At 42.6% G+C, this 119,391-nt stretch overlaps 1 protein-coding gene across 1 annotated transcript; it reads right to left on the bottom strand.

Annotated features, from left to right (window-relative positions):
• Positions 1–33,679: 33,679 nt before the first annotated feature.
• On the bottom strand, positions 33,680–107,798 carry PLCH1 (phospholipase C eta 1; the record flags this gene model as incomplete). Its single annotated transcript, XM_082487245.1, has 23 exons — positions 33,680–35,790; positions 38,843–39,203; positions 39,684–39,743; positions 41,730–41,809; positions 42,206–42,352; positions 43,540–43,624; positions 44,077–44,201; positions 45,199–45,306; positions 45,392–45,571; positions 47,370–47,467; positions 48,140–48,234; positions 51,057–51,128; positions 53,976–54,137; positions 56,407–56,514; positions 59,293–59,464; positions 61,041–61,161; positions 62,742–62,945; positions 65,173–65,266; positions 75,226–75,396; positions 78,140–78,269; positions 80,662–80,905; positions 81,979–82,125; positions 107,720–107,798. The coding sequence occupies 23 exons, from the start codon at positions 107,796–107,798 to the stop codon at positions 33,680–33,682; spliced, it is 5,154 nt and encodes a 1,717-aa protein (XP_082343371.1).
• Between the last annotated feature and the right edge of the window lie 11,593 nt (positions 107,799–119,391).

Genomic DNA, 119,391 nt, shown 5'->3' on the forward strand with positions numbered 1-119,391 from the left:
ACATTCCAGTCTTCACAATTTTGCCAGTACCTAGATAGCAAATATTAGAATGTCAAATTTATATTTTTGTTTGCCATACTTCTAAATTCTGTGAGTCTGCTTGCAGCATTCTGTACACTGGCAAAGAAATGCTTTCAGTTTTACAAATCCTATAGGATTCATATAAATAACTGTAGGCTACGCTGCTTTATATTAGATTAGAGGGACATATCAACTCGTCTTCACAAAAGGAATGCTCCAAGTAATTATAGTTTTGTAATATTGGTACTAATTCTTTTAAAATCATATTTCTTTCTTTCAATTGAGCTTTTTCCTTTAAAAAAACCCTGATTTACTAGCAAATCAAAAGCCACGTTTATATGCCTTGAATTGTTGTATTACTTTGCCATACTCTCTGGTGACCTGCAGACTAACCTGTGAGAAAGTATCAGATTACTGCACTCACAAAATAGATATATGTGGAAAATTTGTCTAATGAATGAGATGCATTTTATTAGTCACATCAATCTTAGCATTTGAAAGCTCCCTTAAAAATTGCTAGAGATTACTTCCACTCACATTTACATCATGAAAATAAGGACTGATTGTTGATTTATTTCATAACTATGCAACTGAAGACCTGAAAAATTCCATTTATTAAGCTACTAAATATTTAATTCCTAGGGCTCAGGGTATATACATCAGTTCTCTTGGCAGAGCACTTCAGCTGAATGCTGAGATATCTGATAAAAAAAGCTGTAAATATAATGGAGAAATGGCAGTTCAGTGTAGACATCTACATGTGCAATGTCATTTCTGGATTAGTTCCCCACTGGTGTCTAAAAATAATGTCAATAACAATGTGGGGTTTGTCTTTGTATAGTTTCATTTCAGTGGCTGCTGAGTGATTGGTAAATACCTTCCTAGCTGGCACAGCGATAATTGCTGGGAATAAATCTGCCTGACACATAATTTATGAGAAACTCTCCCAGCTGGATTTCTTAGTACTGAGCGTCAGACAACTGGAAGGCGAGCTGCACGACTAAACCACGGCGCGCGGGGCCATGCCAGATCTCAAAGCTGCCGCTTTAGTGGCTGAAGTCAGCGAGCACCGTAACCTGACCAGGGTTTGAAGCCTGTTCCGCACAGCCTGCCCAGGCCATGGACAACCACCCACCCCACAGGGATGGCAGCACGGGAACAAAGAGCCCACCATGCTTAACCGCAGATATTTGGAGAGAAAAAGCAGCACTGGAGCCCTCTCTGACCAGGCGCTGCGCACCTTCGTCAGCCGCTGAACTGAAGGGCACGCAGGACACTAAACACCTCCCAGGAATAGCTCAGCAACCAAAGCTGCCCAGCTCAGGGTCAGCAATAGGCCAAGTTTCATGTACTTCAATAAAAACTTCACTGAATTTCTTCCTCTCCAGTGATTATGATTCAAGAAGGAAACCCAACCCATCATACACCATAAATCACCATGGGATTTACGACTTGGGAAATGTCAGCTTTCTGGAGGATGCATTTTATGATTTATACATTAGTGTAACCTGTTTGTGTGGCTTTTACTGTGACAGCTGAAGAAAAATTGGCATTTCCTCATAATTTAAAGGCATTTAGTGTGTTGCTCAGACTTCCACCGAATGTTAACTTCTCAACCAAACTGCTAAGCCCAAGTTTAAATTCCAGCTTTATCACGTTACCTTTTCCATGTGATTTTTCTGCTACCACAAAACCATGAAGTTAATAATTACTCCATTCTATTTCTTTGGATAAGAAACCATAACCTGTAGTGCACCCCATATGCAGGAAAAAGTTTAAGGAAGAGGCCTCGGTGCCGGCGCGGGGAGCCGTGTTCGGCAGTGGCCAGGCACCAGAGGCATAACCTCTGCCACGGCTCCATTCTGCTGGCAAAAAGCTGAGGAGCCCCAGACCACCCCCAAAACAAGGGCAGAGCTGTAGTGGTTTGCAGCAGTTGTGGCCACGACCTGCCTGCAAGCAGCCAACTTTTGATGCTGTCCCTGCATGACATCCTCGTCTCTAAATTGGAGACACATGGATTTGATGGATGGACCACTCGGTGGATAAGGAATTCCCTGTATGGCCACAAGAGTTGTGGTCAACGGCTCGGTGTCCAAGTGGAGACCAGTGACGAGTGGTGTTCCTCAGGGGACAGTACTGGGACCAGTGCTGTTTAACATCTTTGTTGGTGACATGGACAGTGGGATTGAGCGCACCCTCAGCAAGTTGACTGATGACTCCAAGCTGTGTGGAGCAGTTGACATGCTGGAGGGAAGGGATGCCATCCAGAGGGACCTGGACAGGCTGCAGAGGTGAGCCCATGTGAACCTCATGAAGTTCAACAAAGCCAAGTGCAAGGTCCCACATGTGGGCCAGGGAAATCCCAAGCACAAATCCAGGCTGGGTGGGGAATGGCTGGAGAGCAGCCCTGAGGAGAAGGACTTGGGGGTGTTGGTGTATAAGAAGCTCACCATGACATGGCAATTTGCACTCACAGCCCAGAAAGCCAACTGCATCCTCGGCTGCATCAAAAGAAGTATGGCCAGCAGGGAGAGGGGGGAAATCTGCCCCTCTACTCTGCTGTCCTGAAACCCTACCTAGAGTACTGCCTCCAGCTCTTGGGACCCCAACAGCAGAAGGACATGGACCTATTGGAGTGGGGCCAGAGGAGGCCATGAAGATGCTGGGAGGGCTGGAGCCCCTCTGCTGGGAGGACAGGCTGGGAGAGGTGGGGGGGTCAGCCTGGAGAAGAGAAGGCTCCAGGGAGACCTTAGAGCCCCTTCCAGTGCCTAAAGGGGCTCCAGGAGAGCTGGGGAGGGACTCTGGATCAGGGAGGAGAGCCATGGGACAAGGGGGAATGATTTGACACTGAAAGAGGGGAGATTGAGATGAGATATCACAAAGAAATTTTTCCCTGTGGGGGCGGTGAGCCCCTGGCGCAGGTTGCCCCGAGAAGCTGTGGCTGCCCCACCCCTGGAGGTGTTCAAGGCCAGGTTGGACGGGGCTTGGAGCAACCTGGGCTGGGGGGAGGTGTCCCTGCCCAGGGCAGGGGGTGGCACTGGATGGGCTTTAAGGTCCCTTCCAACCCAAACCATTCTATGATTCTGTCTGTGTTAAAGACTCTACACCTTCCAGCCTTCCAGTGACACTGGCCTGAAAAGCTTCTTCTACCTCCAGATCTGCTGGACGTAGGGTACCAAGCAAAAAGAAAACAAGGCACGCAATGCCATTTGCACTATTTTTGGAAAATTCTTTGCAATTCTCATCCTAAGGGCTAGCAATTCATTGATGGTTGCAAGGACAGAGCAGAAATTAGGAACTCCATGTCTGACCTGCTTGGAGAAACCTGAACGCACAACGCTCTCGCTGCTCGGGCAGCGCAAGAGGGCACATGCCAGAGCTGCCCCCTTCCCCCAGCACTGCCTGTGGCACGAGGGCAGAGGTGGAGGAAAGTGAACAGGATGAACAACTGCCTGAGCTGCTTCCCAACTGATTTTTCTCCCTTTGCCCAGCTCCCCTCTTTCCTGGCTTGTAAAGGGACCGTTCTTGCAGGTGAAGTTTCAATTAGTGCTCAGGGTAATTTTTAACATTTCAGACTCAAACGTGCAGGAAGAGCATCCTTCAAAGGGTGGATGAGGTAGGGAGGCAGCAGCGCAGGAGGCCAGGAGCAAGGTGGGATGCTCCAACAAGGGGTACCTAAGGGGATCGCTATTCTCAAGCGCTTGGGTTTCACCGTGATGCCCTGGCCGTACCCAGACACAGAGATGGAAACAGCTGGATATTAAATTACACTTTTGGTTGTTCCCTTGTTCTAACTCCTGAAAAACAAATAACAGAACTGCTCAGCTGGGATGTGTGTTCCAGTTCTTGGTTCAGCCCTGAATTTCCTGGTTGAAAACAACTAGACTGAAGATACTGCATTCAAAAACAAACACTGGCTTGTATGATTTCAGCTCATGTGCTGAGCAAAGTCATACACAGGCTGAAAACATTTTTATTTGATTTTACTGTGTCCTCTGAAAGAACATTAGATCACGCCAGCAAGGAATACAATGGCAAAACACAAACTGGCTAAAGAAAAAAGGATATATTCATTAACATAAATTGTGAAAGACTTTCTAATATGCTTTGTTTATCTAAGATTTAAATAATTTATTTCTTGATCTGATCATTCCAGTTAACCATAAACACTGGATGAAGTGGAGCAAGATGATTTCAATTGTCCTCTTTAGAGCAAAATGAAGGATTTCTTCAGAATCTTTTCTTATACATTTCCCCATATATTAGAAAACTGCAACACACCTGAATATCAGCCAGCCCTGGAATTTGTGCCCTGAAGTCACCCATCCTAAACTGCACCTTCCCCCGCAGAAATACCCAGAGATATCTCACTCTTATCTGTACGTTTGAGGACTCCCTTTTCTCAAAAACTGGGGAAAGCAAGCCAGCGCAAGGTTGGCAGGCAGTGAAGGGGGGCAAAATTCAAGACCAGAAGAAAACAACTTCTGATAAAGCAAAACCAGACTAAGGTCGGCAGAGGTACACCAAACTGTACCAGCTGAGCCCCAGCTGTCAGGAAATGGCGTTTATATGAGCGGTAGAGAGCTCTGCAAACTTACAGCTTGGGAATATGAGCTGAATCCGCATGATCTCGATGCAAGATTTGGCACTGTCCTCCTGGAGGGACTGGTTCAGCGTTCCACTGCGCTTTGCAGGCAACCAGTCAAGTCATTTTCTCCCTCCTCTTCCAGGTGACTCTGGCGTAAGTTTGCCTGGACTCTCTACCTCTGTGGAGATGACCCCTCCTTTTGCAGTCCCTCTACTTGTGGGAGAACATGAGATGGATCTTTGTTTCTTTCCTTGTCTATAGCTTATATTTTCCTTTTTAAATGAATCTTCTGTGCTGAGGAAAATACACATATTAAAAATTACCAGACCAAATCACATACTTCAACAAAGCTTTGCAAGCCTTGAAAAGCCATTAAAATGTTACCAAGTTTTATCCAACCAGAAATAAAGTTCTCAAAAACATCCAAAAATTGGCACTTCCATGCAAAGATTTTTAAAAAGTATCTTATTTGTAAGAAGATAGCCAGCTTTACTAGCTAGATATGCACTGTGAACACCAGGTCCTCAAAGAAAAGGTAGCGTGAAGAAAAGCAGCTCGTACAGTTGTGCTGCAGTACCCTCTTGCGACAGACGGGGCAACTTCAGATTCAGAGGGACCCCAGAGGATGCTCCGCTGCATCAGTCAGCCGAGGCACTGGAGCTATATGCACAAAATGTGTGTCTTTTTTTTAAGAAACCAAACGTGCTGTACTTAAAACTTTTCTCAGGAAAGATATATTAGTGTTTGGGGGCTTTGAAAAGCTGAGTGTTCCCTCACTCTGGGGTGTCTTTGCCCCTGTTCAAATGAATCCTACTGCAGTTCCAGGAAACCAAGCAGGGCACCTGAACCTCACTGCCCGCATCCTGGCGTACCTGCGTGCACAAACCAAGGATGCTCAAAATGAGTGAGCGCTGGCATTTTGGCTACCGTTCAGATCACTTGAGTAACTAGGACTAAGACGTACAGGTAGAAACACAGATCTTGGTGTTTGCTTGACCCTTCTCATTTCTGTAGGTTCTCACTGAGAACATACTTTGCACCAGACTGAGCTCCCAGAATTTGCTGGGGTTTGCTTTCAGAATCCGGTTCTGTTATAGAGTCACAAAACCAGGGCTTAACACTGTCTGATTAGGCTCCTCTTTTCCACGACAGCCGCACATCTCACGTTCTAGTTAACTCTGGCCTCTGCAACAGGTTCAAGGCTGTTTCCTAAGCAGGTGCCACACACCCACCTATATCACCTCACTTTGTCCATGGTACACAAAATTCGTGATATTTGTTACTTCTCACGTTAGACTGAACTGTTGCGATCACAGTAAGTTATCCAACTTCTCCAGGACTTCAGGAGTCAGATTCCACTACCCAAAACCTTCTCTCCTGCCCGAGTCACCCCGGGGATGGCTGCATCAGCCTGTGCGCTCCCACTCGGGGCTGGGGTGGGTGGTTGCCAGCAGATGGCAATCCCTTCCTGCAGTCCCGCAGCCAGGCCAGCCGCATGTCTCAGCTGTACAGCGTCTGAAAAAAACAGATCGAATGATAAAAAAAATTAATACAAATTAAGTATTTCTAAAATGAATTATATTACATATTATTTACATAGGAGAAATATAATTTTGTCCCGGATTTTTGGACACAAAGCTCTCCTCTTAGGATACAGAGCCTACAGAAGGAAAATAAAGAGCTGGTTCTCCCTTCCTCTCTCACTGCCTGTACACACAGATATACACTCTTAGCAAGGTTTGATTTTTTAAACACTTGAGGAATGGTTCCTCTTCCATTCTCTCAATGATATATTGTTGTCACAGATATCAGAAAATTATTTAAAACAAGCACCACATGAATAAAAGCTCCCAATTTAATCAACATTTGGAAGACAGCTCTTTCTGCAACAGCCCTGGACAACGTTTCCATGATCTACGTTTCTGTTACACCAGTTCTCTAACCCCCTCCTCTGTTTTTACGGAGCAAAGAATAAATGGCAGAACTCACCTGCCTTTCCTCAAAGAATCAGCATGCTTTGTAACACACCCCAAATGACAAAGGATGTCACAAGTAAAATTTTGCCAAAATTGGTCTTATTTTTACTATATTTAATCCATTTACGTATGCTTTTCTACTAGCACGTTCAGAGTAAACGTTGCACATGGTTGTACATGCGGGATACACACGATAGCATTTTGCATGCTTTCATTGCAACACTAACCTCTTAACGATCAACTTAATAAAACTAAGTTATCTCTGTGTTAAGATAACCAATTAGTAGTTGCTTCAGCCAAGGGAGGCTTAAGTCACTCACTGCGCTGAGCGGGGACTGGACGCGTTCTGCTTTCCGAGCTCCAGCCCCGCCTGCAGCAGCCCGGGGTTCCTCTCCCGCAGCCTTGGCCCCAGCACCCTGCTCGCTGGGCCAGTTCTGCAGCGACGCCCGGGGCGGCAAGATCATGCACAGGACTACGCTTTGGTGAGGGAACTAGATTCAAACACGCTTCTCCTACCAAAAAAAAAAAAAAAATTACATTTTTTTAATAATTTTTTTAATAGGTTATTCTGCTTTGTTCTGTACATTTATATACAATCAACTACATATTCATGCTGCTGCTGAAAGGGGTAGCAGTGGCACAGACTAGGGAAGCAGAGTAATTTGGCTTTACCTTGCCAGTGAAGGCAGATTGCTTTATAAAATCATCACCCAAAATATAAAAGGCCAATAGTAATTTTTGCAAGGCCTTACTTGCACACAGAAACTCACCGCTTTAATTACTCTAGTTTAAGTCAATTGCTGTAAAATGGAGACATTCTTAATTCAGTAAAAGCCTTTTCTCAGATTCAGTTGATTCTCGTTTCATTTATCCTAAACTGAAATAAGCTATCTTTAACCCTCATAAAGAGCATGTTATGTTGTGTAATGGTTTAAGTCCTTTAAAATTATGCTGCAAGTAAAAGAGATAATTCCAAGGCTAGGACGGAAAGAAAAAAAGATACTTTTTAAAACGGGAATAATCTCTAAGAATAGGCTTTGAATAAGTTATCCTGAAGTTTAAATTTAAAGCAAAATCAATGGAGAGAGTGCATATGGGCTGTATTCAATGCGTGTAAGAAAACAACCCTTCTGGGGGTATAATGATCTCTGCTAGATTATATTATTGGCAGATACAAGAAGTTCATGTTTTGTGACTGTATTTTTATCTGAGCACCAGTGACTTCGCTCCTTCAGCAGATGCTCTGAACTAGCCATAAATTTTTCTAGGTTACAAAATCACCAAACATGTTGAAGTCAAAATATTTCATGTGTTACAAGAACAATCAGAAGCATCCCCAACTGCCAGCAATAGTTTACAACATACTAACCCCCCCACCCTCCCTGAAGCACAAATTCATTTACTTTTCCTCTCCAGAGAAACTGAGGCTGCTGATAACTGACTCAAGTATGTTCTGTGAATACCAATATTATCATTTATCCCGCAAATAAGTTATTCATGCAAAATGATAACTGTGAAGTCCCAATGCTTATTTTTATATGAGCATATGCATGGGAAGGAAATAGAGGAAATAGGAAATGTCTGAAAAATTCAAAAATTGTTTTGAAATTAAAATAAGTGGACTTGATTAATTTTTCCTGGTAGCTATTTCTAAACAAACAACTCCAAGTTTAAATGCTGTCAAGTGTCAAAGGAAGTTTTCTTCTAAATGAATGCTAATTAAATTAGTAGCATAGGTAATGACATTGACTTTAAATTCTGTACATATTATGAGAGATTCAAGCCGAGACGATTAATATTCAGTGTCATGTGTTATCCTTTTTCTTTCTGCATTGATGTATTCATTACCCTATATTTCTTAATTGTGTAAAGTCAAACACATTAAGGATCTCTAATGGACTGATCATTTCCTTGATCAATCTTCCTGCAGCTCCTTTGGCCCCGAGCTACTGACGGTGAACCTCGTGGCGCCAGGTCCTCCTGCGTCTAATGACGACCAGCGGCCGCGTCCCGTAACATTGCATTGTACGGCACTAAGGGGGGTAGGAAGAGTTTGCATGTCAGAGCAGGATTTGGTAATATGGCTCTGTATACTTTTAAAATAAGCTCAGGTGAATTAAATATGATCCCGGAGACTTCCCACTAAAGCAGTGTCCTTCACACGCAGCTTAAATTAATCTTTGGATGATCTCTGCTGCAACTCCTTCCAGGAGCGAAGAGCTGTCACAAACCGTGCCACCCTCCCGTCCTCGCTGACACAGCTCCGCAGCAGCAGCACCTGGGAAAGAACCGTTCTGGCCAAAAAGCCGTATGCTGCAGATGCAGTTGTCTCCCCGGGGAAAGGGCAAGGGCAGCATGAACCGTAACATTCAGATTTTAGCCAAATCGTGTCACAACCTCAAGTGTGGCAATACACACAGCAATGACAGCATAAAAGACCTACTTAAAATAAAGTAGTCTCAAACCCCATTCTTTGGCCTTTGTCCTGTGCCTGACAACTGCCTACATGCCAACTAGAGAGAGAGGGGGCTTTTGTGACACCAGCTCATCTCAAACTGGCCACGTGTTATCATGTGGAAACAATTTCCAGTCCCTGTTTGCCTGGACCGCATTTATGGCAGCGACAGGTGAGAAGCGCTATTCCTTTTATTCATTGTCAGGGCCGCTGTGGCACGAGGCCTCTTGACTGATTTTGGGGGCTAATGACTGACAATGTGTCGTGTTTCAGGCTCGTACACAAGACTTGGTGACGTGCAGTGTATTTTTAGTTGACCTATTTTCATTTAACTTCTATATTGCGCTTATTACTGCAAAATCCCTGAATTTCATTCCCCACTGCGGAACCGGCACCTTGCACCCCGGCCACTTCAGTGATACCACTCCAAAAGCGTGAAGCTGCGTCTATATCTAAGTCACTAAGATCAGAGTTTTGGTCATTTTATGGCATGCCACGGACTCTAAAATTGGAGTAATGACATATGAAAACCTTCACGACTGAGACACCTAAAAATATTATCCCAGAAAATGTCACGGTCGGCTGCACTGGCACCCCAGGCTCGGGAGCTGGAGCAGTTGCAGTGCGAGCTGACGGCACGGCACATCCGCGTTCCCGTCTGTCCCATGACGGCGCTGCATGACACCGCCACGTGCGAGCGGCTCCGCAGGGCTCCAGGAACGCCCAGTTCCTCTTCTCAAAGTGCTGTTGAAATGCCAATGCAAGATATGATTTATGTACCTATATGATTTATGTACCTGTACATTTGTAGGACAGCCCAGCCTCCTTCCATAGAGGGGGAAAAAATCCTCGGGAGGCAGCAACCGCGGGTTACATTGCACCGAGAGCATTGGAATAGTGTGAGATCACCTCCGAGCTGAACGGCAGCTCTCTGGAGTATACCCGAGAAACATGAGCCCTGGCACTGCACTGACAACCTACGTAGTTCATTTATTGACATTTTAAAGCATATCAACTGCTTTGGGGAGGCTAGAGGGAACTTTCTCTTGTTAAAATAGAAACGCTTGGACAATTGTCTCCAGGGTAGTAAATAATACTGATAGGCGGAGCTATTTTTGGAGTTCTTGACTAACTTTCATGAATAGTGAAGAAGAGCCTAGGCTTTAAACCACAACTATTTCTATTCAGTCTGGCAAATCATTCATTTGCTTCCTTTTCTGGCTGGGAGGAAAAGCCCTCCCCCTGTTCATCCGTGTATATCCACCGAGCTCATCACAGCAGCAGCTGACCACAGTAATATCCAACCACAGGATAACAGGCTATCGGCGTCCCTACCAATTACATCTCCCAGACACATGAAAGCAAATGATCCCATCAAATAAACAGCCTCATCTTTAACTACTGCACCTGGAAATGCATTTTAAAATTTAGCATGAGATCATATTAACAAATTCCCAGTATTGCACTTATCCCTTATTTAAAAGGCTTAAGATATTATATCCCCTTCTCCTTGTATAAACCAATTCAAGTTATATAATGTATGTGGATTTGCTTTGACCCAATTCCAGATGGCGATATATTATTAAGCCAAGGCTGTACAATTGCAATTTGGTGGAAAACAGGTCAGGATTTTATTACACGTCAAAACTCTCAAACTGTTCTGAATATTTCAAATTAAAAAGGCAAGTAGAAAATAACCCCTGGGTTGGAATGATCCTATTGCATTACCTTGCTCATGAATTTATATTGGGTGCATATTTTATCAGTTCTTTCGCTGTTTTTCAACATCCGTATGTGCAGTTTGTTATGACAAATGGTGGGACAAACCCGGGCTGGGATTGCACAGATACAAGAGGAGGGCACCAGCAGCCTGGCAGCTCCTGCTCTCACCAAGTGGAAGAGTTTCAGCTCAGATCTCACAATGTAAAGACAGTTTCGGGTGAAGGAGGAGCAGAAAGGCAAAGAAGGGACACAGAACAAGATCTCACACGCAACGGGCTTGAAGGTTTGCTGGTACCGACCTCGTCCCCTGGCAGGACATTGAAGTCTGACTGTCAGGCGGATGTACGGTTCTCAAAGCTCATTAAAAAAAAGAGGAGAGATCTCTGGAGCAAAACGGGCTTCCTTCCAGCAATCTGAGGAACATAGTTGCCTTTTCACTCTCTATCAACATCTCCTTTGAACCAAAAAGCATGCAGAGAGTCAGACTGCTAATTTCCCCTGCCAGCTCAGGGCCAGTCCTCAAGAAACCCATTAAATCCATTAATTTCCAGTCTCATCCTTCTCATAACGCATGATGCCAATGCTGCCTGTGAACTGTATTAGTGGGCTGCTTGTTTGGACAGATTTAGTTTGCCTGATGCTATTACACTGCTCAGCTACTTCCTGGCCTATATTAATCCTCTCTATATTATTTTTCCAGTTTAATTAGTGCTGTTAACTAATTTGTTGTTAACAGTTGTTTCCAAGTTCATTGAAGGAGAAACCAGAACTACAAAGAGTCTCTCTGACTCTCCACTGCCAATTTTAACATATACCAAAGAATGTGTAACAAGCCACGTTAGTCACTGAAATCAATCAGCATATCAGTGCTTCTTAATTTTTTCTCTTTTGGGAAAAATATCATCATAAGGACACAGATCTTAAACAGATCTTAAATGATGGGATGTTTCTCCAAACAATATATCCCCAAACTATATATGGTAGCTGACATTTATGTTCTCATATGCATATCCATTCGTTTCACTGCTTTAGGAGCCACTTAAAAACGATTAATGCTGTAAACAGCCAGATGTAGGATCAGTTCCCTGGGGTGGTTCTTCGTACTCCACTGCATTATGCTACGGGGCTTAACACGCTGGGCACAAGCCAACTTCCCCACGCCAGGCTCCGCAGACAACATACAGCGTCTCATTGCGCACAGATAAAAGCTGTAAGGTCATGTTTGAGGTCCCTCCCAACTCCAGCCATTCTGTGATTCTGTGTTCACTGATCAAACTGGAAAGGAAAGAGAAATGCAGCTGGACAACTTACAAAATGAAAGTCTCTTGTATGTCTGATTCATACTCCCTCACACAAAGAGTAACTTAAATACAAATAAGAGTATGTAACAGCATAAGGAGTTACACAGAATATAAGCAATGGCTGTTTCTGAACTAGCCCTTACTATACCATTTTATCTTTGTGTTGTGACATGCTGTTATGTGTATTGTTTTCATAAACAGTAACTGCTCCAGTGGAAAAAAACAAAAAACAAACCAAATCAAAACCAGATCATTTCCTTCCTTATTAACTATCTTTCCCAATTTGTCTTCTGAATTATCCTTAATAGCCTATTTTTGAGTGATCCCTCTACACAATTTGATACATCCTGCACCTGTGAATGCTCCCCCACAACATTTGTAGTATTGCTTTTTTAAGGAGAAAAACAGGACATTTTTTTCATCATGCTGCAAGGCTGATCATCTACTGTAAAAAAAAGTAATGAAGCATATAGGATCTGGAGCACTGTCATTCCTGGTTCCAGAAGGCAGTGGAAGTACCACATTATCTCATACCATCTAATGAGGTAAGAAGATGCGGAACACCACATACCCCGTTTTATGCAAGCTGACAGCATCACTGCAGTTAGTTTTTCTGACTTCTCTCAAAATCTCCAGCGGGCGAGCCCGGGGCTCTGTATCAGGGGCAGCAAAGGGCAGTTACTGCTGTGTCACGTTCTAGGGGAAGGCAGAGACTGAGCTGCTCTGCCACAGAAACCACCTGAAAGTACATTTCTGTCCAAAACAGAAGGAAAGACAAGGCTGTTCAGAATCAAAGGGGTTCTGGGTACATACTGGTTTGGGCTGGGTTCCATGGGAAGGAAGGAAGCCAAAGCTCGGCAGAGGACAAAGGCAGATGCGGAGACAAGAAGCAGCCGGAGGAGCGGCCGTGCTGGGCCCTGCGGAGAGGATCTGTAGGCGAAGGGCTGGATGAAAGAGAGATGAGTAAGAACCGTTTGCTACTTTGTGCATTCTGGTTAACAGAGGAATGGCATTGCACCACAGATGCATCAATATAACCCAATATCATCACTGATTTTTATTTTTTAGAGGAATAGCCTGCTAGACCTGCTTCCCCATTTTGGCTAGCCCCCCAGTGCAGACAGGAGATGTCACTGTCCCAGGCAGGAGTGAAACACCACCAGCTCACGCCTGGCCACTTCGCACGACAGGGAGAGAAGAGTTCTTCCACGCAGTTTGTGTCTTCTCAGCAATGATGGGATGCTCGACTCCCACACCGAGGTTGTGTCAGGCAGAAAAAAAGTACAAAATACCCCATGGTAGTAAAAGAAAGGTTTTAGTAGCTCTATCAACATTATCTTAAACAGCAGAGTTGACCTGGGACAAGACTGCTGAAGTGAAGCAGATCACTCCCTATGGAGAAGAGATGGGTGGCAGCGCCTCACACCTTTGTTCAGGTGTAAGGAACTATATTTGAAACCATAATCAGGCGACTTCCAGTGCAGTATCCTGCCTTATTTTCAAGTACTGCCAGTGGTTCCTTGGCTTTATAAAAAAAGCATTCATAAACCCTTCCCCTCTGCAATTAAAATGCTTGTAGAGTAACTGTGGCTCAAGTCTGTCTAAACAGTTGTCATCTATTAACTTATGTTTTATGGCGCTAGCACTACTGCTACAATGAATTAGTAATTTATTTATTCCTGACTTATCACACTCTCATAAAATGCAGTATTCTGTATAATACAGAGAAAAATAGAAGATTTCTCCCATAGCTACTAAAACTTGATACGTAACAATTTTCAGAACTAGATGACTATTGTGTAGGCTGAAATCTTACAGAACCGTAACACTGCAGCGGTACTGATGATCATTTCCAAAGAACTTTATAAATCCTATTCAAATTCATCCATATTCATCACATTCACTATTTGTGTCTCCTGATACGTGAAAACTCATTGCGTCACAACTTAATGGATTTTCATTGCCACAAAGGCATTTCCCCCGGTGCATGTCTGGAGCATCTTTGCATACATCGCTACAGCAAGGAATGGATCCCGCATCCCTCCCAGCTAGGTAAGGACGTTGCCACAAACAGGGCGTTGTAAACAATCTTCCTACTTGCAGGTCAGACTTGCTCATTCTCTGCTTTTATGCACCATCAAATCACCTTCTCAAGGAAAACTACATTTACTATATAAATTCAGTAAAACATGTTTTGCTACACGATCTCTCATTTCCTGGCTGGCACAGGGGAAAGCTGCTGCAGCATTTCCAATGAAGCACAGTCCAAGGAGTGAGCCAGTTGCTGGACAAATTAAGCTAAGGACTAGGAGCAGGAATCCTTCTATGGGCTCTCCTTATGGGGCAGATCCCACTGCTGTTTCACAAAGACTCTTTGCTCTGCATCCAGGAAACATTTTCTGTTCCTTCTGCTTTCCCACAGCCACCTCAGGAACCTGCCTGGCTCCTGCTGCAGCTTTCCTCCAGAGGGCCAAGCCCAGGGCTGCCGGAGGGGAGTGTTTCTCTGGTCAGAGCAGCTTCGATCCCTCAAGGATTTACCCTGGAGACTGAAGTTACTGACGGCACAGATGCCCAGCTCGTGAGAGGACTCATCAGCAACTGCCTTGCCTGTTTCACATGGACAGGATTGAAACTGAGCTTTTAGTTTGAATTAAAAAAAAAAAAACAAACCAGACACCAAATATTTTTCTCTGCTGCCATCTCTCAAGATTAAACACACTACAACCCCCTAAAGCAAATGCTGAGGAAGTAAATTATCCTCTCTGATTCAGTAATACTTGAATGTGTATGTAAGGAATCAAGGGCTGTAATGAAGTTGCTGATTATCTAGCAGAACTAAAGCGGGACCGTACATAGTATGTTTGGCAAAATTCTTAACTTGAGACGCATGAATCCTTAACAAAGTCAGGCTTCAACGCATTTATCCATCAAAGCTCTCGCCTTCAAACGGGGCTCAGCACACTGCAATCCCATCACAATAGCAGTATTTAATCATGGGAAGTTAGATGATACAGACTTTTCTATCCCTATCCAACAGTACATGGACTCAAATATATGTATGACAAAAGACATTTTCCACCATGTTTTCCCACCTCCTCAGTTACTGTCATTCCCAGGTACAGGTCCTCCTGTGTGTCTGTCTGACAAGAGCTGGCACACACCTTTCCTACCCAGAGCAGCGGCTGTGGGAGAGGGGCTTTTGAGAGTTAGTCTTTGTTTTCAAATGCAGATTCATTCATGTTTATTCCACTGAATTTTAATCTAAAGTGCAACATTCTGCATGTTCCATTCTGATTCTTTTTTCCAGTTTCTAGAAAGTGAAAAGATTTGACAAGGGGCTAAAAGAGACAGAAACGTCTGAGCTAGTTCCAACTGCACCTAGAGAGCTTCTGCTTTGCTTTATGAAGTTCCTGGTCTCCATAGTTACACAAAAGTTGAAAAATAATGATCAAGTGTTACCTTAAATGCTCCCATCCAGAATGAAAAAATAATATTGCTCAGAAGCTCCCAGTCTGACAGCCTGCTGGAGCGTGACTCCGCTGCTTTCCGCTCCTGTGGCTGAGTCCATCCCTCTCTGGATTAGGTGATGCTGGACACTCCCCACCTTGCTCCGGGCACAGCTAGGACTCCACACATCTCTGTTGTAGCCCAGGACACAGATCACACTCCCATGCGTGCACCGATCTTACTAGGATTTAATAGACATCGTTTGCTTCCTTTGGCTGCCTCAAACCACCCAGCCGGCAGCCTTGACTTCACACCTACCCTAACAGCTTTAGGCAGCGATAGGCACTGCTGCCAGCTCTGCACTCCCTGCCCTCCTTGCTCCAATCAACCTGGCAGCCATGTCCTCACTGCGGCCGCCACCAACACCCCGGACCCGGGACAGCCTGCACGCTCCTTCTGCGCTTGGGTGGCGTGAAAAGCCATACAGTTGACACCTCTCTGAGGGGCAAAAAGTGATGTAAGCTACAGGACCAGTTTCAAAGATCTAGTAAAGCCCTCTGTCAAAACCAGAGCTGGAGGCTGTGATCTGTTAATTAGGCTAATCAGGCTAATCAAACAGAAAGTAAAGTACATGCCATGGAAAGCTAAAGCCACCCTGCAGCCTGCTCCAAAACAGATGAAATTTTGTTTTCATTTATAAAAGGGAAAAGAACAAAGAATCATAGAATCGCTGAGGTTGGAAGGGACCTTTAAGATCATCAAGGCCAACCATTACCCTCCCCTGACAAAACCGCTTCTAAACCACGTCCCCAAGTACCACCTCTGCCCTTTTTTTAAACACCTCCAGGGAAGGCGAATCCACCCCCTCCCTGGGCAGCCTCTTCCAATGTTTGATAACCCTTTCTGTGAAAAAGCGTTCCCTAATATCCAGTCTAAACCTCCCCGACATAACTTGAACCCATTTCCTCTCCTCCTGTCACCTGTCACCACGGAGAAGAGGTCACCCCCACCTCTCTACCCCCTCCTTTCAGGTACTTGTAGGGGGTGATAAGGTCTCCCCTCAGCCCCCTCTCCTCCAGGCTAAACACCCCCAGGTACCTCAGTCGTTCCTCATAAGATTTGTCCTCCAGACCCCTCAGCAGCTTTGTAGCCCTTCTCTGGACACACTCCAACACCTCAATGTCCTTCTTGTCGTGAGGGGCCCAAAACTGAACACAGCACTCACAGTGGGGCCTCACCAGTGCCGAGTACAGGGGGATGGACACTGCCCCAGTCCTGCTGGCCACACTGTTCCTGATACGGGCTAGGATGCTGTTGGCCTTCTTGGCCACCTGGGCACGCTGCCGGCTCATGTTCAGCCGGCCGTCCACCAACACCCCCAGGGCCTTCTCTGCCGGGCAGCTTTCCAGCCCCTCCGCCCCAGGCCTGCAGCGCCCATGGGGTTGGTGTGACCCAAGGGCAGGACCCGGCACTTGGCCTTGTTGAACCTCACGCCATTGGCCTCAGCCCATTGGTCCAGCCTGTCCAGAGCCCTCTGCAGAGCCATCCTACCCTCAAGCAGATCAACACACCCACCTAGTTTAGTGTAATCTGTGAACTTACTGAGGGTGCATTCAATCCCCTCATCCAGATGATTGATAAAGATATTAAAGAGAACCAGCCCCAGCACCGAGCCCTGGGGGACACCACTTGTGACCGGACACCAACTGGATTTACTCTGACTCAGACTAAAAAAATAAAAACAACAAAACAACCAAAACAAAACACATGAAACAGACAAAAAAGCCCCAAATCCCAAAATGTTTCAGAGAGACACCAGTTGTGCCCCACAGCTGCTTGCTATCCCAGCTGGGCTGGAGCTGCGATGAAGCCCAGAGAGGAAGAGCCACCCACGGTGGGAAGGGCTGTCCACGCACACCCGCTGTGACACAAGGCTCATCCACACTACCGTGTGTTCAGCCCCTCTTTGGCTCTTTTTGTTTGCACCCCGGGTGTGAAGACGCACAAGAGAGACATGCTTCACCCAGGGTGGAGGGGGAATTGCCACCAGAAGTCTCCTGCCTAAAGCCAGTAGCTTCACACATACCACCAAGCAGAGTACATTTGGTCTCTGGCTCCTAAAACTGCTAGCTGAATGCTTTGGGAGATCGTTTTTGTTTTCCTGCTAGCACCACTAGTTTCTGATGAACAGGTATATTAAGTCTTGACAACATAATAAATTCAGCAGTGCAAAGTGACATACACCAGGGCTGCCACATGGAGAGGCCATATGGATAGGCCAGTGTCAAAAAAAAAAGTGTCCTCAGATGTGGTCTTTTCCAGCAGGATGGTTGCTGGCTGAATGGGAAATTTGACTGGAAAACAGCTTGCTGTATTATTTTTCTAAAATCAAATAGTTGTTCAGTAACTGTTGGTTTGGTTTTGGTTTTTTTCAGCTCAGTAGCCTGTTTCACAACAGAAGTATTACAAAACACTTTCTACAACTTCTCTGTAGTGTAGAACAGCAAAAAGCAGAAGAACCATGCACGACAGAGGAGAAACTCTGAACAAATTTTGACACCCAAGAATATGTGGCTTTGCTAAATCTTCCAAACCTGACACCTGTAAGTATCTCCAAATAGATCTATTGAATACAGTGAGGTTTGAAGCAGTCCCATGGAAATGAAAGGATCCAATTCAGTTCAGAATAGCTAAGAATATTAATCAGGCTTGCACTGACAGGCAAATAAAAATCCCAATCTGCAAAAGGCGCCAGAATGACAATACAGTCGCTGACAGATGTCTGTTCTGCAAATATGTGATAGTCCCTGCCAGAGTCTGCAGCAAAGACATTTGACAGTTGACATAACTGAAATTTGCTGTGCAAAAGTCCCAAAGCTGGATCTGGCCTTAATGTCTGAGCTAGCAAATTCTTACACTCTAATGAATGTATGTTTGGCAGCTATTTAGTTATTCTGCCCGGTTCCATAAAGGTGTTCGCGCTGCTCGGGGAGCCAGGGTAGAACCCCAAACTGTTTCTGTCAACGTCCTGCCACGCCTCTGCTCCCGCTTCATCCCATTCCACTGCCGGTCCCTTCCGCACGGGCTTTGAATACCTGTCAAGCTCGTTTGTACCCAAGCAGCCGGGTTTGACAGGGATGGGAGATGGCTTCACCACTACTGAAGAGAGCAGCAATGGGATTCATTTTTCACTGAGCTGGTTTTAGAATCAGTCAAACTATTATTTATTTATTGATGATGACTGAAATATCGAAACAACCAGTCTGGATTTCCAAATTATTTTTCCAGAGAAGGTCTCTCTTCCGCAGGAGGAACAGGAACACCACCTCTTCCCAGCTCTCAGTTTCCACACACCACAGCAGAATCCGATGGAGACCTTTTGGTTTGGTTGAAGAGACCATTCAATCAACTATTCTCTTGCCCAGCAACTTTTCTTCAGCCTCCATGATGGAGTAGGATAAGCAGTCATAGAATATTATTGAGATTATATATTTATCCCTTGAATTTTCTCTAGCATTTGTTAAGTTTTCCATAGTGGTGCTTCCAAGAAAGGTATTCCCACTACACCAGCAGTGATTTTTATGGCAAGCGCTCAGGTTAATTTGTCTATTTCTGAAAAAAAAGTTTAAATTGATACCCTCTTTCATGGCTTTTCCCAGCAGTGTTCTCTCTTCTGCCTCCTCTCCATATCATTTTGTGGTGAACCAAGCTGCAGATAACATTTGATCTATGCAGACCAAGACAAACCCTGTTTGTATTGGGCCAGATAGCCAGATTTTTCACCAGTACACACAACATAACAAAATCTGGCTGCTCTTGGCCAGACAGTCAATTATCTGAATTGAGTTCTAACAATTAATTAACAAATCTTCTATTCATCTTTAGTTCTCAGTTTTAGCTTTCTCCCCAGTCTTTCCCCATGTGTGAGACAAGGTGATTTGTATGCACAGGCTGTGCAATGGAACAGATGGATCTGACAGCAACGGCATATTCTTCCACAAAAATGACAGGATAATAAGTGGAGATCTTGTTAAATTTGGCTACCGTTAACATAACTGCTTGTTTACTAATATTTCACAGCAAGTCAGACTTACTGACAGCCCTTTACTTGCTAGTCGCTGAATTTATTGGCAGCTGCTTTTTCTTAGGCTTAAAGAAATAAAGAAGAAAAAAGAAACAATAAGACTTTCTAGAGGTAGTCTGGCTCCCCCCCCCCTCCCCCCCCCCTTTTTATTTTTGTTTCAACTGTCATTGATCAGTATTTAGAATCAAATATATATAGAGAAGCAATTCAGAGCAAAATCACAAGATCAAACAATCTCTTAGAAGAGAAAAACAGCTTAACTTCTTTTTCTTAGGTGTTTTAGTATGTGTTTGTTTTCAAGAGGAGACCCTATTTAAAAAAAAGAGTAACAATGCCAAGTCCAAAACTCGAGGGATTTAGAGGGCCAGGAATCTGATAACCACCACAGCTGAAAGTGTTCCTTCTGACTTGTGCTTTCTCTGTTTTTCAGAGGAATTGTGTTCAAGGTAGTCCAAAAGGAGTTTTAAAACAGTTTTGAATATTCTCCCCAGTTGTTTACTGGAATGGCATAAGTGAACACAAATCCTTCTGGATTCTTTAGTGGTTCTGGGTCTAGGCTGAACCTTGCAATCCTTTTTCTGTTATTACCCGTGTAAGAATATCCCCTTCCTCTGGACCCACCACTCACATGATGCAGGTGTGAGAACAGTCACTTATCTGAACGCAGTAGAGCTGTGGCTGCAAAACAGAGAATTTTCTTTGCAAATTAACGAGATATTGGAGTGTTAGAAGAATATTGAGACAATATATTGTCACAAAAGAATGAAGATGAGGACGTAACCTGTTCTTTGGCACTTCGCACACAAGTGCTGTGCAGCAGGTAACTCCTGCCCTTAGTTCCAATTCCAGCTTTAAAAGTTCAGTTCACATTCAGAGGAAGCCATAAAGGATTTAATGGACTTACACAGTGAGTAATCCTGCTTAGTTCAGTGTAATGTGATAAAAATATCAAGTGTGCTTTTGGTAAGGATTATTTTTTTTACGTCCAAGTACCAGTCTGTTGTACTCCTGTAATGATAAAAACCAGCTGCTCTAAACCAATGTGAATCTTAAGAAGTATAGGCAAGAGGCAGCTTTCCTTCTGTCAACATCCTTAGAGCACAGGAAGATACAGATGAGCTCCCCAAGCCTTTCCACACTGCTCCATCTCTGGAAATGATAAAATTCCAGAAGGCGGGGCCTGAGTTTCAGGGACCTCACAGTGAACGCGGGTGAGTCAGGGCAAAGCTGGCATTAGAGAGCAGACCTGGAAGGATCTGCCTCCCCCTTGCCAGGGTCCAGCTCCTGGAAAAAGACTTTCATGTCTTCTAATAATCTTGCTCTCCTTGCTTATCAGAAACAAGTCTTCTTCCCCCTTCAAATCCCTTCTTTCTTCTCCTTCATCCACAGAAGCTAACCTGGCTCTCTAGGACTTGTCTCGTTTCTACTTGACTAGTCTGACTGCATCCAGAGCATTTTGAGGCATGCACAGGGGAACGCATACCTTTTGAGAGTCTAGATCCAAGGTGGGTAGAGATTACCCAGCAAGCAGAGACTTTTCCAAAGATGCTGCTTAATTACAAGTCATTAGAGAGGTAATCAGTCTGTAGCATCTCAACAACAGTTTTCTTGCCACTGTCACATCCTTCTCCTTTACTATATAGGGATAATTACCTACAAACTTTCTTTTTGGAAATCCCTTATCGTCCAGCATAGCCTGCTTTGATAAGAACCAGCCCTAAACTCACTGGAGTTCAGCAGCAAGCACGCATCATCCTCCTGCTTCTCCTTTAACAATACCTGGAGCAGAAATTCATACCAGTGAGAATTATATGACGCTAGTTTGTATCACCAACATCCTGACCGTATATCACTGCAATTGCTTTGGTGCCTTGGCTCTGGAAAGCAAAAAGATAGGATTTGCCTGGTCTTATTCCTGCCGTGCAGGTGATCAGATGTATTCCTTTTACTAAATGAAAGGCTAGTCTCTTTTTATTCACCTGACAAGAACAAACACCTCCTGCTGCCCCCTTCTACCGTCATAAGGGAGGGAGAGATTGCTGGAGACCTGGCCAACAACCTACCCAGAATACCACGAGGAACCTTGGAGGCTGACGGAGCCTGGGGCTGCCACTCTGATATGAAACTGACCCCCTCGACAAAGGATTTTCCATACATGCAGCTCCTGAGCTACTGAACTACTCAGAATTAGACAGCAAAGTTTTATTTGGCAGAAACTATAAGTGTTTCCAGAATGTATATCCATTCAGCAACTGCAGTCTCTGGACTGTTGAGCCTGGCAAGGCTTTTATGGAGCAGAAATCCAGAATCGCCATGCTTACAGCACTGTTTTCTACAAGCCATACCAGTACTTTCCCCACAATTCTTCCACTTTAAAACAAATGAAAAATATATTTGATGTGTATGACCAACGACTAAGAATTTTGGTCTAATTTGTACTGTTACATAGCTCAACCAAAATACATAAAGTTATTCCTTGCTTAAAGCTTCACATTCAGAAGCAGAAGTCAGCCGACGCTTGTATTTATTCATCCTGCTAAGCATTTAGCATCTCTATTAAGTGCAACAGAAGGTGCTGCCAAAACCGTTGAAGAGATAGAAACCATTTCATTTGGCACTGGGCTGAATCCCTCGGCACGATTCCTAGCAAAGACCTACAGCGGAGAAGGGCTTGCATCCTACTGGCCTGATAATGTATGAACTTGAATTACTGGCAAAAGAAACACACACTTTCACATCTTCTGAGTAAAAAAGAAGTGCTTTTCAGCAAGGAAATAAAAGGGACAATTTACCGGACATGTGTGCATAAGGTCTTTTGCCTTCACTCCTGCTGTCAAGTCTAGCAGTATTGCTGCTGCAAAGCTGGCGCAGTACCGTGCTTGGCACGGAGAGCCTGAGCATGGAGACCAGAGGCAAAGGAGACTGCAGAGGATTTATCTTTCAAATTAAAAACCATATTAATGAGTAAATCTTGTTTTATCTCATGAAAGCGCATATTGGCTTCATGGAAATCCAGAAATATGAATTCCTCTGCAACCTTCTCTCACATTGTTATGGATGGGGAAGGATTCCACTTCAACAAAGGTCTCATGGCTCCCGTGTTCCCACAACTCGAACGTGGGGTAAAAACAAAGCAGCAGTTTTAACTCTCAATCACTCGGCTTTACTTCTGGGGCCCTGAGATAATTTTGTCTTTGTCCCCTTTAGCCCTTGAAGGATGCTGGGAGCCTTATCCCAAACTGCTCTAAGATTTGGGTTTTTATTCCATTAGCAGATTCAGATTCCCTGTGTTCACTTCAACCTTTCTAGTTGAGGACAAGATCTCTGGAGAAGAGCAGACACTTTCTGGTGGCATTACGTTTCTTCATCTAGTGAGATAACACGACAACAGGTTCTCTCTGCTTGTGCTTCATAAATACCCTCAAACACCATGCACTTTGTGTGTGCGTGTGTGTTGTGCAGGACAGAGAGCCAGCACTGCGACTACTGGCTCTGCACTCCACCTTTGGAAAGCTAATGAGTATCCAATTAAAAACAGTCACCTTATGCACCCTGCGCATACAGCCGGAGACTGAAGTCTCCTCCAGAGGTCAATACACATTCAAGTGGACTCAACCTTTGCCCACTGACTACACAGATCAAACCAGAAAATCCTAACGATTACCTTCCAGGATTATGAATGCAGCTGATTAATGTGAAAGCCTCATTTTATGCAAACGCTATGCATAACTAGGTTCTTACTCAAGCTATAGGAAAAAAAAAAGTGGGAGTGCAGGTCAAGATAGCTACTATTTATTTAGATGAATTCAAAACAGCACATGTGCCCTCACCCTTAGAAGGCTAGGTGTATATTTTAAATATTTAACATCCAAGTCCCATGACAAAATATATACAAGGGTAATTACCATCATCTCTACTCAGCATCACCTCAATTTGAAGATCAGATATGGAAAAACAAGAAACCTCAAACATGTTTTAAATCAAGCTTCCATCTCCAGTGTTAGCCTTTGGAACAGCTTTAAACGGACTGGCTCTGGGTAAGCAGTCAGGAAGCTGACTCCCATCCTATTACCCATCTGGGGAAACTCCATCAACTTCAGTAGTTACACCCCAGATCCGCGCTGACTTAAGAATCCCAATTTAGCACTAGATTGTATTCCCTTGTACTGCTGAACTCTGCCCTGAAAGAGGATCTACTTGGATGCAATTAAATTTTCATTTTACTGAAAAAATAAAAAGAAGTCAAATTAACATCAGTTGCAGACACTCTGCACCTCTCTCTATTCTCTTTTCTCAGCACTGTTTATTTTCAGCAGAACTGCTCCACTGAATTTAAGTGTCGCTTTAGACTAATACATCCTGAACTGAAATAAGATTTTGGCTATAAATGTTTAAGATGCGAAGCACTAAATTAAAAGAAAGAATCCACTTTTAAAAGCCTGTAAGTCAAATGAGTGCTTGAAAACTAAGCATGAATTAATCATCTGATTCAAGACATCTGTTTCCCTGAAAAATGTGCTTCCTTAAGACTATTATTCCTTAAAACGGGATCACATAAATACTGTCTGACTTTACCGACAAACTTAAGTCTATATCCAGATGTACTTAAATTAACCATCCAACTAATGCCATTGCAGAATGTCGCACGAATCGTGAACAACAGAGCTTCAGGGAAACGACTGTCACACGACTGCGATGGAGCAGATCTAATTCGGTGCTTTATCTCCAGCACTGATCGTGCAATGCTGCAGGAATGTTTTGTCCGAGTTGGGGGCACTTCCCCCCGAAACCACCTGCCCTCTTGTACCACCGCACAGTGCGAGTGGGAACCCGCGAGGTGCCCCCGACCATGCACGGCGCAGCCTCCAGGAAGCGCATCACCCCGCTCATGGAGCACAGAGATGCCCCGGAGCTCTGCATCACCCTAGGGTTGGGGCTGTCGGACACCAGAGCTCCCACTCACACTGTAATTTTGTACACAGCCATGTTCCCTGCATACCAGGATTAGATCTTACTGTTTTGAATATGAAGGAACTATTCCCATATCATTATGAAGTCTGAAAGGGAAGTTCATACTGCTTTTAAATGTGCCCACCAGGAAAAACAGGATTTATCTTTTTTTGCAAGTGCTCAGCAAAGTGACTTGTACAAACTTAGTCAATTCAGAACCTCAAATTCTCAGACCATTTTCACCATTCTTTACCCCTGTCTTTGCTGTACACGCACGTACACAAAGCAAAGCAGCCAGGGCAGGCATCCCACCGCTGTGGTCCACTGCAGGCGAGGCTGACCGTACTCCTCAGGCTGGATCTGGACCCCGGTAATACTGTCAGGGCTACAGCAGTGGTCAAATCAAGTCATACATAAAGACAAGTCTCTACTGCAAAGGGTTTTTATATTAAGAAACCAACTGTTCCTTAAGCAAAGGACTAATCAAGCCACAGCTACAGCTGCCCTCCCTCCCTCCCTCCCTCGACCCCTTCTTACACAGACCTGTACTTCTGACATGAATCTGCAGACAGCCAGCAAGAGAAGGCAAGGCAATTCAGCTGTGAGCTGTAACTGGACTGCAAATTCTCCCTTTTTACTACCTGGTGCGGCTGTGGACAAAGTCACATACTAAAGTACGCATTTCAACTCCCTTTTTCTTTACAATGAAAAAACCCAAACACAAGACCCCGTGCTCTACTAGGCCAATGCAGGCACTGCCCACTTTCATTTATTTCCGTCTCAATCAACACAGGAGTTTAAAAGATAATCTCTGATAGAAATTCAATTTATTTCTCCTTCTGCATGTCTGAGCAGATCTGTAATCAGTGTAATCACTTTGCCACACTGTCTCATACGTGTGGACTGAGGGTCTGTTTTCCCTGTTGCAAATAGGAACTGCGTCAAAATCTTATCAAACCAAATGCAAACGAGCATCGGTCCAAGAGTAAAACTGACCCAATATGCTTCTGGGGGAAATTCTGGCTGTTCTTTCTCATGCTTTCAGTTTTTTAAAATGAAATATTTTATTCTTTTACAACTTAATCTTATTTAAGGTGAGTTTGGGAACCTAATGAAAAAAGCTCTTTGACCAAAACATTTCAGTATACAAAATGTTTCTTACTAGGAGGATTTATCTGTAAGCAGTAACATTTGCATAGGTGCCTCTTCAGAGCGAGAGCAGAAAGAGAAACCCGAGGATGAAGTAGGTACCTCAGCCAAGGCACCTCACCTGCCATTTGAGCCCCTGGTGTCCCTCAAGCCGGGCTCTGGCACGCAGCAGAGCCTGGGACGTAAGATACCTCCTCCTTGTTGGTGTGCCCCCCACGTGCCCCGCTTTCCCCCCCACAGCCCACGCCGTGCCCCGGAGCCGTGGGCCCGCTCAAGGAAGCGGGTGCCCAGCAGTGCTGCAGCAAGCCCCAGCGCCCTGTGCCACCATCACGGTGACAGAGGAGCGCAGGAAGAGGCACCCTAAGGACCGGGCACCCTTCTGCAAGGGGAGGGCAACAAAACCACCCTTGGGCTCGTTAGCACCCACACAGCATCCACGCGCCGCCTCACACTGGCCCCTCGCAATAGGAAACTTTGCAGCAGCTGATACAAGAACTGCAGCGAGGAGAAACTGAGGGTTTGTCAGGTTATGATTTGTTTGCTTTGGGGTTGGGGTTTTTTTTTTTTTGAACTATCTTGGAAAAGCTGAGGCTTCTCTGGACAGCAGCAGCCCCACCTCGAGCACTGAGCACTGCCATCCTCTCAGAGCTGTACAGGCGGACTTGATGAAACATGGTCTTGAAAATAAAGAATTAAAATATTACTCCTAAACAACGAATGCGATTTATCACCTCATCTGATCAACCACATCACTCATGTCACCACCTCAGCACTGCTGAGATGCCAAAACAAAACAAATGCTTTCTAAATACTGTTCAACGTATTTCCTTCTGTTTCTCACATGTTCTAATGCCTAAAGTGAACGCCTTCCCCGTCCCACTGCCCACACAGAAATCACTCCTCTCCCTCTTGATGTGCCAGCAGTGAATGTGGCCGGGCAATAAACGCCGCCTCAGCCTGTTAGGACGAACAGGAAAAACAAAGTCTTCCTAGCGGAGCTTTTCACCTCTTTGCAGTGCATTTCTATCAGAGCACAGGCTCCTCTGCCAAGGCGAAGAATGTGTAACTGGATCCCTGACACGAGGAGTCTTTTGTACTGCTCTTAAAAGCAGGGGCAGTGGATATTCCGGTAAACAATCATACAAAGGCAACTAGAGATTCTTTTTGCTTCTGAATTAAAAAAAATGATTTCTTAAAAGTAATATTCCAGTCTTATTTTTGCTGCTATTAACTGTTCTCTACAGATTCTTGAACAGATTACTTTATGCATTCTTTCATAAACTAGAAAAGTCACTTAGGCCGCTAACCCAGGATGGGAACCACCGCCTTTACAAGGTGAAAATAATTGCTTATTCCCCTCCTCCGATTTTTCCTGCTAGGCAATAAACGTACATTACATGAGAAAGGGTAAAAACACCTTCACCTTCAGCGTTCATAACATTGTCTTGCTTTCAAAAATACGTGGCAAGACATACAAGAATAGTACAGAACCTTAGTGAAGAAAGCTAATTGTTTCTTCCAGCTGATTTATACCTACATGCAGTTAGGATGGAAGACAGCTTGAAAAGGAAGTTTTACAGGAAAATAATCCATTTTCAATTGCTTTTGAAGGTATAGGAAACAAAATACTACAGAAGTCGGAAATCTGTTTAAAAGTTGCTTTTGTTTTCATTCATGCGAAAGAATTTGAACTGAATAACAACTTTGCTTGGTTTTGTGTTCTGTTACTTCATGATTGAGCTTCTATAATAAGAATATGAAATAATGAAAATAGGTATCATTTGCATCATTCTCGGTGCACTGGCTTTTCATTTTCATAAAAGTCATTTACTCTTTTGCAAGAGAGACAAGTATCACCAGTACCAGCAAACGCATAATCCTGACGCAGTCAAAGTTTCCAACAGCACTGAGCCATTCACACCATTTATTTATAGACCCTTCCTTCCTTGTGCAAAAGAAATCTTGGCCCTGGGCATTTGATTGATTGTTTAAGAACAGATACACGCAAAACCCCCTTGTCATTACTTGCAAGAGTTCCCAGCAATCAATTATTCTGAATTAGGGAAAATGACCAAAAAAGGCAAACAAAAACTTATGCAAATTGACAGGCAGTTGCATCCAAGAGTTTAAAAATAACTGGCTGAGGGAGATGCCCTAATAGTTAGTTTTTGAATTTTCAACTGTTCACAAAGTTGCACGGGGCTGAAATAAAACTAATATGTACCAATATTTAAAAGAGTAAATGCAACACGAGAAATAAATCTTGCCTAGAAGATTGATATAAAAATTGGGCAAAGTAATGAAAGTAATTAAAAAAAATAAGGAAATATTTATTTAGAAAGAGTTAAAGGAGGATAACGTAATTAAAACCAAACAAAATGGGATTAAAGAAACTAGATTTACTGGACACCTTGTTTTTTATGATTATAACAGTTCAGTCCATACAGGTAAGAGTGATGATGATGCTATGTGGTTAGTCTTCCATAAAGCATTTAATCAGATGCTTCATGATATTTTCAAGACTTGAGTGACACCTGTCATTATGACACTTGCTAGAAGAGCAGGAAGCTGGTTAGCAGCCACACCTCCAAACAGAGCTACAGTCAATCAGTGGCAAGCAAAAGCATTTGTATTGGAGTGCTGCAAGACTAAGACATTGGCTCTGTGCTGTATAAATGACTTGAAAAAAAAAAGTGTTACATTGGTAATGATTAAGGTTTGCAGAGGACACGAAAATTTGAGAAATTAAAAAGAATTAAAAAAAAAAAATAGTTGGGAGACCTGATAGATACTCACTGAACAGATGCTTCAACTGCAATATTGCAGCCAAAAGGATTAAATGCCCTCACGTTATAAATATAAACACAATCTGGTACAAATCATGTTATCTCCATGCTTTCCACTAACATAGCTGCCCCTGACATCCTGCAACTGGTTCTGGTGCCTACAGTTCTTGAATGGTGCTGGAAATTTTATAGCCTTCACAGGAGACCTCCAGGAACAAATGAAATATTTTAGAGAGAAACTTCAAGGGTTTGGTCTATGTAGGATGTCAAACAGAAGGCTATGACTTCATGTTTACGAGAGAGAAACTTGTGTGGTAAGAGCCCGTTCAAGTGAGCAGTCAGATAAAACATAGTTTCATGCTGGGAAGCGAAGCATCAACCAGAAATTTGTTTTTAAGCACTGAGAGTAATCAGCATTGGAATAAGTTACAACATATTTTGCACCAGAAAAGCCTTCACTAGATGGATTTTCAAAAAGCTGCAGCTTTGTTCATGCACAGTTTAATTAGTTTGGGGGAAGGACTGAAAAACAAATTACCTTATTGATGTCTGAATTGCAGATTTATCCATATATCTAAAAATCCTAGCTGCATATAACACTTCCTGTAATCTATGTACCAGATGCTCACAGAGGTTTAAAGACTGAGATGAGTTCAGAAAGTGCTTAATTTCTTGATACAGTGTCCCTTCATTTTATTATCCAATACACGAGGCTACTGAAGCAAGCATTCTCAGTTTTCCAAAACTGTACCATTCCTACTGTTACTCAGCATCACGTTTCAGCATCGCTGTATAAAGCTCATTACCCCCCGGGTTAGATTTTCTCTGCAATCATTTCTGCAGCACAAATTCTCAATGAGACAAAGTTTTCTATAATTTTAAAAGTATCACCACATTAGACCACGACTACGTTACGTCACATCACACCAGCTCTGGGCTCGTATTGCCAATACCCACCAGTGAGACCACATCATCCTCCAGCCATGGGAGGACCGGCAGTTTTCAGATGTGCCAGGCCGTCTTCGTGATGGGAACATCACCATCGGAGCGGCCGGATTGGCAGTGTGCTTCCAGGCTCATAAAGGCATCCCAAAGAGGCTGCCGTTTCCTTCTGGAAATGGGCAGTTAGAGAATTAGCCTGACCCCCAGCCCGCCGTGCGGCAGTCGGCGAGCCCGGCCTCAGCGGCAGTTAGCCCCTACGCGCTCACACGGCTGCTTTCTGGTGCGCACACAGCAGCGGCAGCGATTCCCAGAGGCACGCACGGACTGAATATGCCGCATTTTCAAGTTTATGCCAAGGATCAGAATTTCACAGAAAAAGTGGGTGCTGTTCAACCAAAACAATATCAAAAAATTTATACCTAATAAAGCAGTCTGCCTCCCCTGATGAGAGCTTATAGTTATACCAGAGATGTGTTTGGCCCACTACTCAGAAATGAGACACTGCCTGCAACAGACTGGTATCGTACACTAATTACAGTTCTCATCACCATAGGAATGTACTTTGGTTTATATTCCTTCCATTCCATGAAAGAAAACGAAGCTCAGTTAAACCAAAAACTGAAGAAAGAATAGAAATCCTGAATAGATATAAAATCCATTGGAAGTGGGAATATAACCCGGTACAGAATGCAGTACATCTCCTTTAAAACAATGGGGTTACACCAAGTGACTTCACTGAAGCGTGATGTCCGCCCATCTCCATCTTAACCTCCCACTTGGCACACAAAAAAGTACTAGCTTATAGTTTAACAGATAAACGATGTCTTTAAATTTCTGTTCCATCTGTTGTCTTTGCCCTACATTACTATTTGTAAGTTCCAGATTCAGAAGCAATATGGATAGCTTTAAGCAAAGGACACGTTGTTGTTTACACACAATCTCATCTGGAAAAGAAACAGAAATTTAACTTGAGTTTTCAAGCATCTTTGACATCTGCGTACAGAACAGTTCCTAATTCTATGAAGACCTTAACCGGACACTTATCAGTAAGCCTAGGAATAGCCCCAGTGGCTTTGGGGATTAGACATACTTTCTGACCTGGTACACAAAGAGAAACAGGACTGCACGTGGACCGGGCCCTACGCCAGCTGGCAGGAAAACAGAAGGGAGGTCAGTCCTGGGGAGAATTCTTCACCTGCCTATTCTGCAAGGTTAGTACGGACACTGCTCCTCTGGATCTCAAATTCTTCCTTCCAGAATCTGAATGCTTTCCATTTCTAGTAAATTAAAGAGAGAGAGAGATGGTCAAATGGTTATCTCGTAGAGACACCTAGAGCACTTGCTTTAATATAAAACACTAAATTTAATTCAAACGTATTATGTGCACAAAATAATACCATTGACTTTTTAGTACTTTACCTTTACTACTAATCTTTTTTTCTTTTATAATTATGAACATAAAAGCAAGAGATAATGTCTCTGACTTTGGCTTAGACCTCTCTCCGATTCAAACATTTTATACAGAACGCTTGCTTCCAATATTCAAAAGAATCGCATCACAAAGCTTCTCTGTGCAGACGTAGCTGGTAACACAGGTATCTTCATGCTCCTACATTGACCATTTGTGATTTCATGCATTCTTCATGCACTGAAGAAATACATTCAGGGCCCAAATCCATTTCTGAATACAACCTATCGAAATTAAAGTTCTGCAGACTGACAACTTCTCTCTTATAATATCACCTTAGCAAAGAGACATGAAAATAGCCCTTCTTATCAGTTCCTCACGTCCAGGCCCACGAACTGCCCTACAGATTACTCAAGAACAGAAATTATTGGCAGTTGACACAAGTACTCTCTGCCTTCTCCCCTGAGCTAGACCACAACAAGACCTTTGAACACGTTGAATACTCCGACTCCAACTCTTCAAGGCTCAGGGTATTCCAACGCTGAGGAGACAGAAGGTTTTGGCACACCCCAGTGCTACACCACCAAGAAGAAATTTGCGCAAACAAAATATAATTTGAATCTCGGTGAGACAGAAAAAAACACCACTAAGCCCAGTGAGACAGGAAAAACTACTGAGCCAGATCTTCCTTTGGCTTGAGTCTACACTATAGAAATCCTGCCCTGTTTCACTATTCAAATGTCACTTTCACACAAAGAACTGTCCCCATCTGAATTAACTGCTAAAATTAATCTCGTATACTTTCCTCTTAAGTCATGAGAGACCACTGTAATAATCTACTCTGACCTCATGCACGCATCATACAACTTTTCTAAATTAATTCCAATTGAAGCTAGAAACAACCTTCAAGCAAAGAGTAGTTTTTTTGTCTCCTGCGACAGAGACAGTATCATTTGCTTAATTACAAAGCACTTGTAATGGCTGTTATTTCTAAAGAACATATAGGTTCTGCTAATACAAATACGTGTATCTGGACACAGTGTGCGAGCACCTGCGGCACGCAGCATTCAGCAGAGCTGATCACAGCCTGCACACATCTACTCTTCCACTCAGAAAGTGCCTCTAAACTACCATAGCAGACAAAGTACAGGCAAGGCGAAAGTCGAAACCATCTCTCTCTCAGGAAGTACTGGCCCAAGCTCCGACACTCCAAGGCACGGAGCTTCTGAACCTCCCTGAAGTCAGAGATGGCTCCAATTGCACCTTCCAAACTGTATCACAAGTATGGAGATAGAAATTCAGGTCCAAAGCCTAAGGGATTAATCCAGTATCTGGTTTTGTTCCTCTATGGAAAAATGCTTTTTACTTAGAAAATATGCTGTTCTCTCCCACATGATCGAAACAACAGACAGTTGTATCTGCTAGACCTTAATGGAACAAAATGGGAATATGCAGGCAGTTAGACATGCTCAATAACCATGGCTTCCTATCCAGAGAAAAGAAAGAGCTCAGCTGCAAATTTCTAGCTAAGAACCATCACCATCACGTGAAATGACAGATCTTTTTCCCTTTCTAATACCTTCTTGCAAGCCCGTGACAAGACAGCTGTCTGCAATCACTAACTACTGTTACTTTAAGCGTAATTGTATTTACTACAGTTTCAGTAAACATGTAACCAAGTGCTTAAAAATCTATTTTAATGATGTTTTCAAGAATAATAATACTCTGCATTACAAAAGAAAGAGGTAAAAGGTACGTCTTTTACATATAAGAAAAAACTTACAGCAAAGGCAAAGAATGTCTTAAATCCAAAATAAAGCTATGTTGTTCCCTACAGGGAAGTTTCAGGTGTTTGAGATTACTCACTCAATTCACTTTCAGCATTCATAGAAAAAGATGAAAGACAGTCAAAATAGTTACTCTACCATGTCAGCTTTAAATCATTCACTGACTGTCAACAATTTAGCAATAAAATTACAAATATACAGAAAACAGATCTGCTACTGTACTGAAGCTACACACACAACCAATAACAAAAATACATAACAAAATACGCAGAAATTGTTTTCCATTCATAAATGCAGAATTACTCCAACATTCCACTCTGACCTGAAGTGAGCTCTCCACACAATGACCAAAAAGGAAGACAACTGTTATCATACATCATAGAGTGAGCAGAAGACAAATCTACACATTACTCACAAATTTGGGCTAACCCTAATTCTACAAATTGTTTGCTGTAGAATTATAGTTAATACATGGAAACATGTAAAATTCATATTAACAATTAAGTACAAGTCAGAGCGAAAACAGTGATGGTAAGGAAGAGTGTCATTCTGAGACTGCTGCTTGTTGGGCAGAACGAGTCCCGCGTCCAGCACTCGAACCCCACGGACGTTACCAATAACGGAAAGCACTATGCTTAGCAGAATTTGCACAAAAGGCCAAAAGTGATCACTAAAAATGTTCTTCCAAACAGCAGGACAGGACATCAGGAAAACAGAATACTATGGTATTCATTGCAACGTTAGGCTTTTGAGCACAGATGTGCTCAACTTAAAAATGACATGCCTTACAAATACAAAATGCTACAAATGCTTACTGCATGCAGATAGTCCCCAGACGACTACACTTCATAATTCCTAAATCAAAGTAATACATTCATAAGGATGGAACATGGTTTCTATTTACATAAGCTTTGACAGGAAAGGGCACATTAAATCATGACTGAATCACTAGCATGAAATTACTTTTCTAAATAATTTAAACCCTCAAAACAGTATTTCTTGCTAAAAATCCTTCATTTCAATGAAATAGTTTGTAAACATTGAAGATGTACATTTATACAATCTACAGTCTCAGCAGGAAATAAATTTCAGGCCTATCATCACTACTGGCTTCCAGCGGCAGAACAGAATCACGCGTATACAACTGGTCGCTACAGGCGTAGTGCAGAGCAGCGCACGCACCCTCGGGTATTCCTCGGCCCTCCACGTCCTCCCCAGGGAAGCCATTCAGGTACCTGGCTATGTACGAGCCTGTTGAATGTCTGTTGATAACGTGAGGAGATGCCGAAGGCTTGTTCCGAAGGACAACCCCCGCTACGCTACTTGAGTTAGAAGATTTTTGCTTGCTGGCAGCCTCCTGCCTCTCCTTGGCACGGCTGGCGATATTCCGCACCCTGCTCTGGCTTCTGGACGAGAGTTTCCTGACCAGCGCCTTCGGGCAGTCTTCATCAATCTGCTTGGAGCACAGTGTTTGACGGCTCTCCTCCTGGTCCAGGGAAACCAGCTTCCTCAGCTGTTCCGTCAGAGCATCCGTAGAATGTGGTCTCATATTCTTCATAGCAGCGAGTTTCTTATCTCTCATGCCTGATGAGATAAAGCTCTTACTTATGTACTGATACTTACTTTCAAAATTGCAAGAAATATCCTCTGATGTCAAGTCTCCGAGACTCTTGGACTTGCAAGGGCTAGTCTGCTTGATGGCTGGATGAGGTGGGAAAGCCAAAGCATTTTTGAGGACCGGTGAGTCTATGTTGAGCTGGGATGTCTCAGAGGTACACATTACATTTTCCTGCTTATCTGAATGGTGATGACATAAAAAGCCAACATTTTCATACATTGGAAAAGGGAGCTGACTCCCTGCGGTCCTGAAGTTACCCGAGCAGTCCAAGGCAGAAGCACGGAGCTCAACAGTTGCGCTGCTCCCAGAGGTTCTCTCACCACCATGCCCCGTGTCCTGCTTTTGCCTCAGTTTCAAAGGGGAAGCCAACTGGCTCATGTCTTCCCTTCTGTACTCGCAGGCAGTTACCAAGAGATCTTGGCAATCCCCATCTACTTCTACAAGACTGCTGCTTTCCGAGTTTTCACCAGTGGGAGGGTCAACAAGCATCTCCTCAAGGATGAGGCTATTGGAAGCAAAAGAACTGGCAGACTCGGGGGCTTCCCAGCTTGGTCCACATTTTGGTCCACATTTCCTTTTGGGATTTCCATTTAGCAAAGAGAGAGGTGAAACACAAGGAGAGCTAGGCAAGTTGTTTTGTACACTATTTAATTTTTTCTTGCAAACTAATTCACTGTGGGTCTCACATTCAGAAGCTGGTGTAAGAGTTGCCTCATGGATAATTGTGTACACAGAATACTCTGCAGTCTCAGGGCTGGAGAACACAGTAGTATCTGGAGTTGAGAATAAAGGGGATTTGATGGATTTTGTGGTAGTAAAGTTGTGCTTACAGGGACTGTTAAGATCTGCAGTAAGCATGTGTGGGTGCGTAGCCGTCACACTGAAGGCCTGGCTGCTAGTGCCATGGAGGCTTGAGACTGCAGTAAGATTAGGTTGGTCATCGGTGACATCAAACTGTCTGATCAGAGCTGAGACAGCGCTATCCATCTCGCTCTCATTTGTTAAAGAAACTTCATCTATAAGGCGAGAAATGTCACTGTCTTGCATGGTTAAAGTGGAGTGCAAATCAGGAACGTCAGAGCAAATGGTAGAAGACCTATCTGCCAAAGAAAGAGGTGCGCCAGTGCTTTTCTCGATGATGTCACATTTGTGATTTTCCATCTCTACTTTCTGAGAAAGGGCAGAGCCCACAAGAGTTATTTTCTCCTCCTTAGACCCTTTTGTGTCATCTTCTTTTTTATCGTCTGCACAGTTTTTGCCATTTTTTTTTTCTGTGGAAATTTCAAAATCGGAGTTCTGCATTAGAGGGACAGTTTCAGCAGGAAGATTATTTTGCGGATAGCCTATGAGGTGATTTGCTTCAGCTATACCACTTGCAAAAACTAAATTTTCAGGTTGCTCCTGTAGAAGTGGTACTAAAGAGTCAACTGTAGTCTCCTGGTCATTCTTCTTAAATTGAGATGCCAAATTTGAAGTATTTGCTGCTTTCTCAGAACATGTGAAAACAGATTCTTTCAAGTTTGTTTCCTCCTCATTTGTGTTGTCATCACTGTTGGCTAAATTAAATAAGAAACATATTAGTTGCATACAATATTGTGTTCTGTTTATTAACAACTATTTTGTCCTTAGACAAGACAAATGGAGAATGCAAAATTAGGTACAGTTGTGACAGAACTTAATTATGGGGTTGTGCAGGTTTAGTACAAACTATCTGTGTGATATGAATAAATGGAAAAATACAACTGCAGGCACTTCATTGAAACTTCCTTTGAATGTCTATTACATCAAGCACGTGATGTAATATTTGTTGCAAATAATGTTAATGAGGTACCATATTGTAGCTTGCACATAGTATTACCTTCGGCTGTGTTCCTATTCAGATTTGTACTATAAAGAAGCATGGCAATAAAGACAGAACAAAACAGCTCTGTTAAAAAAACATAATATTTTGAAACAAGATGCATGCTGAAAAGAGCTGAGTAAAAAGCATCAAGTAGATGGACTCCAGACTGTATTTCACATCTAGTTATGGTAAAACGTTACAATTTAAGGATTTAATTTTTGATCTTCTACAAGCATTCATGAGAGCAAGAGTTTGAATTCCATGAAAAATATGCATTGGGTATTTCCTCTACCAAATCCTACTTGTCTTTATATGCCAAATCTGAGCTCCATGACTCACTCTTTTGGAGCTTTTAATTAAGCAGGGACTACAGAAGTAAGCCTGGCATGATATACACTGTTTCTAACATTCACTAGAAATCAGGTACCCTAGGAAAAAATAAGAGAAGCCCTGATCATTCCGTGACAGTGCCTGAACCCTCCCCTCCCCCAGTACAGTAAGAGCTATTTTAAACAAACATGACATTAAAGGCTGATCTCCAAAATCTGAATAGTTCCCCAAGCTTTCCAGTGCTCCCACATAAGGATGGAAGAGATGCACATTTCTTTGATGTCTAGATTTTTTTTTCTATAAAGAACAGGGGAGGAAATGCACAGCACACTGTCTACTGGGCATAATTCCAGTGGAGACAGTAGAGATGTGTTCAGCCATAGTATTTTAGCAAGAAAGATCTCTGCTGGACAGCCAGCCTTTTCCATTCTTCACAGCATCCTGCAGTAATGAACGCTTCACCTGACTAGTATGTCCCTGAGGGTGAAGCCACCTCCTAGTCTGAAACATCTGGGCTGAACTTACTTTCTGAGAATACCCAAGCCTATGCCTGTACGTGCACGAAGCGGTGTTGTACCTTTTCTTACCATGATTCAAGGTAAGCGCTTCCACAGAAAACGAGTTGCTTTTCTCTCTGTCCACCCCTAAGCCATGGATGGCCCTGCAGCATAGAAAGGAGAAGGTCCCTTGGGGACAGAAGAGGACTCCATCTGGAGTTTCATCTTGTTTGTGTCTCATTTCTTTGTGTCTAAGGTGGCCAGTCCTCCTCCATAGGGGTTACGGAGCAAGGCCTACAGAAACTCCAACGGACAGGATCTACTCCTCTCAGAGTTAGAAGGGGCAGCATTCATTCCCTCTGACAGCTTTTTAAGTCATCTCACCAGGACTTGTGTTTTCTGGAAAGGTTATTTTGCTACCTGTGACCTCCAAAAAGTGTGGCAGGTTCTTCTAAAATAATTTTTTGTCTCTGTCTGTAGCATCCTTAGGAAGAAATATGTAAGAAATAATTCCATCTGCTGCGAAGAATGACTGAACTGTATCATCTCACAGACTTATGTAGAGGATCTTTCAATTTAAAATACAGCATTTCAGAGTTCACTTCCTTCACTAGGAATATCCTTTTTCCTGTCTACGGTTTCTTCTCAGGGTGGTAGAAAAAGAATAGGTTTGATTTTGCTTGCTGTTTCTCCTAAGTAACTTCTTCTACAAGATGATGTCCAGATTATCTGTTCCTTCAAAGCCTCTAATATGGACAAGTAGAACAAAGGTGGTTTAATAACACATTCTCATCTGTGCCTGGTGGTTCTCCTATTTTAGGGTGGCTCCTGTAGTTGGTGGAAGCTGCTGCTCCGGAGCTGAGAATATCCAGAGCAGAGCACCACTTCTGTCATGCCCCTGGCCAAGAGAGGTTCTCTGTGTGCTCGCTGCATCTTACCAAAGACGACAGACGGTGCTTCCGGCTGTCCTGCGCCAGCTGAGGAAGAGCCCTCTGGGACCAATTGCAGCAACGCTGTGCTGTCAGAACTCACCAGAAGCTGAGGACGTGGCTAGCCCTGCAGCCTCACGGGGACAGCCTGTGTGAGTGCACGTGCTCTTCCCAAACAAAAACAGACCAGCCCCAAACAGCAGTATAGAGGCCCTAGACTAGGGATAAGCTCAGGGTGGGGACGGCAGGTCTAATGAAGTAGAACCAGCCATTGTATTCAAGGCTTCCCAGACTTATTTAACTATTTCAGTAAATCAAATATTAGGCAGGTCAAACGCACTAACTTTGCTGTAGTCATGGGAATAACTGGCTGAAGACACTTAGAAAAAAGCTATTTTAAGAATTAAATTGTATTGTGTATCAATAATATAAGACCAAGATTTTATCCTAACACATGCTTTCAATGTAATCTAGGTTACTTAATTTGATTAATTTAGGAGGAGAATATCAAGATTGATGGATACAAAGTCTGACCTACTTTTATCCCTTTTACATCTATTTGAAAGTCTCTATTAGTCTTTACACACGCTATTTTCAAAAACACATGCTGGATACTGTTCTTCCTCCTTGAAAGCAGGGAGAGAAAACCCACCATGCCAGCAGCTCTGGTTCCATAAGAAAGGGACAGGAGCAAACCAGAAACTGGTGAAGCACAACTGAAAGTTGGTTCTTAAATTATGAAAAGAAATTTGGCAAGTGTCCTTTTAAGAGCACGTCCAGGAGTCATTGTAATTCAGTTGCCTAGTTTGCAGAGTCAACAGCTTTCCAGGGTGTCACTTATCAAAGATTTAAGGAGCTGTTAAAATACTACAATCTTAAGCATATGTAATTTTGCCCAGTAACTCTCATTAGAGTTGAAGAAAACTAGTTGCATAGGGAATGAAGAAATAAGCCTTTTAATAGATTATTTAAACTTAGTACATTAAAAGTAATTATGGAAGCATCTTACCGGATGCATTTTCTTTTCCTTTGGCATCTTGGGTAGTTTCATCTTCTGGACATGGCAGTCCTACAAGAAGATATTTGTCCACAGGCATAGAAGCAGGACGTGCTTGCAGACTCCGGCTTGTACGCGTTACAACTCCTTCTTTGTCTTTCAAGTCTATTGGTTCAGATGCACTGTCTTTAATTTCAGTAGCTTCCAGAAAACCCATCTTGCTTTTCTTTCTACCTTTTGCTGGTGCACTGGCTGTGCGCCGGAGAATTCGATCACCAATAGATCGTTTCCGTACATAGTGCCCGCTGGTCTCAGCAGAACTGTGCTTAGGGTTCTTGTTAAACAACCCTCTGAGTCCTATCAGCTGCTTATTCTGAAAGGACAAGAATAACCACAGTTTCGAGTGAGTTCATAATGTTATATAATACGTACAATGAGAAGGGCTGCTTTCAGAGTATTTATGAATGATGAAGACAAAGTTAAAAATGCAGCAAAGCAAAAATTCACACCAAGCAATTCACATCTACTCTGACCAAGGAACTATCAGCATAGGTCTCCATGAATTCATGCATGTCTGTATTTCTCCTCATTAGGATGGCAGCCCGCCACAATTACAAGAGAGGTTTGCTCAAAGTCTCCTAATCAGAGATGACAAGACTGTAAGAAGTGTACTGCAGTGACAGGCTACACATTAACTTGGAGTTTTATGCATGGGCTTCATCAAAGCGATATTCAAATGTTTCAGAGCCTGAATGAAGAATGATGTAAGTTTGGTATTTGCAGATCATGCGATTAGGAACCATTCGAAAAGTCTGTGCCCAGCAAGTGCAAAGTGCATGCTAATGAAGTCTACCTTTGTGGCTCCTAGAAAGTGCAATATTGTGTAACTGGGATTGAGGATTAAAGGGCTCCACTGAAAGGCAAAAAAATGCAAATACATTTGGCTAATGTTTTCAAGACCGTGATACAAGCAAATAAAGGAATAGTACAGCAGCTATAAATATAACCTCTCTACAGCAAATAATTTAAAACTGTTTATTAGTCTAATGTCAGTCTCAGAAACTTGGCCAGATATCCTCACTTACAAGGATGCAAGTGTGCATTCAGCCTTTGTTTCTATGTTAGAAACAATAATACAGCCCATCGTTAAGGCAAGCATTAGAAGAATAGACTAAGTGATAGAGATCAAATCTCAATGGATCTTTCCGCACCTCTTCATTTGTCTTCCCTATGAAGCTATTCTTTACTATTTTTCTTGAGCACATTTCTTTGAAGAGCACATGAGCCAAGAGCAATAGCCACACAGGCTCCCCGTCACCAAAACTGTATGTGATTTCACACATGTACCCAGATGCGTGCAAATCTAGGTGTGCTGCTCAGACGCATTCCAAGCTGTGTACTACTGCTTTTCTTTTTACTTAGTCTACCTTGAATACTAAAAGCTTCTCTTTGTGCACAGAACACACATGGGTCTGGCACGGTCCGTGCCGTTCCCTCCAGCACCTCGTTCCCTCCAGCACCTCGCTGCTGTCCTCCCTGGCAGGGGAAACACTTGTGGAGGCAAGAGCAGACAAGACCATTGAAACACCGGTCCCAGGGCTGAGACAAGGATGCCAAGAGTGAGACAGACATCTGAGTGGTTCACAGAGCCATCATTAGATCATTTGGTGATCTAAAGGGATCAGGGAGGATAAAGGTAGCGGAGTTAAGTGAGGATCTGGACTAGAGCAACTCGCAGCCACTAGGCGGTCTATGTTATTTTCTCTCTCTGTTCCACTGAGCTTTCCTTGGGTACTTGCAGAACTGCTGGTTAACATATTTGACATAACATTCTCTGCAGCCACTCGCAGAAAGGAGGAAGACTGAGGGCTAACTGTTCTTTTCAACCTATACCCTTCATAAAAGTGGGGAGTTATTTGTGGGTTTTGTGTCTTTTTTTTTTTTTTTTTTTTTTAAAATCACTAAAAGAGCTATTTTATTTTAGCATCCTGTTGAATAATGCCTTAATTTCTTTGTGCTAGCTACAGTGACCTCTTGTAACCTGCTCGTGAAGGCAGCTGAAGCAGAAACACAGGGAAAAAGCACTGTGCTTTTACTTTCATTTAAAAAATGTTTTAAAATTAGTAATCTTGCAGAAAAGCAAAATGTATGCACTAAAATCTAAAAGCTGCTAAAAATAGCTTGGCAAATGCCATGTTCTGGTGCAGTTAGTTTTCAACATTTATTTCTAAAATAAAATTAAACACACTGAAGAAATGTACTCACCATATCTAGACGTGATAATTACTAGGTGCAAACAGTAAGGACGCTCAAAAAAACATGCACGCTAAGACTAGGGTTAACAGTACGTTGAGCTTTCCTTGCTGATCACCCACAAGGAACCCCCCACACCATGAGCTACACCCTTCTGCCTCCTGAGCGCTCCGGCAGAAGCGGGTCTGGGCGGTTACTGGGGTATCTCGGGTGGAGAGAGCCAAGCGTTTTATTGGACGCGGGCGTGCTGCGAACGGGTGCTCTGGCTCAGTGCTCCTCAGAGAAAACACTCTGAATAAGGAATTGCAGTTTGCTTCCTTGAACATGCTGATGCTTAGCTGTGTGTGTAGCTACCTATACAGATACGAGTATAAACGAAGACATCAAGTTGAGGGCAATAAAGAATCAGACATTGTGCTTTTTCATTGCTGTACAATCTGAATAATTTGTTTAAGCTTTATTACTGATTAGTGCCAGAGAGGACTAGGTACTGCTAATCCAGTGTACAAAGTGCCATGAACATAAGCTGTAAGAATCATTTAGAAACCACACAAATCCTGTGAGGTTCTGGGGTATATTTAAATCCATTTTCTATCGGAATAAAAACAAACAAGTCATGAAAGATGAAACTTCCAGATATACCTACCTTTCCATAGATCTCATTAATGGTTATATGAACAAATATGGATGCTTCTGTCAGCCCTTCTAAATACACGTGACGATAACCTAGTAAAACAAAAACATTGCACCACAAATAATCAACAGGTTGCATTTTACACACAACTGGCAATGACTGCCTATAGAAGTGAAATACATACAGTAAGCCACCTTATGTCTTCAGTAAAACTTATGTTCTCACAGGTTTTCCAAGCCCCCAGTACAAATTGCCTCCAAGTTACAAATAGGACACCAGTAGTAATTTCCAAAAGCACAGACACCGAAACTCCTTCAAATAATGGTGAATATACAACCCTAAAGTACCAGGAGAATTGTCCAAGCTCATACATGAAGTCTCGGAGATATAAGCGTATATCTTACGCTGATAACCTCATCTTAAACTTTAAGTTCAAAGGTGTTTGTTCTTCAGCTTAGATTTCTAAGTCAAGGACAAGTGGGACTAACCAGGCACGAGACTGCTAAAGGCCAGAGTTCTTTGTCCAACAAAGTCTCTCCCAATAGGGTCATGGTCCCAAACAAGAAATCGCACCAAAGCTATTTCAGGCATGTGGATGGTAAAAGTGAGTGTTTCCTCCCAAACAGGATTAAACCCTGTAAAACAAACAGAACACAAATTTTGGGAAACAAGTCCATAGCAAGCGCTAGCCTCAATTTTCATGATGCAAGAGGCATAAGAAACATGCAGACCAAATACACAAATGAACCCTCATTACTTATTGCTCATCTAGATCTAGGTGTTCTCAACCTCCATTATGTAAGCAATTAAAAGTGAGAGATCTGTCTCTTGGACTGCTTTTCACAGTATCACAGTATGCTAGGGATTGGAAGGGACCTCAAAGATCATCTAGTCCAATCCCCCTGTCGGAGCAGGAACACCTAGATGAGGTTGCACAGGAAGGCGTCCAGGCGAGTTTTGAATGTCTCCAGAGAAGGAGACTCCACAACCTCCCTGGGCAGCCTGTTCCACTGCTCTGTCACCCTCACTGAGAAGAAGTTTCTTCTCAAATTTAAGTGGAACCTCTTGTGTTCCAGCTTGAATCCATTACCCCTTGTCCTATCATTGGTTGCTACTGAGAAGAGCCTGGCTCCATCCTCATGACATTCCCCTTTTATATATTTATAAACGCTAATAAGATCACCCCTCAGTCTCCTCTTCTCCAAACTAAAGAGACCCAGCTCCCTCAGTCTTTCCTCATAAGGGAGATGCTCCACTCCCTTAATCATCTTAGTTGCCCTTAGTTGCCCTTAGTTTGTTTTACAAACAAAATGGTTCTGGTTGGGTAGCTGCCAGGGATACCAAGGCAAGTTGGTGTTTTGCAGAACTATGGCAGGCTAAAGATAGACCAAAACCAACAGGAACTACCTTTTTCTCCTGTGGTTTTGCAACTGCCTGTGAGAACTGACGGGCACCCCTCCTGCTGCTATCCCACTCTGTTACTCCTCTCCTTCCCACAAAGGACATGATTTGTTTTAGTTGCACTTGAAGTTATACATGTATTTTACATACATTAAAAAATATATATATTTTGAATTTCTGCATAAAGGAGATTTAAGAACAACCCAGGAGAAAGATATTGTGCTGAACAGTTCTTGTCCTTCACCTCTAGCTTGTCTGTCCCCCCACACCAGAAATTCTGCCTAGGAAGCAGAATTAATTTGTTAAAATACAATCATTTGCTTTCATCAGGTAAGAAGCTTGGCAATTTAGAAAGTAATAACAGATACCGAATCACTCCTAATTTTACTCTAAGAAGAAGAAATCAGCTAGATTGTCTTACCATTGTCGTCAACCACTCTGGTCTGATCTTTACAGCAGTCAACAGGTAACCCAATAATTTCCACCTCAACAAAGGGATCTATTATCTATTTTTTAAAAACAAAGTATTTTAAAAGCAAGCAAATGATACAAATGAAGGTCAATATTTAGAAAGAAAAAAATCATGCAGAGAGTTAATTTAAATTCATATAAGAATTGAAAAACCTTTGATTCACATGAATTTTCAAGCAGCACAATCATGGGAAATTGCTTCATTAAGTAAAAGTTGGTGTATGGTTTGTAGTGTCAAGAGCTATGGCCAGCTATGACTAAGTTTCAAAAAAGTGAAGTCACCCTCAAAATACAAAACAAATCAGTTCTTAAACATCATGTGTAGAACACAGACTCTGTAGGAAAATGTAGTACTTAGTGACCAGAAGCTTCAGACAACATCTGAAATTTATCGGTGTATTTAAAGAAGGAGGAGGTTTGAGTCTCATGGTGCCATGTCACTCCAGGACCTCTCAGGGAAGCATTTGTCAGTATCAGAGTATCTTACCTCTCCTCTGTCTCCTAACATTGAGTCAGGGGGCTTAGGCAGCTGCTGTCCACTGATGATTTTCAGAATAAGCTGCTTTTTAGGACTGGCGGGGAGTGGATCAGCAGAGTAGGGGTTGAATGTGCCTAAAAGATGGCAAGGAATATGAAGTGTAAGGAAAAAGATACACATAAATATCGCCCCCCCAAGATGCACATATATAGCCAAAATTCATTCACAAGCAATTAACTTAGAGAGTATGGAGCAGCTGTTAATGAATTTTAAAATTTCTTTTTCTTACAACCTTTACTGAGCTGAGCAGCCCTTGTTCACAAGGAGAGAGAAAGGACCCCTCTAACAGTAGGGTTTTGCAAGATTAAGACTACCTTGAAAAAAAAAACCAAAACAAAACACTTTCTTCTGTAAAGTAGTAGCTTCAAAAAAAACCCCTATAGGTACAACCCAGATCAGCACTCTGTTCATGTTTCTTGCACAGCTGCCCAGATGTTAACGAGAAGCAGCAACTAGTAAGCGGCTTCCTGCAGCAGAAGCAGAGGAAGTACCCAAACTCCCTCTTCAGTACCTTTCAATCAACACCGCTGAAAATAAGAAAATAACTTAGAGATACAGGGGTACAATCAGATCCCAAGTCCTCAAAATACAGAAGGATTGTCATTGCATAACACTGAAAACCACTGGCTTCTGTTCTAACAGCGTTTTGAGGACTGAACCAATTCCTTTTAAAGAGAACAAAATTCCACTGACTTGTTTGAGAGCTGGACCAAGCCCTGCATACTTGGGCCTGGGCCACTGCATTCCTTGTTCTTCTTGCTTGCAGTTGGCTAGCCCAGGGCAACTGTTTCTTTTTTTAAAACGTGTATTAAGATGGAGCCCTCAAAATATATCTATAATAACAGCAAGAGATTGTATGCTGGTAGTTACACAGTCTGAGAATTAGACACCATTTTTTGAGGATAAAAAAATATATGAATTCTGAAGTAAAATAAGCTCATGAATTTATGGAAATACGAAAGATTCTACATATGTTCTTATTTTTCTTTCTTGTGTCTTGGCAACTTCACCATGAAGACATTTTCTGAACAGCTTGATGTTTACAGTAATAAATGTATAGTAGGACATTACCTTTGCACATCTGCTGAGGTTTGAGGACATAACCACAGTTGCCATTTACCCTAAATTTTGCATCATTTAGTTGCATCACACGTCCCTCAGATTGGTAGTTTAGTGCCACTGTTGAGAGAGAAGACTCAGGTGTAAGATATTCACTTAGCACATATACAAGAAACGGGAAGCGAGTTATTCATGCAACACCTACCTAACTGACAACCAACATTCCAGTAAGGTAAAGGATTGAAATTGCTGGAGTCAATCCGATAGGCGGATGGATAGACTCTTGTCAGCTGTTTCTGGTTGTAAAGCATAAACTGTTCGGCCTTCTGCTGCACTGCTTGGTGGGCTCTGGTTTCACTGAAGGACAGCACGTTCCCTGTTGATCCTGTGTGCATTTTTAAATCAACAAACAAGTTACAAAGCAATCCCAGGAGACGGGGGCCTCAACTCAGACTTCAGTTGCACTTGTACTGATCAAAGGGAACATTGGATTTAGTCCAAAGCTACACCGACAGGTTGTCTTGTCACATGCAAATCATGTACATTGCCTAACTGAAGGGCACCAGTTTCCCCTTCTAGGGCAGGGTCTTTTGTTCCACCCTCAAGTTTCCAGACTTACAAGGAAAGCCAAGCACGAGCTTATGCTAATGGCTAGGGCCTTTTCTCCTGCAGAACCCCAGACAAGATTGCTATGAAGAATCTACAGAGAAATCTACTAATGGCAGCATGATCAAGACTTCCTTACTGAAGAGCTTACAGCCAGGGGAAGGACGGGCCCAGCAGGGCTCCCATTTTGCTATTCTCCTTGTAAGACATTAATAGCTGCACTCAACCCACTTCTCTCTCACAGAGGTTTCTGTAAACTCATCCTTTCCCTAAATAATCCAAGCTATCTTTTCCAATTCATAAGTCTTCCCCCCGAGCATTTTATCCCCTTAGGCAGACCCACTTTGATCATCTTATGATATGCTTACAAGTATCTAAAGGGTGGGTTGAAGGAGGATGGAGCCAGGCTCTTGTCAATGGTTCCCAGTGACAGGACGAGGGGCAATGGGCACAAGTTAGAACACAGGAAGTTCCGTTCAAATACACGGAAAAACTTCTTTACGGTTCGGGTGACAGAGCACTGGCACAGGCTGCCCAGGGAGGTGGTGGAGTCCCCTTCTCTGGAGGTTTTCAAGGCCCGCCTGGATGCAGTCCTGAGTGATGTGCTCTGGGCAATCCTGCTTTGGCAGGGGAGTGGGGCTGGGTGATCTCTAGAGGTCCCTTCCAACTCTGAAACTCTGTGATTCCGTGATCTCTGCCCTCTGGGAAAAAGACTGACCAGAAGAGCTCCCTAGGCGAGAGTGCCCAACTCCAAGGGAGCAGTGAGGCCAACTCAACTGTACCATCTCTCCATGCCCATCTCTTCAGCTAAGGCCAGGAAAGCACAAGATCTAGATGGAAGGCAGCTGCAGTAATGTGCTCCAATGAGCAGGCCCTCCTTTCCAAGGGGCCGGGAGCTACCCGATGGGTTCAGCGGTACCACCTCACTGCACCTGGACCTGAGGAAAAAGCTGAGCTGTCTCAACTCAGAACAACCAGACTGAAACTCTACAAAACTATGTCCTTCTAGGATTTCTTGGACTCTGTTTCTCCACAGTGCTTTCACCTTCCTTAATTTCTCCCATTAAATTAGGAATTATTTTTATAGTAATTACAGAATTCCATACACAGTTTCTTCATGTACGTTTGGTGACCTTTCCCACAAATTCCTCTGCAACTTTCTTGATTTCCATTTTGCCTCTGACATGTTTACTGAAACTGCACACTTTCTGAACAGGGATCACTTCTATTTATCACAATTCAAATCTGTTATGTTACTAAACGCTACTTAAAATTGGTAACGTTAAAAGATGATGACAAGTTCCATAAAACTCTGAAATCAGGAAAGTGTTCTTCTGAAAAAGCCTCATCTTTAAAATTGCTACTAAAATGTGAATGTTGTAAGAAACCAAGGGAAAGGATATTTCCTAGGGAAGAAAAGGGTGGTGCTTTGCTCTTTCTCCATATTTAAATAAACAGGACAGGTAACTAACTACTCTGCTTCTAAAAACAAGGGAAACCTTGAAAACACAGACATGTTTCCTATGCAAACAGAAAAGTGAAAAAGGCACGCGTAAGTCTTGTGCCAGCAGCCTTACCATCATCTACTATATCCTGGGCTGCCACAGAGTTTGTGTACACCACAAGGTCAGACAGAGCTCGGCACAGCTTCACCGTTTTTCTTCGACGAGCCAGTCTGCTGAGTTATATTTAACATAGAAAACAAAACGGGATTTTTTCAATATTTAAAGCCTATTTCAATCCCCCTTTCTGTTCTTTTCACCAATAAGGAAATAAACAACTGTGAACAGGGAACCGTGTGTGGCAAACCTCCTTAGAGAGGGCTCTGAGACGACTGCTCCCCTTGTACCTCTACAGTTACACCACCCAAACAAAATTTTTCATTTAACACATAATGAAATAGCTGCACCATGGCTCTTCTCAACAAAAACAAGGCAGACAGGTTTGAGCTGTCTGAAAACAGAGCGTTTCAGTGACGACAAATGCATTCTCAATGGCACTTTTCTGATTGCTTTTTCTTTACGTTCTCAGATGTAATAAAGTTGGCTGGGCTGTGATGTCCCCTTATTTAGCCTAAACAGTTTTCTTTGAGCACTATTTACAGCATGCAAAATGTAGATTGGCATTTTTCCATTAGAAGAGTATTACTATTACATTTCTTTTCAGTTTAAGGGTAATTGCTATTTGCAACCTATGAAAACCTATACAATCAAAATATCGGGCTACAGCAGTCACAACAGAATATACCCCACCAGCCTTCCCTGAGGCAGTGACATGTACACAGTGATAGTAGTAACGTGCCTCTGGCTTTAACCGAGCTGTAAAACTATGGTGATTCATAGCTCACCTGTGGAGCTGTCCTGTTTCCTTTCCAGAAGAGTTTTGCTGGCATTCTTCATCATCTGATGCACTATGGTATTTGGATGCTGCCTTCACAGCTTTCTGTTGCGAAAGGATCAAGCAGAGCTGTGTCAGTTTATGGGGTGGTGCTATAAATCCACATTACTCTAATGAACATCAAGGGGGTGGGTGAGCTGCAGCAGGTTTACAGCACAGGACCAGTGTCCTACAAGGACACAGAATGACCCTTGGGGGTTTGAGAGCAGAAAATCCTGGACGGTACCTCAAGTGTTTCCATACATGGAGAGAAGGAAAGCCAAGACAAAGCATCTGTGCCCTGATCTCACTCCATCTGACTGCAAGGATCCAAGCCTGCAGCCATGGAGCAGGTTTATCTGCTGGCTTGGAGACAAATCCAAGCCTGAAGAAAATTATTTCTGCAAACTGGCCAGTCCGTCACAGACCACTGCATATTTTGCAGCTTCCCTTCCCTACTCCCTCCTGACCTGGAAGACAACACTGCTCCACTGTCTCCAGTACACTGGCACTGGTCCTGCTGAAATTCTAATGGATCATATCATATTTAACAAACAGTAACACACTGTAGGATGTAAGCGTACAGTGCATTGCTTACACCTACCTATGCTTTTCCCTCAGATTAGAAAATTTAACAAATTCATTTGTGAAGTTGAGAACAGAGTCTGGGCAAAATTTTAAAACATCATCTTTCTGCTGCCTTTTGAGCTACACATACAGGCATTCGAGTTATTCTAAAGTATTACAGTATACAGTAAAGAAAATAGCTATGATAAAAAGGATTAAAATCTCAAAAGCACCTTTTTTTTCTTAAGCACCTATTATTTAATACAGTTTCCAATTGCAATATTACGCCTTTTGTAACGCTAACTACAGCTTCAAGTGAGTTTCTTTAATTCCCTTCTCATTGAGAGGTAATTAACAATATAACTGAGAGCTCCTTATCCTTTTGCTCATAGGGCTAATTGAGTAGATTTCTTCTCTGTTGCTGTGCACCAATAATGCACGTAATTTAATTTGCTGTGTCTAGAGCTGAAACAAAGTTGACTATATTGGAAATCATTTACGTGGTTCAGTTTTGGAATCCGAAGGTCTGGACTGTGGATGTTTATTGCAGTCACCTTGCAGGAATTGCCAGCCTTACTGTCTTTGTCCCTCCATGGGCAGTTTTTAAAGAGTTTCTACATGGATACATTTGGCACACGAGCTGGCAGGAAACACCACAAGTCAATAACCCTGGGTGGATAATTCTGTACCTTCAAAAATATCAATAGTAACCGCTCTTCCCAGGCATCCCTTTAGCTGGAAAGGCATAATGGGGAAGTTACTGGATGTCCCTGTTGCCTCAGTCTACAATACAATCATTATTTAAAAAATAAAAAAATCTATATATACTCTGTGTTATTTTTTTCAGCAAAGATGGCTTTCCAACCGGCTATATCCATTAGGATAAACAGTTGAAGTAATTAAATTATTGACATACTTTCCAGCCCTCAGCGTAACCAGCAGCTTTTAGTGGCTGACTTTTGTCTGTGACATCTCATTCCACAGCATTTGTTTTCCCATCAGCGAGCGCAAGTTACAGTGTAAAGTGTCCACTATCGTGCACAACAGGTACTTGCAGATATCACCACACTAGGTGAATAACGGGCACTTAGCTAAAGCGGCTGAAAGAAATACAACCACTTTAAGCTGATGTAAGCTTATAATCAAAGTGTAAACATGAGTCCTGGTATTGTTTGCCTCGAGAATTTTTGCTGGCTCCTAGCTGGCTTCAGGGCAGATGAGCTGCCGGCTGATTAAGTTCTATGAAGTATTTCATAACTGCTGTTTTTCCTAAACTGCCGCTCAGATTATCAGTTACAGAGCGTGCTCCCTGCTGGGCTGCAGCATTCACCACGGGCAGCGCTGAAGAAGAACACAGGTGCCCAGCAAGCTGGGGGCAGAGGTACCACTGGTGGCACAGTGGCTGGGCTGCAGACCTGCTGCACGCCTCTCACAACGAGCCTATCTGCTGGTTTACTCACTGGGTATCTGCTAATTGACTGCGGGAGGAAGGAAGCTTTCAGTTGAATAAGCTCATGCTGAGGCTACGTGTTCAATAAATCCATGCCTCGAGGCACCGAGGGAGTGTGGGAACAGGGGAGGCGGATGACGGGAACACATTTGTCAGGATACGGGAGGAAACACGGACGCCCTGGCCCTTTTGGTGGCTGCTATCTGTCCAGCTGTAAAATGAAACCTCACACTCATCTGAACTTTATTAGCTCTTGCTTGGTTCAATAGAGCCGCCACAGTGAAGACCCAGCAAAGCAGACGATTTGACCTAGCAGCTACACAAACACATAAATACTACATGCAAAACCACGAAGAGGTCAGAAAAAAAAAAACAACACATTTCTACAAAGCTGAAGCCCAGAGTCAGTAATCGGTCACAGCAGTCCCTTAAAGCAAGTGGAAAGACAGTAACAGTATGCTCTGCACGGCGCCGCTCAGGGTATGGAACAGGGTAAAACTGGACCCTGAATGGAACAAACATTGTCAGCTGTGTGGACAGAGGTCTGGAAAAGAAGAATACGCCAAGGCATTTGTCTGCACTGTTCTGCTGCTGCTGCAAGTTTGATCAGCAAATCAGCAATTCCACATCACCAGTAAAGACGATCATTTTGGTCAGACAAGACATTTTTTGAGTTTGTGTGATCATTTTTAAAGGGTTCTCCATGCTGCTAGCAGCTACTGAACAGCAATAAATATATCAAGTGTAATCACATACTCTTTCCTCCCTGCTCCCATACACCCCATGCTTGTCCCAAGCAATAAAACATACCTGGTGTCTCTAGAATGCCGTCAGACCTAGAAGTGCAAACCCAGTCTCTCATTTTACTTACCTTGTGTTTACCGAAGTTGCCCATTAATGATCGGCTATGAGACTTTTTTCCACCTTCTTTTGTATCCAGGTTCTACACGGAGAGAATGCAACAAAAAGTAACTAGATACCTTCAGAAGTATCTTTAAGGAGTCTGCCACAGTCTCTAAAAGACATATTTTCAACCTAGTATGAGTTCTTGTATGTCACTGTGATTCACTATTAGAAGAATATAGTGATTGCACATGAGAAAAAAAAAAGTGAGTTAAAGTCTAAACACAACATATTGATCTGTGAACACAAACTGAAATCCAAAATCTCACTACAGGCCTTTTCTAATATCTTTATATACTTGATAGCTTAGCAATCCTCTAACAATAAGGGAAAAATATTAACATTAACACTCAAGACTACAACCAACCACGTAGAAAAAACAGTCTAGCAAAACCAGGCAAGCAACAACAAAACATGACAACGTTTGGAAGTGTGCTTGAAAATTGCCACAAAGGAAAAGGGGAAAAAAAAAAAATAATTCTCTTAACAGATAAATGTGGACTTTTCACAGGCAGCCTGAAGCCCGAGTTTCACATTTCTAGCCGTGCCCCTAGACATCGGTTTGATAATTTCTGGGAGCATCTAGCTTTTTCTGTCAGAAAAGCACATCCGTTCATCTTCTAAAAAGCAAACCAGAAAGGTGCTGAAGATATTCCCTCAGCGTTTCAGCATGTCCGAATGAACTCCAATTATTCCCCAGTCAGTGCCGAGTTGGAATTCAGTTCTGGCTATCATATAGATGGCTTCTTCAGGTCCAAGAAGAAAGTCAATAACCTCTGTATTCATGTTCAAAGATTTGTTCCTAGCTCAGGCTGAAAGTCTCTGTAATATGTGGAAGGAAACCTTAGGAGATAAAGTAATTGTCTCCCTCAAACAAGAGGCAGCATTGACAGTTTCAACAGCAAATCCGAACTAGTAGCAGGCCTGACTGACAGTACCATACAAATCGCCTTCCTCCCTCCCCACAAAAAACCCAACTGATAATTACTGAAGATCAGTACATAAACTTGCACCGTGAGTGTTTCGGGGTTTGTTTGTTGGTTGTTTTTTTTTGTTTGGTTTTTTTTTGTTTGTTTGGTTGGTTGGTTTTGGGTTTTTTTTGCTGTTGTTTTTTTGGGTTTTTTGGGTTTGTTTGTTTTTTGTTTTTTTTTTTTTTTTTTTTTTTAAAAATAGCATTTCTCTGGGAAAATGACTGGCATATCAGTGACTAAGTAAAGGAAAATGAGATTTTACCAGCAAAAAGGTAGAAAAATTTCCCCTTCTGGTACATCTATTACATAGTAACTACTAGACAAGAGCTTTACAGCACCACCAAAGCAAGCTACCTAATGAGTTACACAACTACCAAACCATTACAACATTTAACCAGCTAGGTCAACAGTTGATATAAATGAATCTTCCAGCTGTTTTCATTTATTATTACTAATTGTTCAGCTCTGCATTACTTTAAGACCCTTGAAAGCAAGGGTCCCACACAATCAGTCTGCATACAGAACTGTTGCCGCAAAGGAAGAGGATCTCTAAATGTCCTTTAATAATTTTAAATAAGACAATTAGAAAAATCTATCACTTCATATTATCATCTGACAGAAGTCTGAATAATGCAGTTGCAGTACTGAAGTATTTTCTGTATTCTGGTCATGTCGATGACATGTAGTGGGTAATCCCAGGCATCGTATCCAACACAAACACCTTATGGAAATTTGCGTTCTTTAAACAAAACTCCCTGCCCCCTCAAATGCTAGCTAGGGGCCAATCATTCTTCCAGATACCAGAGAACATATCAAGTCTAATTATTCTAACTCAAGATAAAACTGAAATGTCTCATATCTGATCATATTTACTAACATGGGGAGTTTGCTCTCTGAAATGCCACTCTTCCGACCTCATGAAGGCCAAAGGGAACAGGCAAGCTGACTCTGTTCTTGCACTGCAAAGCCACAGTCTAAAAATAGCCCTTATCTATCGGGTCAGGTGCCTTCGTCCTGTGCATTCTTACAGCCTCTTCCCACCACAACGCAGCTTCGAGCGGGGGTCTCGGGCATCAGCACAAGGCCAGTACGTTTTCCAGAGTCAAGCCCGGCTTCAGGCCAAAGTCTCACAGGTCCAGCTTCGGAGACCGACAAGAGCTGCATAAACCCTACAGAGCGGGCAGACGTGCAGAAAACAGAGCTACATGTACTTGACCTTTAAGACTGCACTGGTTACAGAGTAGGCACATCCCCCACAGAACAATTCACTCTGTATTTAACACAACCGGGGTTTGCATCTGGTTGAGGTGAAAGTACAGTAACCGTGGATTCAAGGTTCTGTCTACTGATGTACTCAAAATTCTAATACATTTAGCTGTTTTACAATAATAGTTTGATGTCAAACAGGAAAAAAAAACATACCATTCTTGATATAAAACCGTCTGGGCACGGAAAACTAGAACCTCGCTTAGGGCAGTAAAAGCACAATCCTGTGTTTTAGTGCTGTACAAAACAGCCATCAGCATTGCAGGCAGACAACGCTTTCCGTTATCACGGCCAGTCTTCAGAGCACCAAGGCAATAGAAAAGGGATCTTTCCCCAGTAACCTAGACACAAACCAAATTGCTTGACACACGCTTGCAATACTGGTACTTACCGTATAAGTCGCTTCCAAGTTCCAAGTCTTACAAGGAATAAACCAGATTAGAGCATATTGAAACAACACACACTTCGCTTTTGACCATTCAAATTCTCTGATTAGCTGTCTTCCTGAAATAGTTCCAAGATTTCGTTTTGGCTAAAACAAGCTCTCAGAAGTTGTTCATAAGTTATCAGCTTTCTCATCTGAAAAACGTGCAATACACATTGCATTGTCTAATACTCAACAGAGCATGCAAAGGGGAAAAACCACATACCTGTTTCAGGTTAATATTTAAGCCCTCATGGGTTGCCTTTAGCAGGGCTCTCACAGTGAAGCTGTCAGGGTCTTCTTTGTCCCTGATTTGGGATTCTTTTATCAGAGATTCCAATTTCGTTCTTATAAAAGATTCCACCTGGTGCTCAGTTGCACCATTGCTCTGAAAGTCATTAAGAAATCCAGTTGAAGTAAATTATTGTGTCCATCACTTCTGGGACAGCCTGAGGGAGCATTGCACACGCTTCAGGCCACACAGTGCTCCCAACATTTCCTTTCTCTGTGCAAGAAAAAGTTTCTTGCACAATTCTGACAAAACCAGGCAGGTGTCTTTCACTGCCATTTCCATTTTCCTTTTTCCAATCTAGTCCTCCTAACGCATAATTTGCCCTGCCTCACCAAAGCACAGTCCACCACTTAGATCACCCCAGAGCCTGGCCCTGGCCTTAGCTCTTTGTTTCAGAACTGTCACAAGTCTGACCATCTCTTTCAGAAGATGGCATGAACACTCAAGCTAATGCAGTGACACCCTTCCTCCAAAATGTCAGACAACCTGAGCATCGTTAGATTCCTGTTCCAAAGGGTGAGAAAGAGGAAACAATTACTGTTAACAACAGCCGTATGGACTACACAGACACAAACCAGTCTCTTACATAACGTGCTTAAAATAAAAACAGATCCTATAGACCAGTGTGCACCTAGCATCCCGCTGTCCATGGGGTGAGACCTCTCCTGACACAGGAGAGGAAAGCAACTGTTCTGTCCTAACATGTTCCATTTCTAGCCCCAAAAGACATACTGTATTTTGCATTGGCTTTAAGGATTGCCAAATTTTGTCCTAGGTCTTTCTGTTAAAGAAAGCATCATCTCATCAGAAGTGCTCAAGTCATGTTAGTAAAGCACATGTGGATTACAGACTGCTCCTATTGAACAGTATGGAACGATGAATCAAGCATCATGATGGTTCAGAACTGCTTGAGCAATCTTGTCTCATCTTACTACATCCATAATTAGAGTTACAGTTATTCTATATATACTTTTTCCCCTGAATTTACACCTGTGGAAGTTTGTACCTGTACTTAAAACAATCATATGCCTAAAGATTTATGGGATTAGGAGTCTTCAAGCTTCCCCATAAATTAGTTAATGCCAAATATTTTCAATTCTGTAGTAAATACTAACAGAAATATAACATTCTGAGTCATTGAGCAAGCTGATTTTATCCTATGCTTCAAGCATTTGCTGCAAGGCTGTACCACTGCATGGGACTGTCTTGTGGAACATATGGGATGAATGACATCTGGTGCAATCTAACCTCTAAATAATTAAGAAATGAATTAATCATGATTTTGTCCAGTAGCATACAGGGAGTTTGTTTATCAAAGAGGGGGAAAGAAAAAAAAAAAAAAATTTCAAATCATCCCTTCTGTGTGGTGTACTTGAACCTCCCAAAAGATGTTGCTGACACAAGCATTTTAGCAGCAGAAAGGGAGGGGAGGGGAGGGGAGGGGAAGAACCGGCACAATCATATACTTCCTCTGAACCAGTTCAGATGAGGACTTCTCTTACCTGTAACCCAAATCCCAAGCTATTCTGAAAATCCTTCAGTTGCTAATAGCAGGCATAAACGATACAGACAAATTAAAAACTCAATATGTAAACCAAAACCAGTTAATGAGAACTATAGAAAAGTGTTTCCATGTGACAAGGCAAACTCACTGGGCTACATTCAAAAGTAGAGATAAACATTGTACTTGCTAAATATTAATTTGAATTTGATCTATTCTTTCTGCATCTCCCTAGACAGTATTTTCTTTGTTCAAAAGTTTCAACTGGTGAAGCAAGGCAGCCTCCTGATTAGAAAAAAAATATCTGCTGGATAATGTGTATTAGCATTGCACACCAGTTTCAGTTTGTACCAAAAATATGCGTTAATAAAATTAACACCAGAAAAATAAACAAGGACTTAACAAATAAAGGGAACAGCAAAAGTTCAGTGTCAAAAAATAAGAAACAGAAGGACTGAAAATAAAAATGTTTCACACCTCAATTTTTTTTCATTTGTATGTCTCCTTTCATAATTTTCATCTAGAAACTGTGCAGTAGTTCCCATCATGCCGTTGCTTTGAGTACTACGCATTTGTATCCGAAAAAAAGCCTAGCATGCTTACAGTGCTGGCGCCAGTGTTTTCAGTCTAGTGTACCTAAAGTACTTACATCTGTTATTTATAGGATTTAAATGACAAAGTGTGCGTTTCTGAACAATGTCACTCCATATCTAACTGTGGAATTATATAAATTCTGTATCTTAAGGATCTGACTTAGAAATCAAAGTTAAAAATTCTAATCCATCAACAACTGTAGGATTATGGAGTATGCATGTAAGAAACGTAGAGATGTAACAGTTCTGGGAACTGAGTATATGCACATACATAGCAGGTCTTTAACTTGCAGTCGTCTTCAATTTCATCGGCACTATCCTCATCTGAAACTTCTCCTTCCTCAGCATCTGCTCCAAGACTGTATGGCAACTTTTTACCCTAAAACGAGGAAAACAATATTCACAATAACTGCCCATTTATTGTGCATTTATTGTCAGTGTTATTTAGTGCAAAGACCAAAATAGTCCATTCCTCAACTATTCCTCATGTACATTGTGATGAGGTTTTAGAATTTGTTTTCAGAGAGTCTCATGCAAACTGGTTCAAGGACTCGGATTATCACAGGTGATAATTTAAGTATTTCTGGAAGAGTTTGTTACTGAAAAATCTTTGCAAGCTTTTTCAATAAAAGCATACCATGTCCCGTCTCTGGAGCAAGCCAGCAAGCGTCCAAATGATTTTTTTGAGTTAACTCCCAGATATTTCAGGCTTACCCCTGGCAAGCAGACTCTTATATACTTAAAACTCAAAATCAGAAGCTGAGACTTTGTTATAGGCTCTGCATCAGAATGGAAAATGCAGATACAGAAGAACTCACTGCAAGCAGCCATCAACATAAAGGAAGCAAAGCCTATTTTAACATTGCATGCTCATGCAAGAGTGTAGTCATCAATCCAAAATTTTTTGCTAATCCAGTACTGTGAATGTATAATACCTACATTACAAAGGAACTACTTTAATTCCATGTCTAGTTTCCAACATCTGATTAGTGGTGAGCATCAAACAGAGGTTATTGGCTACTTCTGGTAAAAATAAAAAAAAAAAATAAAAAAAAAAAAAAAAAGAGGCTCCAACAGATTTTAAGAACCTTAAAATTTTTGGCCATGGGACCTCTGAAGGTCTTCGGTCCAAACTTGCACGCAGGGAGGATCACCTCCAGCTCTAGGTGAGCTTTGCTTAGCCAAGTCTTGCAAACTTTCAAGGCTGGAGAGTCCCCCAGCCTCCTGGGCAGCCTCTTTCCATAATGCACTACCCACAGCTGAGGAAGCTTTTCCTGCCATCCATTCTGCACCTCCCAAAACTGCAACTTGTGGCCAATGCCTCTCGCTTTACCATCTGCTGCTTAATAAATCACCTATTAAACTTCTGTGTTATTGCTTCTGTGCTTTCCTCGGGGATTGCAGAAATGTTCACAGTCTACTCGTTTCATCAGGGACAGAGTTGGATAAGAATCACAGATTTCTGCAGAAACGAAGAGGATTGCTTTACAGACTGCATTTTGAAATTAATAATGCTGCCCTGCTAATGAGTGGGTCAAGCTCACTTCACACTCGCACCTTTATACTGGCTTAAATCCATGAGTATTATTAGAATTACTCTTCATATACACTAGCAAGATGAAAATTACACCAATTCCTTCAAATTGTTCAGCTAATGAATCAATACTGCCTTTCAAAAGAAAATGTAGAAAACAGAGCAAGAATAATAGCAAAAAGATGAGAAACTGGCTTACTTCTCAACAAGACGCTGATCCCTAAATATGATTTTATCTTTTCCAACAGGGCTGCTTAAATTGAGCAGGAGATGGGAGATAGGGTTTTGTGAAAAGCTACTATGATGCTGAAAACAGTATTCCTCTTTCTAAAAACATTAGCTCAGCTCCACACCATTCTGTAACTACTCACAGGGTGTCCACACTGTTAGCTGAAGAATCACATAAAAGTTACAAACTCAAACATGCTAGGAAGACCAGCGCAAGAGATCATGTAAGAACAGCACAGCATCAAACCTCTCTTGCCTTTTGTGCATTGACACAGAATTTCAAGCCAGGTTTGCTGGGTTTTGTTGCATGACTGCATGCTTGCATAGTTTGTTAACTGGGAGTTACACAAGAAAACCCATTCAGTGAAATTCAAAAATCGCACTTGAGCACTCAAAGGTTTTCTAATTCAGTCAGCTCCGTACTGTACACTGAAATACATTCAAACTAACATCAAATCAAAATTGTGAATCCTTGTAGCCAGCTTGATACAGAGGCTACAGGAGGGAAAAATAGCATCTCAAGAGCTCACAGCAAAGTAATTGCCCCCATGTGTGAAAGTAAATTAGACAATCTAATAAGCCACAACTCTATTAATCATCCTCTCAAAGCTCTGCCTTGCATTTCTTTCTTATTATATCCATCTTGGTCTTTGAAATCCCTTTCAGAGCAAATCCGCTTATACTGAGAGGCTCAAACAATTAATCTTGCATACAACACTAACTTCAGTGCCCCAGGGCCTCCTCCCTCGCTGCTCCTTATAGCCACCTTCCGAAGTGCTCTCCTTTCACAAACACAGCTGATGAACCATGAAAAGAGTTTCATTTCATGAACTACTGCTCATAGCAGGGTGAGGGGGAAATGCAAGAAAATGCAAGAAATTTTCAGACACTCTTACGTTACTCCAAAATACTTTGTCCAAGGAAGGACTGGAGGATAATGTTTAGATACTATAGGGATGTGAACCATACAGAACATTATCCACTAATGACAAATTTCAAAAAAAGAGAAGATAATCAGGTTCAGGTAACTGTGTCACAGTTCATTCTATCATTTTATAGCACTTCTCTGCTTTCCTGACTTGGTGCTAAGGTTTAAAAATAAGCGGCTCTGACTTTAAGACTCACAGATAAGGTGCTTAAGAAGTAGAAAAATTTTCCAATGCTGTTGATATCACCTCCCTGTTGAAACACTTACAGAAGTACTCTGGGACACTTGCCAAGTCCGAGGGAAACCCTGTTTCAATGTCTCTGAAAAGCTCATAATTTTAACTCACTGCATCTATACCATTCTACATGGTACTGCTGAACTGGTTCTCCAAAGCCAAAGAAAATCTATGATAAATATCACATGCTGACTTCTGTTGCATTTTGAACATGCCACCAGTAGCAAGTTACCTTCACTAGGATTTTCCCTTTCAAATTCTGAGGGCTAGGAAGCTGTCTGGAATCTCCAGTGATTACAGATGACAAGTCCAGTTTGTCACCAAATATCTCCTTCAAGTACTGAGCGATCTTCTTTTGCTGTTGAATACTGCAGTGGTTTTCAATAGACAGTATCACTGGAAACCTAGAAACAAAACCCCCAGACATTGTCATAACTGTTTTAAGAGAGAAGACCTGCACAGCTTACCACATAAACGGGTTTAAGCAGTTTGCTTTTGCATTGTCACCAGTCTGAAAACAAACTCACTTTGGGAGGAAGGACTTTGCACATGAACTCCCAAATCCCTGCTCTGTCAGAATCCCTCGGACAGTCCCTGCAGGTGTTTCTGCCCTCTCCCTCCCACCCTACCCACTAGTGCACAGGGTGACAAAGTTTGAAATCAACGACCACCAAGTGTGAGCCACAGAGAAACTTGCAATAACGCTCAGCAGCAATGCAATGCCTTTCTGGTCTTTGTGACTGAGCAGAAGGTACATTACTCCTTTGCAAGCCTCATACAAAGTCTTCATAAGCCATAAGTGATCAACAAGCTGCTCCTGGAGAAAAGGGTTTTGAAATCAGATTCAAAGGAATTGCTAACTCCTCTCTGTTCATCTTCCAAAGACTGACAGCTGTATGAACAATTTGCCTTTGTCTTAATAAGTGCAACCACAGTGAGTCAGACCAAATCTCTGCCGATGCCCAGACTCTGGAGAATGAGAAATATTCAGGAATGCTTTCCAGAATACTCTCCCAGGCTCCAGGAATTCGCAGTTTCCTGAGCTAAAGACATTGTTTCTTTATATGACAGCCTATTTCTTCCACAAATTTGCCTGGTTGTTTTCTAAACTCTTGGCAGCCTCAGAATCCTGTGGCAATGAACCCCACATGCCAACTACACACCAAATGAAGAACCACCTCCTTCAGTTTTGAAATTATTACCTCCTATTTCTAATCAACAACACCAAACTTTTGGGCTCAGTTTTTTTGTGGGTTTTTTTGTTTGTTTGTGGGTTTGTTTGTTTGTTTTTTTTTTTTTTTGGGGGGGGGGGGTCACAAGCCCATTGTTGGGTCACTTTATTTTTTTCTTTTTTTTTTTTTAATAAAGGTAAGTAAGCATTTTCCCTTTATTCTCTCTAAACTACTCAAAATTCTATACACCCACTCACGATTTGAGACCGTTGTGTATATATATGGTTAAGCTCCATAATTTTCATATTAAACTGTTATAGTACTGCAGCAAACAAAATAGAATCTGAACATTACCAAACATCTCCATATTTCCCTATATGATGTATGAGAGAGCTTTTCAATTTTCCTACTGAAATTAAGTATTTTCCTTAGGTAGAGTATAGTTTGGTATTGGATTTTTAAGGAGAATTTCCCTGTCAATATAAGTGGGAAGTTCTTTTCAAACAAAGGACCAAAATAATCTGTAGATATTCAATAGCCTCAGACTGTTCAAAATATTACTGAGTTTACAATGCACGAAAGGTCTTTCTAACTTAGGTTGAACTTTCTAACTTGATTGATGGAAAGAGCTCATGCAGTTCAACAATAAATATGACATTGGTAATAAACAAGGGAACAGAATCAACTTTATAATTTCTCAATGTGTTTAAACGAATATACGTACTTCCTGATGTTGATTGCTGATTCTGACATGGGATTAACTACACAAAACAGACAGATGTAGCTTCAAAACTGACTCTACACTTACTCATTTTTGATGAAGGCGTATTTATTGATAGTTTCTGCCACATCACGGAAGAGTATTTTAGAAGTAAGAGTATAGCCATGGTGCACTACTGGCTCTCCATCTGGACCATCCCAGCAATCCACTATTAAGACAAAAAAATCTATACGTTAAGAGATGTCCATGATCTTAAACATTTCTGCTGATTTTGCTTCCCAGCAGAACTCACGTATACTACTCAACTGTGCAGGTGTCAACAAGTTTCATTCAATCTAGTATGACCTACCGAGTTAAGACTAATAACACAGTCTTTTCCTACACCAAATGAGAAATCTGCAACCTAAACCTGTTTTTTTCCCCCCTTGTATTATACAGAATTTTTTTCTTCATATATAAAATTACAAAGGTGTAATAGGTCAAATAATGTTTACAGCTATCTCTTGGAAAGCCTCTTCTGTTTCTGAAGACAAACTATTTAGAAACCATTTAGCCTTTTTCCACTCCCAATTAAACTTGCAGTTTTATAACTGACTATAGCAAGAGTTGCATCAAATCCATCACACATAGAATGGACTAGGACAGTAATACTTTTCCTAATGAATTACTGTGCCCTGGATTTACATCAAACTTGTCACTACTGTTGTCTCTACAGGAAGTTTAAAATCTTCAAAGAGAAAGCTAGGGAGCTGTTACCTAGGCTGCACAGTATCCACAATAGTTTTGACGTCAAGCGAAATAACACACTACAGTACATTCTAGTGAACTTTCCTATAGAAGGGAAAGTACAGTGACACACCACCTAATTTTTTGAGGTTCACTTTCTCTAATTAGTTTTTAAATTCAGATTATTTTTTTTTCCCAGAGATGAGTTTTGTAACAATGATCGTAAAAAATTAAAATTGAGTTTAAAATTGTCAAAAGACTTTATTCAACCCAGAATCTTGAAAAGAAACACACTAATGTTATTATTTAAACTGTGCAGAACTTAAACAAGAATCCAACACAATCTCCAGGCTATCAGACAAACAGCATCTTGTTTTCTTCCACCAGCATCCAGCCAATGAAACAGCACCCTACCTCTCTATTGTGGCAGACCAAACCAAGTTTCTCAGCTCTAAGATGGGGACAGAAACAGATACACAGCTGTGCTGATAGAAGGCACTATTTGCTCACCTCTCCTCCTCCCACAGGCACTTTTCATCTTCCCTTTGCATCCGCAGGAGGAACTGCGTATGCAAACACCCACTTTCCCATTCAGCTTATGAAAGAAACAGGCCTTTGCTGGCTCAGTTCCTTCTGAACAAGGTGGAGTAGGAAGCATTCCTGCAAAGTGGGAACCTCCAGCACGGGGAAACCGCAGAGCGGAACAACCAGGGCTGCTCTGCTGGAACTGCAGGGCCCCAAACATATGCCTGTCCATTGCCTTACTGGGGCTTGTACCACTAAAACACACTTCACATAAACATGGGACAACGGAAAACTTGCACTGACTGAGAAAAGCATAATAACACGGCAGCTGGCAGGAGAAAACAGTGGTGTTGAAGTTTGCCCGAGAAGGTCATTCCCAACAGAAAAATTGCTGTTTAGACTGTTAGAAAACAGGAGGTTACCACTGAAGTTAATCAGACAGTGAAGCATTAATGCTTTGAGTTTGCCACTGACTTTGCACTTCAAAGAAATATCCATCATACTTCTCACCACCAGCAAGTTACACCACCAATATACCTTCAATACATCGACAACCATCCTGCAGCACTCGTGCATACATCTCCACTCTGGACTGGGAGAGCAGTTGGTCTCCTGTCAGGTATGTATTGTGAGATGAAGCAATAAAGTAGTTACAAAGGGGTTGATCCATATCCTGATGCACTTCGCAATGCAGTGGATTAAATATATCGCAAGCAGGACTGCGCATGAAGTTGGTGAAACCTTTGAAAGAAGAGAAACATATTGCCAAGCACATGATTTGCACTCTAACATTTTTTTTTCTGTTTATGCTTGTCAGTGCTAACTCGTGCCTCCAAACCCACTGAATCGCATAGCAGGGATTAATCTTCCTGTACCCCATGTTTTCAGCATGTTAACTGCTGTCTGGGGCTTGCCTGATTCTCTGCAAACTGAGGAGGTTGCACAGACTCAGTCCACTGCTGGCACACGCACAGCTATTTCTTTTTGAGGCCTATGGAAGTTCTGACCCCTTTGACAAGAACACATTCCCAAGATCCAACCCTTGTCCCCAGACGATTTTCAAACAGCTTTGAACTAGAAAAGCAAATATAACACATTTACGACTGCCAAATAAAAAAGAAAATGAACAAGCATCTGCAAAGCATGGCATTGAGCTAAGCCTCTTCAGAAAATAATTAACAACCAATAGTAAAAAAAGAAAGTAGGATTCTAAGAGATGCATAAAAGTAACGAATAGCAGCTATATGAGAAGACTGAAAAACCCCACAGATCGATATGGCCACTACCCAACCTATTTTCAGACCCGATATTTCATTCAGACCCTCAAAAGGGGCAGATGACAAAAGTGCACATGTAAAAATTCTCTGAAACCCTGGAGAAGCTCCCTACACCAAATCTGGTGCACAGACTAAGACAAGTGTGCTCAAACTGCCTTCTGCAGTTCAGATGAAACCACTCTGCAATAAGGTCTCCCCGGAACCTTCTCCAGGCTGAACACTCTCAACTCTCCTAGCCTGTCTTCCCAGCAGAGGGGCTCCAGCCCTCGCAGCATCTCCAGGGCCTCCTCTGGACCCGCTCCAATAGGTCCATGTCTTTCCTATGTTGGGGGCTCCAGAGCTGGACGCAGTACTCCTGGTGGGGTCTCACCAGAGTGGAGTGGAGGGACAGAATCATGTCCTTTGTCCTGCTGGCCACGCTTCTGATGCAGCCCAGGGTATGGTTGGCCTTCAGGGCTGCCAGCACACATTGCTGGCTCGTGTTAAGCTTCTCGTCAACCAGCATCCCCAAGTCCTTCTCCTCAGGGCTGCTCTCCAGCCATTCTCCACCCAGCCTGGATTTGTGCTTGGGATTGCCCCAACCCAGATGTAGGACCCTGCACTTGGCCTTATTGAACTTCATGAGGTTCACATGGGCCCACCTCTGCAGGCTGTCCAGGTCCCTCTGGATGGCATCCCTCCCCTCCAGCACGTCTGCCTCGCCACATAGCTCGGTATCATCAGCAAACTTGCTGAGGGTGCACTCGATCCCACTGTCCATGTTGCTCACAAAGATATTGAACAGCACGGTTCCCAGTACTGTCCCCTGAGGAACACCACTTGTCACTGGTCTCCACTTGGACATCGAGCCGTTGACTGCAACTCTTTGAGTGAGACCGTCCAGCCAGTTCTTTATCCACCAAGCAGTCCATCTGTCAAATCGTGTCTCACGAATTTAGAGACCAGGATACTGTGCAGGACAATGTCAAATGCTTTGCACAAGTCCAGGTAGATGACATCAGTTGCTCTTCCCTTGTCCACTACTGCTGTAACCATGTGGAGGAAGATGTCTCCTTCCCCCTACCCCAAAATCACCATGTAAATTATGCTGCTTCATGAAAGCTCTCTTCTGGGCAAATTAACACACCACTTAATCCATTTCATTCCAATTCAGATTTTCATTTGATACTAAGTTGGATTCTGGATAAATATACCATCTATAGTTGTTTTAGCAAACAAGGTGAATAAGGTATTAAAACCCAAAGAAAATGCAACTATGCATATTTCATTTCACATAAGCATAAATCGAAGGACTGTACAGGAGCAATTGCAGATCTACAGAGACAGAATGAAAACTTTGCATTTATTACTCCAGTTAGAACAGACTATAGTATAAAATACATGGTATAGAATGTTTTATGGCTGTGTTTTACAAATACACAGCTAGCAATAAGTTCACGCAAGCCTAAGGCATTCACATTAGTGTACGATGGCTATGATGTATTGCTGCATAACACCAGCTGCTAATTCACCCCACCTACTCTCATCTCTCCCATGTCTCACAAAAATGCACCTACACTGCTGATTGCTGATCTTCTACGTAACTTTCTACTGCAGTCAAATATTATAAACTACAACAAAATGCCGTTACCGCTTTTCTATTCCACTACGTTATATCAAAACAAAACTAATATCAAAATCACAAACTTTACCTTCAATCCCAAGAACATTTTGCTTCTTGTTTTCTTCTGATACTTCAAACTTCTGTATGATGTCAAGACAATATTCTGGCGTCACATTATTCATCTGCACAAAAACGACAGTGTTGGTGCACTTATTTTTTCTGCCATGTCACCAGCATGTCAAAATCTACTTTAGGCTTCTAGGTCCAGCTGAAAAACTTTATGATCAAACATTAACTTCAGACAAATATGAATAGGACAGTTGGTAGCACTACTGTAAAGGGGCTTTAAGATTTTTATCAGCAATGCACAAGCCTCACAGCTCTTACCTTTGAGGAGAAAAATAGGAATGAGAGGTAGCAATCACTTAAAATCACTTGTGTCATTTTAGTTTAAAGATGAAAATTAGCTGTTAAGCACACTTAATAATGGTTGTACTGAGCAATAGTGCTGAAATAAGAACTATGAAATTGTAGTCTTTAATATAATCTACTTAAACATGCAAAAAGATTAGGCAGGGTTTGATTTCATTTTCATGCATTTTCCAGTTCTGTGATTTCATTACTTCCAAGAGAGTTCACGGTAATATAAAGGCTATGAGATAAATAATTAGATTCTGAAGTGAAAACCAGCAGTTCTTCTGAAACAAATAAGAGTTTTGTCATCAGCTTCAGCTAGCCCACAACTGAAGTTCTAACTGAGTAGTGGGGCCAGAGCATCACCATACACTTACATTTCTTCTAAAATTAAAGGAAAAAAGTAGCTTCCATCCCTCATCTCATCTTTTCTCACCCTCTGCCCCTTGAGTTGTAGGAAACCAAAGTGAGAACTAAGACTGGGTGTATTTTGTTTCCTCTACTAATAATGTCACAGAGATGGCAATGATGACACTAAAACCTTTTGCTGCTGGTTTGTACTATTATCCTGTTTACTGTTTGTACTCTGCATCCTTTGCCATAGTCAGCTCAAACACCCTGACATGTTGAGCAGTCTGGAAGCAATGGAACACGCAGTCCCCTCTCTTAGATAGCGTGTCAACTCTGTTAACATGATTGCTTCAGGCAAATGCAGGAGGGAGGTTAGTCATCCTGCAGATTACATAATATTTATTGTTTAAATCCAAAAATGGTCCCTCTGTGAACTGTTCTCTTACTAATGGAATTCTCTTTCAGATGGCAAAACCAATTCCATTTACTCTGCTCTGTCTGTAGCCTTTGATGAATTTGTGCTTTCTGTTATTTGCTGTAGCTCAGTATTCCCAGCATCAGCATTCAGCTGTATGGAAATCTAGATGTAGGGCTGACTCTCTTGATCTGGTCTTCTCCAAGGGCCTGAACCTGCCAAGTGCTGAGTTCCTCCTAAGACGTGTGGGTGTCATGACTGACCGTATCTCATAACACCTAAATGGCTACAGCCTAAGTATGAAAAACTACCAGAGGAGGGGAAAAAATAGACAGGTCCACATTAGAAGTACAATAACCGAAGGCAAACAGGTGAGCAGCTCAAGTCATACGGTGACTCAAGCCAAAAAACTTGGATATATTTTGCAGCATTTCTCCCCTTTACCCTTCCCTATGTTTTTTCTCTTGCATGGGGAGAACACGGCTCAGTCCATTTCCCTCTCCAAACATTTTATTTATATCTCCTAGCTAAGCCAACAATATGAGACGCCTGCAGGAATTACACAGGATAACAGGAATGAGAACAATTCAGTCAAGAAAAATAACTGATTATCCTAGCTCAAGTAGATGTTGCTGTTTGATTGCAAACACTATTCATAGCAGGCCCTCCTTCAGCACAAGCTGGCTAGAATTCACTTTTGCATTATGCCACATGGCGCCTTGATGGCTGAGTGGCAGGGTACTTGTGTGCTCCAGGAACAAAAATGTCTAATTTAGTCCAAAGCTGCATCTGCTAGGGAAAAGTCCACTGATTTGTGCTTTATAACTGAAGTTTAAGACAGATGTCAATTTCAGCTACTAATCTAAATTTGTTTTCATTAAGTTTTAAAGTATTACACTAGAAATAATATCAAATAGTAATGATCATTGTTGGTGACTGATTATTTAGATACATGGAGATGGGCAATGGTGGAGCTTCCAGAATCTCTTAGGCTACTTTCTGTTTTCCGGGTTAAAAGCTTTAATTTAAATGCAGATATGTTCTTTAAAAGAGTTGAATGACCAATAAGATCTTGGTTTTTAAGTAAATGAACTAGCAATTAATTTTCCTAAAATAAGATCCTACAAAACTACCAAAAGAAGCAACATTATCCCTAATCTTCATTGAAGAGATAGGAGAAAGAAGAGAGAAATCACTTTTCATTTCACCTGTCTCCTTGGAAGCAGGTCAGACAAATCTATTGCCAAAAATTTAATGTGACCTGAAGCTGCAGCGCACTGCAGTGCCAGGTAATGGAAGAACCCTCTTCTGTAAAGGCCCGTAAGCTAAGAATGGGAATTGTTCTCATTTCCCATTCTTGTGGGAAAGGAAATAAGAGAAAGGAACGTAAAACAGAAGAGAAGTTATGGGGAAGAAAAAAAAAAGGAAGGAGAAGTTAGAAAAGAAGCGCAATGCTAACAACAGGTGTTCCTAAACAGGATGCCAGCCCACCAGTGTGCCACCAGCGCTCTGATGGTTTAAGCTTTAATTGTTCACGATGCTATAAGAAATATCAAAATGTAAATAATCAAGGCAAAGACATTCTTCCAATTTCAGTGCAAGATGTCAATGTAAAATGTCATGACATATCGACTCATCGCATAAATCAGTTATACTGATTATCCTTTTGTGTAAGCATGAGAGATGGAGGAAGGCATCAGTTTGCTTTCCAACTGAGAGTTTCTGTTGCCACAATAAGTTTTGGGTTTTTGCAGAAAGCAGCAAGGATTGACCAGGCACAGTGATCCGATATTGTCTTCCTTGTCCAATATTAACAAGCTCCACAATCCCTCCTCTTTTCAAAGTCCATGTACCAACATTGACATTTTTATAATTTCCGATTCCTTTTGGGATATTAGTTCCTGATATCTTTCAGTACACACGGTTTCACATCACGGCCTAATATACCAACATTCCCTGGCATATACTACCTCATACTCCTTTAAAATTTCTTCCAAGAGAACAGGTACAGTTGTTTCAAAACATTCATTTTCTAAAAGTGTACTTAATCCTCACTTAGCACTTTTTGTCAGATTTTCACTATTCACCGCATCACTAGTTATTCCTGCAGCACTGTATAATTAACATAGACAGGTAATAAGAGTAAACTTACTCTCTCAAGCAGGTTTGACTCAAAATGCACTAACCCATATTGAATAATTAAGGAAAAGTTTTACGTAACGATATGTGCATGTTCCAAGGGTGTAATTGTTATAAAACTACTTCCTCTTCAGTTCAATTACAATGAATGAGGGCATTAATTTTGCCAGCAGTTTCATTTGGGCTGCATACGGAAGCAGCCCTTTTAAAAGATACAGGTTTAGTACCAATACAATGGCGTAGCATTAACATTTCCATCTGGTCCCTGTCACTCGGGAGTACGACGGGGCGCATCATGCAATATGCGGCACTTCCCTAGAGCATGCAGAGAACGCTGCTGGAGGCGTGATCTCAGCAGGCTGCCCTTTTTCTCAGGACAGATGAAAACTGTATTGCAAAATAACTGATCCATGGTAAGGCAGCAGGTGGCAAGCAGGCACACGGGAAACCTCAGGAAACCAGAACTAAACATTTCAGGTTTGTAACACCAAAAAAGCCCTGTAACTGTGTCGAAGAGGTCTCTGCTGCGACTGAAATAAAAGCACTTGATGTGATACAGATACAGCAGAAAGGAGAAGGGAAGGACAGACAGCAATCAGACAACAGCCGCAGGCTGGCTGACCCCCGAACACAGGGCAGCATCGCTCTGGGGCTCCCAAGACCAGGGCAGACTGAGGCCAGTCACTCTACAGCGCAGGTCTGGAACGGCCAGCAACCGCAAAGCTGCTCCTTAAACAGGGAAGATGAAGTTTGCAGAGCCTATTTCACCCAAGCGCCACTACTCAAAGACAAGGCCGAGACAAGATCTGTCTGTCAAAAGAGCCTGGAGATCCTGCTGTGGAAATCATCTGCCATTTAGCAGATCAGTTTCTGGGGAGAACCAACCATTGATACTGGTTTATTAGGAGAGGGCAATCCCAAAGGGTCAACACTCAGGCATGCAGACATGACTGGACATCCAGGGACGTTCCTCCCTCTCAGCCACTTGTGCTAAGAGGACTGCAGGACCAGCAGTCATTACAGGAAAAGAGTCTATTTTCTGCCGTTCTGACATTTGAAGCCATATAATTGCAAGTTCAATAGCAACGTGCTGAGTTTAACTGCACCTAAGTGGAAACAATCTGTTTCACAAGCTCTGGGGTGAAGGCAACAGGGAGCTCTCCTAAGAAAAGAGGCCAGCTTAGCAAGTTCACAAAAAACCCAAACCCCTTTTGTTCTATCCTCAAGCTGTAGAATATTTAACAGTCTTGCCAAAAAAGTAGCAGATGGAGTTGGACAGACCATCCACAGATTTCCAAGCAGCCAGACAAACGAAAACAAAATGCTGTTTGGTGGAAGGCACTTGAGAACTGCATTATGATTTGAACCATTATCAGCTTTTGAAGGCAATGTTGTCTTACCCAAGGACATTGTTATCACGTCTGTTTTCCAAAAACATTAAAGGGTAAATCTGCTCTAACACTGTTAATACTAGGAAGTGAGAAGACCAGAGGGAAGAGGCAAAGAAAGCGCAAGGTGCTTTTACACTACACTGCCGAGAGGTTCATCTACGGGAGATCATGCTTTTACTCTTTTTATTGTTTGGTTTTGAAATAGTGTTGAGCATTTATAGGTGAAAGCCCCATCCACATTCAGCGTTTTAAGTAGCGTGTAGACAGAGCAGAGGATTCAGTATGCCAGACTTGACAGTCAACTTGTTTTTTCTGCTGCATCAGTAATTTCATAATGTTCTTGTGCACCCAAAAAGACAGCTCTTCTGCCTCTTTCGCATGTTTTTCTTCCTGCTCCAGGTCCCTGAGTGCCCTCTCATAACACTGCTCTTCAGCTGTTCCTGGGCACTTCAGCATCTCCATAAACATGTCCTCCCTGGAGCATTTCTTTGCTTTCCCATCAGTGTCAACCTTGCCGCTGCCTGCTGTCAAGGGTGCTCCACTGAAGAGGACCCAAGTAGAAGGCAGTGATTAAAATAGAAACAAATAAAAAAACAGTGAGTTCAGAAGACTTAGGGCATTAGCATAAAAGGAAAAAGATAAAACCATTTTGTGCTTTAAAGTTGTAATTAGCAGAATTGCCAGGACCAGATTGCTTGCAAGAATCTGTGTTGGGGCTATTGCAGCGAGATCAGTGATGCAACAGTGCTCCATGTTTCAGGTGGGAAGAAAGGAAGAACTGGGGAGTCACACAAGCCAGGGAATTGCCACAATGGCCAACAGGGGGAAACTCAGCAACAAAACAGCACAGACTGTTGATATTTTATCTTAGGGATAACTCAGAAAAAGCAGTCATCACAGGCAGGATCCCAGAATGGCACAGGAGATTATCCAATGGCTGCAGACAAAACACAGCATCTATACCAGGGAAGCTCGTGCAGGTTTGGATATTAGCATTTATTTTCGTGAGGTTGTTTTGGAGCAATACTTTGAAAGGACGCACAGGCTGAGCAAGCAATCCAGGACCAATTGCCAGAAGCAGACAAGAGTCCTAGAGACCACAAGGTTCATTCTGTGCTCCTCACTATCTGGTGTCCAAGTTCTCTCCATGGGTTCCACAGACAATTTTTGTAGTAATTTAGTCTCTTGCAAGACAGATATGAAAATCTCCACCAGAGCAACATATATAGGAATAGCTAGATATTTTTTTGTTCAGCAAGTTTGCTCATAAGCATACCAGGAGGAAAATCTCTGATCTTGACCCAACTTTGCTTCTTAAGTTACTTATGCTTCTTTTCATTTTTATTTTTTCTTAAATTCCGTATCAGCATGTCTGTTCCTGTGGTTTCCTGAACCTCACCTTTCTCAACTGCTTCTCTCTGAGGAGCTGCAGATAGAAGTGCAACCTCCAGATGTGAAACTTCCTTTGCACGAGTCCCACACATCTGTGAGGAATGCTTGGAAAACAGACTTTCCTGAAGAAAAATTGGGAAAGAAGGCAGAAGGGAAAAAAAAAAAAAAAAAAAAAAAAAAAGGATAGAACCCTGGACATCTCTCCCTCAGCCAGATTGGTGTGATACCCATCTTTGTATTATATCACGAAAGTGTGATCTTCCCTTGAAATCTTAATAAAAATTTAGGCCACATTTAAGAGGTTGTTCTTTGTTGATATTTAAACTAGGTTTGAAGGGGGATGGGGATGAAACCAGGATTACAAAAGTGGTGCCTGGGAGAAGCGTACCAGTGCTTCTGGGTAAAAGTGTTAGCAAGGTCTTGCAGCCTGTCCCAGTGATGGTGGGGGATGGTGAATTGTGTGGCAGCAAAGACATGAGGGGTAGTGATAATTTGATAACTACACTAGGGTCCGAGCATGATCAGGTGCGAATTAGGGCTTGTCCCCCCAGGAAAGTGGCAGGACAATTAGCCCAGCTGAAGTGCATCTATACTAATGCACGCAGCATGGGGAATAAACAGGAGGAGCTGGAGGCCATTGTACAGCAAGAAAACTATGATATAGTTGCCATCACAGAAACATGGTGGGAGGACACACACAAGTGGAGTGCTGTAATTGATGGCTACCAACTTTTCAAAAAGGATAGGCAAGGAAGGAGAGGTGGTGGGGTGGCCCTCTATGTTAGGGGCAGTTTTGATAATGTCTGGAACTTAACAGTATGGATGACAGTGTTGAGTGTGTATGGATAAGAATCAAGGGGAAGGCCAAGAAGGCAGACATCATGATGGGAGTTTGCTATAGACCTCCCAATCAGGATGTAGAAGCCAATGAAGTATTCTATAAGCAGCTGGCAGAGGTCTCATGATCATCTGCCCTCGTTCTTGTGGGGGATTTCATCCTTCCCAGACGTCTGCTGGAAATACTAGACAGCAGAGAGGGAACAGTCATGGAGGTTCCTGGAGTGTGTGGAAGACAACTTCCTAACACAGCTGGTGAAGGAACCAACTAGTGGAAGTGCCCTACTGGACCTACTCTTTGTTAACAGAGAAGGTCTTGTGGGGGATGTAAAGGTTGGAGGTCGCCTTGGGCAGAGTGATCACGAAATGATAGAATTTTCAATTCCTGATCAAGTAAGGTGGGGAGCCAGCAGAACTGCCACCTTGGATTTCCAAAGGGCAGACTTTAGCCTGTTTAGGAGTATGGTCGAGAGTGTCCCTTGGGAGGCAGTTTTGAAGAGCAAAGGTGCCCAAGAAGGTTGGGCATACTTCAAGCACGTGCTCTTAAAAGCACAAGAGAAGGCCATCCCCGTGTCTCGAAAAACGAGCAGACGGGGAAGAAGACCAGCCTGGCTAAATAGAGAACTTTGGCTGGACCTCAGGAAAAAAAGGAAAGTTAACCTTCTCTGGAAAAGGGGGTTGGCAACTTATAAGGTCTATCAAGATATAACAAAGCTATGTAGGGGGAAAATGAGAAGGGCCAAAGCTCAATCAGAACTCAGCTTGGCCACTGCAGTTAAAGACAATAAGAAGAGATTCTTTCAGTATATATCAATAGAAAAAGGAAGACTAGGGAAAATGTAGGCCCGCTGGTGAACGAGACAGGTGCCCTAGTGGTGGAAGACACAGAGAAGGCAGAGTTACTGAACGCCTTCTTTTCTTTGGTCTTCACTCCTAAAGCTGTCCCTCACGAATCCCATACTCTGAAGGCAAAAGGGAAGGTCTGGAGAGAGGAAGATTTTCCCTCAGTTGAGGAGGACCATGTCAGAGACCAATTGGCCAAGCTGGACATTCATAAGTCCATGGGCCCTGATGGCATGCATCCGCGAGTGCTGAGAGAGCTGGCGGATGTTATTGCTAGACCACTCTCCATCGTCTTTGAGCGGTCCTGGAGAACAGGAGAGGTGCCTGAGGACTGGAGGAAGGCTGACATCACTCCGATCTTCAAAAAAGGCAAGAAGGAGGACCCAGGGAACTACAGACCGGTTAGTCTCACCTCTGTCCCTGGGAAGGTAATGGAGCAACTCATTCTGGATGTCATCTCCAAACACGTTGAGGAACAGGAAGTTATTGGAAGTAGTCAACATGGATTTACCAAGGGTAAATCGTGCTTGACCAATCTGATAGCTTTCTATGATGTTATAACTGGTTGGCTGGATGAGGGGAGAGTCGTAGATGTCATCTACCTTGACTTTAGCAAGGCTTTTGACACTGTCTCCCATAACATCCTCATCAGGAAGCAGAGGAAGTATGGGCTAGATGAGGTGACAGTGAGGTGGATTGAGAGTTGGCTGCAGGACAGAACTCAGAGGGTTGTGATCAGCGGCACAGAGTCTAGTTGGAGGCCTGTAACCAGTGGTGTCTCCCAGGGGTCAATACTTGGTCCAATTTTGTTTAATATATTCATTAATGACCTGGATGAGGGGACAGAGTGTATCCTCAGCAAGTTTGCTGATGATACCAAACTGGGTGGGGTGGCTGACACCCCAGAGGGCCGTGCTGCCATCCAGCGTGACCTGGACAGGCTGGAGAGCTGGGCAGAGAAGAACCTAATGAGGTTCAACAAAAGCAAGTGCAAGGTCCTGCACCTAGGGAGGAAGAACGTAAAGCACCAGTATAGGTTAGGGGCGGACCTGCTGGGAAGTAGCTCTGAGAAGAAGGATCTGAGGGTCCTGGTAGACAGTAAATTATCCATGGCCCAGCAATGTGCCCTTGTTGCCAAAAAGGCCAATGGAATCCTGGGCTGCATAGGGAAGAGTGTGGCCAGTAGGTCGAGGGAGGTCATTCTCCCCCTCTACTCTGCACTGGTGAGGCCACAACTGGAATACTGTGTCCAGTTTTGGGCTCCCCAGTTCAAGAGGGACAGGGAACTGCTGGAGCAAGTCCAGCGAAGGGCAACTAAGATGATGAAGGGCTTGGAGCATCTGCCTTATGAGGAGAGGCTGAGAGCGCCGGGACTCTTTAGCCTGGAGAAGAGACCTCATTATGGCATACAAGTACCTAAAGGGTGGGTTGAAGGAGGATGGAGCCAGGCTCTTTTCAATGGTTCCCAGTGACAGGACGAGGGGCAATGGGCACAAGTTAGAACACAGGAAGTTCCGTTCAAATACACGGAAACACTTCTTTACGGTTCAGGTGACAGAGCACTGGAACAGGCTGCCCAGGGAGGGGGTGGAGTCCCCTTCTCTGGAGGTTTTCAAGACCCGCCTGGATGCAGTCCTGAGTGATGTGCTCTGGGCAATCCTGCTTTGGCAGGGGAGTTGGACTAGATGATCTCTAGAGGTCCCTTCCAACTCTGAAAACTCCGTGATTCCGTGAAACTGCTGTCTCACTAACAAAAAACAGCAGTTCTTATAATTATTACTGTTACTGATAGTTGGGAACTCCTGGGATGTATAACAGTATTGTAGGATTCAACTTTGCTTACAAGAAAGGATATGTCAACACAAAGATTCATCTCAACATGTTACTGCATTAAGCCATGCACAGGCAAAGCATTTGTAGATAATCAGAAATAGTTTGCTCTTCTTTTGTCATGTGTTTCTAGCTTTAAAACATATCACGTATCATCCTAATTTATAGTGTATCTGTGAAGACCTTTATTCATGAAAGGCATCTCCTGGAAATATAAACATCGCCCCACACCACCAATAAACAATCCAGACAAGCTATGCAAGAGAAAGCAACTGTGCTAAGACAAGATAATTAGCAGTAACTAGGAAGTGTGACTGTTACCTGAATGCCATTATAAACTAACAAACATTAACCGTATTGCCCCACACTTGTTTTTCCTCTACCAGAGTCCAAAAAAGTTTGAACTCTTTCTAGAAGCACGTTACATCTGTTCTTTCCCCCCGCCCCAAGTTAAACTTTTCCATAAAATTCTTTCCATGCGCTTGAATGTATTTATGTGTACATATATAGGCACACAGTATTCCCATACCTTCTGTTCCACCTTTAGAAACTGAGCAAGTTCTTCGACAGTGAGGTGATCCTTCTTGTCACTGTAGCTTAAAAGCAGTAAGTAGAGATCTCGACGTAAGGACATCATCTTGTAAAACACTGAAAATTCTTCAAAATTTAGGGTTCCCTGGTTCTCATCTGTGTCTGCTTCCTAAGAGATAAAGACACTGGTAAGCACGCAAAACACAGGTGAATTCGGGGAACAAAGCAGAACAGGACTTATGTACACAAACAGAAATTTAATGAACCCTAGTCTGCAAGATTCTCTTCAGATTCAAATCCTAGTAGGCTAAAATAACTGCAAAATTATGATACCATCTATTGGATTTTTTGATGAAAACACTTACTACGCTAAAGCCACAGGCTCCCTATGAAAGTCTCGATTCCATCTTTAGTTTTGAATTTGTTTCCCGTGTAGAGAGGCTCACCCTGGGCTTTATTCTGATCTGTTACTCTCCTGTATGCCCTGCGGTTATCCTGGATTAAAACATAGCAAGGAACATAATAATTTCACCCTGTGGCTTCCTTTAATGACAGAGTCTGACATTTTAAAACATTCAGGACAATATCACAGTCTTAAATTTACGTTAATTCAAACTGCAACACTCTCAGCCCCCTATCAGCACTCTGTAGGGGTGGGTGACAAGTCTGCAGTAGCAATAAGACTCCACACCAAAATATATGCCTGATAGCCTCAGTCTTGATGGCAGTTTTTGTTTATCCTCAGAGGTAGGAAGAGAAGAAAACAGTACTTAACGCATGTTAATACAAGCTTTTTACTGTGAACATCTGCCTAAGAGGATTGCTTTGGATTTTCAAAACAAAGAATATATTCTGGAGAACTGCTGTCAAACATTATGTAGGTCTCCACGAAAAAAGAACTTCAGGGAAGCTACAACTCTTGCTAAGTTTGAGGCTGTGAGCAGACAATGGAGACAAAGTGAAATAAACGTTTAGAAGTGTGCTGTTGTTCCCATGAGTAATGTCCTTAGTTCATAGCTGTATATAATGTTTTTTCTCCGTAGTTATAAACCCTCTTGCCATTCCCAAGTCACATTCTGTTAAAAGTGGTGCTTCTTTTTGTTCAGGTCAGAACACCTTCTGTGCAGAATCCTTGGCTTTGAACCCATTGGCTTGTCTCTACACTGGTAGACCAAATACAAGTTCTCCAGATGGAGATCTTGCCATCACTTCTTCCTTCTCACTAAAGCTCTTCAGTTGGTGCCCAACCTCACTTCTATAGAAGAGGAGCTTGTCTAACAGCAGATGCAACGGGCACATCTCTGGCCTGCTTTGCTTTCCAAGGATCCAGTTTTACTTTCCCTTCGCACAACCCACTCCATTTAACTTTGAAGCCTCTCTTAGAGCAGGAACCGATCTTTACACCAGCGACTCCTGGTATGTACACACAACTAAAGAAGCAGCCCCATATTCCATTTCCAGATGCAGGACCTGGACTGCTCCATAAGCCTGGCCTCCCCTGTGGAGCCACAGGTGCTCCCCCAGGCTGGAGGCTGTCTGCACCATGTCCAAAACTGTAACACCAAGTCATGCAAACAGAACCACCTGAGCAGATAAGATGCAAGAACAGTGCAGAGTAGCTAGATGTAGGGCAATGATTTGTCCCAGGGTTACTTTGCCATTCCCTTTATCCTGCGTTAAGTCCTGGAAGTCCATAGGACTGCTGGCATGCTCGCCCGTGGGGTAAGATCTTTAGCATCAAGCCCTGAATGACTAACAGTAAACAAACCTTCAAAAGTCCTTTTATAGTCAACCTTAGTAACTTTAACCCTGCCTGCGAGGTCCAGGATATTAACTCAGGTATAGGCTCGCAGCAACTGCAACAAAATAAAAATAAGCAGCTTAATTTTTAACCAAAAGTTGCCTCTGATTATACAAAGTTGCTAGAGTGCCCTACTTCATTCCTAGACAGTTTAAAAGCGCAGAGTGAACTACATTTTTTTTTCCTCTCAGTACATAGCTTCCCAACTCTCTGCCTCTCCTGCAGCAGTCAACAGTATCAGCAAAACTCGAGTATCTCGGGGAGCTGCATTTCATTACACCTTGTTAGTGCTACTGTCATCCGAGCCATAAACTCGGATCACAGCAAGTAAGCTGAGAAAATAATTCCTAGCTATCTGGTGTCAAAGGGGATTTTAAATCAATCATATCTCAAATGACATTTCTAATTTGTGGGAATAATTGTGGAAACAAGTACAACCCGAGTTCACCTCTGCACCACAACCCCACCAGTTTCCACTTATACCACACAGATGTACCTCTAATGCAGATTTTACGCCAGACAAACAAAGTGCTTTTGAACACAGAAGATTCTTCGACTTCCCCCTGTTTTATAGCAAACCAACTTTTGGCTGGCACTGTTTTTGAAGAGTTAAGAACACTTTATTCTGCTCTCCCTTTCCTTCCCTGCAGTAAACACTGGGGCTGGTAAAAAATGGTAACTATTTTCAGAACAAAAAATTGATTCTGCCTAAGTAAGAGGAAGTTGTTAAAAAAAACCAATTACTTTCCTAAAGCTAGTTTCTATTAAATAATTTTCCATAAAGGAAATGAAAAAAGATTTCAATGGAAACAGAATAACTTCATTGTCCATCAATGCCAACATAGAACAATTCAGTTCACAGAGATGAAAACAATAATGCATCTGAAAAGGTAGTATTAATAAATTCTCTTCTACATGGTTCTTGCTGTTAAAACAATGTTCTGATGCATCTTTGTCTACAAAGAGGTAAGACTTGGAAAAAGTCTGTGAGGTGTTGGAAAGGACAGAGGTTTAAGGCCCAACTTGTAGACCCTGTTCTGGATCTGTCCAAAAATAGACCGTAACTGGCACTATCTTACCACAACAATGCTGTGTGTTAGAGGCCACCAACCTGAAACATTTGCCGGACCTTCCTGCGGGGCAGGTTAACATTTAGTTTATGCATCAGCTGGTGGATCTCTTCAATATTCAGCAGGCCATCTCCATTCTTGTCAGCTTCCTCAAAGGTCTGTTTGACCCAGCTACAAACGTGTCAAGGAAAGGTACAAGAAGGTGATTTCCTCGAGGAGGGAGGCAGAGCAGTTGGACAAGGAAGGGTCAAGACTCAAACTCAGGAGAACAAGACCCTGCCCCAGCTCTTCTGGGCAGGGGGTAAACCTCCTTAGCAGAGGACCTTAACATCTTCCAGGGAGAAGAACTGAGCATTATTCAATCCAGCCTTCACAAACATTTTCAAGTCAGCGCATCTGGGCAAAACATTTGAATTAAGTCTTCCCACAGCCTGCATTAGAATTACTGGGATAGATACACTGTGAAATATAGTCATTGCTGGCAAAGATCTGGTGCTATCAACATGGTTCCCCCCACACCAGTGCCAAACCAAAGCATTTTTACCACTGTGCACCTTCTGGTATAATTTACTATTGTATCTCCTACCTGGTGCAACTAAGACTGTTGACCTCCATGGAGTTATAGCTGAGGGTTACTGGTTTCATGACTCCACTCAAAGGAAGCAAGCTCAATAGCCATCTCTGTTAGAGACGACATTAATTTAGTGCAAGAGGATGGAATACGGAACACTCTAAAATCAGCCCATGTAATTATTATCAGCCTGTGGTTTCCATAAGAACCTTATTAAAAATTAACCACCCTTGTTTTTCCGTGCTCTCTCCTCAAGACTGTCACACAGTTCTTTCATACGTATATTTCTAACTTTTCCATCTCTGGACAACTTCTTTGTCCACCATTTTCTCTCCAATATCTCTGCCCTTACCTTGTGCCACACCTTTCACAGGGCAGCAACAACTCCATAGAGTCATCGGTTGCACAGAGAAAATGGTTAGTGGTCATACATTTGCTGTATGACAAGGACAAGGACAGAATGGCAGAGAAAGCTAGCAGCTGTCAATTCAGAAAACAAGAGGTGATTCTTCACACAGCATATGGCTCATCCCTAATGTAACCACTTTTGGGATGTTCTGCAGGTTCACGTGGATTTGAGGTGGCACTGAACCAGTTTCCGCCCCCTCCCCCCCCCCCCCCCCCCTTTGCTACAGTTTCATTTAAATGCTTAAAACTGGTACTGGTTTATGACAATTATTTACAGCTAGGTTCACAATACCAGTGCCTTTGTGCTCTCATTTCTGCTACCAGATTCCCCTCCGAGAACATACCTTAAGTTTTGAAAGTTTGCTGGGCTTGCTCCAGTATCTTCTTCTATTCCTCCCTTTGTTCTGTTTTAACTTCTCCACTTTCTAACCAGCACCTTTTACCCCCTCTTTGCACATATATCCCTTTTCAGCTTTTGCAAAGTTCTTACACTAGCTGGAAGTGGTACAGGGTCATTTTGTCTGCAGTCTCCCAGCTGCTATATTTGATAACACAAACAAGAATTGAAGTGATGTTTCACCAGTAGAGAACATACAGCAGGTATGTGCAGCTCGGAAAAGTCATGGATAAATATAGCAAGCTGAGTATGTGTGCAACAGAGCATGCAAGATATCCCCCAAATGGATCTGTACCTATCTTGTATCAGAATTAAACACTGAAAATATACATTAAAATACCTAAAAGTGTATATATTCTCCAGAAGGAGTATTTACAAGCGACCACTGAAGCTTTCCACGTGGCAGAAGAGACAGGTTACAATTTTAATCAAGATAAGTTTGTTTTGTGGTTTGGTTGTGGGGTTTTTTGTTTAGGAGGAAGAGTGTTCTTTGTATTTAACATACTAGTCAGCACTATTGTGCAAGAAAATATTCAATGGACATGATCTTTACAAGAAGTTAATTTTGGTTACTAGGCTACAACAAACATTTAAGGAGCTTTAAAAATTTGTGCTCCTGACAATAAATGGAGGCTGAGCAGTACACACAGATATCTGACATACACTGATCAAGAGAAACGGAGATGGCCAGTAGTTACATGTCAATTTACTGAAAGACTCCCAAAAATATTAGCATTTCACCTGTGCAGAGGCTAACAAATTCAAGTTTTCACTTAGTAATATCTTGAAAACACCGTCTTCTCATGGACCTTGCAATTTGCAGCAGAAGAATAAAAGCACAGCTGGGCAAACAGGAGATGATAGAAACCCTAAAAACATGCTGCAGTCAGTACTTATTGAGATAACGAGAAAAGACTGTTTTGACCCTTCAATAAGAACTTCACAAACAAAACGCAAGATTATCCCCCGACTTCAGTGGAGTTCAATCCAGTCCCTAAGCCATGTCTGATGCTTTATTGTACAGATAAGCGTCCATGTCAAACCCATAACTCAAGCTTCCACCGCAATCAGTGGCAAGGTTTTTGGTCACTTCACAGGAGGTCAAAGGATACCCTAAGCTGAGGTCACTAAAAAACAAGCCAGAAATACTGAATCAAAAGTTAGAGCTCAGGCTCATAAAAGGATACTGATCATGCGTTCTCTGTCGCTTAGCGAGCGAGTCCTCATCACTTATTCCAGCCATCAAATACTTCAGTCCTGTGATCCAGGTGCGAGCTTCCTCTGGGTTAGATGTAATCAGATCCAGCGACTCCATGTGGTTACCATGGTAAATGGTAAAGCAACAGCTCGGGTCAAAGTTCCCCTCTGCATGGCGGTGGAAGATTTCAGACTGCCGGCCTTCAGTGACTTTGTAAATGGAATCGATAACAACTGTGGGGAAAAAGGGAAACCAAAAATTTGCATGCTTGGATATCTACCCTGTTTCTTTCTGCTTTTGAGCAATTCTGAATTATTCAGACTAAAAGGCATTAAATGTTTTTTAATATTACGTGTTCACACCCAACAGGGCTTTTTAATTTCTAGGTTTATCCTTGCTTTGGCCATGCCATGTGCACCGTACAGGCAGTGCAGGTACAGGCAGGTTACAGCAAAGCTCTCCGAGTGCTCCCTGCTACATCAGAGGACTGTAGGCCATCCAAAGGGGAGCACGAGGAGATGGACACCAAATGTCTTCCATCAATCAGTGAAACACTGCATAGCTCCAGAGGGACTGCTCCCACCACAGCCATGCTTTCTACAGTAGGAAGAGAGGGACATCCATCACTATGTTAGGATAACAGGGCCCCTGATAACAAGGCTCCAAACAGCTACGCTGTTCAACACAGCTGCTCTTTGCCACCACACACTGCCCCAAAAACATCAGCTGCCACTGTCTGTAGCCTTCCCAATTGCTTGTTTTTAATCTCAACATCCATCACAGTTCTGTGAATTTATAGTCTTTATTTTATCCAATAAACCACTAATTTGAATTTCCAATTTAAAACAGTGCAGCAGGAAGTTTCAACGAGAAATAATGCTACACAATAACTTCAAGACGTAATAATGCCTAGAGAGAATTATCAGAGTTAAGATTAAGAAACCTCAATCTAAACTTTTCCAGGTTCTGTATTTAAATTTGTGAGGTATACATTGAAAAGAGCTCAGCATAGTTTGTTATCAAGTCACTTTTCAGTTTGTTTATAATTCTTATAAACCTATGGAAGATGATGACATCTGACTGAACTATACTCCCCTTCCTTTCATAATCCTGAACTTTTAGTAGGTGGGTAAACTCTATTCACACTCTTGAAAATCTTCATGTAAGCATCACATCACATTTAAAATAAGCATCAAAAAGCATTTATTTAATTGATAAAAAAAAAAATATTGTCCAGTTTTCCCTCTGTAATTCACATTCTAATACTGAACTGCCCAAGAAATGAAAACAAATATTAAAAGTTTACTTTTTGCCTTTTCGCTTTTTCTGGACGGTCTCCATCGGATGCAGGTTCTGTGCTCATCCAGGTAGAAGAGACGAACTAGCCCTTTGGTTCCACTCTTCAGCTTAACCATCTGAGTCCCAGACTGCATAACACTCATGCATCTTTCAACTGTGAAGCAGAACAAAATAAATTCCACTAAATGACTTACTGGCTTTCCAACATCTGTCAAGCATATAAAATTTTTGACTTGCACCTTTAGTGACAGAAACTAGTCATTGCTGTGTGAGACATGCTATTTCTTCTTCTTCACTACCAGCTTCTCCACATAGGAAAATAATATTAAAAAAAAAAAAATCTGTCAAAACAACTTCACAACAAAGGAAGCAAGGAAAACTCTACTATATGTTGAAGAAAGATAGTTTATAGTTGTTCCATGCTTATTTCATTTAAATATTTTATATTATTATTATACACAGTACTGTAATCTTAAATCCCAGCACTCCACAAATTTTGAATGGCGAGTTTATCATTCAAACTTGACATTCCTTTAGGCCCCGTAATCCTTTAGTTTATATCTTGTGCTTTTGACACTATTAGAACTGCTAAGAGAATTATAAATATACAAATCCCTCCTCCCTACCACACACATTTACACCCTCTCCATCCTGCTACCAAATTTCAAGCACATGCTGTGAAGACTTCCTTTTATCCACCCATCCCATCCAGGATGATAAGGCTTTGTTTCTCTATGTTTTGACTAAAATAGACCCATCTCTTCCATTTCATCTCACATCTTCCCTCCTACAGTTTTCCAAACACTAGGATCAAGATAACATTTCCTCTTGATCTCAGTATATATCCATGCTCTTAAATTACCTTCTCCTGTTTTTATCCATTCACAGCCTCTCCTCACTTGATATCACTCCAAATTCACATCCCAGATGATTTGTTTACACTCTGGCTGGCTCCCAAATACTATCTGGCTCTGTCTTTATTTCTTCTTATCACCCTTCTCTTCACCACTTCTTTCTTCAGCGCTTGTCTCAGTATCACAACAAAGACTAATGCACCCTCCCACTCCTCTCTGCCAGAGCTGGGATTTATTCTCTCGGCTCCTGACACCTCCTTAGCTCCTACAGCAAGTGGCACAAGCAGCAGTGCACTCGGCGCCAGCTGAAACCCCACAGTGCAGGTCGTGGTGGCCCTGCTCAGTTCATCTCCACGGCCGAAGCGTGGTCAGAACACATCTTTCAGCAGACCCACACAGCTCTGAGGCCATCAATGAAGGAGAACAAGACTGCTGCTCCTTCCAAAGCGCCTCTGGGTCAGCTGTGGTCAGAGCAGCTCCCTAAACATTAGTCAAACGTGGGATGAACAGCCGGTGTCGCTGAACAACTTCCCCCCACTCCCTCGCACAAAGCCCTTTTTGTTGGCAAGCCAAACACCACATCAAACCACTGCATCAGAAGTGGTGGGTTTGCTGAGTTGTTGTCTTTCTTGGCGGAATGAGAGGACTCGGATTGAGCTGAACAGAACCAAAACTTCTGAAAGCATCACAGATGTTCATGAGTGCAATAAATTTGTCCATTATTATGTCCACAAATATATGGCCTTCCCTGAATCATCACACGTACCAAATGAATAGGTGGGTTTGGAACTGCTTTAAGATGAGCCAGAAAAGTGACATAAATCAAGCCAGAAAGAGATGTTATACAGTATCCACGTGTTGACTGTGGCTGTTTTAACTTGTATGTATCTGAAGAGGCACAAAGTACCAGAAGACAGGCCTTTACACCATCAGGGATGGAAAACTCAGAACCTTAAAGAGGAAAGATTAACTGAAGCAAAAATAAGTCTCTAAAACTTACTACATATATATATACACATACATACACACACCCCCTTCTCTCAGGAGACTGAGACCTTCACTTTGGAACCGAGTTTAGAGCAAGTTTGCCTTAGGTTCATACCTAACAAACAGACAAGCATTGTCCTCCAGTGCAGAAATAAGGCTCTCCATAGGAAAGGTCGTACCAGTGTGTGTGGATACACAAACTTGAACTGCTACATCAGCCTGGCATACAAACTGCGCTCATGTTTTTATTTCACTATTAGAAAGATCAATTGCAACAGGGTCTGAGCTCAGGAAGAGATTTAGCAACAAGCTAACTCAACACAGAAAATCTGCTTCTTTGCATCTAAGCCTATCAGCTATTAATAAAAGTCATAGAATAATAACTAATTCTCACATAAGTCCTTCTATTATCATCAGCTCCGTTGCCATAAAAAAAAAAAGAAAAAAAATCTAGTTTCACTATGATGTGTTGAAGACTGATAGTAAAAGGCAGAAGAAAGAGAACTACATTTCTTTAATGTGAAAAAAAAAAAAAAAAAGGCAGAAAATGGGCCACAATCAGTAATTACAGCCAAAACAACCATGAGGGGAGGGAAATCATAAAAGGCGATCCAGTTTCTTCTTCACTGTTTCAATTGCCTAAATATTTCTACATCGCATTTGTCATCATTATAGACGCATTTCACATACACATTTTCAGGTAGACTTCAGTATCAAAGCTATATGGAATAGATTTTAAAACATTTTTTTTTTATTTTTATTTTTTTACAAATAGAGACATGCAGAAGAAATCCAGTTCCTGCCAAAGAGCTCAACATTTCAATTTCTCAAACGCCATTTGCAATAAGTCTAGTGCTCAAGCAAGCACCATCTTTTCTGCTTGCATTTTCCAGTTCTAAGAAAATCCCATGAGAATGCAAACATTTAAATAAGAATAGTAAACATGTAAGAAAGTTCACTGCATCATCCCTACTGTGTAGGTGTTAATAACAGAAAGAATCCACTATAAAGAACAGACTACGGTAATAGAAACGCCACACCATCCAAAGGCCCACTGCATTTCAACTCTGGAAACCATTTACAAAATACACCATCCTCTCCTTTAAGCTATTTATGTAATATAAGCACACAAACAGTTTTTTTTTTTTTTCCAATCTATTCCTAATATGCTAATTTCAGTCTCTAGCCAGACATTCACAAGAGATAGACACCGCACATTAGCATCTGAATAAGTTGAAGTTATTGAACAGAGGCAATGAAGAATAAAGCTCCAGAAGAGCAATTCAAGAATGCTTTGACTATGGAATAGGAAGACTGGTTCCAGAAAAACATTTAATCCTCTAGATAAACCACGAATACTAAGTACATGAAGCAGCTCCTCGATGCAGGCATATATTAAAATTTGAGAAAGCAAGACATGGCTTCCATTCTATGGTATTTTCCTAACACAAGGACTAGCTGTGCCTTTTTTGCCAAAAGTCTGAAAATTAATTAAGTTATACTAGAATACAATGTAGTTTATGTGTTACAAGAACAAAGAACATTAATTAATCTGGAAAGTCAAATAAAATACTATTTTTATGCATTGCATATTTAAAGCTTTACTTTCAAATGAAAAAAACCTGGAAACTACAAAGTCACTTGTTTCTAGAGTTATGCAAACTTATTCTTGACAGTCTAAACCCATCCAAACAGACATCCTGTAGTTTAATGGGTTTTAATAATATTGAAATACCAGTCTATTTTTTTCCTCACAGAATAACCATTTAAAGCAAACCAGACCTGAACGCAAAGAGCATTTTTTAATTTTTAGTTCAAGCAATGATAACCATTCTTAGTAGAAGACACATCTCCTTGTCAGAAGGAGCTGCTTCTCTATCGAATGGTGAACTGGATACAAACCCATATGTGCCAGCTGGACTTTTTCTGAAGTGGCCACGCTCCCCAGCACATGGTAGACCTCTGAAGCCAGGAGGAAAGCCATCGGAGCCCCCGGTAAGTCCAGACGTTACTTGAAATCTTGCACGTTAGGCAGATGCTATTTATTCTACCTGACAACACTGCTCCTCGCTGCTGAATAAATCAAGCCGCTGCCTGGGAACACTAAGCTGGAACTCTGACCACTAACCATACGTGGCCTTACGTTCAAAAAGCACTCTAATCCGCCCCAAATCAGCCAGCGCTACCTTCCATCCAACTCTGCTCTAATCTATCCCCATGTGTAATCAGGTCTTTAATAACCAGGGAATAGCTTAGCACTGCGCCCTGTGAGAATCTGTTGCAAAGTTACAGGTCTGTTCACAGGTTTAACAGCCCTTCCCCATACGAGCCCTGTTTTTCAATAGTTTGGAATTAATTTGTTTTCATTCTCAACAGTGATAGTCATGATATGCACATCTGCCTCCTGTTGTGCTTTACCAGAAAGTGTTTAAGGCATGCAGGACCCTTTAGTTGATACTAGAAGGAAAATATTTAGGGAATTAAAACATCCCTGGCAGCACTTTCAGTAAAATAGAAGTGCATTTTGATGTACAAGGTACATCATAGCAGTGAAACAAACATCCACTCCCCATAAAACATGTTCATCCAAGAATAAATAAATATGCTGGTCACTCGGCAACTGGAGCCAAGAGGCAGGCACTGTGCAGGAGCAGCTCCGGCACCCCGAGGAGGCCGGCTGAGATGCAGCGAGCACCAGCTGCCCCATCGCCCGCAGGCAACAGCCAACGCCTCACCTAGGCTTGCCCAGTTACCCCAACTCCTGAGCTCTTGGTCTCGCTGTGCCCTCCGTGGCACTCGGCTCACCCGCAGCACAAATCGCACCCGTGTTCCCATCAACTTCTGTGAGACAGCACAAGAAAGCCATTAGACAATGTACATAGGTCTTTAAACAATGAGTTATTAATGCAATTTCAGGACAGACAGTAAAACCTATTTTTGCAAGGGGCAGCGTGCGCAACCACTACCTGCAAACAACTTAAGTGTTCACAGCAAACCCTTAGAAAATTCACACAGTCAGCCCTTAGCAAAACTAATACAGTAGAATGTGAATATTTAATAGCTTTAGTCACAGCACCCTACAACTGGGTGTTAAAATTACACCCCTGAAGTTGACTTCTTTTTTTTAAATCAAATATCAAAACTAATTTTTACTGCTGTCCACAAAAACAGGTCTTTCTTATTTTTCCCTGATATACTACTATATGTTAAGAAATTAATATTTCAAAGTGCAACAAAAAGAAAAAAAGGTTTGGTCTCATGTCTTGCTTTTATGGACTTAACGGTACAGCCATCTGACAAAACAAAAAGATTAAATAATGTATAAAGAGCATTACCAAACAATGAGAAGTATAATTATGAAAGAGGATATAAACTGTGTTTCTAAATTATATGTAAACTGCATTAAGCCAACGTTAAGCTTGAGGAGATAAAAGAAACCCATAAAAGACAGGAGTTACTTTTTCAACTGCAACATCAGCTCTTCTCTCCTACATTCAGTATTGTTGGTTTTACTATATACTTCGCAGATATATTGTTTGTTCTTTCTTCAGATAAGAGAAGAGCCAAAAGACACCCCCTCTCCCCCCCATATCATCACCACCACGTGATGTTCCCATCCCCATGACTACAGACATCTCCCGTGATTCACTCTGCTGCAGTATCCCAAGAACTGGAACAGGATCCTATGCTTCACCTTAGGGTAACTGCTCTTATGCTATGCAAGACGTGGATTGTCTTACTTTATTTAAACCCCCAAATGCCACCATAGTACTTCTTTCAAATTTTCAGATTTTAAACCCCCAAAATTCCAGAAACTGAACTCTAAACGAGGCTGTTATCCAAAAAATAGATGGTTGGTGGTTGACAAAGGAGTCACAGCATGTTCCCATCACAGGAATCATGTACCTGGATCCAGCTCAGAGTCTACTTTTTACTGACATGGATGCACATTCCCAGAAGCAGGCACTGAAGAAATGTGCAAAGAAAAAAAGCACACACACCCCTGAACTAGAAAACAGTATGCAACTAAACGTGGTGCTGAGTAATATGTTTTAGTGGTGGGTTTTGGCAGCGTTAGGTTTATGGTTGGACTTGGTGATCTCAAGGGTCCCTTCCAACCTAGACAATTCTATGATTCTATAAACTATAATGATTCAAGTGGTGAAGACACTCCAGATGCAATCATACACACACCAAAAAAAAAAAAACCAAACCCCAAACAAAACCCCCCCCAAAATCCCCAAACTCACAAGCCACCAAACCCAACATTCTCATTTATTCATCATGAGTGTGCTGTAAGTTTGCCTTTACGCTAATGCCATTAAAAGCCATTTACTCCCTACCTCCATCCCCCAGAGAGCACATTTTATCTAAATCCCATAGAACAGCACTAATATCCAGCAGCTTACCACTAATGCCATCACATTGTTGGGTGCCGTTTTGTTACACAACAGTTGAAGAGCCCAGGAGAGCAGAGACCGCAGCTGCAGGTCTGGGGGAATCTGCGGCCCCAGTCAGGACTATTTTTAATAGCCACATCTCATATTTTATGCCAGATTTTAATTTGCTTTGCAGCAACTCTTCCATCCCCTCAGGGAATTTTACATTAAGCTTCTTACAGTGGATTTAATCATAATCTCTGTGAAGTCCATGGACATGAGATGGACGCTCTCTCACACTTCTGCAAATCTCAAGAAATCCTCAAGGACGTCACACACAACCTGCAGAGACACCAAGGGCTGGGGCTAGTCCTTACCTGCCCGCTTTTCAGCTGGCCCTTGCATTTCATTTCAACCCTCAAGGTGGAGAATCAAAACAAGTAGAGTAACCAGCCAAACACAAACTGTGACTCCTCAAAACAATTGTGAATGGTTTACATTCTGAAAAACAACTTGTAAATTCACTTGCTTGTAATGTAAAAACATGCTTGTAAATACACTAAATAATATGGAAACAAGAAAAGGGGTGAAGCTCAAGAACAGAACATATACTAGCCAGAAGGGAAACAAAAAAAGAAACAAACAAAAACCCTAAAATCTAACAGCATAGTTTTAACTCTGTAGGTCTGGGAACTGTCTGTTGGGTTTGGTTTTTTTTTTTGTTTGTTTGTTTGTTTTAAGAAAAAAAGACAGGACCCAACCCCTCACTCCCCCCAAAAAAGGAAACCAAAACATTGGGAGTAGTAGCTCCCCAAAGTTATATTAGAGCAGTACATATTTCACAGTAACTGCTGTTTCAGCCTACCATATTGAGACTGCTAGCCTAATGCTTCTAGGATGATCAATCTAATTCATCTTAATTTCATATTACAAGTGAAACATTTTTGCTACATGCCTTCTCCACAGCTGATCCTTGCCAGTAATTAGTTACTCATGCCACGCGAGCCCCCAGAGCCCTTTCCCAGGCTGAGCCCCCTCCTCTTTTGCACTTAGAGATCAGAACGGAACCAGAAGCATCAAAACAAAGCCCTGGCACTACAGTATAATCCCAAAAGAGTTTTAGTGATCCTTAATCGTAAGTTTTGTTCCTACAGTGAGACTATCTTTTACAGCGTACTGTGCCATGGAGAAGATGACTTGCTAGGACAGTGCCTTATTTACAGGGCCTGCGATCCCCTTTTTTTGAGACCTGCACTTCAGTGTAGCAACTGAAGTCTGAGAGCCAACCCCAGCTACAATGAATAATGTACGTTTTCCACCTCTGCTCGAGGATACCTTCCTTCTGCCAGCTCAGCAAACTTCTAATCATTATCTTCTGGAAATTAGCCTAGGTTTCATTCTAGCAGCGCTTTGGAAAGCTGCTGATGAACAGGTTGTTCAGCAGGTACAGCTTCTCTGCAGTGCTGCTGGATGCTGCCGCTGCTGAAGCATCTGAAGGCCTGAGTGGCGACAAGACTGCAGGACCCAGCTCTAAGTCTTGTCCATAAAGAAACACCTTCAACAGGCCACCGCCTGCCAACGCAGAGCCACGAGACCGACTGTGTGACAGCTTACAGGGGGATGTTACTGCTACTGGTTCCTGAAACACAATAAAGATCTCTGACATCTCTTCTTTTTTCTCCAGAAAGATACTGCAAAGGTGTTCATTTTGAGAGCTCTGGTGCCACTGCAACCCAGCATGACTGAGGACTATAAGTCTTCCATTAAGACTATGGAAGTAGTGCTGTATCAACACTGAAAAGGACGATCATTTAACCACAGACATGGCCAACTGCCAAAACACATTGTCACATCAATAGAGTGAACGAGGAACACAGATTTATTAAGCAAACACAGTTAACAAGTTTGCACATCCTAATCCTCATTATTGCGTGAGGATCCCTCAGCAGGGAGGGCACAGCAATTGACTGCGACACTATAGAGCAAGTGGAAGAAGCAGCAGACAGAAACAGAGGAGGATAGTTTCCACTACACCTGCCAACAGGGAGGATGAGAGGGCAGGTCTGTATGTGCTGCTGTGATAGTCTCAGCAGCAGGTTTCAGGACAAGCAAAGGGTTTCTGGCTTCTTGGGCAGCATCCTCACACTGCCATAACCATTCACAAGGAGAACGAGACATCATTCTGTGGGTCTGTGATCATGTCTCCAAAGAAAACCCTAAGGTCTCCTCTTAGCTAGGCAAGCTTTTGCTCAGGTAGCAGAAAGGATGGCAGTAACTCACTCAAAGGAGCTCAGCTGAGTCACCCGTGCGTGCTCCTCTGCAGTGCTAAGACAGGATCTCCTGTGAGGCCTCACAGCAACCCATAAAGAACAGTCTGAAAGGCAGACCAGAAGCTACACCTCTGGATGCAGAGGTCAGTGGAAAACAGTAAGCAACAAGCTTTCTCTTCCAAAATCCCATGTCTGCCTTCTAAAAATCAATAAGTACATAAAGAAGGATAACATGAGCAAGAACTCAGCGTGTCTTGTTCTAAGTCTGCCTTTGTTGTACAGTATCAAATGTCATCCCTGTTCCTCGATCCTTTAGGTACTACCCAGGACTTCAGTGAAATACAATTCCCACCAACATATTGAGCTGAGTCAGATCCCCTCCCCCCACCACCAAAAAAAATATGCCATTCTTTTATATCTTACCCCACCTTTAACTTCTCCAACAAAACAAAAATAGAAAAACCCCACCAGAACACCTTTCACAAAGCTTGCTCCTGTCTCCACACAGGAGATGTGCAGAGCATAAACTGTCCCAGCTTCAGCACAAACAGTGATTTCTGATGTCTGCAAATTTATCAGCAAATAGCAATATGTCACAGCAATCTTGGCACCTGTACAGCATCACAGCTAGTGAGGGGAATAAATCACAGGGCACAAGAGCAGCTGTAGCTGCAGGATGAAGTGGGTGGAGGAAGGATCCAGTCCTCAGGACCTGGAGCTCGCTCCTCACGCTGGGCTGTGACAGCAGCTGGGCTAGAGGGAGCATTGCTTCCCCTTCAGACTGCCAAATAAATCCACATCTGGGGCTCGATTAGAGAGTAGGAGGGGAAAAAGCAGAGTAGAACTGAATGTGGAGTTAATTAACCTTTAAAAGTAATGAATGAAAACTACAGTGCAACTGATGATATGAACTAATTTATTCACACTCCTCAGAAACAGACATTTTGCTAAAGAAACATGTTTATCTATTCTACTCTCAAATTACCTCGGTGCAAGTCACCGACAGTGAGTCATCTGTGGACAAACAATGAATTGACAGTCCCAAACAGCAAAGTAATTTTATTACTGAAAATAATGATGTTTTGTGCATCTGAGTTTCACGCTGATCAATGTTTCTACTGGTAACAGGTGAAAATGCCTCCAAGCCAGTTATCTGTTATACTGCTGAGGATACCAATAACCTGACACAGAACAGGCACAGACTTCCTCACCTACAGCTGGGTTTCCTGTCACTTGTATAAGAAAAGCCAGCCGACGGTTTCCTATAACTTCATTTTCAGTCATCCCAGGAGCACACATACCAGCACAAAATGCTGCCTGCATACTAACAGGCTGTCCTCTAAGACATGAGCTTCTTAAGGGACTACTTCAAAATATATGGTAAAGAAGAAGAATAAGCACACATATTTCCTCTTGCAGGTAAGCTCAGTACTGCAAAAAGCTGTGAACTTTTCTTGCAGGAAGCTCCCTTCCCCAACCCCTGGTTTCACCAGGCTACTGCATGCCACGACACCATTAGTGTTGATCCCAATATAGCATTTGGCCATTTCAGCCTTCATCAAAACAGTGAAAGAGTTCCTTTAGCAGTTTCAAGTTTATGCCACATAGTTTCACAAAGGCACAATTCTTCAAGCAAACTCCGAGAGCCTTTTCAGTTTCACACAGTGACAGTGTTCTGTAGACTTATTGAAACAAGAATATATTTAATTCATAGGCAAAAACCTCTGAAGTAGTTAACAAGCACAAAACCTGGTTACTAGTTGGTCTCCCACGCCCTTGGCTCTAAGGTACCTCTCATGGAGACAAGTAGCGTTCAGCATGCAGCTCCAGCATCCCCTGAAATTTCACTGGTGCCATGGAAGGGACCAGCACTCTACCATGCCACACCATGGCAACACTCCTTTCAGGCTGGCAGGGGAGGTGTTTCTCTTCACACAGGGTAACATCCTCAGAACATACCAAATAACCCAGAAGCTTTAAATCTTTCAAAGCTGCCATGTGCAGATACTAATTTATTCCAAGGGTACATAATGCTGTGGTAGATTTAAACTATTATTGGAAGACAAAGTTCCTCACGGGAGGTTAAGGTCTTCAACATCTATTCGGAACGGTATGCTGTTCTGAGCCAATTCCTTTATGTATCACCATATAGACTAGAGTCTATACTTCACAGAATCATAGAGTTGTAGAATGGTTTGGGTTGGAAGGGACTTTAAAGACCGTCCAGTGCCACCCCCTGCCCTGGGCAGGGACACCTCTCACCAGCCCAATTTGCTCCAAGCCCCATCCAACTTGGCCTTGAACACCTCCAGGGATGGGGCAGCCACAGCTTCTCAGGGCAAACTGCCCCAGGGGCTCACCACCCACACTGCCAAGAATTTCTTCCCAATAGCTCATCTCAATCTCCCCTCTTTCAGTTTAAAACCATTCCCCCTCGTCCCATGGCTCCCCTCCCTGACCCAGGGTCCCTCCCCAGCTCTCCTGGAGCCCCTTTAGGCACTGGAAGGGGCTCTAAGGTCTCCCCGGAGCCTTCTCTTCTCCAGGCTGACCCCCCCACCTCTCCCAGCCTGTCCTCCCAGCAGAGGGGCTCCAGCCCTCCCAGCATCTCTGGGGCCTCCTCTGGATCCGCTCCAATAGGTCCATGTCCTTCTTATGTTGGGGACTTAATACTTGTTTAATAGGTGCTTGGATAGATTCAAAGATATGACAGTCCCAAATAAGCACTAATAATGGCCTTAAAAAAGGCTGCTGGAATTGTCCCTGTGAATGAAATGAAGTGTATTTCACTGCTGTTGCTCTGCTTAGCTGTACTGACTGCATCCCTAGTGTTCTGCTAAAGCAGAACAAGATAACTACAAAGTACCACTACCCATCAGCCAAACACCCAGATCCACAACCAAGGGAACTCTGTACTGGTCCTCCTGTGCCATGCCCGCTAACATCCCACTGCCAATACCTCTTTGAGCACAAGAGTCTTTCCCACTCAGTGATTAGCAGTCACGTACAAACTTACGGCCAAACTGCTGGCAGGTGCGGAGCTGCTGCTTCCTGCATGCGCTCATTGCGGAGCCGGGTCAGACGGTTGGCCAGCGACGGCACTCACTTGTTCAGTTATCCCTTTATCCAGGCTCTATCATATGAGCACTCTTACGTGCATAAATTGTGCGAGGAGTGTGATCCTGCTGTTATCAGTATCAGTGCCGGCAGGCTAATGTAACTACTACCCTGAATAAGGGGGAGATCAGGCACTCGGCCTTCTTCCACCATCCAAGCACGTGAATATATTCATGCCATCCAAAGTCTATGCTTGCGCAGTACCGTGTCACCCCAGGAGCCCAGCGTGACCCCACTGCTCCAATGCCACCGAAGCAGCCAAACCTGAACGCAAGGGACGCTGAGTTGTACTCGTTGCTTCTGTATCCTTTAACCGCCTCCACCAGACAGAAATGGCAGTGCTACTAACTCAAAAAGATTAACAGAAATTTGGCAGTTGCTGTTATATCTGGGTAGGGAAAAGGGACTGCAAAGTGCCCTCAAACAGAATTTCATCATCAACTGAGTACTTCGGTATGAAATGTGTTTATCTACACATACACACACATTTACACGAGCTTTAAAAAAATAAACCTGATGCTTTTCTTCAAGCACTGTTCCAAAAACCTCCTTCAAATAAGCTAGCTCTTGTAAATTATTAAATGGGGACATATCCATTACCTTCTGCATCTCAGAAAGCAGATGGAGTAACACCTGGTCTCCTTTACCTAACCATATGCATCAAAGCTTAATGTAGAGTTTTGTGTAACCAAAATCTCCAAAATAAAAATACAGTGTTTGGAACTGTAGCATACCAACTTCAACACAGGAGGCCCTTCCTTGAGAGGATATACAAATAAATGATTTTTTCTTAAAATAGTCTCAATTTCTTATACAGTAACTGTGTCTATTTCCAGTAACTTTCCGTAGTTTAAAAATATTTATCAAATAAAATCATCCATGCTAAATACAAAGAGAAAAAAAAAACCACAGTATATATCAATCCACAACACTGCCCTTAAGTTTTTTTAACATGCTTCATAGTGGGCAAAATGATATTTCAAAGTATGATCCATGACTTTTGGTGGCTTTAGATTAGTTAGTTTGTTTTAAAATTATAGATAATCCTGTTATAAAATGTCTTCTAACTACCTAATTTCGACAAGCCAGTTCTTTGCTAAATGTATCTTGTAAGTTTTTTCTTTAAAAGCACATAACCCAACATCATTAAGGATGAGCAAAATACAAAAATAAACTTTATCTACCATGATTTCTCCTTCTCTTTACAGCATTTACGCTATATCCACTTAGAAGCTTAAACTAATTACCACTTTCCACCCAGCACTGACTTAAATTGAAGAAAATCAGACATTATAAACTACAAGTTACTGAAGAAAGTTATTAGAGATGTCTTCCTTTATATCATCCTCCTACAACTCTTGAAAAGACATCTTTCAATCCAATGCAGTTTGATCAGAATTTCACACATCATTTGCATATCTGTTATACTAGTCATAAGTGCTACTAAAAAAAAAAGCCAGAAACCCTTTTCCATAAAAAGGTATGTCACAGTAAAATGACCAATAGATGAAAAGGTCAAGAATTTTTTTTTAAAAGCAAATACATTTGTAATAATTTAAAATAACACACAAGTGCAGTTTGTCCATATCATAGGAGCATATCTCACATATATGTTTTCATGGAGAACTGTACTTTCAAGTCAGTACAAAAATACAAAGTTTTCCTCTTAAATATTCAAGAATATGTATATATTTCATACTAATAATGTCCACATAAATATTGTATGTAACTTACCAATCATAAGGCTAAAGTTACCCAATTTTTCTACAAGCAATTCCAGAAATGTTATGAGCTTCTCCTACAGTAATTCCAAACTCAAGCATCCTTACCTTTTTCTGGACTTAAATTTTTATATACTTCAAGGTCTGCCATTAAATTTGTAACTCATGCATTATTGGCAAGTAGAATGGAAATTCTTATGGCAGGAAAGCCTCAATTTAATCTTCATGTCTCCAAAGCTAAAACATTTGGAAAGCAATCCTTAGAAGTAGAGGAGAACATTGCCAGCCCTGCTCTTTACGATGAACAGCAAAATCTTCATGATCCATAACACAAAGACAGGAAGGCACAAATCCAGAGACAATACTAGGCAACTTTCTTCAAAACCAAAAAGCACAGCCTGAGAGGGAAGCTGAAAGCATCTGCTGTGCTGCTGCTGCGGGAACGCAGGAGCAGTGACTACTTTTGGTATGAGACATGCATGCATAGCGCAGCGATTAAGACGCTCCAGGCATTAAGCGTGCGTAACGCCTAGGAAGAACAGCTCTACAGGCAAGCGCAAGGAAATCCTGCTGGCACCTCGGGAGGTCGGTCAGGAACGGATTACCATATTTCAGTTAAAGAATGGGAGAGTGACGCAGGCTGAATGCAGAAGAGAAACCTCCCCCTCACTCCAAAGTGACTCCCAGCATCCGCAGCCACGGGACTCTGCGAGGGGGAAGGAGAGAACCTCTGTGGATCGCACTCCTTTTCCCCAGGTTTTGTGCCCCCTCCTCCCATCTCTGTCACTAACTTCAAGTGGAACAGCCATCTGCAGAATCAGGCCAGTTAGAGCACAAAGCATGCAAATGGTTTACTCTGTGCATCACTGAGCATTTGATTTCGTAAGAACAAGTAGTCTCCTGTGGGATGCTGAGCGCTAACTCTCCCAGTAGCTATAAAAAATTACCCTGCTACTGGCTAAATACTGTGCTTGTTTAAGTCAGCTCAGTGCTACCGAAATCAGTAGGTTTGTAGTCGGTGTGGAACAATGGGCAGAAACATTCAGACTTGCATAAATTGCACTTACTTATGACGGAGCCCAAGGGGACAGACACAGTGCTGGAAAGCACAGCAAGAATAAAGTAGGCTCCATATACAATGCTTCACATCTTTGATTTATTGCATTTCCTAATTGTTTCACTATTCGACTGGCTTTTACACAGTGACATTTACATCAGCGCACCAAAGGAATCCCCAGCTGTATTCTCAAAGATTGTGACAGCAATAAAAGAGGACAGAATTTGTCTGGTGCATGCTAGGAAAAAGTTACACAATAGACACTGTGACTGAGGGGAAACAAAAAGCAAACAAAACAAAACAAACAAAAAAAAAATCAAAAAAATAACCATAGTTCTACATGCCTGTAGAACTTGAGTGAGATGGGAGACAAGATATGAGTGGAGATACATGTTTTACTTACTGAGAAACTGTTATTTCTTAGTTATTGCTAACATGAATAGTATGACTTCCCACAATCACCACACATCATGATAGATCACAGCACACTGCAAGATGTATGTTGTCTATACCTAGCAACTCAAAAAGAAGCAACCCCTCCCAAACCCACTGTAGGATTGTTCTTGGCTGCACTCAAAGTTTGTGCTTCAAACCATACTACCAGCTGAGGATGGCAGAACATGGCACGCTGCAGAGAGAAGCGTCACTCACTCTCAGCTATGACAAGGGAAATGGAACAGCGACATCATTACCCCACCACTGGTTCACACCTCAGTTCACAAGATTAATGGATGAAGTCATCACTCTGAAGCCTCTAGATAGTTATCAATACATTTAGATTCAAATGAGTTGATGTGTTATATTTGCAATTCAACAGCAAAAAATAAACTGTCACCACTCTACAGTTTAATTTTTGATATATCAGATTGCACTTGATAATGTATTAAGTGCAAATTACTCCACACTTCTATCATTCTATTAATTATGAGAGGAGCTATATACAATCATCTTTGACACCCAAATTGCTCCATAGGAAACCTTGCCCAATCATTAATACATTCCTTATTATTTTGTCTTCAATATAAAGTTCAAATTTAAAACAGAAGTGCTTAAATTCTATATGGCTTTAGAAATTAGAGCATGCTACATGGGTTAGCAAGAACATTACAGCAGACAAATTAAGACTTTTATGTAATTCAGGAGACATATGCCAAATGGTATGAAAATACCTATAAGTTTATTCAATTTCAAAACAAAAAAGTCACCATGAATCTTCACTGAGAAGCCAGGTTTTGCATCTAACCCTTTGCCCAGTCAGAGTCAAATCTGAAACTGGTGTGTCCTTGAAGACACATAACATTAGAGTTTGACTGTCTGCAGAGGGAAAAGTGAAAAGGCAATGAGTTCACTTTATACCACCTGACAGTGCACCTACATCTTCTTTAAGCAGTGTCCGATTAACTCTCACATCTTTCCAGCTTGCTTCACTTTCACATACATCCCCTGTTCTCAGGGGGGTCACAATGCTCCTGCTGGGAGCGCTCTGCAGAGCCACAGCACGCAAAGTTCTGTCAAAGTCTCAGAGTTGATGGGGACAAGCAAGCTTTCCGAATGTAACATCGTTATTCTGTTACCTGTATTTGATTAACATCAGTGATCACCGTAAGGCAACAGAACATATTTTCAACAGCCACTACTGTTTCATAGGTATTGCGCAATCCCAAGATAAGGTTTGGCAGGAAAGGTAGCAGACTCACTTGTACACCTGTTTTTCCTACTTACATTTTCTGCCCCATAAGCACATCCTTGGGAGACATTTGCCAATGCCTTGCATGCTTAAAAGTCTTTTTTCAACTATTTAAGCTGGTTTCAAGAAACATGTCAACCATCCTCCAAGCCTCATCTCATTGATAGGTTTTGACAGTTTCAGCTACAAAAGCACTAAAATTTATTAAAAAGATGTTCATTCAGTCAAAATCCATCTCCTCCAGGCTAATATTATTTTCCGGTCTTCTTAATTTGTAGTTCAAAAAAAAAAAAAGTTCTGTCATTAAACCACTGGAATTATTTTGAGATAAGACAGCAAGTACCTCCAGGTACAAAGAAAGTGTCACAGCACTACCCCAGCCATTTCATTCAAAAAGGGAATTTAAAGCTTTCTTGTAATATCTGCAAATAATTCTTCTCTTCTATGCACATACGTTTTAATTTAAAATACACCGTAGTTCAGCTCACAGCTTCTGGCTGAGATGAGGGAAACGTGGCCTGTTTTGTGCTGAAAACAACGCCAGAAGGATGAAATGGTGCTGGCCTGCTGTATAGTTGCCAAACCAATGCCAGTATTTTCAGCTTCCTGGAAGAAAAGAGACATTAAACCTGCCACCGGGGTAATCCCAGCTCATCTGTGCGAGGAGAATAGCCCATGGGATAACCAGCAGATATTCCCACAGCAAAACAGATGACCAACAGGACAGCCAGCCAGCTGCAGGAATCGCTGTGCTCAAGTCTGTAGGGCTACAAAACCAGCTAAAAACTCCCTTGAAAAGCACAGAAGCTACACATACACCATGTAAACCTGAACCATTAATTCCAGGGTAAAAATTTTGCCTCGTGCTTACTGCTATGGTTGGAGGGAATGTGGAGAGGCCACGCAGGGCTGTACCCACATGAGCTCACACAGAGTTCGCTTTCGAGAGCCGACAGCCAAGTGGCCGTGCTCCAAGGGATCTGCTGGAGAACAGATCCCTCTGCACCACACAGGGCTATGGTGCAGCCCTGCAGGGGAGATTGCCTTCCCTCCCCACAATGGGCAGGTTTGACAGCACCCAAACCTGCCCATGGCACCAGGCAGCTGCCGCATCCCCTTTCACAATTAAAGAAAACTTATTACCAAAAGCATAAGCCTTTACCAAAAATGGAAGCCTAGTTTCTGAACTCTAGAAACCATATGCCACAAAGGGCCATGAAGATGCTGCGAGGGCTGGAACCTCTCTGCTGGGAGGACAGGCTGAGAGAGTTGGGGGGGTTCAGCCTGGAGAAGAGAAGGCTCTGGGGACACCTCAGAGCCCCTTCCAGTGCCTAAAGGGGCTCCAGGAGAGCTGGGGAGGGACTCTGGGTCAGGGAGGGGAGCGACAGGATGAGGGGAAACGGTTTGACACTGAAAGAGGGGAGATTGAGATGAGATATTGAGAAGGAATTCTCTCCTGAGTGGGCAGTGAGCCCCTGTTCCAGGTTGCCCCAAGAAGCTGTGGCTGCCCCATCCCTGGAGGTGTTCAAGGCCGGGTTGGACGGGGCTTGGAGCAACCTGGGCTGGGGGGAGGTGTCCCTGCCCAGGGCAGGGGGTGGCACTGGGGGGGCTTTAAGGTCCCTCCAACCCAAACCATCCTGTGACTCTACGATACCTCACAAGGCTGAGATTACTGGACAGAGCCACAACAGTGCAAGTTCTACAGCAAAATACTCATTTTCCAATAAATGAGAATATCATTTAACTAATAGTTTTGAAATTACAGCATCATAAGAATATCAATTTTATGGCTCATCAGTTTCTCCTTTTTCACTGTCAAAATAGCTGGAAACTGGTACAAAGACTAATTCTGCTAAAGAGCAAGAAAAGCTGATTAGAGAACTTCTACCTCTTACATTAAATAGATAATGAAATAAGAAGATAACAACGTCTTCATATTCATCATCCAAATTTAATCTTAGACCTAAACTGTAATACAAGCTCCTTGTGAAAAGTCAGCTAGCAACGAATAAAACTTTATATTAGCTGCATGAAAAACTTGCTGGTTTTATCAGATTAAAACTTTTATCAACTCTACTCATTTGTCATTAATGAAGACACACTTCTTCGGAAAGCTGACAAATAGACAAAGATGGAAGGGGAAAAACACTTGGCATTAGAATTCAACAGCCTGATACACCGCCTCGAGGCAGATCCCACACATGAAACTCCTCCTTTCACCAAAGGATGCATTTAGTGATAGACACGGTGTTCTTAAAGGTAGTTACACATTCAACGAAGCACCAAGAGGCAGTATCTAGTATACTATTTTAATCTACGTGAGCTTTAATAAATAAATTCTTTAGTGCCCTTCTTGCATATACATTTTCAGTTACATCTGGTTGTCTCAAGAATGAATTGAGGATATTTCGCTACATAAATCAGAATATAACCCAAAATATAAATTACTGCACTATTAATTTGTCCTGCTTTCCCAAGCATCATTATAAAACTTAAATTGAAGTTGACTATTAAGATACAAGCCTGAATTCTGCAGTCTACATCTGGCATCTTTAGCACTGTAGCCTCAAGCATAGGGTTTGCATGAGGCTTCAGCAGAGCTAATTATAAAGCATTGCCCATCAGCAAACATCAAGCCTAACAGATAGATGCGATTCCACAAAGATTTAATATTGTTCCCCAAAAACTCTTGTGCTCTAATAACCAAAATAGACTGCTTTACTGTACACAAAATAAAACATAATGCATATTATGTTCCCTTTCATTGGGCACAAAAGTTCAAGATCACTGAAGCAAAAAAAATCCTACAAGAACTTGCACAAAAGCTCGGCTTCTCAGACTGAAGTGAATGGAAAAACACTGCACTAAGACCTGCCGTAAGCAATCTCTTGTGAAGCTGTCCAAAACTGGTTGTGTAACAGCAGTAGGTGTTCATCTAATAAAGGTGGTGCACAATTGCATCCATTACATTTGGGAAATCTTTGAGATGATGTCTCAAAATAAGCAATTGCCTGGTACTAAGTCTCTCTCCCCCCCTCAACTCGGGATGTACATAAGTAGGCAATTTGGAAGAGCCTTATGAAGACTGAGCTGGATATTCCTGAGACAAGAGACTTAAGAGCACACGTGGGAATTCAGATCAGCAGTTTCTCTTGGAAGTTCACTGGTGACTGTACATTGTCAGACAGCAAAATAATTACTGAAAAATACTGTTTGCCTAGTGCCAGCACGAGACAAATGTTTGAGTGGCCGGTCTCAAAGCGCCATTTGAATTAAGTGGAAGTACTAATATCCACGGCAGCGCTGTACCAAAGCTGCGCTGCACTGGCTCACAACCTCAATATTGAAGTCTAGAATGAAGTTCCCATTCTTGCTGCTTTCCCTTTCCCAGAGGCAGAAGAAAGTGTTATCACCACAATGTTCCCCATCCATTTCCTCAGTACAACATTAGAACGCAGACATTCAAAGCTACTAAAACGCCTAACACGCCTAAGTACCTATCTACCTTACAGGCTTGGCCCTCGGTTCAGTACATCCAGTCAACAGTCTTTCAAAGGTGAAGGAATTGAGCAACGAAATCTGCTCCATCCATTACAGCCTAGATGTGGCACGGTTGTGTGAAATGGCTGTTTCCCTTCAAGCAGAAGGTTTACACCAACCAACATGAATTTTTGAGATAATAACCACAGATGGTCAAAAGCATGACTGAATTAAAAAAAAAAAAAAAAACAAACAAACCAACTTTAGGAAAACTGATCAGATGTGAAGTTAATAAGTGCAATGATCTAGATGCAGCTTCTGGCTGGGGAAGTACTTACCTTGCTGACCAGCAGGTGCTGGGAGCGTGTGCTACAGGAAGGGTTGGTACTATTTCCCACCCATTCTTTATACTTTTAGCCACAAACATCTGCTAGCAAAGTAGATGGATGTTTGGTCTGACAACACAGCCATTCCTACATTGTTATTGCCAGCAAACAAACAAAATATGATCCACTTTTACAGCTTGAAAACCCTGAGAAAATAAAAAAAAAAAAATCTTCTTCCAAGCCTAGAGGCATGAGGTACTTTGTATTTTGGCACTGTTTGCAACAGGAAGGAAAAGAAAGTAGGTTCATCAAGTCCTCAAGGCTATTCCAAACATTACAATTGTTTATCTACTCTATTCTACAGAAACTGCTAAAATAGCTTAAACCCAGATCTGTCTTCAGTTTGCTATTCTCTGTGTGCACACTGAGTGCTGTATCTCGCTGTTACTGAAGAAAACTGACATTTTTGCTTCTAGGCAGATAAGACTCCCTAGAGTACAAGACACAGCAGCAACCTCCACTTCTGTAACCAAAAATTTCAGACATAAACAGATAAGAATTTTAATATCCTGCAAATGCAGCTATTAGCAGCTTTTCCTAATCAAATTACAAAATTATGAGAAAACCTTAGGCAATTCTGATGCATATAGCAGTTCACCCTTACACATATGAATGTTCAGTCATTACTCAAAGATGACCCATCAAAGCCCTGTGGAAAGGCACACAGTTGTGTATCAATATTTTTTCTTGCCTAATAATATGCAAGTGTCTCAAATTATCATTATAATGTGGTAGAGCACAGCCTGATCTGTGTACAGCAGTGTTTTCCAGAATGGAATGGGAAAACTGCTGTTTGTATTTGTGGTTCACTGTACACAGGAATTAAGTTGGGACCACTTACATAGTTTTCACAGAATTTTTCGGTCTTATATTCACATTAGTCATTATATTGCTTACTACTAATTACATTTACTTCATAGCAAGAGCACAGATAGGATCTTTTAACAATTTTTGCAAAATTTACCAATCTCCACCTCAAAGTACATTAGTTTCTCCTGCGTCTGTGGACAATTTTTGATTTGCTCTTGTGCCAACTTTCCCCTTCAGTTCAAATAAGCCTTTTCTTCCCTGACCTTTCCCTTCACAATGCATTTATAGTCAGCAGTCACATCCCCTCTCAATCTTTGATTTTCCAAGCTAAACAAACCAGACTCATCTTGTCTCCACTTCTGTTGCCCATCTCCCCTTGCCCAAATACTGCTGAACAGAACTGCGTTAGGCTGGACCTTGCAGCACTGACACCTTCATGTTACTCCATGACACTCAAAATTGCATCTGCCTCCAACTAACACATCATACCAGCAAGGCGCTGTACTCCTGTTGCCATATCTCGTATGCTTTGTTCTCCACCACCTCCTCGCTTGCAGCTGATGGTCTCCCACACTGGAGCGGAAGCGGTCACCGCTAGTCTTTTAAGTGAGGTTCTTTGACATTCATGCAGAGGCACCGCGCACTCCAACAGGTTATACCTGCAGTGCTGCAGTCTCATTTGGGTGTCTTTCTGCTCTAAACTGGAGGGGTCAGGGTTGTTCTTGGGGGTTGGCTTATTTGTTTTGGAGTTTGTTTGTGGTTTCTTTTGGTTGGGTTTCACACACACACAAAAGAAGATGTTTAAACTACTGCAAATAAACACAGAGCTTCAGCATCCTTATTTATGCAGTCCACAGTAGTTTGTTGCACTTAGACACCTCAGCTGGAGACAAACAAATGGAATACCATCTGTTCAGCTTCTTAAAGCAACGCAGGTCCCAGAAGGGTATGAAGGAAACACCAGAGATGATCGCAGTTGAGCAGCAAAGCTCATATCACGTGCCTCTGTAGATGCTTCCAGTCCTGAAGTCTCTACAAAGGAAGATGTTCCTATGCTTTTTAAGAACACCAACGAATGCAGCGGGATATTTTTACCTGGCTGGCTTGCACCCGAGGTGCAACAGTTCTTCCAGATTACAGGTTCAGTTACAGATAATAACTGTGCCACTGTAATGTGACCTTCCAGACAAACCTGATACAACTGAATTAGTCCATTGCTCTGAAGGGAAGAGTGCAGTTTAGATAATATGAACAAGACTGAATTAACATGACATCCTACCAATAGCAGTTAAATCCCTATTGACACACGTCTGGAAAGAGGCGGAGAGGCCAGAAGATAAAATTAGAAACTAAGAGACAGAATTAATTACAATTATGGAAATGCAATTTAAACAAAAGGTTTATATTTCTGAGAGAACTTAAGAAGATAATTGGCATAAATGACTCTAATAAGATAAGTATGAACACCTATTCTCAGAACTGCTGAGACAAAATCAGCTATTTGCTAAACATGTCACAGCTTCTTTCTGTTTAACGATTACAGAATATTAGCATTCATAAATGTAGAAAAATAAGCTAATCAACGGCTCTGTGTGCTTGCTCCCTGAAGAGCCATGCTCTCAATGTCAGAATATGAAACTGTAATAGTAATAATTACAAAAAAAAAAAATCATTAAAATACTGCATATATTAGAATTAACAGACACTAGAGCTGGACACATACAACCCAAATGCTGAAACGTCAGCAAACCACAAGGCGTTGGATCACAGTACCTTCCCTGCTAACAGACAGTACTTTTCCCACGTAGAGTTCACATTAGATTTTCTTTCCTAATTTCCCAGTGGTGTATAAAAGTTTTAAACAAGTACAATTTCCTTATGTCTGCTGGAGAAAATACGGTCTCAGACACAGGTAAGTCCCAGTTTCGTTGTTTGGCATTCCCTTAATCATGCAAAGCCCAAAGTTCACTGCTCAGTCCCACTTGGTCTCTCCGAGAGACAGGGAGGATGGGTCAGTCTTAAACTCAAGGCTGCCATCGGAAACAGGGGCAAACACCCAGCCTGCTCACCCACCCCGTCCCACTGCCCTTTGTCAGGACCCACAGGATCAGAAGGCTCACTGACAAAAAGCAAAGCCTTAAAAAGCTCCATCGATCCTTTTATCTATATCAGCCCAGTCCCATAGGAAACCAACTTCTCTCAAGCATTAGGAGCAACACGCTAATTCCTGGGGACATGCACACGTCTCCTTAACGTCATGCTGTTGGGAACTGCCACCTCTGCAAGTGTCCAGCGGGGACTTCAGCTCCCTCCATATACTCAGCGTGAAAGTAACTGTCACTGCAGTGTCTTGCTTAGGTTGAAGAGACAAATGGGAAGCCCTGAAGGATTGTCAGGGAAAAATAATTAATCCTGTCTGGTCACGAATGAAAGACAAATAAATTAAGCCATAGAATCTTTCTGGTCTAGGATTCCTGCTAATTATGTCTTCTACTTTAGACAATTATCACTTTGCAGACACATCACTCAATAGCTGTTCATGGATTACTGGACTTTGTGTGAATGGAACATTATCCAGCCTTTGTGCCATTAGCGGGATAAAGACATCGTGCTGCTCTATGATAAAATACCACCTCAAGTCACAGAGTATGGACCAAACTGTTCTTTGACTTGATCTGGAATAGTAGAACTGCAAATACGCATCCAAAACTTTGCTGCTCCAGTTATACACCCACGCTAGAGAGAAGACTGTTGCCTGGAGAGAAGCGTTATTAATGAGCATTGACCAAGACTTGCCAAAAGTGCTAAGACTTGGCAAAGGGGGACCTGGGTGAAGACATCTGGGAGACAACTCTTTCCTTCTACAGTGTCAGGGAGAACTCAGAAGGAACATGATCCCACCAAAATCAGTGGGACTGCATGAGTGGCCTGATAAATCCCAGGAACAAATCTCAGTTTCACCTGAGAAGCAGAACAGTTGTGCCTGGAGATGGATGACAGGCTAACCAGTGACAGAGCTGTGAACCACCTTCCCTGTAACACGTGTCCCAAATGTAGAGCAGAGATGAATTAATATGACAATACCACTGTCAGACTGACTTACAGAAAAGTTATTAACATTCTTTTGGTGTCCCAAATAGAACTAGCAGTGACTCCAGGCAAGAAGAAAGCGGTACAGGGGAAAACTGTGTTATCTCTGAATAGGCCTTATTTAAGAAGATCCACAAATTGACAAATTATTAATTCTCCCACTAAACCATTAGCTTCATCGATAGTGACATAACCACAGTGACAAAAAAAAATAAAAATAAAACAGATACAATTTGGTTTACAGTGAGTTGCATCATAGTTCTGTGAACTGCAAACTTCCCCAGCTTCCTGACAAACACAGTGAAAAGGGAGATGTAGGTTCTCTAGGAAAAAGAACTACTTTGCTTTTGAAAAAGATGAGTATTTCTATCTTTAATTTATAGGAAATCCATCCTGCTGTTACTAATAGTGCCATAAATCTGCCCTTAAGTGACAGTTCTTAATCACTGACTTCAAAGGCAATCAGGAATACAAAATTGGGGCCTCAGAAACAGCACTAGGAAGTCACTCCCCAGTAGGGCAGGTAGGGGTCCAGCTGTCCCGTTAGACTTGACCTGCAGGGGCCTACTCCAGAATCCTGGTGGTCCCTCACCCACTGCAGAAGCACGGGCTGGGCTCAGTGCTGCTCTTACCCCATGCCCAAGGGTAAAGGCAGAGAAACCTGCATAGGGAACACACGCGCTGTCTGGTTAAGGTGACATACCACATTTCAAGCATACAAAAAGAGGTCTTGAAAAGGAAGTATTTTATACCAAAATATTTTCAGAGTATTTCCCGACTTTGCTATTGGAAGGATACTTTGACAAGTGAATGATCATAGCATGTAATCCGTAATGGCAAGAGACTAAGATGTAAGGAGTTGGTAGGGGACTAATTAGGGATCACTGTTAGGCATCTATTTTGCACAGACTTCTGATCAATACTTGGAAGTCAAGCTCTTCCTGGCACTTTCACAGAATCATGGAGTTTTCAAAGTTGGAAGGGACCTCTAGAGATCATCTAGTCCAACTCCCCTGCTAAAGCAGGATTGCCCAGAGCACATCACTCAGGACTGCATCCAGGCGGGTCCTGAAAATCTCCAGAGAAGGGGACTCCACAACCTCCCTGGGCAGCCTGTTCCAGTGCTCTGTCACCCTCACTGTAAAGAAGTGTTTCCATGTATTTGAACGGAACTTCCTATGTTCTAACTTGTGCCCATTACCCCTCCTCCTGTCACTGGGAACCATCGAAAAGAGCCTGGCTCCATCCTTCTTCAACTCCTCCTTGCTGGGAGCACAAAGGATGCATATCTGCAGGCTTCGCTGAAGCGGTTCTAGAAGTGCCACAGAAGGAAACGTTTCAGCGTAGGGCAGTGCCAGACCGCCAGAACACAATTAGTGCACGTCACTCCAGAACACAATCACTATCTACCCTCAAAGCAACCCTGCCCTCCGCAGCGGCTGCTCCTCTCCCCTCCAGGCTCTCCCGCCTTAGCCGGAGCCCTGTCCTTGCCGGCAGCACCTGCGTGCTGCTGACCGGATCCCACGGGGAAGGGCTCTCCGTCGTCGTCCCCCACCCCCCCCCCGCCCGCCGCCGGGACCCCGCGGCCGCCCCGGCCCCCCCGAGCACCGTCGGCACCGGGAAGGGTGGGGGGGGCGGCGGTGCCGGAGCGCCCCCTGGCGGGCCCGCGCGGTGCTGCCGGCGGCCAGCCCGTCTCCGTTCCGAGACCCCCCCGATCCCACCCCCGCACAGCGGCACCGCCGGCCCGGGCTCTGCCGCCCCACGGCGACGGCGGGGCCGAAGGGGGGATGGCGCAGCACCGCACCGGCCCTGGGAGGAGCGTCACCCGTAGAGTACACAGACGCCGCTCGGGAACGGCAGTTGCGCCCGACAGTCGGAAACACAAGAAGCCAAAAATAAAACCTGTAACTTACCGTGAAAGACACCATTATCCACCAAGAAGTGCCTGCAGTACTGCAGACAGCCCCGCTTATCCAGACTCCAGTAACTCATTGTGAGATGACTTTCTGCTCACCATCAAAGGCAGTGACCCTACAAAGTGAAACAGAGTATGGATAATCATGAGTTAATTTACAAGAAGTGCATAACAACCGCAAGCACTATATAAAAAAGTCTTCATTGGAGCCCTTTACGCCAAATAGTTCATTAGCTTCATACAAAGTATAGTCCTTCACTCTCTGAAGATGCCCGTCTCCACGGACAGGAGGCAAAGGGTGCAGGTGGATCGCTTGGGCCGAGCTGGAGGTGGACTGCCAGCGACGCTCACAACCAGCAAGTTGAAGGCTGTCGGAGCGAGCCCACCCACGAGCCCACCCTACCCAGCAGCCGCAGCACCCGCCACGGGCAGCTGTAGTCACAGCCAACCCCCACAGCCCTCGCAGGCTATTGTGGGGCCACAGAGAGAGGATCAATTAAATCTATTTCATGATGCTGTCCCATATTTAATAAACTACAGACACATCAGACAACACCACAAAACTGTAAATTCTCCCCAGGGAAGGCTAAGAGGAAAAAAAAAAGTGAATGAAAGCTAATTAATTGCCTCCTGATTTTGAGACCAGAGTAGCATTATGAGGATGCAGAGCCACCTCAGCACTCTCCTTGCCCCTGGCAGACATTCACCCGTCAGAGCTCAAGGTGAACTCTCCTGGGGAAAGGCAGTTTAAGTGACACCTTTGAGGAGGCGTAGTTATGTCAGCCACACAAAATTTGTGTCCTCCAGCTTTGCACGGGGAAGAAATGCTCTCAACTCAGAACATCAATGCTACCCTATGCTGAAGCATGGGATAAATTGTCAATCTGCTTTACCATGTTTTCTGCTTCCCCTGCCTCCATTACTGCCCCATTACACAGCTAATCACCAGCGGGGCCAAACAGAACAAGTGGGATCAATACCCTTCCTGGGAAATGCCACCAGCTGAGGACACCCCAGAGCACCCGGGAGCTTTGATGGCTGCCTGAACCAAGCGTCTTTTTCAGAGGGCAGAAGCCCACATTGCTGTACGGGAAGAAGCTTGGGATTCATCTCTGAAGCACCGCACTCTTTCCAGAGGCAGACTGCAGAGAAATTCCCAGGAGAACATGGCAACCCTTCCCTGCAGGGGTCTGTGCTGGCCCTGCCTTCCCTGCTCGTCTGCCAGGGCTGAGGCCCCCCAGCACTGCCACAGGCCGAGTTTGGCCTCTAACGCCAGCAGCATGAGGGACTAGCCCATCAAAGTGTTCACGGGTAATTTGTCGCAGATGCTATCACCAATAAGTGCTGGGAGTGGAGAGCAGTGTTTTTGGACACAGGCCCCAGAGCTCTGCTAGGCCAACCCCCTGACTGCCAATTCTTCTTGGATCTAACCAATAATATTTATAAACCAGTGAAAATGGAAATGCAGAGCAAGCCAGCACAAAACAAAAACCAGCCAAGTGCGGGGAAGGCAAATGGCTGAAGCCAATCGCTGACGATGAGGTGAGAAACAGCCCTCCTTCAGCCCCTGGAGGGTTTCCATCACAGCCACTGGCTGTTCCACTGCTGCAATCCGGGACAATGAGAACAATCGGAACAATTATTTTCAGAGACCAAAACAGTAGAAGTTAACTCATTAATAAGCTGGTGGTTATAACTCAAGACAAGGCTGTATTTGTTGGAGTCATTTCATTGAACTTCCATTCGAAGAATTTTGGCCTTTTATTTTGCAAGTCGAACCCTGCAAAAATCCATCCCACCCAGCAGGACTTAGCATGAACAGTTACGGTTACAGCCAAACACACCAGCATTTCAGATTTATTTGAGATTTGTTGCTGGAAAAAAACAAACCAAACCCAAACCATGGACTCCTTGATCTCCTGTTCTGACACCAAATCCTTTCACTGGATCCTCCTTCTCTCTTTGCTGTTGTATCCAGTTCAAAGCTCTCGTTTCAGCAATCCAGATTCCCCTTCCTGTTACAAGCCCGCCTTGGTCTCCCATTTCATCTTCCTCCCACCTTCGCTCCCGTGAACCCAGCTGCTTTCTCACCCACACTTGGCACAAACAACGCCAACTGTCTTCATCCAAGCAAACCACTAGCAGGATGAAGGACTCTGCCGTTCAAGCCTCCTCATAAAACCACTGTGGGGGCAGGGGGGAGGCTAGTAATGAATCCCCCCCAGCTGAAATACCAAGCACACTGTAAATGCCTGGACTGCAGCTCTGCTGAGGAACACAGATCTATTTTGCTCAAGTGGTTTCAAAACAAAACAGAAAACAGGTAACCTTAAATCACAGCCAACAGGACTCATATTATCCTTAATGACCCATTTAGCTACAATAATTTCCTGGGACCCAACCACTGTACTCAGCTATAAGGGAACAGAAGAACCTGGAGAAATTTTCCCCTTCCCCGTGCACGGGTGGGATGAATGCTGTCTCCTCCTTCAGTGGTGAAGGTGGAAGAGAGCTGATCATGAAGAGGCCAGCACTATCTGCTGTTTCTGGTCCACCTGGAAACAACCCCAGTCACACCTCTATTTTGGTCCCCTGCAATGGCTGAGCAGACCTCCTCTCCCCTGCCGTCATCCCTACCACTTCTGTCAGCAACCAGGTACCTCTCCATTGATTCAACTCACAAACCCAGGAAAAGCAGCAGGCTGTTCCAGGAGGACTAGCAAGCTGGATGAGCTCAGAGAAGGTTCAACAACATCAGCACTGTGAAGGGGTGGCAGTTTCCTGCAATCTGGAGGCCAGGTAGAGCGGAAACAGCTTCCCCCTCTCCTGCCAGCAAGCTGTTGGATCAGATGGGCTGTTACAGACACCCCAGCCAGGGCTGCTCCAGTCAGGAAGGTGGCAAGGTTTTCTTCTGCAGGAGAAGCACCTAGCGTGGGGCTGCAGCCAATAGCTTGGTGAGAAAGTGTAAAGCGATGTTTATGTTTACTTGCAGTGTTGATCAGTGCAAATATTAGAGGCTGATAGGCAAATACTAATCTGATATCTACGATGTTTCTGTTGCAGATTTGTGAGGCGGATGTACCTTACATTCATTGCAGGTGTGGGATCTGCCTCTCCATTGTTGCCTCTGTGGGGAGGAGAGATAGTCTGAAAGATCCACTGCAGGTGTGAACCAAACACACCTGTTTTCTGTTTTGTTCTATCTTAAAACTATCACAGCATGTGTTCTGGGTATGGCTCATGTATTGTTTACACTAAAGGCATATTTTACTAAAATTTGGAACACTGAGCAGTAATACCCATTACCTCTGCCAGGCTTCATCTTCTACATGTCTTGGACTTTTGCCCTTGCCAGCCATGAGCTTTCATTATAACTTGCCATAACTGGGGCCACTCTTCTAGCATTAATTAGTAAGGCGCAAGCTGCTGGTGACTTTAAACATGTAGGAATAGTTCTACCATCACGGTCCAGCCTACTGCCAGGCTTGTTGCTATAGGCTATAAAAAATACAAGTGGCACCACGTTTTAAGTAAGAAATCCTATCAAATATTCATCACTGAGAATTTACACACAATTAAAAGAGATCTTATCTCCTGCCCACACAGAACGCATGTCACAGGGGAGGGAGAGAGGGGGAATTTATAGGGAAAACGTTGCTATTGGTGTATACATGCAGTGCCTCTGAAAAGCAACCCTTTGGCCCCCTCCCTTTCACGGCTCATGCCAATACAATACTCCTTTGTTCTTGCATAAAGGGTTCTCCCCCTCCCGCACCACAGAGGCCCCTTGGAACAAAGGTTCTCCCTGGCACACCAGGGATGAAGGCAGAATCCCAAAGTGGTCGCATCAGCTGACATAAACATCCTGTAAGAAACCTTCCCAAGAAACACCAGCAGTTATTCGGATGGCCCTCAAAGTTATTTGCTTACTCTGTTACAGAGCTCGGGGAGAGCCCAGCCAGGATCATGCCTTACTGTATTGTACCAAAAAAAAGCAAACAAAAGCCCAACCAACCACACACTTTGGGACAAAGACCATAATTTCCAGTGAACATGCACTTAGGAACTTAACTGTACACAGATTTGCAACATTTCAACAATGACGACATAGTACTAAAAGAACATCCTGTTTACGCCATAGACCAGAATGTTATACAGGCTGTATTTTATCCATGTAGAATAAGCTATATGAGTAAAAAGTGCTAGCAAGCATACAATTATGTTTAAATAGGAAAGGATTGTACCACCAAAACTATTTCAGAAAAAAGTTACCAAAATCCTGAACAGATATAAATAAACACTAGTTTGTGTAGTTACCTGATACTGCAACCAATTCAGAAAGAGAGTTCTGCTTTGCAGGTTTCTCAACTTAGGGGTATCGCTCTTTCACAACAGGCAAAATTCCTGCAGGTTCAGCCCTCAGCCTGGCACATTCATCCCAAGAGGTAAAGCAATCGGTGCTTCGCTACCTGAGCAAAGAGATGTTACTCCAGTGTGTCAAGAATCCATCTACTTTATATCTGGATAAAGTGTATTAACATGGAAGTTGAGCAAGGGAGTCCATTATGTGGTCTGCAGAAACAGGGGAACGTAAGGGAACTGTATCTTCTATTTCTGATTTATTTCCATTAAATGTGTCAGCTGGGTTATTTTAGTACTTTGAGTACTGTTTTCCATAAGAGATGTCCTTCCAAAGACAAGAGCAAGACCTATGATTAGTTCTACTGAACTGCACTTTTCAAAAGAGTTATTAATGGAAGTAAACTGATTTTGCACAAAGATATTTGATAAAAAAATAAGTTAAATGTACATATGCATGTGCATATACATGTGTGTGTAGATACAGATGGATGAGATTAATTTTTTTATTATTAAGATAGTGGGTGAACTCATAAGGAAAGTTTTGTTATATGCATACTTTACAAAATTATTTTATTTTAAAAGTTGTAGAGATGAATGTGTAAGACACTTCTGAATTTAGCAGAGGATGAGTGTGCTTTGCCTAGGTTGTGACAGATGCTTCTTATTACATGAGGATTAATACCAAGAACCTTAACACCTGATACCTTTGGTTTCACGGTATCCTGCAGTTTCCCCTCTTGCATGGAAAACCCCCATGCTTTAGTGCATTGGGCAGAGAAGTAGGATGCTCATTCCAGGGAATCACAATGCACTGTACCAGCAGCTGGAGGGTGAGCAGCACTTGAGCAAAACATGTTCTCAGCTCAGGTTGATTGTTATGGTTAGCACTAAACTATTTTAAAAAGTAGCAGCATAATCTAAATATTTATCAGCAATATTTAACCTGGACACTGTGCAGATCCCGAATGTGAAGAGGGTATTAAGCACATGTCTGTTTAGCACCAGACAGGAACTCTGTTTGAGAACTGTGCGCAGCTCTCTTGAGAACACTTAGATTAATTGGTAGTTAAGCGAGAAGCGTACAGGGTGGAGAGATTGCTAATCTCACCTTTTCTCAGACACCTTCGCCCCTTCTTGTTTCTAAAGCACTTCAACAGATAACATTATTAAGTCGATCAGATAGTATGAATGGTTCCTACTAACAGGACAGTTGCTGCAGTTAACCAGCACTTCCCTCTGACAAAACCACAGCTCCGGTTTCAAAGCTTGCTGTTCCAGTATCTACCCAGTGAACCCTTTTTGAAAGTATGATTTATAAAAAAAACGTATTCCTTTCCTTAGCACAAAATGGTGCATGATAAAAAGAAATATTTTGTAAAAAGTTCTACCAAAGTTTGAAAAAAAAAAAAATAAAAATAAGGCAATTCGGTCTTCAACAGAAAAAGAAGTCCAGAAGACACTGAATATTCAAAGGGCTCTAGATTTTGGAAGCTTGCACCTGTTAATGACACATTTTACAGTGAAAAATAGTTCAGAGATACTGGATGCTACAAATGATGTAAAGGAAAAGTATAATAAAGGGAAAAAAAAAATCAGTTAGAAACAAGAGCAACACAGAATCAAGCAAAGGAAGACACCAAGTGTGTGATTGGAAACAATACTGTATTAGCTCCAGATATGGCCATAGAGCACTCTTATAAGCATTAGAGACAGCTGTACAGGAGGGCGGAAAGACCATCTGGCTGGCACTAAGTAGGAGGAATATACTGTCCAGTGAGAAACACTGGTCTTTAATCTGGCAGCTGTGATTGCAGTGGGGGCACCCAGAATCTCTGCTGACTGCCATCACATGCACCCAGTTCGCTTCCAGTTACAGCAAACAGAAAAAATAAACACCAAATCACAGTAGAAATACTACTTTGAACTTTCCTTGGAGAATTCTGAGGTAGTATTCAAAAGCTAAGAAAATTTGCTTCGCAACATATCTACATATATTATTAGAACAGAGAGAGGTTAACTGATTTACCTTAAGTTTGAGCATAAACAAAAGATTGACTTGCACACCTCAGGAACAAAATGAGGGCTGCCCGGACAGATCATTGGTCTTTCTGTAGAATCTCTTATTCCTATAAAGGTATGTTCCAGATCAAGCTCTACATTTCTAGAGGTGCCATCAGCACGAAGCAGCTTGGCAAACACACCACAGTGGAAATCAGAGAAGACAAGACACTACAACACGGTCTCAATAGTCCAAGGGCTCAGCCCTTTGTTATACTAATATTATGAAATAACAGATACTGAAGAGAGGGAGCAAAGTCATTTGCAATTCTGTTTACACCACAACACGCAACCAGGAAAATTTATGGTCTCACCAACTTTCTTTCCCTGGAGCATGTTAAAATACACTGCTCCTAGGTTAGTTTATCAGTAGCCATCAACAGGAACTTCTTTCAAGTCTTTATACATTAGAAAAATAAAAGGACCTGCTGTTTCCAGTTCATGTTTTTACTTTCTAAAGAAAGTACCAACAAATCTTCTGCTGGAACAACCTTCAAGCTTTCAGAGACCAACTGCTGTATTTTTTTTAAACAGTATCCACAAAACAAAGTAGCCATCAGATGAAAAGCTTAGCCATAGTTAGAGCCGAAAACCACATCTGAAGAGATTATAAAATCCTAATATGACAATATTTCATGGGGCATCCACCCATCTGCAGTCTTGGGCTTCTTATTTCACTAAGCCCCTAACAGTCGCACAAATATTGCTAAGCATTTAAGCTGGTCTGAATTCATGGAGATTTAGGTTTAACTGCCATACAAACCCAGGCTCTAAGGGTTCCACACATCATCTGTGCAAATCTCCACTTTAATCAGCATCAAATATTGACATTCACTCAAAATAACTTGCATAAATGTTGCTAATGTTACACACATAGGAGCCATGCGAAATAGGCAAGGCATGTTAGCTGCATCAGATGAAAGATTCATACTGCTGATACAAAAAGACATTTTTTCCCACAAATTGATGTCACTCTCATAACTTAAAAAACAAAGTTTCCCCTACCTATGGTGTAAACTATTTTGTAAATGTATGGATACTTTTCATAAGTTAAAGTATCTTGTGTAAACAAAAAGCTTAAAAAATACCCCCAAAGTTACACTCCCTTTTCAACAGCAAGTATTTATCCATAAATATCACCAGCATGAAGAAAGATTACTGATAATACTTGGTAATAGAAAGGAAAATCATCTAGTATCTGATGCTTTTCTTATTTCTCTCTGACTTGGTCTGGAGGAACAAGAGATTTTTGTTTGGTTTATTTTTCTGTCAGATGAGTTCCCTAATGTAATGTGCCATGAGGCCACAAGAACAGCTGTGCTGGCACAGCGGTGGCCGTAAAGGTGTCAGTGTGTACGCCAGCACGGTAGCAAAGAAAAATTTCCTGTGGATTTTGCTGGGAGCAATTGGAAACGCTTAGAAGTCACAGTTGTCTGTTCAAAGGGAAAAGGTCACAAGTGAGTTTGGATTTGGGATACAGATGTTTCATTTGCTTGCTCTTTAGATAGATGAGGCTTCTGAAAATGCAGATTATTTTTCTTTTAACCTGGTATTATGGTTATTCCCCCCATTTGAGCATTAAACACTAATCTTAGTCATACATCGTTCACCTGATGAAGACAGTCTCTGATGTCAGCTTGTTTAAGTGTTTGAAAAAGCTGCTTCTAAATCTTTGTTCATTTTACAGCAACGATCTACATCAGCAAGCCAAAAATAGCATTATCATCACTGACATTGCTTGCTACTGCCACATGAGAACACAGCTCACTTCACTGTCCCCTACAGTACTAGTTCAGTCCCTTGTCCCAGTACCAAGATTTTGCTGCGCACACTCGAGAAACTGTACACAGCTTCACTTGGCCAGCGCCAAGGTGCAAGAAGCAGGTGGCAGTGGCTGCACATCTCCCTCCTAACAGCACTAGCGACCTGTGAGGTTCAATGTAATCCCAACAGCATCTAACTTGGATCACGCTAGACGACTGATGCCCAGAATTTGCTCCATAAACTACCACAGAATCTCCTAGATTGGAAAAGACCTGTAAGATCATCTAGTCCAATCATTAACCTCACACTGCCAAGCCCACCACTAAACCATGTCCCTGAGCACCATATCTACATGACCCTTAATATCTCCAGGGATGGGGACTCCACCACCACCCTGGGTAACACGTTCCAATGCCTGATGACCCTTTCAGTAAAGAAATTCTTCCCAATATCCAATCTAAACTTCCCTTGGTGCAACTTGAAGCCATTTCCTCTTGTTCTAGCACTTGTTCTACCTTTTACTTTCCAGGAGAGGAGCAGGTAGGCTTCACTGCATGGCACCATACGCGGTGTCTGGCCGACAAGTTACCCAGCACCCATTCCCCGCCATTGCAGCCCACCCAGTGCAGGCAGGAAGCCAGTCAAGCTGTGTTAGCCTGTATAATGGACAACTTTCCTATCTGTCCTACCCACAGCTAACAAACAGCAAACTTTAATTTTCCTGTGGCTGTTAATTCTGATGGAGCTTTTGTTTCAAGTCATTTCTCTGCTCTTTCTGGGAAGTCATGAAAAGCATGTGTCAGCACAACTTGCTGCTGAGGAAGGCATTAGAAAGGATTTGAACTGACTCCCCATGGCAACAGACCCTGAAAGGGAATTAGCATTTGCTCCCCATTCCTCAAGGAGCCTAAATGGAATTTGTTTTTCTCCTAGTTAAGGAATAATTTCCAGGACTGTGGCACGCAGTTACCCCTATTGCTCAGCAGGTGCTGCTTCAGAAGACACCTACCTTGCATGCTCTGTGTTCAGTGTAACCGTCATCCCACCAGACATGGAACGGATAAATATGAATAAGTGTATATGAATATTTTCCTTACACAGCTTTCCAGTACTCCGCACACCTTTCTGCTGCTTTTGCCACCTCTCTGTACACCAAGTCACTAATCCAAATAATTTTTTGTTTTTTCTGCACAAAGGTTTTCGAACTCTAGATGTTGAACACGAGCCTTTCCACACTGGAGATTATAATCTACAGAGAGAGAACTCACTTCACCACATTGGCAATGCTATTTTTTTATGCATCATCAACAACACATCCTCAGACTCTGTTATACTCTCTGAGATTCTTTAATATTTTCTCCAATTTCTTCTATAAACACCATGCCTTACTTCAAAGTAGGTAGAGGAACACACAGCAAGCCCAGAACTGCCAGATCCAAGGCCATCCACCCCAACATGAACCATCCCAAATTTGATGGAATTTATTCATCTCGGAGGCAGTTCATGACCTCCCAGAGATTCCTAGCTCATGCCTCCATTCTCCACATAAAAACTGGGATTGGGGGGGGAGGGGGGGGAAGTGTGTGTGTAAAAAAATCCATCCAACTTTACCTCCCATACTGGAGATTATAAATTTCCACAGACTCTGGTGAATTACACGGAGTCAAGAAAAGAAACTCCCATTCACAGCACTCAGGCTGGTGGTGCTGATGCTGACTAGGGTGACCTGTTGAAAGCATCAGCAAAAGGAGACCGTTGGTCTCCCAAGAACACATCCACCACTACTTTCAGCTGAAGCTCTGGTTAGCACTGCTTCGCTACGCACATCTCTGCCTGGAGTGTTAAACATAAAAGGCAAGTGAAGGGAGTAGATGTTCTCACAGAGATTCAAAACAGCGAGAAATTCACTGAACAGCTCCCAATAGCACATCTTTAAGACCTTCTGAAAATACCTGGCACAGACTTTAGGACCTTTTCCCAACAGAAAACAATGCTTTAAAGACATGAAGTCACGATGATGAACATAAAACATAAGCTCACTTTGTTCTTAGCTACCATTATTTTAGAAAATATTAATTCTGTTTCTAGAAATTAAAATAAATATTTCTCTCCTGTAGGTCATTTCACAGCTTTAAGACCTTTTCTTCCTCAACAGATCAACAGAAACGTGCCCTGTAAAAAGCGAGTGGTATGCAGCACACCAGATCATGCCTGAGAGTATCCATCTCTCATTAGGAGTAAATATTTAATAATTTGAACAAGTCATTTTCAGACACACTGTTAATAGATGAGACCCTAATCTTTGAAATGGGCAACACTGTCATTTCAATAGTTGTAACAGCTACTGCTGAACTTACAGGTATTGCTATAACCTACAAAACCCTGGATGTTGCTCTACTGCAGCACAGAATAAGTCAAACAATGTGATAAAATATGAAGATAAAATAAGGTGCCTGGAAAGGACTTGTGCCAACACAGCCAGCCATGTACATGGATGACCTGCATCTCGTATGATACTTGGCTACTTATCAATTGATATGCAGTCCCTCAAAGAGCAGACATTTCATACCACAAGACCTTTGCATTTGTCATCATTTGACACAGCTGGCAATGGCCAATATTCTTCCATTTTTTCTTGTGGGGACACTACCAACCAATGTGTCAATCACCCACGGCCAGAACTAAGACCAAGCAATGAATATGGGAAACACGTCGATATGAGGCTCAGCAATGCCTGATTTAGACCTGAGCAGTTACAGTCAACGCACCCCGTACTAATCTCCGTAACACACTTGGTCATGCTCAGTGGGCATGAGTACGTGAACTTTGCGTCAGTTCCAATAAATCAAGTCCGTAATGGAGCATGGACTGCTCTACACAACAGCTTGTCTCCACTTGAAACTTCTTGCAAGCAACCTTGAGTTATTTCAAGTTGAAGAGACTCACATGGACACCTCTTGCTGAGAACGATACACGGCTTCAACGCACATGGCCCAATGCCCTTGAAGCAGTTTGCACTGTTCAGCCGTGGACCAGAGCCTCCGCAGGGGCCCATGTTGCATCCCCAGCATCATGTCCCTGGCTTTTTCCAGCACTGCAACAGGCGTCTGCTTCTGAACCGCTGCCAGCAGCTCTGCCCACCTCTCCCTTCCACTCCTCTGTACTCCTGCTGCCCTTGTGGGGACCTCAATAAGTGCCTATCCACAGTAGTAGATACTTCCCCACCTTCTGGATCTCCCAGCCTGCCTTTCTGTCTCTCAAATACATGCTCCGCATCACTCTCAGCTACCCAGGTACAACTAAATAGTGCTTCTGTAATGCCAGATGACCAGCAAAAGGCTTCATGAATCAGGAAAGCAGAGGACAAGCTCAGACCTCTGGAGTAAGAATAATGCTCTCAGGGGCCACGGAGACTGGAACAAGAAAGCCACCTTTGGTACAGAAAACAATTCCAGTTTCCTACAATAAACAAAAAAGGCAAAAAAA

The sequence above is a fragment of the Vanellus vanellus genome, assembly GCF_965231255.1.
Source record: "Vanellus vanellus genome assembly, chromosome: 8".
In the NCBI taxonomy this organism is placed as follows: domain Eukaryota; kingdom Metazoa; phylum Chordata; class Aves; order Charadriiformes; family Charadriidae; genus Vanellus; species Vanellus vanellus.